The 144,179-nt window shown below is 37.1% G+C and overlaps 3 protein-coding genes and 1 pseudogene across 15 annotated transcripts; 1 reads left to right on the forward strand and 3 right to left on the reverse strand.

Moving 5' to 3' along the window:
• Positions 1-14,898: 14,898 nt before the first annotated feature.
• NRAS (NRAS proto-oncogene, GTPase) lies at positions 14,899-23,579 on the reverse strand. Of its 3 annotated transcripts, XM_007485231.2 has the most exons (7): positions 23,424-23,578; positions 23,044-23,171; positions 21,208-21,386; positions 19,925-20,084; positions 18,642-18,765; positions 18,157-18,200; positions 14,899-18,055 (listed from the first exon to the last, which is right to left on the reverse strand). In XM_007485231.2, exons 2-5 carry the CDS (start codon positions 23,152-23,154, stop codon positions 18,646-18,648), a joined length of 570 nt encoding a protein of 189 aa, XP_007485293.1. In that variant the 5' UTR covers positions 23,155-23,171; positions 23,424-23,578; the 3' UTR covers positions 14,899-18,055; positions 18,157-18,200; positions 18,642-18,645. The 3 variants fall into 3 exon arrangements, with proteins under 3 accessions (XP_007485293.1, XP_007485292.1, NP_001028161.1); XM_007485230.3 differs by lacking the exon at positions 18,157-18,200 and having other exon boundaries at positions 23,424-23,579; NM_001032989.1 differs by lacking the exon at positions 14,899-18,055 and having other exon boundaries at positions 18,167-18,200; positions 23,424-23,515.
• A 120-nt stretch (positions 23,580-23,699) lies between these two features.
• On the reverse strand, positions 23,700-81,840 carry CSDE1 (cold shock domain containing E1). Of its 8 annotated transcripts, none has more exons than XM_056819241.1 (21): positions 81,422-81,782; positions 62,873-63,280; positions 53,440-53,531; positions 51,358-51,556; positions 50,497-50,606; positions 50,035-50,127; positions 49,361-49,458; positions 48,425-48,506; positions 47,580-47,708; positions 47,358-47,483; positions 46,309-46,521; positions 41,322-41,462; positions 41,061-41,225; positions 35,331-35,438; positions 33,881-34,056; positions 33,504-33,616; positions 32,405-32,524; positions 29,436-29,614; positions 29,077-29,240; positions 25,399-25,531; positions 23,700-25,020 (listed from the first exon to the last, which is right to left on the reverse strand). In XM_056819241.1, the coding sequence occupies exons 4-21, from the start codon at positions 51,554-51,556 to the stop codon at positions 24,973-24,975; spliced, it is 2,397 nt and encodes a 798-aa protein (XP_056675219.1). In that variant the 5' UTR covers positions 53,440-53,531; positions 62,873-63,280; positions 81,422-81,782; the 3' UTR covers positions 23,700-24,972. The 8 variants fall into 8 exon arrangements, with proteins under 8 accessions (XP_056675219.1, XP_007485294.1, XP_016284587.1 ...); XM_007485232.3 differs by having other exon boundaries at positions 53,440-53,589; XM_016429101.2 differs by lacking the exon at positions 81,422-81,782 and adding an exon at positions 80,767-80,952 and having other exon boundaries at positions 53,440-53,589.
• Positions 81,841-92,434: 10,594 nt separating this feature from the next.
• SIKE1 (suppressor of IKBKE 1) lies at positions 92,435-113,709 on the reverse strand. Of its 4 annotated transcripts, none has more exons than XM_016429102.2 (5): positions 113,355-113,692; positions 113,116-113,221; positions 112,348-112,490; positions 111,390-111,503; positions 92,435-94,518 (listed from the first exon to the last, which is right to left on the reverse strand). In XM_016429102.2, exons 1-5 carry the CDS (start codon positions 113,553-113,555, stop codon positions 94,417-94,419), a joined length of 666 nt encoding a protein of 221 aa, XP_016284588.1. In that variant the 5' UTR covers positions 113,556-113,692; the 3' UTR covers positions 92,435-94,416. The 4 variants fall into 4 exon arrangements, with proteins under 4 accessions (XP_016284588.1, XP_001362569.1, XP_056675222.1 ...); XM_001362532.4 differs by having other exon boundaries at positions 113,397-113,679; XM_056819244.1 differs by lacking the exon at positions 92,435-94,518 and having other exon boundaries at positions 105,941-111,503; positions 113,355-113,709.
• Positions 113,710-115,617: 1,908 nt separating this feature from the next.
• On the forward strand, positions 115,618-119,517 carry LOC130456959 (heterogeneous nuclear ribonucleoprotein A1-like; annotated as a pseudogene).
• Positions 119,518-144,179: the final 24,662 nt, after the last annotated feature.

The following is a 144,179-nucleotide window of genomic DNA, read 5'->3' on the forward strand; positions in this document are numbered from 1 at the left end:
TAATCCAGCGACACTGGCCTCCTTTGCCTGCTCCTTGAACAAGACTCACAATCTTGGTTCTAGGTATTTTCTCTGACTCTCCTTTACTCCTGGAATTTCTTCTGGGAATATTAGAATATAACATATCTAGAGCTCCACTAATATGGTTAAATGGGTTCTTAGTTTCCTTTGTATGCTCTTGAAAGAATGTACAGGAAAGCCTTTATTCTACTGCACAAGCAGAAGATAGAAAATCAAAAGGACTCATGGTAGTGGATAAAGTGTTCCTTTCTCTCCAGAAGTCCCATCTTCCTCTAGAAATCTAGATAGTTCTCCAGATTTAGGGCTATCCTGTGGCCAGGCATCTTCTTGAAAGAGAAATACACTTAGGGCTGATAGGGTGAAAACCCCCTAGTATTCTTTGAGTTTCACTTTGATAAGGGTTTGGACACTCAGGATCCTGGGAAGGAAATTACCTTGGGGTCTCTAGAGAGGCAACCTTTTTCCTATCTAACCAATACCATAGTACCATCTCTACCAATGGCTCATGGTAGCATCAAAAGGCAAAATTCACATTTAAACTTCTTTATTGTAGGCCAGTCTCCTATTGCTCTTACATTTCTAGGGTGAGACTCCTCTCCAAGAACTTCTTTACTGCCTAGAAGGCTGGATTCCCCAATTCTCTGGGAAGTCAACATATAGGAAGGCTTCTTTTCCTGTCCATGGTGTTGGCCATATGACTCTATCTGGGGACCATGTTGTTGAGAGGCTTTGTCATTGACTTTCACAGCTATTAGTTGCTCTAGAACGATGGAAAGCCCTGGGAATGTACCAACTTTGTTCCTGCCCATAGGTTTCAAGATCTTTCCAGAAAAGGATTGTCTGTGGCCACCACCTCCCATCCCTTTGAAAAATAAGGCAGTATAAAAGTTGGGAGAGGGTCAGAGCCTTTCCAATTTTTGGGCCCCACCCCACCCCCAACCTCAGCCCAGTTACTGCTACCATACCCCTTCTACATATTTTATATATACTTTGTGAGAAAGGCAGCAAGCATAGTGGAGAGTGACCTGGCTTTGAAGCCAAGGAGATCTGACTTCAAGTCCTATCTCCAAGACATAGTGGCTGTGTGACCCTAAGAAAGTCACTTCTCAATATTCCAGGCAAATCTTTAAGAGTATAAATTTGCAGCGAAGGGGCTAACCTGCATTTGTAAAAGGAGTTTCCCCCACTGGGAACTATTTCAATGGCACTTGAGGTCAGTCTTTATTCTACTTGCTTGTGTATCTGTAGTCTCCCTGTTGGAATAGAAGCTCCATGAGGGCAGAGATTGTTGAGATTTTTTTGTCTTTGTATCCCCAGGTTCAGGGCTCAGTATTGTAGATGTGGAATAAGTTGTTGCTGACTGATTGAATATCTCACTGTCATCTCAAATTCATCATTTTAAAAACTGAATTCATTAGTTACAAATAATAATAATAATAATAATAATAATAGTCCCCAAACCAGTTCTTCCTTCACATTTCTATTCCTATTGGGAAATCACCCATTTTGTCATGTAGTGCTTAAAGCAATAGTCTTTGAGTCAGAAAGATGACTCTTCTTCTTCTTCTTCTCCTTCCTTCTTCCTTTTCCTTCTCCTCCTTCTCCTCCTTCTCCCTCTCCTCCTCCTCCTTCTTCTCCTTCCTTCTTCCTTTTTCTTCTCCTCCTTCTCCTCCTTCTCCTTCTCCTTCTTCTCCTTCTTCTTCTTCTCCTTCTTCTCCTTCTTCTCCTTCTTCCTCTTCTTCCTCTTCTTCTTCTCCTTCTTCCTCTTCTTCCTCTTCTTCTTCTTCTTCTTCTTCTTCTTCTTCTTCTTCTTCTTCTTCTTCTTCTTCTTCTTCCTCTTCCTCTTCCTCTTCCTCTTCCTCCTCTTCCTCTTCCTCTTCCTCTTCCTCTTCTTCTTCTTCTTCTTCTTCTTCTTCTTCTTCTTCTTCTTCTTCTTCTTCTTCTTCTTCTTCTTCTTCTTCTTCTTCTTCTTCTTCTTCTTCTTCTTCTTCCTCTTCTTCTTCTTCTTCTTCTTCTCCTCCTCTTCCTCCTCCTCCTCCTTCTTCTCCTCCTGTTCCTCTTCCTGTTCCTCCTCCTCTTCTTTTTTATTTATAAACTCTTACTTCCATCTTAGAATCAATACTGTATATTGGTTCCAAGGCATAAGAGCTAGGCAATGGGGGTTAAGTGACTTGTCCAGGGTCACATAGGTAATGTGTAATTAGGATTTGCTCCCCAAAACTCTCTCTCCCAGAATCCCATTTATATATCTATGTTATGTAGTAATATAGGGAAGATAAAAGTTTTGTGTAGCTCCACCCTCATGCTCTCCTCCTGGAAATGCAGCTGGTAGAGGTTGGGTGAGTGCCAGGCAGGAGAATTTTACTCATGTGTTATTTACTCAGGCCTTTTCTTTTGTTCTTTTATTTCTTCTACTTCAAGTGATTATTAATAAATCTTATAAAATATAATACTTGGAGTTATTGGATATTAATTTTAATTTTATATTAGGATGCATCTAAGTCCAGACAGACTTGAATCTAAGACCTCCAGCCTCTAGATGGTCATAGGGCTCAAAATAAATAATGTCTGATAAATGATTTGCTAAACATAAGTTATTATTCTATCAAGCACCTGTGTTTATAATGAGGCCCAGCAGAAACATTTGAGATCAGTTGAACTTTCCCAGACCAGAATTTGGCTGAGCTCAGTTCACAAAATGTGCCTACATGGTGTTCCTCTCTCCCTTCTAAAGTTAAATTTCTTTTGTTCCTTGAAGTTTCTGATACTTAAGGCCATTCTGCTGAGTTTGGGGCAGACATGAAAACTTGCTTATGAAAGAAACAAGTCAAATAAAAAAGAAACAAATGGTTGCAAGGCCAAACCAGAGCAAAAAGAGATATGATAGAACAAAGAAAGAATACTTCTAAAACATTTCTCCCTCAGGAAAGTAAGGGGCTTCAGTGAAATATGGTTTGCTATTTGAACACAGTTTTCTCTTCTCAACCCCTATCCTTGGCTTGAAGAAGGGGTCAGAGGTACTTTACTTTCTTCTTTTTTCTTTTTTTTTACTTTCTCTCTGTACCTTCCTCTGAATTTGGTCTTGGAAGACCATTTCTCTCTCCCTCTGAATGATTTTGCTCATTCTGATGGCAGGATCAAGGACATCAATGCACTCCAAAAAGAGCAATTCAACAGAACTGGAAAGTTAGGTTTTGTATATCTGTCCTACTTTTCTGTTATGAGTATTTGCTCATGAAGTAAGCAATAAAAAGATTATTGATAGGTTACACCTGGAAGTACTTGCTCTGCAAATTGTGCCTTTGCTTCTGTTCCCATCTATCTATCTCTCAGTGTGTGCACTTGTCTTTTGTTTGCCATGAACCAGAACCCTGCTCATCATTCTTCTGTGTACCTAATTTCTTAGTGTTAGTATAAGCTAGTGTTAGGTTAGAAATACTGACATGACCTATATTTCATTGGTACAAGGAACTCCCAGATGAGACAGGTTGGCACTTTCTGGGCAATTTATAACCTTAGAGCTTTGCCTAGAACATTGAGAAATGAGACTTGCCCAGGGTCACATAAAGTTGTTAAAACTAAATCATGAGGACAAAATTGTTATCTTATTTCTACAAATAATACCACATATAGGGGATCTATATAGATATCTGAATCCATATCTAATCTATCTAAATATCTATCTATCTATTTAAGTATCTACCTATCTATCTACAAAACCATCCATCCATCCATCCATCCATCCATCCATCCATCCATCTATCTATCTATCTATCTATCTATCTATCTATCTATCTATCTATCTATCTCTCCACCAATCCATCCATCTATCTTTATTCCCAGATCAAGGAACCCTTCAATTTTATGTCCTTAATATATTTCCCAGCACCAATTCTTCATAGATTTGAATTTATATTTGTGAATTCATATATTCTGATAAGACTATATCCATTTGGCTTAAGCCCCAATCCCTGTATGAAACCAGATAAAGATACCTTGGGTCTGAATACTCATGACCATCATACAGAAATTTAAACAAAGCATGACATAGAATCAGTAAAAGCAAATAAAAAAAAAGAAATGAAAAATCAGAAACATTTTCATGGAAGTTGTCTTTCCCTCCTCCATTGCAGAATCTGTAAGCAATGATTTGTTGTTGTTGTTTTCATCTCTCTTTTTTTCTTATAAAAATCTTTATTATATTGGATAGTTTTCTGGGATGGGGAAGGGAACAGGAAAAATTTAAGTGATATAAAAAGCAAAAGATATTAAAATTTTATTTAAAAATATTTTTAGCCACCATATCCTAAATGAATGCAGTACTTCTGGTAGCTTCTGTTTGCTTTTGTAGCATAGTCAAGAGTTGAAACTTCTTATTATCCAGCTTTCTTGTCTTAAACGGGGAAAAATAGCACAATGGTTCTCCTCTCATAATTTGGTGACAAACAAGTCACTAGCATGTTTGTCTAATCAGTTCTCATAGACCCCATGAAACTTTTGTTCTCCTACATGGCTTTGCTTTTCTTCCTGCTTCCCTCATCTCCTCCCTTGAGATGACAATCTCAAGAACTCAAATGTCTGATCTATGTCCTTCAACCTTGTTTCTGAGGGTTGGGGTCTCATGGAAAGTATAGTTCCTGAGAGTATGGAATAATGTATTTATTGCCAAGTACATCGGCAAGTGCATCTTTCTGCTCATCTAATTGCTGTTACAATATATTTATACTCTAGTTTTCAAAGAAGGGTCTGTGAGACTTATTGGGTACATTGTACTAAATTCCTGTTGCCAAAGATAAAGATCATAAGTTCATGAGAACAGATTAAAAAGAGACACTCTTCCATGGAAGCATCTCAGCTAACAGCTGTGGTGGAAGAGGGTACCATTTTCCAGCCGGAGTCTCCTTATAGGTAGAAAGAAGGGTTTGGACTACCTGATATCTAAAGCCACTTCCAAGTTTCATGTTCACATTTTGTGCTCATAGGTGTCTCGTTGGGTCCTTATAGGGTTTCCCAGGATGTAATGTTCACTTTTCAAACTTTTGCAATTTGTTTCCCAGCCCCGTCACTTGATTGAAACAAAGATTTCAAATGTTACCAGTGATCTAGTGCTGAATTTGGAGTTAAAGGTTCCAGGTTTGAATCCCAGCTTGGTTACTGCCTATAAGTAAGTTGGATTCTAGAAGACTCAGTTTCTTTATGTTAAATGGTGGTGATGGGGGTGGGGGGGAACTGAATGACTTCCATAACCTTAAGCCAGTCAATAAACATTTATTGAACATGTACTAAATGCCAGATATTATGTTTGGAGCTGGAGATACAATGAAAGGCAAAAGATAGTCCCTGCCCTCAAGGAGTTGACAATCTAATGGGAGAGACAACAAGCAAATGAATATGTACAAATAAGCTATATATGATAAATAGGAAATAATATTAACAGAGGAAAGGCATTAGTGTTAAAGAGGAGTTGGGAAAGGCTTCCTATGAAGATGGGATTTTAGATGGGACTTTTGGTGAAGGAGATGAGGAGGGAGAACATTCCAGGCTTTGGAGCTAACCAGAGTATTGTCTTCTTTGTGGAACATCCAGGAGGATGGTGTCACTGCCTCAAAGAGTATGTTGGGGAGTAAGGTGTAAGAATACTGGAAAAGCAGTAAGGGGGCTAGGTTATGAAGGACTTTGAATGCCAAAAACAGCATTAGGAATTTGATCCTGGAAGTGATAGGGAGCCACTGGAGTTTATTAAGTGAATGTGTGTGATATGATCAGATCTTCAGTCTAGGAAAATCCCTTTGACCGTTTTGGTGGCTGATTAGAGAATGGATTGGAAGTGGGGAGAGACTTGATGCATGCAAACCCACCAGCAGCTATTGCAACAGGGCAGGCATGAGGAGATGAGGGTCTCTACAAGTAGGGGCAGTATCAGGAGAGAAGAGGGCTTATTGAAGAGATGTTGCTTCTCAGTCTTTTGGCTAAGATGAAGTGTGGTTACTGTACTTATCAGTTGAAGCAGAAACTAGGTTGTAAGGGGTTAAAAATCAAGGGAGAAGAAAGTGGAAGCATCTATTACAGAGGGCCCTTTTGGGGAGTTTGGTCATAAAGGTCAGAAGAGATACAGGATGATAGTTATTGGAGATGGAAGGACCAACTGAGGGGGCTTTTTTTTTCTCCCAGATGAGGGAAACCTGGTTAGTAAGGGAAAAGATAGTAGAAAGGGAAAGATAGAAAATGGACAATACAGAGGGATGGTAGAGGGTGCAATCTGTTGGAGATGGAATGGGATGGGATGGGAGGGATGGGACTTGGTAAAGAGTAAGGCTATCTTTTCCTGTGAGATAGGGTGAAGGAGGAGAAAGTGGCAGAAGGCATTTGAGTAATTTGAGAAGAGGAAGAAAGGAGAAGAGGGACCTCACAGTGAATAATAGCCTGATTTTTTTTTTCCATAAAATAAAAACTTCTTAGCTGAGAAGATGGTGGAGGAAGAGCATATCCATAAATTTGAGGAAGAATAAGAATGGAAGAACTATCGTGGAGTATAGAATGAGCTCAAAAGGTTTGTGCAGAAGGATTGCCAACCAGCAGTGAGAGCCCAGTTGAGGCTGTATAAGCATACATTTTTATTGAATCTAATTAGAACAGTAGTATGATTTTCTCTATATTCATCAGGATGTGTATAAGAGTGAAGGTGGGAATCATCCAAAGTTGAGGCTTGGAAGGGCACTTTTAGCAAAGGCTTTGAATGCCAAATACATACAGCATTAGGAATTTAACCCTGCAGGTGATAGAGAGCCACTGGAGTTTAAGTGTGTGTGATAAGGGACTTGAGAAAAGGGCAGAATAGAATTGAATTGGTTCAGGAAAAAGGCAGGAAAAAGAGTGGCTATTGTAGGGAAGGTGGTCTAGGAGAGAACTGAGAAATCAAAGGATTATAGGTCTTGGTATGAGAATAAGGTCTGGTTTGGTCAGATAAAGAGATTTTGGAGTTCTTAAGTGTGGAAGTGTATTTGTGGGTGACAAGGGATGTGTGGCTGAGTTGGGGTGAAGGAGTAGGTCATGACAAATTAATAGGTTGAGGAATTAAATAATTTTGGTATTTGGGGAAGAGTCAATATGTATGTTGAAGTCCTCTAGTAGAAGGGTAGGAGTTGAGGGGGAGTGAAATAGTTTAAGCCAGTTATTGTTGTTGTTGAGGAAAGAAGGAGTTATCTAGGGGTCTCTAGGCAACAGCTATCAGGATTTTGTTTGGGTGATATAAATACAATGGACCTTAAAGGTGAAGAGATTCCTGAGTGATGGAGTAGAAGGAAAAATAAAAAATGGAAATGGGTAATAAGGAGTATTTCATTTCCCATCTTGACCACTGAGCCAACGAGGAATGAGCTAAGGTGTGGCGAATACTGGAAAAGGTGGCCAGGGAGGCTCTGTCATCAGGAGAGAGCCAGGTTTCAGTGATTACAGAAATTGAAGGAGTGGGAGAGGAAAATATGTTTAGGATGAAGAAAAGTCTGTTGCCCATGAAACGGGCATTCCAGAGGGCACAGTGGAATGGGTGAGTGGTGCTGGGTTGGAATTTTGGAGCAGAAGGGTTGAGGAGCACAGGAATAAAGAATCAGAAGGCAGACGTGGAGAATGGGGTTTGGATAATGACCTACAGGGATTCAGAATCACATCACAGAGATACAGAGGGCATGACCATGTGTGAGAATGTTTATCAGTGAGTGGAAGGTGCCTCTCCTCCTCTGAGAGGAAACTGGAAATTAGGCAGATAAGGGCAGCAGGAGAAGGAAGGCCCACACAGTCAGAGAGCCAGATGGTAGACCCCACTTCACTACTCTTCTTCTCTGGAGATTGGAGATAAGACAGGAAATTGTGCACCAGGAGATGTGTATAGCAGTAGATGGAAGTCCTGCTCCCCATCAACTTTTTCTCTTCCTCTTCCCTTGAGGGACAGGCACAGTGGGAGATGGAAGGGCTGAGGACAAAGGGAAGGTTGTTCTTCTTCAAATCAGAAGCTCTCCATATTGAGGCTGGAGGACTGGCCTGGCCACAGAAGATGGAAGTTGCCTTGGGCTGGTGTAGATGAAAGTCTCAGCACTGCCCTTTGGTAGCCTTCCCCTCAAAGGATGGTCTTATTCCCTTTTGAGCCAACTGTTAAAATTGATGCTTCTTCCTTGCTCTTTATCTTCCCTGATCTCTCTGCAGCAGTTGGTTCCCTTCCTCCTGGATATTTTCTTCCTTAAATTTTTTAAGACTGCTTTCTACAAATTCTACTACTTGTCTGACTGCTCCATCTCAGTTTGAACTGGATTGTTATCTATGGTCATCCCCTAAACAGGAGTGCCCCATCATGTTCTATTCTGGACTCTTGTCTTTCTTTTTATAACCTCTTTCTTTGTAATATCATCAGCTTTCATAGCTTAAGAATCATCTTTATGCACATAGCCCCGTGATTTATATAACTAACCCCTAACAGTTAAGTTCCACCACCATATAACCACCAAATACCCATTGGACATCTCCAACTGGATGTTCCATAGACATCTCAAACTCGATAATCCAAAACAGAACTCGTTATATGAGATGAAAATTATCCAAGGGTTTATTCACTAGATATTGCTATCATTTGCTATGAATCAATGACACAGAGATAGTAAACTATGGTTTTATTACTTATTTATTATTTAAAAAGTGAATAAATTATTATTATCAGAATGCAGGCTCATCTAATGGTATTATGAGTCAGTAACAGAGCATCAATTTCAGCAACCTTATATAGAATGTGAAGACATAAGCAACAGAGAAAAATGGAGGGGAAGACGAGGGTTTGTACATCTGGATATAAGGAATAGAAGGGAGGGGGAAATAAGGACACTTGCCAGTTAGTCAAAAGTGCAGCTGTGGCTTCTTTCCCAACCTTGATTGTGCAGGTGGTATGAATGGTTTCCAGGAACAATGTCTGGAAGCTCAAAATAGAGACTGGGCCAGTGTCTTCTTATCATAGTGGCGTCAAGAAGGCTGAGCCAGAGATTCTCTTGTCACATATATTTTCTCCCCAACTCACCCCCTCTTCCAAAGTTCCCTATTTCTGCAGGGTGTTGTCATCCTCAACTGGGATTCCATATTGTTTGGAGAACCACAGAATCTCCATCCAGCATTCAACCCACTGTTTGTCTTCTTCAGAAATCTTTGGGACTTTTAGTTAGGAATAATAGTACTTGTTCTAGTACCATTAAGACTAACAGAATTTACTACTTCACCTTTCGAGTCAAAATATTCCAAGTGCTTTTACATGTCACTGTTATTTGGACTCTTCCTATGAGATGCTGCTTTTAGAATTTCAACCTAGCTTTCCGATTTGGGGGGTTTGTAACCTGTTGGGGAGGGCCTGAACAGCCCAGAATAGTGGAAGGAGCACTGGTTTTGAGGTTAGAGCACCATTGAATGCAAGCTCTGCTGTGTCATAGCTTGGGCGATTCACTTATTTTGAGCCTTAGTTTCCTCAAGTCCAAGGACTAAATGTCGGACTAAATGAATTCTAGGGTCCTGTCTAACTTAAAAACAATGAAAATCACATGTTCTGGTAAGAAAAATGTCATCCACATTCTTTTGCATTCAGGAAAGATGTGGATGTACACTATTGACAAACTTATGAAATTTTACTATAGTAATTTTATTTTACTCTAGTAAATTTTACTATCATAGTTCTTTCATTTTACTTCCTTGTTAATAATCTTTTTTACTATATCTTTTTTAACTTTCATTTTATTTTTTGTTAATTTTTTTACTATAAGATATTTTATAGTAATTCTTTTTTAACTATCAAGACTTTACTAGAGTAATCCTTTCATTTTACTTTGTTAAATTTTTTTACTATAAGATAGATTTTACTATAGTAATTATATCATTTTACTTTGTTAATCTTTTTACTATGAGATTTTACTATAGTAATTCTTTTTTAACTACAGAGATTTTACTATAGTAATCCTTTCATTTTACTTTCTTGTTAATTTTTTTTACTATTGTAAGATTTTACTTTCTTGTTAATTTTCTTACTATAAGAAAGATTTTACTATAGTAATCTTTTTAACTCTAGTAAGAGATTTTACTATAGTAATTCATTCATTTTACTTTCTTGTTAATAATAATTTCCAAAAGATATAGATACTAATCTCTCCATCCTTTTTCCATTAGATAAACATGACTATTTCATGTGACTTGAGTGGGTTTGAAATGACGCAGTTTGCATTCAGCAGAACAATCTCAGGTTGGGTCATGCCAGGTGTCCAGGTAGTTTCTGTGAGGCTAAGCACAAAATATGGTTTGATGGTGCTTCTCTACAGGGTCGGTTTCTGGAGGGGGTGGAGAATGCTGGCCAGAGATAAGAGGATGTGACCAGAGTGACTGATCCTTTGTTTGACTGGATCCTTGGGGGAGGTGCCGGGTCCAGTATGAGTCATACAAGACTGGCTACCCCTGAGAAGGGGGTTATCAGCACCTCAACCTGGGGAGGGAGGCATCATTGGGCAGCATCCCTCCATGGAACATTGTTGCTAAGCCAGTTTATGCCTTGGAGTAAATTGGGAAGATCAAAAGGGAAGATGACCACAGAATAAGCCTGATAGACCCTCTGCCAGTTTTTCGGGGGGAAGAGTTGTGATGTGGCTCCTGGGGGAGAAGTTGTGGGAGCAGGAGGGGAAAGGCCACAGGGTCTGCATAGCTTTGGTTCACATACCATACGGCAAGTATTACATTTCGTCTTCATCTTTGTATGGTGAATGTCAAGCTCCTCAAATTCCCCTGTACACCAAGAATAACCTTCCCCGAGTCCTGAATCTGCCTTGACAGCTTATTAAACTTCATCTCAGCAATAGAGATGTTGGTATTGCTTATATAAGGGAAGCTTCAGATATCAATTTTTTAAAATGATGGGTGTTTGGTCACTTATATTTTAAACCAATTTTTCTAGCACCTAAGTCGACAATCAACACTTTACTTGATGGGAGTACAGCTTTTAAAAACTCTTCGCTGTCTGGTTCCAACCTACTTTTCCTGCTTGATGGTGCAGGGTCTAAAAGGCTGGGCCTGAGGAGTTCACATGGAACTTCAAACACACAGGAGCAGTATGACTGTGAATAAGTCACTTAACTTCTTTCTGTCTCCATTTCTTACCTCTCCCCCTCGATTCTTGAGATCAAGTGAGAGATTAAAGTGCTTTGCAGTGTCTGGCAAATAGTAGGTGCATCATTAATGCTTATTTCTGTCCTCATCCATTATTTCCCTTCTGCCACTCAAGGGTCCAGTTAGACCAGCCTTCCTCCTCCCAAACAAGGGGCTAGATTCCTTTTTCATGTGTCTTTTCATGGCTATTGCCCATGCGGAGAAGGCACTCTCCTCACTGCTGCCTCAGGGAATTTCTCTCTCCAAGATGCGAAGATTCTCCTTCTACATGAAGCTGTCCCTAATTTCCACAACTACTAATACTCTCCCAATAAATATCAATCTATTAGTTGAGAGGGTATATTTATATAAATATATGAAATATACAAATGATATCTGTAAATTTGGATCTGGGAACGATCACTATGTTTATATAATACATAAATTTCGATAAATACAGAACATTATATAGAATATATAAAATACAAATTATATTAGCTATAAATAGGCTGATCATTCCCAGATACAAATATTCAATCCACTATGAACTAAAAATGTCCAAAAAGCAACTTGTCTTTTCCCTGAATTCTTCCTTCTTCTCTCTTTCCATTAGTATCAAAGCCACCACCATTTCCCCGGTCATCTAGGCTTACTCTTAACTTCACGCAGATAATCAATCTCTTGCCAAATCTTGTTTCTCTTTCTTGTAGAGCTATCTTTTCTATTTAAATAGCTACCACTGCAGTTCAGGACCTTGTCACCTCTCTCCTTGGACTCTTGCAAATAGATTTCTAACTGATCCACCTGCCCTATGTCTCTCCCTACCAATCCATCCTCCATCCTTTGTCACAAAGTGTAAATCTTTATAGATCACGATCCTTCTCTATCAACTCTGTCAGTGGATCCTGTTATCTCCAGGAATGAATATAAACTCAGCTTGACAGAGAGCTCTTCACAATCTTATCTTTCTAGGCTTATTGTATGTCTCTATTCTTGGGGAGCTCTACCATCCGGCCCCATTTAATTCTTATTTATGTGCAGCTGAACAGTGGAGCCTGCAAACGGTGCTGCCTGGGTCTACTACAAATAGGTGGCATTTTAAAAATCGGACCCTCACAGAAGCAAGACAATCCTTTCTACATCTTCCCATTAGCGATTCCGATTCCTCTGAGCCCAGAGGCTAGTGCAGCCCTCTTGTTCCCTCCAGCCTCCCATGGCCTCCTTTCCCTGCACCCTCTCCAATGAGGTGGCTGACGGAGGCTGCACATTAGAAATCAGAAGCGATCCTGAGAGCTCCTCTTGTCTCCACAGCTTCATCTCCCAACTCTCAGACGTCTTCCTCACTGCCTCTTTCCCCTTTTCATAGGGGAGTGGCTCTTCTTACCAAGGCAAACCCCTCTCTCTCCATATGCCCTTAGTCCTATTCATAAGCAAAGGCCACTCTTGAATCAATGCTTTTTGCTCTTTTGTAAGTGGGACTGCTGTGGGCTAGGCCATAGAAATACAAGGCCTATTAGATAAGAGAATTTCATTTTTTCTCCAATGGATTTGAAACAATTTCAGTTTAAGTGTAAAGGAAATTCTGTAACAGCATTATCTTTAAGTAAAAGCTGTGTGTTCTTTTAAAGTTTTTGCCCTGTGCTGTATTTGTTCTTTTTATGGATCTGAACCAATATGGGACCTGGTATGGGAGAGACCTCTTTCTGCAATATCTGTCTGTATACACTTCAGATGCTCTCAAATCACTACAGAGGTAGTGTTAACCTTTTCAAGATGTATTACTAGAAGAATGGAGATGGGCTGCAGGGTTTGTGGAAGGACCCAGAAGTCTTTTTAACAGTTTATCTCTGAAAGGTTTTTGTTGTTGTTGTTGTTGGTTTTTTTTTAGTTCTTCAATTCTAGCTCTTGTAAGAAAACTTTCCTGGGGGGAGACCTTGCTTTTTTCTGGGTTCTACTGTTTCTTCTGCTCTCTAACTTGGGCAATTTAACAAAAGGCTCACTAATAAGGATTCTCTTTCCATGCATACTTATTTATGGCTGCATCAAATAACATATATGTGTGGCCTTCTAATCACTTGAGGGCTACATATTAGAAGAACATATGCTGAGGGGCAGTTGGGTGGCTCAGTGGATTGAGAGCCAGGCCTACAGATGGGAGGTCCTGGATTCAAAGATGGCTCTAGACACTCCCTAGCTGGCAAATCACTTAACACCCATGCCTAGCTTTTACTACCTCCCCTGCCTTGGAGCCAATATACAGCATCGATGTGATGGGAGGTAAGGGTTTAAAAAAAAAAGACTATACACTTAAGGGCACAGAGATGCTATAGGAGTTCTGAAGGAGCCTACACAAGCTTCTCAAGGTACATTCTTTACATTTATCTTCAGTCCAACTCCTAGTTTTCATTCTGGCAATCAAAATGGTAGCTGAAGTTAAAGGTTAAACTCAATTCTGAGATTTTCCTAAGTTTTGAGGAGGGCTATGTAGGAACTTCTGAACAAGATCACAGAACTGATCTAGACCAACCCATTCATTTTATGAATGAGCCAAGGGTGATCCAGAAAAGTTAAGCATCTTCCCAAGGATCATACAGGTATAGGTACTTGGCATCAGAGGCAAAAATTAAACCCAATTGCCTTGAGTCAGTGAATAGACTAAAACAGTAAGTTCCTGAATTTATCAGAGATGCATACAGAAAATCATATCCCAGAAATTACTTCTCCTACTGACATTAACTTTCAAATTAAAAATATTTGTATCTGTCCTTTCTACCAGCTGTTTCTAGAAACAATGTAATTTATCATTTGGACTAAAAGTGAGCTTCTTCAGGTTGGAGACTTTAACCATCTAATTAATGGCTGTCTTTGAGTCAATGTCTTCCTTGCAAAAAGTAGACACATTTGTTGAATTTAACTTACATATAATTCAATTCACTGACAGAGGTTAAGCATTCAAGAAGTTAAACTTTGCTCAAAAGCCTTCAGTCTTTGGAAGTCTACATTCTGGGATACTAATAAAAACCAGTAGATTCTAGGCTCCCTGAGGGCAGGAACATCTTACCTCCTCCCACTTCATTGTATCTCTCAGCATATAATACAGAGTCATGCACACAGTATGCATATAACATGCAAAATTGAGTCTGGTCACCAGATGCTAGGTGGAAATTTTATGTTTCATTGGGTCCGGCAAAAACCCAGAATGGACTTTTTGCTGATAATTTAGAATTATTCTATTAGCATAAAGCATTTTTGTATAAAGAAGTGAAAATGAATCACACCATGGTAGTGTGTGTAATAGTAAATAGTAAAAAAGTAGTTCATGACTACTATACAGAGATAAAATAAGACATCAGGTCATCGAATGAGGTCTATATCTTTTTAAAGACTGTCTCCTCATCTCACCAGGCTAGAAGTACAAGAAGCTACCCATTACTGATGGGAACTCTCTCCAGGTAGGGAAACCCTACCTGGGTCAGTTTGCCCATCTTTAGGCAACCAGCTTCCCTGTTCCATAGGAGAGGGGCATTACCATACTGAAGCCAGACTTAATATGGATACTCAATTAGCATAGCCCACTGCAGTAGAGAATTCTCAAACTAAAAGAGATTCACCAGCCTCAGTCTCAGAAGTAGCACCACCCCAACTCCAACCTCATAAAATGATAAATGACATGTGTCAAGATTTGTGATTATCCATAATGGTATTATAAGAGAGAGAAAAGGATTAATAACCAATGAATTTCCAGTTTTATTTTTTAAAAAATCATTTGACAAGAACAATAACCAACTTTAAATTCAAATGAACAAAAAGTCTTTTTAAGATGGATTAATTTACAACAAAATCTCAACTTAAAATACTAGCCCTTTTGTGTAGGACCAAGGAGGTCAATAAGCTCCAGTTTAAACAGCAGATGTGCACAATTAATATACTTTCCTGCATTTGGTAGCACAAAAATATATGTTACATAACTCCTAATGAGCCAATCCCCACCCCCAACCCATTTAGGAGTTATGCTAAGAACAGTCACAGGAATGACCTGAAATTCCCTTTCCAAGGTCACTCTTGAATTCTGTCACCAGTTATTTGGAAATCTGTGTGACAGATACTTTGACATGGAAAATACCACTTTGAACCAAATGGTTCCTTTGGAAAACAAAATGATATGAAAAACATTAGTCACATGCTGGTAGAATCACAGACTGTTGGAATTGGAAAGATTTCTAGAGCCCAATTCTATGCTGAGGCCTAGACATCTAATGACTTACCGAAGGTCACATAACTACATGAAATCTAGTGGTAAAGATGAAAAATAAACTAAAATATTGTCAGTTACAAATACAAACCACCAAAACTTAACATTTACCCCAGTGAATGCCTTTTTCTTCTTTGTGATTCTTCAGGTCATATTATTAGTTAAGCTATCTAATTTTTTTACTTGTTTCATGTGTCCTAGAAGGCAGACATGCTACATTTGGGTTTAAAGGATTATGGAAGGCTCAGAGGAAAAAGAAACTTCCCAAAGTTAAGGTAAAATTAGATTACTCTTACTTAACCAAAATTCAGGAGGAAGAGAAAGAATATGAAAATTTCCTATGAATATGTTGAATTTTTTTTTTAAACCACATATCACTAAGGTTAAAAATTCAATTTTTGGGGAATTTTTGGAAGGAATTCCATTTCAGGAATGTACTTGGGATCCATAGAACAAGGAGTTGCAAATTTTTATTCTTAATTCTACTTTTCACAAGCCCGATACTGTGATGCTTTTCAAGTTTAGTATTTTATTACCAAGAATCTACACTAAGCTGTTTGAATATAAACAGCACTTCATAGAAACATTTGTGGAGTAAACAGTGTAGCATCAGCCAAATAGGATATTCTATCTTCACACTCTTGAACTCACAACCTTTAATAGCAAATACCAGCTGGAAAGGAATACAAAATTTGTAACAGCTGACTAAACATTTAACTTGGGGGAAAGCTGAGCTCTCGGAATTCAAGGTAACTGAAGGTAGGTTTTCAGCATCCACAAACATCCTAAATCCATACTTTTAATCTGACTACCTTAGATGTTAACTTGCTCACAACAGTAAGGTTTATCAACTCATCAAGCCAGTTATTACGCTTAAGTTTAACAAGGATCTAATTGGAAAGCATTTCTAAATCTGGATTTTGGTCCAGTTTAGACTAACAACTGTGCTGAGAACGTACTGAAGAAAAGGCTCGCAGGGTAAAAGATACTCTGTGTAAAACTTGTAACTGTATGGATCCCTATGGCACATGGATTGTTCATTTTGTCTCACATTTTTATTTACACAGCAGATACAGGGCACATAGGCACATAGCAGACATTTAATAAATGATGGACTGATATGCTATGACTCTACCTAATCTTAGGCAATTCATACAGTAACAATGACTTCCATACTCTGTCCTCCAAAGGGAACACAGACTCACAGAATCTAAGAGTTGCATATACCCATGATGATAAAATTATCTGGAATTAGGAGTGTAGTCTGTGACCATGGCAGTTTTTCTTTTCATGGCAATAAATGGCTAGCGCTAGTATCAAACCTGTGACCCTGGTCTCTTTAGCACCATACTCTAGCCAAGTGAACAAACTAGCTAACTTGGGATGGTAAGGCACACCTTGTCCCCCAAATAATGTGTATAACAGTTGATAAAAGCCAGATGAATGTAGTGAAATTGATACAAATACAATTTAATTACTATTAATTTTGTTAAATATATTGCATTTAACAATTGAAGATCATTGGTTGCACCTTTTGAAGTCGCACCTAAATTATTATAAGGCCTACCCGACTGTAAATGCATGGTTCAAATTAGCATATTATGGCTGTTTCTTAAGTGCTAAATTTTTTATCTTCTGTATAAGAATAAAGCTAAAGGGAACACAAATAACAAATTGCATGTACAATTTGTAGGCAATAACATGGGGGGAGGGGCCCAAAAAAGTGGAGACTAAGTAAAAAGTTTCTTAAATATTTCTAGTTTCAGATTTCTCCCTGGAGATTCCATAAACAGGTCACTGGGAAACCAGGCACAACATATCTGAGATTATAAAGATAAAGGATATCAGACATGCTTGCCTATCCATCCTACACAAGGGGACTGGCCATAGACACTCTGATATTCATCTTAATGTATTATCGTTTATGAGAGACCAACTCCTTTGAATGATTTCCTCATAGAATATAATGGGAAAATTCTACAAATCACTTCTAGGAAAAAGGCACTTCATTAGGAAAGGCGTTTCTAATCACATAAAAGTAGAGGCAAACCAGAGTGGACATAAAATTCAATATTAGCAACAGGTACTACAGCTGAGCTTGGAGTATGCTTTCATACTGGGGATAGAAAGAGCAGATGCCAGGTTAGCAAATGTGGCAGGAAACATCACAAACAAAACCAGACAGTGACTTCAACAAAAGTTATTCATAACATTGCTCCAAATATCAACACAGGTCCAAGTTCAACATTAAAAAAGAAAAATCACTGGCAGTTGGTACTCTGGAGCTCAATATGCTGTTTTCAACAGTATTTTGACAGTTTGGTTCTCTGTTTCAGAGCATGAATTTCTTTTCAAATGAAAAACCTAGAGAGGAAAAAAAACAAAAAGCCCAGAGAGAAAAAGCCCAGGGAGAAGACATACTGGTAAGGAGAGGCGCATTTCTCTGGTCAGACAACTGAGTGAGGAGGTAGTTGTTCTGAGAACTTCTCAAGTAGAGAACAGACAAGAGAACTCTGTGCTGATCTACTACTGGGCACTGGGAAAGTGGCAAGGGGCTTCACAGGGAGACTGAAGATGAGTATTTAATACTTCTCCTCCAGGTAAGTCAGGACCAGGGTATCAGTGCAGCTGAAACAAAGGCAGAGTTTATGTAAGTGATAAAAATGAGGTGAAGGAGGAAAACATTTCAATGATGGCTCTCAAATGACACATTTCCAAATCTGTCCTACCTCAAAAGGTGGCTCTTTTCTGAGGATGAAATTCCAAACTCAATCTATTAGGGAAAAAACCCACAATACTTATTGTTTACCTATCATCTATTATGCTGTCAACAATTCTTTAATTCTTAGGAGGCACTGAATATAAGTCATACATGGATTCATGCTGTTAATATTGTGACATTATTATTGTAAAATACTCAGATATATGTCAAGTAACTACACTATATACAAGGTCATGCCTCATTGATCTGGGAAAATACACTACCAAATAAAATGATTTATAGCTTAGGAAAAAGCTTTGGAAAACCAAGAGCTAAAACAGCAGCTTAGCAAAAACCTTAGCTGAGGGGAAAAAAAGAAAAATTTAAAAAGAAAAATCATAGACGGTATCCCCGAATTTCTCATGGTTGATAACATGGCCAATAAGAGTTTCTAAGATGTATTAGTAAGGCAAATACTCCAACTGTAAATCTAAAGAGAATTTTAACACTCACTTGGTTACATGACTGCACACGAGAGACCTAGACAACCTTGAGTCCCATCGTCGCTACTGTTGAGTTTTTTCATGCGGTACTGTCGTATTTCTCTTACCAGTGTGTAAAAAGCATCTTCAACACCCTAAAAAAAAGCTCTCATCAGTGTCTCTTTCTCCCATACTCTATATCCACACTCTAGGTGAGAAGAAGGGCTTCTCCAAATCAACAGAATTTCCATTACTCTGCTGGCTCCTGGTAAAAGCATATGTTTCAGAAGAGGAACCCTAAAGTACTCTGCACATAGGAGGCACTTATTTGTTGAACTGAACTGAAGCTGGCCTATTTCAAAGTGTGCAAACAGGAATCTGGCCACAAAATAAAGACTTCTGTAGTAAAAACAAGCAAATGGAGGGGCAACTAGGTAGCACATAAGTACCAAGCCTGGAGCCAGGAGGACTCTAGGGTTCAAATCTGGCCTTAGACACTTGTTAGCCTTGTGACCTGGGCAAGTCACTTAACCCTGACTGTCTAGCCCTTGCAGTTCTTCTGTCTTAGAACTGATATTAAGAAGAGAGAAGATAAGGGTTTAAAAAGAGAGAGAGGAAAAGGTAATTCTAGAGGTAAAAATTCTCTCTTTAATTCTAAGATTGCATTTTGGTGGGTTTGGGTACTTCCAATATTGTGCCTTCTTTATGCTCTGCAACACATTAAGTTGTAATTGTTATAAATGGAGAGAAAAAGACAATTATTTCACTAGTAGAGAGTACTCTCAATTTCACAAACTCCAAGTGGCAGGACCTGAATTTGAGGCGGTTTTAAGTCTGGCTCTCTATTCACTATGTCCCATGACATGTTGAAGCAAATGCTAATAGCTCTTTCTATAAACATAAACTGCTCTTCCATTTTAGTCACCACTGTCATCCACATCTTGAATTACCTCGATCCCAAAAAGAGTTAAGACATTAAAAACAAAACAAACAAAAAAACCCAGTGATGATGGAGAATGGGAGGAAATGGTAATGGAGGTGGAGGTGAGAGTGCTAGATAGGAGCCTGGAAAGCATAAATGGAATTTAGATTTAGCTTTCAGGTGAAAATACGCTGTTACTAAAAAAAGGAAGGCTGAAATACAATTTGCAGTGAGAGAATGCCATTAGACCCAAAAGAACTATTCCATTAGTCAAACAACATTCAAAACTCATATCAGTCAACAAGGTTGATTCCCACTTCCAGTACCAAAAAACATGCCCCAGACAATCTCCTATTATTTGCCCAAGTTATAGATGAAGAGCCATACTGTACCTGTCTGGTCTTGGCTGAGGTTTCAATGAAGGGAATTCCATAGCTTTTGGCTAGTTCATGAGCTTGTTTTGTGTCAACTGTCCTTGTTGGCAAATCACACTTATTTCCCACCAGCACCATAGGCACATCATCAGAGTCTTTCACTCGTTTAATTTGTTCCCTAGATAAATGGAATAAGTTGTCATAGAATAAGAGTAGCCAAGCCTTTACTTGATAAAAAGCATATCACAGGCTACAGATTATAACCAGATTACCCTGTGCTGAATACTGAGTCTTGCTTTCATCATTTAAAAAAATTCTCATTCCCACTTCTACCTCTGTCAATCCACACCTGAAACTATCTGCAACTTATCAGGATCCCTCCAAAAACCACTACATTCTCTTTGATCACCAAGTAATTCTACTAAGTACCTAACACATATTCCACATATAATCGGTAGTGCTATCATGAATAAAGGTATAAAACATAAATCCTCTTCTCAAGACTATATATGGAAGTCAAGACATGCATTATTTGAGAGTGACCTTTGTATGAATGAATTGAAAAGAAAGGAAGGGGGAAAATCCTAACAGGCTAGGGGAAATTACATAAGCAAAAAAATTTATGATAGGAATTAGCCCTAGTTTATGTGGAACGACGCCATCAGCTGAATATCCAATGAGTGTGTACTGGGGAGTAGTGATTGATGAAGTGAGGTAGGCTTATGGAGGGAATATTGAGAACATTCAGAAGACAGTAGTTCTATTAGTCCTGACTCTCGACATTCCTGAGATATGTGACTTTAGTCAGCTCTCTGTCCTCCTTAGTTTTTGCCATAGAATAGAAAGGTTTAGATGATCTCTGAGGTGTACAAAGACCCAGGCTCTTTCCTTTTGCCATCTGCTTGATCTAACTAAATTCTAATAGATTTTTTTTTTGCCCTTTGAAGGGTTTTAGTTTTGTCTTTGTATCTTCAGTGTTTAGAAAAGTGCCTATATAACAAATACTTAAAAATGCTTGTTAATTTATCTATTTGTCTTATTTTAATTTTGTTCTCTAGCATCCCTTTTTTTCCAATTTTCAAAAGAATGTTCATTAAAAGTAGCAGCTATGGATATAATCCTAAAGATACCCTGGCCTTCCATCTCCAGCTCTTTATCAGCAGGTTCTGAGTTCATGTACTTTACAATGCATCCTAAAGCTACCTTTCTGTCTAATTATAACATAAGATTCCTCTGAATACACCCACTCCAAATGAATCAATTAGACATTATCTCTCTGAAATAGATAATGTTCCTGGTACCTGTAGAGGTTTATATCTGCAAATGATTTGCTATTGTTGATGGCAAACACACAGAGAAAGCCTTCGCCTGTCCTCATATACTGGTCTCTCATAGCACTGTACTCTTCCTGTCCAGCTGTGTCGAGTATGTCCAACAAACAGGTTTCACCATCAATAACTACTTGCTTTCGATAAGAGTCCTAAGGAAAATAAATTAAATTTTTGCTTAAAAAACAATAGCATGGAGGAGTTAATGCAGTTGCTAAATTAATTTTTAAAAATCTTTTCTTGAAAGTCACTTTAATTAAAAACTTCAATATCAAGCAGATATTTAGTGTCACTGTCATAGAGAATTAGAATAAAGTCTAAATTCTGTTAGCTTTGAAGTGAAAAATGTGTCACTTCTATGCCCTGACAAGACAGAAATATTCATAATGGTTAAAGAGATAGCTTTGGATAGTGTGAAAGAGAACAAAGGAGAACAGAGTTCACAGAGCATTTTTGTTAATTATACTTTAAATTCTCCATTTTATGAATTCAGAGATATTTGTCTCTATAATCTAGGGCAGGATTTGAGTCTTCAATTCCTGCTCATAGAGCACATTAGTGTTTTTCATTTAAAAACCTATCAGTGTGACCATAATCAAGGAAGGAAGGAGAAGCTCTGGCCAAGAATGATACTAGGAAGGCTGGATTCCCAGCCCTGGAGAATGTTTCTTCAGCAGTGGCCCCAAAAGACACTATAGGAGAGGTAGAGAAAAATTTCCGGGGGAGGGGGAGAAGGTGAGGAGGGGGGAAATACAGATGATATGAAAATAACTTATAATTGACTTTACATTTTAATATTTATAACATCTGTACATGGGTGTGTCTAATATTTTTGGAATTCAGTTCAAACAAAGTAATAGTCACACTGTGAGGACTTTACTCAGTAGACTCTAAAACTTAAATTTCCTCATCTCCACTTGGCCAAATTCTCTTCTTCACTTACTTCTTTCTGAGTATCTCCAATTCTTTTTTAGGTTGAATGTTTTCCTCTTTCAGTCTCTAGAGCATTACAGATAGTAAAGTACTTAGGTAACAGCAAGATCATCTAGTGCTAAGTAAAAATTAGATTAGATACTCTTAAGAGTCAGAACTGTCAAAACTAAAAGCTAAGTTTTGTCAGATTATCCACAATATTGATTTTTTAATGACGACAGTGAAATCAATTTACAATGCCTCGCTGAGTTTTCGAAAGAGAAGCAGGATTATGGATTATAAATTTCATACTTATTAGACATGGTATATCCAACAATTTATGTTATTTTTGTTGGATACACGAAAGTTTTAAAAAAGCATCCAGTCTCTACAATAGTCTGAGACTAAAAATGGGTAGAAATTTGCATAGCATCCCCTGACTTTCCTTTCCCATTCAGCTAGGAGCTGGAGACTGCAAAAGGAAAATAGGTACTTGCTCAAACCCAAGACAACAATCTCGCTTTCAGTTTTGACATCACTTCGGTTGAACTGTTTTTAATCCGTTTTCGCTAGTCAACAGCAGCTATTGGATTAGAAACCTAACAACACAAGTTTGCAAACGTCCCTAGAATGAACTCCTAAAACAGCGACCAAGTCTGAACTCGGCGCCTCCTTTGTGTCCTTTCTAGGTTCCTTTCCTGGAGCCCGTCGTCTCCATCCCGCGATACGGGTTGTGGAGACTGGTCGAAGGTAGTGAGGCTGAACCTTCGCACCCCGGTCGGCCTGCCAGCTGGCTGTCACCGGGGCAGGGACCACCCTACGAGCCCCCAGTACTTTCCCTTGCGAGGCTGGTTTGGGCCGGGGTCGAGGGAGGCGGCATCGGGGGGCAAGTCTTACCTCTATCGTAGGATCATACTCGTCTACAAAGTGATTCTGGATGAGCTGGATGGTCAAGGCGCTTTTCCCCACACCGCCAGCTCCGACCACCACCAGTTTGTACTCGGTCATTTCACACCAGCAAAGACCTGTGGTGCGACAGCGGCGGCGGCAGCGGCTTAATGGGGGAGGCCCTCTCCGGCCCCCGCAGCCTCGGAGCGCGAAGCCCCGCGTACTGCCCGCGACCCCGCCCGCCCCGCCCGGCTCCCCAGGGCTTCTCCCAGAGCCCGGCCCCAGCTGTCTCCCGCCCGGCCCTGAGGCCTTTGTCCCGCGCCCACTAAGGTTAGCCGGCCCTTTCAGGCAATTAAGCGGCACTAGGGAGTCCCGTCCCCGAACCCCACCTCGAGCTCCGCCGCCTCAACTTCGGCCGGACTCAACCCTACAACCGGTAAATGTGCCGGAGACCCCGGAACCGCCATGAACAGCCCCCACCCGGGGAGCGACACTTCCGGCCCCACCCTCTACGTCATCAGTCCGCACCGACTGAGCAATAGTCCCCGCCTCGGCCACGTGGGGCCACAGCCGGCTCGGTCACGTGCAAGCCCCACCCAACCCCCCCCTTCCCGCCCCCTCCCCCACTAGGCGTCTCGATAATGAAAGCGCTTGGTGGCTATAGGTTTTTTGTCTCAAAATCAGTAAAACTTTATTCTATTCCATTCTTTCGCCATTAACAGAAAATCGGAGAAAGCAAAAAGTGTTTCGTGTTTACAAAGATAAACGCGGCCTCGTCTCTCAGAGCAGATCATAACCTCAAAACGGGGAAGGGGGGAAAGACAAGGGATGCGGGGTACCCCCCCCCCCACACCCGCCAGGCAGGCTCAGTCACCCCTGGGCCCGTCCCTGCCTCCCTGGGCCCGGAGGGGGGCCGCTGGGGAGGAGGGCACAGAACCCGGGGCCCAACTAACTCCCTGGGTGCGAGTCGGACAGACCCAGCAGGCCCGGGGGTGGGTTGGTCTTTTACAAGGCCCTGGGCCCAGGGCGGCTGCTTATAAAGAAAACAGGATTCATTTCAGGCACAACTTTTTTTTTTATTTTTTTTTTGTTTTTGTTTTTAAATCAGTAAAAGAAACTGGGGTCTAGAAGCTGCAGTGTCCTAAGCAGCAAGTTTGTGCATCATCCTTTTGTTTTTTAAATATGTTTAAATTACCACACACTGATGGCACACCTCATCCGAATGAAATTCTGCACCATACATACTAATCATAGTAAAGTTATAAAAAAAAAAACCCTTAGATATACTCTGGAAGATACTTCTCACTGAAATCTAACAACTTCGCTAAGTGGACTGTGACAAGATTATAAATGAGATATGAAAAATAACATTTTAACATTTGGCCATCAACTTAAGGAAATGGTTTGAATGCTTACACAAATTTTTAATTTTTTTTAAAAAGGTAATATAGTCTACCCTCATATGGTCCTCAGAATTAAAGCATAATGAACAGGAAATAACAGGAAAAGAATGCAACTGAGAGCTAAGGCAGAACACCTTGCCAGAAGTAATGAAGGTAGAGTATACACTAAATATCAAGTGCAGAATTTCATAAGGTCGACCAGATAACTGTCTATATTTTTCACTTACACAGGCGAAGTAGTTTTGCAATTACCAGTTGCGTTAAATGCACCAAATAAAGCTTCTAAAATTGATACTATAAGGCGCCACCTTAAGTTCTCCAGGCTGCAACTGTGCATAATTTTAAAATGGTTTTCTTAAATTTATTTATTTTTTTTTTAAACATAACATGAGGAAGGTGTTAAAACTGGTGTAATAGCTCCATAGAATAAGTATTCCAGATTTTGGGAGGGATGAAGAGGGAGATATTCAGAACCCTTCACCAGAACCCCCCCACTTGATCATATCTGATTAAGTGATGTGCTTTGTAGATGGGGTTAGTCAATGACACCAGCTTGACGGATCTTTCTTTCTGCACCAAATCCCTGTAAAGAAATAACCTTCATGATTAATTGTAATTTTTAACTGTTCATGGCATTTAATTTTAAAACTAAATTCAGAAACCAACGACATGTAAGTTCAGTTGAAAACCCAAAAATGTAAGATTTAGGTTTGGCAATTACTGAGTTCTTCCCGAGGAGGCTATACAGGAATTTCTCACGTTAACTATAAATTATACTTATAGTATGCTGAGCAAATCTCAATGAAAAATAACTGCTATCCAGTCAGAAACACCATAGGTCAGCAACCTACATCCCTCCTCTATCTATGCTCAGTGTTCAATGACCTTGATTTATATATCAGCATGCCTATTGACTGCTTTGTGACACCTAAGCTTCCCCAGCCCTGATCCAACATCATACCATTGAGTTATCTGGTCCCCTTGGCTGACGAAGAACCATTAGGCGAGGAGCACTGGCATCGTCTAGAGTGATGCTCTTCAAGCGATTGACCAATCGGTCAGGACGTGGGGCTGCAACAGCTTTGGGGCCTTCACTGTAATACATAGTCAAGAGATCAGAAGAAGCAAGGCCTGGTGGAAAAACAGCAAGTATACTTCCAGATGTACACGTTCTCCATCTAGTTGTGGAATTGTTCATTTGAATTAGAGGGATTCTGCATAATGGGAAAAAATTAGCCAGACAAAAATAGTGAGATAAGTCAAGACAGGTTTGTGGCTGAATTGTCATTGGCTCAAACTATCCTGGACAGGAGCTACAAGAACACTAGGCCATCAGTTCTTAAATTGGGATCCATGAGTTTTTTATTTTTTTGTTTTGCTTCCTGAATTTCACAATAACTGGCTTCCTTTGTAATATTCTATATATTTTATTCATTAAACATTATTCTGAGATGTGATCTATGAACACAAAAAAGGTTAAGAACTGCTGCTTTGGATTACAAGCAGGGAAATCAATTCCATAAAGGAATTAAAGAGATAATACAAGTAAAAATTAACAGAAAAAAAATGTGACATTTTATTGTTAACAGTAGATAGAACCACAACAGAGAGAAGTGATGTTAAACCCAATTGGCTACATTATTTACCTCTTGGGAAATATAGAAAAGCTTTCCCTTGGCAAGGCCCATCACAACCTACCTTTTCAAGCTCATTTCAAATGACTTCCTTTAAAAGAAAAGTTTCAGCCAAACTGGTCAACTACCCGTTCTCCAAATCATTTATCTTTACTTCCCAAATTGTCTCTTCCTACACTTCTCCTGCCCCAAACACCTTTTATTTCACCTCCACTTTTACAGACTAAGCTCATGTATTATCTTTTCCAGGAGGTTTTTGTGCCACCCTCCCAAAGAGGAAAGCTTCCTTCCTCTTTCTTCAAATTTTCTTATATTTATTTGTTTACATTTTGCATGTCTCAGAATTTCTTTCCCAACAAAATGAAAACTTCTGGAGTGGAAATTGTTTATTTGCCTTTGCATTCCTAGCACCTAGCACCAGTTTCCAGCACACAGTAGGCAGTAAGTCCCTTCAGGGATAGGGGGCACCCTGTATAATTGAAAATCTGTTACCCCCTAAAAAAGAACTACATTTCCTGGGAGCCCATTGACTTCCTGTCATTACATATGTCCTGTCTTCCTGTCTCTTTACTTCCTGTCCCAAGCTTGGTGGTGTAACTGGCTGATCAGCCATGCGCACATGGTTTTTATTTTGTATCCTCTATATTCAATGATTTCCAATGATCATTAATAAACTTCCTAAAATATAACTTTTATTATTGAGATTTAATTTTAATTTTTACAACCCTGAGATCTGGAAATTTGAGAAAAAATTTTTGGCTCTCCCTTTGTAGCAGAGATATCTGATTTTTTCTTTTTGTTTTATGAGGTGTTTACAGTACCTTATTTGTAAAGTCTAGGTTCAGTATTTCGTCATAGGCTGTACACAAACAAGTTCAACATTAACATTTATAGTCCTTGTGGGACATCTGATAGCTTTTGAGTACTTTTTGTAAACTTTTAATTTAAAAAAGAAATTATGTATATTTAATAGTATTAAAAGATAAAATGTTGATATTATACAATGCTATACATATATTTTATACATTTCTGAGTTTCTAAACTTTTTCTGTATAGCCTCATGCTTCCATAAAACTCCCTCCAAATGCCCATTGAGTTTCTTATGCTAAGCCATGATATATGGAAACTTCGAAGGGGGAAAGTCTCAGTGTGGAAGGGATACCTGTACTTACTGAAGAGACTCATTAAATCCCCCTAACTGTGGGTATAACCTAAGATACTACCTTGGGCTCTTTTGTCTTTTCTTTCCTATATCATCTCATTGGTAAATTCACTGCAGGAACTATCATCTTCATGTGGATGACTCATAAACCTGAGCTCAAATCTCACTCCAGAACACCAACCCCACATCTATAAAAAATTCTTAACTGGATTTCCCATGCACATTTCAAATAGCATGCTTAAAACAGGCTTCAAAAACTATGACCCTAACCCAACTCTCTTCCAAATTTATCTATTTATTAAGGACTCTCAGATCTATAAGCTCAGTATCATCCTAGACTCTTCACTCTCCCTAAGCTTATACAACTTAGCTAATTTCTCTCTACAATATCACTTGCAACTCTCCCTTTCTCTTTATTTATAGGGCCATTAGTGTAATTCAGAATCTCATTTTTTGCACAGATGATTGGGTGACTTGCCTAATTGACTTTTCATTGCCTCCAACTTTAAAGAAACTTTACTCATTAACATTTACTTTTCTCATCGTCTTACACTTTACTTTCTTCCATGTACTCTGACACAGGACCCCTGGGCCCCATTCACACTCCATGCATTTTCAGTGGTTATCTCCCCATGCCTGGAATGCCCTAACATAGCATGGACATGTTCTTCTTCATAACCTCGTCTTGGCTTCTATCAAGTCTCAACCAAAATTTCATCTTCTGCAAGAAGCCTGTCCCAGCCCTCCTTAACAATAGTTTCTTTTCTCTGTGTGCATCTCCAATTTATCTTGTGTCAGTTTGTGTACATATATATGTATGTTGATTGTACATAGTTATTTGCATGTTATTTCCCCCATTAGATTAAGTGCATCTTGAAGGTAGGAACTGTTTTTGTATCCCCAATATGTGCACAGTGTATTATTATATAGCATTAGATAATGTGCCAGGAAATTTTGCATTTTACAACTATTATTTCACTTGATCCTAGCAACCACCCTGGGAGATAGGTGCCTTTATTTTTTATTCTCATTTTACAGAGGAGGAAACTGAGGCAAAACAGGTTAAGTGACTCTCCCAGAGTCACAAAGCTAGTGTCTGAGGACAGATTTTAACATGGGTCTTTCTGACTCCAGGCCGATACACTGTTTATTTAGCTGGCTATTTTTTTGTAGGTTCAATTATTTTAGTTGTGTCCAACTCATTTGTGACCTCATTTGGGGTTTTCAAAGATAATGAAGTGGTTTGAAATTTCCTTCTTCAGCTCATTTGACAAATGAAACTGAGGCAAACAAGGTTAAATGATTTTAAGTATCTGAGGCCAGATTTGAATTCAGAAAAATGAGTCTTCCTGATTCTCAGCCCAGTGCTCTATCCACTTTACCTCTTGGCTGCCTATAGCAGGTATTTAATAAATGCTGGTTGTCTTATTTGACTTTTAAGGTCCTTCATGCTTTAGTCCCAAATCTATCTTTTCAGCTAATTATAATATTACTCTCCTACCCATACCATATTTTTCCTTTGTTCTTTCACACCTGACACTGACTCCTTTTACAGGGCCATTCTCTTCTAATCTTTGCCTTATAGAATTCCTTACATCAGCATGAAACTCAAGCAACATCTTATATACTCTACTCTACTAAGCCTTTCCTGATCCCTCAACTACTAAAGGCCCAACTATATTTTGTATTCATTCTGAATGCTTCTATAGGTACAGTTTCTCTCCCAATATTAATTCAGCTCTTTATGAAAAAGGCTTCTTTTCTATGTCTTTGTATCTAGTACAAGGCAGAAACTCAAACAATGATAATCAAATTTAAAGACCAAAACAAGGGAGACACTCACCAGACACGCCAGACATTGCAGGCACTGCATTTGCCAGTACGCTGATTGAGAATCACTGAGAATTCTACCTCATCTCCAGCCTGTAGCTCAATGCCATCCTGAACTTCCTTCACATGGAAAAAGAGTTTCTTGCTGTCTCCCACTTCATAGTTAATGAAGCCAAACTGAAATAAAAAGTACATTGACATAAGAACAAAACCTCACATTTTGAATGAAATACTATACTTGTCCTATTGAAAACACAGAGTCCCAAAGCAAGGGACCATAGCTGACCTAACAACACAATGAAAATGTCAACTATCTGGCAAATTAAATACCCCAGAATTTAGGGCAGGTCTGGATTGGGATGTAGATTTTACCTGATCCTTCACACACTCCACGGTGGCCCGGCGCAGGGGTGTGATATTGTAGGCCATTGTTTGTGCATTCTGACCCAGGACACACAACTGGAATTTGACACTTTCCCCCTTTTGAAGGCAATCCCCTTTGTTAGCCATCCCGACAATGCCAAACGGATAGACCTCACCTTTCATGTCCCCTAGGAGAGAAACATTGAGAGTTCTATGTCACTTGTAATTAATGTTATAACTTTTAGCATATGCATAAAATCAAAGTTCTCTAATAAAACATCTGAGAATCTTTAAAATTTATACAAATCTAAGACTGAAAGTTAAATCCCGCCAAAAATGTAAATAAACTTGATAACTTAGCATTTTATCAGAAAAGTTAAGGAACACTTTTAAAAAGATCTCAATGTATTCCTATTATGCCCTAGATGGTTTTGCAGGGCAAGTATGTAAGTGAAAAAAATCTCTGTATATCACTTTCATTTCTTTTTCTTTAATCTGTAAGGAGATGAAAGAAAATAGAAATGAATGTTAGGCTAAATAAATTGAAGGAAACGTTTGTGTCTTCTGTTCTGCCCTGTTTGGCCCAAGACTGGGAAACCGAGTATCCTTTTTCAACACTATAATCCTGTCTTGATGGAAGAACAAAATTGGAAAGAATTTTTAAAATACAGGCGTATCATATCAAATGAGAAAAAAATGAAAAACTTATTTGGTGATATTAGTCCACAAGTTATGTTCAAACCATCCTCCTCTGCCAACTTAAAGACATCTGATAGCCCTTGCTCTTTCCCTCACCAGTTTGTAGTCATTTTTTAATTTAAAACTGAGAGCAGTAAAAGGACACATGCAGAAGGTCACTCATTGTGAAAACTCTGCTACAATATACGAAGTCAGCTTAGTCTCTTTGGCAGCCTTCTTCCCAATCTTCCTGACTCCCTCCTCCTTCAATATTCATAGATCCCCAGTTTTTTTCTGGCTCACTCCTATACCTCACACTCCCAATCTTCCAGGAAGAAAATATAGTTTGTAAACCAAAGCTTCATTTCAAAGATCCTTAGGTTCTTCAACACAGAGAAGAACTGAGCTAGATTATGAATAGGCTTCTGGTAGCAATTATGTGTCTAAATGACATATCAGATGGCATGAATGGATCAAGAGGGAAGAAAATAGGTGAAATGGAGGGTATGCCAGACATCCTCAGTCTTGAGTCAGGAGAGAAGGTAGGCTATACAGGGAACCATGACTGTTGAGATGAAGAATAAAGGACAGTTAATTCTGTTACATGTCAGGTTTGTGTGATTTAAGGATTAAACTACATGCCATCAATAAATCCACACTCCCAGATCCTACATCATCACCACTTTCAGCAGCTATATTTTATATATATATCACCAGCACCTTCACCACGGCCAGATATATTTGCAGATGATTCCATTGTCAGTGACAGCAGGAGGAACAAATGAGTAAGTAGCCAGACCAGTTCCATACTGCAAAAGCCCCAAGCAACAAGATTATCTACAAGAGCTACAACTGGGAGCCAACTGAGGCATTGGTTCTCCTTACCTCCTTGACCCCCGCCCCCCCACTTGCTCAGAGGGCTTCTCAGCTACAACATAAAAGCACATGGAGTGCAAGGTCCTGCTGCTCCCCGCAGTCTGCCCCAGGCCTCAGCTTCACTTCTGAAGGTCTATTTCTTCCCTCTTCTACCTATCCTCTTATATGTAATTTAGGGTTTATATTTTTTCCCCATGTCTTTCAAATAGATATCATTAGCCCAACAGCTCTAAGGCTCCCTTTTTATTACTAGGAAAATAAAAAATGTCACGAATATGAAAATAATTGCCAGATGAATTTGTTTAAGTGGGGCTTTTTTTTGGTACCATGTCCTCAAATTGAATGGCTTAATGTCATGTACATATAAAGAGAAAACCACAAAAAAAATAAAAGAAAACAACACCCATTAATGCTACCTAAACAGAAAATATGGTTTAACTACCAAAAACTTAAAACTATGTGAACAGAAAAAAAATCATGAATTTGCATCAAAGTTATCACTATTTTAATGTAGCACTACTTTGTTCACATGTGTACAGTCTCTTGTTGCTCTTATAGCCTAGTAAAGGTAAAATTCTTAATCAAAGAATAAAAGATACCATGCTCCAGATCACTAATAGTAAGGTCTCACTATCTCACTCTATGCAAAAAGACAGGAACAATCCACAGAAGAGGAACTGTGGGGAAATAGGCATACTAATGCCTTGTTGGTGAAGTTGTAAAGGGATCCCACTGTTTTACAGTATTTCAATTTGTAAAGGAACCATATAATAAAAGCAACTTAATTGTCCATAATCTTTGATTTAGGAATTCTAATATAAGACAGAAACAAAGGGGTAATATTTAACAAAACAATCAAAAGCCAGGAACTTAAAAGAGGATGTTCACCCACCAAATTGGGAAGACAAAAAATACCTCTATGAAAGTGATGAAATATTATTGTGCATTAAGAGAAATATGGGAAGATGTACATGAAGTAAAGCAAGCAAAAAGTAAGCAGAGCCAAGAGTGTAATAAAACTTTAACAGAAAGATCACTAGAAGAAAGCTGAATTCCGAGAAATGGAAGGAGGTGGCGGGTGGGGGGTGGAAGGAGCAGACGGGTCCTAGAGAAGTAAAAAATGCTCTAGTAACCCCATCTTCCTCCAGGCAGATAGTAGGGGCCTAATCAGGTAGAACTATTTTTGTTTGTGCTTCTTGGTCACCAGAGAAATGAATGTATTAAAGATAACCTTGGTTCTAACTTGTTTTGATCTTTCTCTACAGAAAGGTGACAGGAATACTACGAGAAGTACCAAATATCTTGCTCTATTTAGTTGGATATGTGAAGAAACCTGCAATGGTGGTAATGAACATACACTTGCCAATATCTTAAAGCCTCCAAACCACTCATGGAAATATACTAGCAAGGAAGCCCTTACTTACCCTCCTCCACGATTTCAATCATGCCTTGGTATTCAGTCTGGGTTGGATCTACACTCCTCAGGGGGCGGATGACTTTACCCGAGTAGATGGTTGGATCAGCTTCCTCAGCTGTGCCATTAACTACAAAATAAAAGGCCTATGAGACCAGAAAATTCAATAGACTCACTCCCTAATAACTGGAGTTAACAAACATGGGCATAAACAATGACCTACGGTTGTAGAGCTCTATTTGGGAAAGGAAGTTCTGCAGCAGAAAGTTCTAATCCTAATCTGAGGGCCTCAAAATTCAGACAATCTCAAAAGTCATCTTAATCCTTTTGAAAAGACCCATTTTAATGGATAAATAAATCTGATGGTACCCAAAAAGTGTTCAAGTACAGATTTAATTCATTTTAGAAAATTAGCATTAAAAACAATGGTGTTTGGCATTTGCTTTTAAGATATTACAAAATTTTATCAAGTGGCAAAAGAATTTGGGGTGGTAGGTAAGGAAGACAATGTTACTTCTTATAAATGCACACAAATGCATCACACTGTAGGAGTGGGGTGCTAGAGTCAGATGGGGGGTGGGAACCACCATTATGAGGCATTTTACCAGTCAATGCCTTAGGCACTTGTTCTCAATGCTGAAATGTATAAATTACAGATCTGCCCTGATAGAGGGAGTTTCCCATCTTGATGAAATGACAGGTCTGCTTGTCAAGGACATATTTTTTAATACCAGAATTCTTTGCTCTCCGTAGTACAAAGGTAAATTAATTTGTACATATTTATCAAGTAGCATAAATTACAGCAAAAGCTCAAAATTTTTAGTGAGGGGAACAATGGTTCCCTGCACATGAATTGTTAAAAAAGCTTGCATGGAAAAGGAAACTAAGACTGAGATGAAAGGTCCTCATTGCAGAGAACAGTCACTGCCTGGGTCACTAAGAAATGTCAGAGGATTAATCATGGAACTAAAATAGTCATTATCTAGTAGAAAGCTTTCTTTCTATAAAATGGTTCAGGGTTGTTTCTACAAGTGAGAAGAAAAGGAGTGTTAATTTGTCTCTTGAATCTACCAGAGCAGTATTTGAGCAATAGTCACACAATACATTACCTGAGTGTGTTTTGTTCACCTTTTCCGCACTGACTTTATTGCCTTTGCCTTTTGACAAGCTGTATTCGACCATGTCCCCCAGTTCCAGGCTATCGACATCACCAGAGAACTCACTGTAGGGGAGAAAATGACATTTTGAACTAGTCTCAAACATAAACATCCCTTATAGGAGGATGTGTCCATTTGCAGCACCTCTTCAGGTACACACAGGTCAGCACCTAACTCAACTGGACAGCTACGTTGCTAATGTTTATACAGTCCTTATATTAATGAAGCATTTCATAATACAAAATGTGATTTTTATTATAAGGCAAAGAATCAGACACAAAAAACTAGATAATCTCTTAAATTCTAACATGATGAAAGCTATTATTTACCTGTAATGGAAAAAGATTTCCTTATCATGATTGGCTGTTTCAATAAATCCAAAATTATCCTTCAGGGTTGCCACATAACCCAAGAGCCTCTTGGCATTGGAGTTACGACCTAAAAGTCGGACACAAGTTGCTGTCTGCTGACCAGTCCTCTTTGCTTCACTTACACTAAATTCAACCTATGAAAAGCAAGAATGTTCATGAATTGTGAACCATTTTTGACACACCCCAGTCCTCTCAACACAAAGTGAGATCCTTCTGCATGTCCAAAGACTGTGTTCTCTCTGTTCTGGTATTATGCTTTTGTAGGCAACTTCTCTCAAAACTAACATTGCTGTTTCTCTTATGATTGTTCTTTTAATGTGATTTGTTAAAGCCTCTATCCAACTTCATCATCTATTTTCCATAGAGAAATTGATTATCACTGGGCTTATCCCAGATGAATGCTTGCAGAGTCATCCAAAGTCTTTGTACCTCTGAGGACTCAAGGACCTCTTAGATTCTTTATTTCCAAAAGTGCCTTTAACGGCAGTTAAGATTTCAAAGTATTCCGCTATTTATTCTTTAGTTCAAGTTTCAAGGATTCTCTAAGCACAACCTTCATCTTAAGAGCTTATTCCACTATGGTAAGAATTCAGACTTTCAGCATTGTTTGTAAAAGAAAGGACAAACAAACAAACCAAACAATACTCTGAATGACAGGCAGATGAATGGTCACTTCCAGAGACAGGGAAGCTTATGGTTAATAAGCTGTTAGTATGGCTCTCTCACAGCATTTGGCTCAATTCCTTACTTTGAAGCTAAATTGGTCTTTTACATTAAGTGTACCTGGCTGGAGTAAAACTTTATCTTGACTTGAATGAAATTTTGTGACTAAGTGACTGCCACTTTGAAATCAATCCTCTCCCTCTCCTTTTCTTTGAAAACAAAATCTTTACCTTCTTGTGTTGGAATTGATACCAAATACTGGTTCTAAGACAAAAGTGTGATAAAGGCTAAGCAATTGGGGTTAAATGATTTGCCCAGGGTCACAAAGTTAGGAACTGAGGTCACATTTGAATCCAAATATTCCCGACTCCAGGCCTGGTGGTCTATTCACTGAGCTGCTTAGCTACCCTATTTCTTCCTTTCTAATACTTGATACTCCAACATCTAAGTGTCCTTTTCACTCACAGAGAGATACCTCTGCTCCTGTAGCCTCCTCCTTCAATTGTTGGGTTCATGTTGGGACCTCTATTTGAGGAAGTACCCAGACTACCCATGCTTGCGATTTCATAAGTGTTTTATAAGATGGTATCATTCACCAGCATTTTGTTAAGATGTCTGGGAAATACATAATTTTTACAACAAAGTCAAATGAAACTCTGGGACTGAAACCATTTCACACTTCATTAATGATTTTTAACATTCTTGGTCTTGACTTCACCCCTCAAAAAAGTAAAGATGTCTTTGCCTTATCTCCTATCTGAGGAGGAGTGGAGCCTTCCAGGTCCTTGGCTTGATATGCAATGGTCAGTTTCACCCCACAGTCATCATACACAATAATTCCATCTTCAGCCTCCTAAAACAAAAAGTGCCATGGTGAGGTTTGCAAGGTATCAATGGAGAAAAAGAATTAGTGACACATTATAGGAAAATGAGAAGTTGGGCTCTAGCTTTCTCCATAAATAAGAGGGTCCTTTACAAGAGGATTAAAAAAAAAAGCCAGCTTAGTAGACAAAATCAATTCTAATGGGGTCTTTTCAATAGCAGGATATTCTCACATTTTGCTACTTAGGAAGAAAATATTTCAAATATTTAGTTATTTAATTTTAGTTATTATATATCATAATATATTATTATTTTAAATTAATTATTATTAAATGTTTAAATAAAACTAAAAAAAATTTAAACATAAATATTTAGATATAAATAAATAAAATATTAAACAGGAAAGACCTTCCCATTCCTCTTCATCTAATGACTGGCATTCTTTGAGGCATCTTCCACATTATATTTTCCCCATGAAGTGTTTGAAACTACTCATTTACAAAATTTACTAGGCATTGTGGAACATACTTTTAAAAAATAGTTTAAAACATAGATATACAAGTTAAGAATTCCACTGATTTAATGCAGCCACATATATAGTGTCCACAATAAAAATGGCAACTTATCCATAACTTCATATCCTGTGCAATTTTGTTTATGTCCTTCACTAGAGCTCCATAAAGGATCTAGCAAAGAACTAGAAGCTTTATTCAAGGTCTTTAAACAATTTTGTTGATATCAACATAACATTCAGTCTGTTATCCCGCACACTCTTGCTACATGACTGACTCATCTCCTTTTCTGAACAAACATGTCCTTGCTAATGTACGTTATGCTAGTTTTCATATCCAAATATATTGTTTATGGCTCTGAAAGGCATAACTTTTCTTGGTAAAATTCTAGAACATATCATTAATAAAATGATTAATGAATATCCAGAAAAAAAGAAGTAATGATTTTTTTAAAAGCTATAAATAACAAATCATATAAGATAAACCTTATTCCTTTTATAAAGTTACTACACTGAGGGGAAACAAGGAGAACCTACATATTTTATGTAGGTTTTAATAAAGCATTTAATAGTCTCTCCTTTAATTCTCATGGAAAAGATAGAGATGTATGTATTAAAACTGGTTGAATAGCTAGATCCAAAAGTAATTATAGTTCAAATACCAATCTGGAAGCCAGTCTTTAGGGGAGCACCCCAGAAATAGGTATATGCTCCTGTGCCATTTAACATTTCATCAGTGACTTGGATAAAGACACAGGTGATATGTATAGTAGATCTCCTGATGATTGACAAATACTAGTTGATAATGAGAATTTTAAAAGATCTCAATAATCTAAAAATATGGAAATGAATCATTTAAGAAGGAATTTAACAGTTAAATGCAAAGTCTTATTAGTAGAGTTCCCAAAAATCAACATTAAAAAATACAATACGGGGGAAACATGACTAGATAGTAATTTATCTCAAAGAGATTTTTTTAAAAACCCTTAACATTTATCTTAGAATTGACAAATATTGGTTCTAAGGCAGAAGAGAAGGGCTAGGCAATTGGGGTTAAGTGACTTGCCTTGGCTCACAGCTAGGAAGTGTCTGAGGTCATATTTGAACTCAGGACCTCATGTCTTCAGGCCTGAATCTCTATCCACTGAGCCACCTAGATGCCCCAAGATTTGAGTTTTAATGTTAATGGATTGCAAAATAAATTAGTCAATAGTTTCACATAGTAGAAAAGATTCTGGTTAAGGTATAGATTAGACTAGAGACCACTGGTGATCCTTCCAACATACATTTTCTGAAATTACAAGTCTTTGTTGATAGTATTCTAAAATGGAACACTTAGTTTTCATTTTTTTTTGAGATCATGTCATTCAATGCTTTAAGCATATAGTATTACCAAGAGAATGGTGTTAAAAGTTAGGTTCAGATAGCATCTTCAGACCATTGCCACAGTCAGCTTCCTAAAGGTAATCTAGTTATTCTTAAATTCTGCTCTTCATCAATTTGCATTTCCAGTGCAAGATAAACAGATAACTAATACTCTGTAGCTCTTCTTTTTCTCCTATGTAGCAGGTTGGACAACAACTCTGTCACCTTTCTTTCTCAACAGAGAACCCATGTCCATTTAAAGAATATGTAGGATGTCCTTCACAACAATGGCAAAAAACCTTTTGGGAGCACACATCCCTGTTTATTAATAATACCTGGCTTTTGACAGGTCTAAGCACAACAGTGCAGTAATTATCAAAACCCATGGTATTGGCCGAGAAATAGAAAGATAGAACAGTGAAACAAAAGACACACAACAAGGAGCAATAAAAGACTATAGTAATTTGGTATTTGACAAAACCACAGTTCAGGATTGGTGGTAACAAGTCACTGGAAAAAACTGCTGGGATAACTGGAAAGTAGTTTGGCAGAAACTAAGTACAGGCTAAATTTATAAGATCAAAATGTATACCGTGATCTAAACATAAAAGGAGATAACATAAGTAAATTAGAAGAACAGAGAACATACTACCTATCAGATTTATGGATAAGAATCTATGAGTCAATAAGAGATGGAGAGCATTGTGAAATGTAAAATGGGTAATTTTGACTGTATTCACTTGAAAAGTCTTTGTATAAATAAAATGAGGCTTCCAAGATTAGAAGGAAAGCAGAAAATTGGGGGAAAATTTTTATGGACAGCCTCTCAGATAAGAGGTCTTGTCTAAAATATATATAGTGAGATTTGTCAAATTTTTAAGAATAAGAGCCATCTTCAACACAGACAATTTTCAGATGAGGAAATCAAAGCCATATATAGGTATATGAAGAAATGCTCCTGATCACTACGATAAGAGAAATGCAAATCAAAACAATTCTGAGATTGTTTTGATCTACCCACCAGACTGGTTAAAATGGCAAAAGGACAAAGTGACAAGTGTTGGAAGAGAGAACTGTTGGTGCAACTGTGAAGTGATCCAATCATTCTGGAGAGCGAATTGGAATTACATTCAGAGAGCTATAAAACTGTGTTAGCAATACCACTTATAGCAGCTCTCTTTGTAGTGGCAAAGACTTGGAAACTGAGGGGATATCCATCAATTGGAGAATGGCTAAACAAACTGTAGTATATGATTGTGATGAAATACTACTGTAACACAAGAAACTAATTTTTTTTAAAAACCTGGAAAGAACTACATGAGATAATAACAGTAAAATGAGTAGAACCAGAACATTACATACAACCACAAAACTAATACTAGAATAAACTGAGAATGTTACCTCCAGAAAATGAACAGAAAGAAAAAACCTGAAAGACTTAATGAATGTTGGCCTCCATGAAAATATTCTATTTGATTCAAGGATGGTAGGGAGGAGTTGGGACACTAGTAGATGGGCTCTATTATATAGATATGAAGAAAAGTTAGTTAAATACAGATCATCTGTGATTTCATTTATGTAATATCTTCTTTTTCTTTATATATGGAAATGCCTTTTCTTTTGTAAATATCTGGAATAATAAAATGTAAATTAAAATAAAAAACAGCATAGGCATAACTCTCTTACTGATAATCTGGCTGAAAGGGGACTTGGATCAATGTAGAAATGCTGGTAAAGCTTGTCTATCTAATGTCCTTTCACTTTCATCTATAAATATTTTGGGAATAATAAAGGATAATTGGATCTCACACACACTTTGTAATCTTGATCATCTCTTCCTTTCTGGGCTTGTTTTCATATTCCTTGGAAAGGTTCAGCAAATGGATTTATATTCTAAACTGATGCTGCCTGTTAGTAATATAGTTCCATAAAGGAGTTAGATATTTAATGGCTTATGATATTTCTGGATTCTTTTGGCTAGTGACAAACAATAATACAACCTCTCTAAGAAATGGTGACCAAAATTTCTTCACTTTTATCCATTTTCTAGGATAAAACCCTTGTTTAATTAGGTCACACTGGGCAGCTGCTATTGCACAGAATACTTTCTCATATTTTCCTTCTAATTTGATCTAAACATTTGGCTCTAATTAGTTAATGGTATTAGTGCACACTGGAATTCAGAAACAACTCATATTGGTAAGCAATTTCTTATCTATTGATGGTCAATTTATTTTTTTAAGGGGGTGGGGTGCATGGAAATGTTTAGTGCTTGCTAAATCTAGGAGCTTCCTGAAGGAAGTATTCATGACACACGGGTTTAATTTCTGAGTGACTCACAAAGTCTTTGGTTGTTCATTTATTCCACTGTTAAGTCTCTAGCCTTTTCTTACCAATATATTTTTCACAGTCCTTTCCCGTGTCAACTCTTGAATTGAAGACAGGGTGGTTGTGTCAATACATATGCTAACTGACATAAAGCTAGTAAGACTTTGTTAGGTTATTAGTAAAATTTCTTTAATTTCTTCACCCCAAATATATTATTAGTACATATGCTTTGTGTATTTCTATGATGATGTTTACTTCTGTTCAACATAAACATTACAAAGTAAGATGTGTATGGATACATAAAGAAACCAACTTCACCATTTCCTTTATTTGTCTGAGTAGGACCCATGGGGTACACTTGGTTTTTGTCATTTATATTAAGAATGTCAACATTCTTGAGTGGTATACCAATTTATTCATATTTTAGCAAAGGTCTCATTTTCTGGTTACCAGCAGATGTTACTTTGAAAATTGCATGATCTTTAGCATTACCCGTCCTGTTTCTGCAACTCCAACTTTGATAAGGAAGAAGGAATCTACAAGGAACAGTGAACCATTTTATACTTCCCCATCTGTCAAAGATCACCACAAAATTCATTGCTTAGGACTCATGAGTGAGTTAGTCATAAGCAGCACCCTACTTAGCTGGGGTGGACAGTCACCTATAGTCAATACCTTTACAGGTAGGCAGAATATATCAGAGCTGGTGGTGTTCTGCTGCCACATTGCAAAGACCCAGAGTTAACATCCAAGGTAGCGCTAAAATATAACTTTTGCCCACAAGTAAAATTTCAGAAAGTTGAGGCGATTTTTGGTGATCTCTCTTCTGCATAACAATTACTGGTTGCACCACTCATTCATTCAGTAGTTTTTGATGGCTGTGGCAATCTAAGCAAGGAAGCCATCATATGCAGCCTTGAAATTTGAAAAAAATGTAATTAATCTTGTCTCTCCCAAACAATAGATTGATCAGACACTTTAAAAGCAACTCTTTTTGATTTTCAATGCATCTAGAGTAGCTTAAAACTTCTAGTAAGTGATTAAATGTTTCTTAATTAACATACTAAAATTAAATATTAATGTTTGAGAATTTAAACAGTGTCTGGAACTGCTGAAGAGAAAATACAAATGCCTGATTAGGATGTGTTTCTGAATTTTAAAAGATTTTATTTTAACTACTTAAAAAATTTCCCTCAAAAGTTGCTTCATTTTGTCAGCTAAGAACTAATCAGATCTATATCAATCTAAAAATGTGAAATTTCAAAACCTACTTAAAAAACAAAACAAAATTCCAAACTATCAATCAATAATGGACACACTTAAAATAAGAATAATAAATGATTCAACATTATAGAGTATGACACATTTTTGTTATTTTACTTAACACTTGAAAAAATATTTGTGCTTTATACAAATCAAAGAATATTCTCTTAAAGTGTGGACATTTACCTTTTCTTTGCCTTTATTTGGGCTAGTGGTTTTGGGATTGGCAAAAGTGGCTTCTTTCTCTACAGTGCCAATAAAACGGTGATCTGAATGAGTGTGGAATGAAACCGTGCCCTTGGGAAGCTTTTTAATCCGAATAGCATGATTTCTTTGGGCCGACAGCATATCCTACAAAATAAGAAAAAATTTTGGTTCATTTTAAATAATTTTTAAAAAGTAAAATTTTAAACTCTCATACTTTACTCAAAAAATTATTTTACTCACAGGAACCACAGTAAACTCTACTTCATCTGAAATATGGAGCTGGTTCCCATCCAGAATTTCACTGAAGTGAAAGAACATACGGGCATCACGATCCACACACTTGATAAACCCAAAACCATCTCTCATGGCAGCAATCACACCCTGGAACACAAACACACAAGTCAATGCCAGTAGGTGATTCAATCAACAAGTCCTACCATTTACCAGGTAGTAGGAATATACACATATAAGGACACAATACACAAACAAAATACAAGGTAGTTTTGGAAGAGAGAGCACTAACATATAATGTGAAGGGGAAGGTTCAGGAAAGGCTTCATAAAAAAAGAGGTGGCACTAGGGCTGAGCTTTGAAGGTAAACAGATCAATAAGAGGCTAAAATGAGGAGGAAATGCATGTCAAGCATAGGAATGATGGACAAAGGTATGGAGATGAGAGATGGGATACTACAAATAGCAAACAAGATTACCAGTTTGGTTTGACTAAAGTGTAATAAGCAATAAGATTGGAATGGTAGTCTCAAGGGGAGTTTATGAAGGGCCTTTAAAGATAGAGGGGCTTTCTATCTGATCATAGATGTACTAAGATGTACTACATAGATGTACTGGAATAAGGTAGTCAGACTTATAGGTACAAACCACTTTCGTAGCTATATTAAATCTGGATTGCATTTGGGAGAGAATTAAGACAAAAAGTTCTTTGTAATACTTCAGATGAGAGGCAATTCAGACCTAAACTAGGATTGTAGCTGTGTACGAGTAGAAAAGGGGGGAATATGCATAAGATATGAAAGCAAACTCAACAAGACTTCAAAATCAGTTTGAAAAGTAGGATAAAGGAAAGTGAAGAGTCACAGATGAATCAAACACCCTAAGTGGTGGTGTCCTTGAGAGAAAGAGACATTTAGGAGGATACATTTTAAGTAGGGGTGATGAGAATGAGTGAAGAGAAAGAGTTCTCTTAAATATGCCAAGTTTGAGATATCTATTTGGCATCTAATTTAAAATACCCACTGGGTAATTGGTGATGATTCTCAAGCTCTGGAGAGCGAGCAGGACTAAATATTACAGAGCTGGGAGACATTTGTTCAGAGATCAATAAATGAACCCATGGGAGCTTGGGAAGTATTAAGAGAATGTAGGGATAATTGGGGGGAGAGTAGGAATGGGGGGGGGGATACAGTCACATTTAGGGTTCACATGGATGATCCAGAAAAGACTAAGTAGTCAAGACGTCCTAGGAAGAACAAAAGGAAAGCAACATCACAAAAACCTAGAGTAGAGACAAAATTCAGGAGGATTCTACCAAAAGTTACTTAAGTTAAGAAAAATGAAGCTATCATATGGGCAATTAGAGATCATTGATAATTTTGTTAGGAGTGATTTTAGATAAAAGATGAGGTAGGAAACCAAATTATAAAGGTCTAGGAAGTGAAATATAGAGAAACAGTGTTTTCAGAGTTTAAGGAGATGGTACGGTCAAATCAAGGTTTAAGAATGAGGTAGACCAGGGTTAGCAGAAATGAATAATCCAGTAGATAGGAAGAGACAAAATTGGGAGTGGAGGAAGTGATATGGGAGCAATCTGCCAGAGGATATAGGAAATAACAGGATACGAGGTATAATTAGAGAGGTAGTCCTTGGTGAGAAGGGCCAAATCTGTATCAGAGAGTAGAGAATGGGTGATGATGTCAGAAGGTTTAATAATGGATACAACATGGTATAATGGAAAGAGTTTGGACTTGGAAGTCAGGAGAGGCTCAGGTTCAAATTAGCTGTTATGTTCATGGAGAAATCACTTAACTATTGTGAACCTATTTTCATAGTGATACAAGAAGGATATCTCCAGTAATTCATAAAATTGTCAAAGGGATCAAATAAGATATGGATGTAAAGCACTCTGTAAAACTTAAATGCTAGTTATTTACTAAAATACCAACAAAGAGAAGGTATCCCATTCAGTAGGAATTTTGTAGAATTAGACGGAAATTTAGATTGATTGACTAAATAAGTGAAAAATTTAAAGTACTAGATTCATTCCCAACTGCATTTCTTTCAATAGTGAAAGCCTGGGGGAATCTGGGTGGCTCAGTGGATTGAGAACCAGACCTAGAGACAGGAGGTCCTAGGTTCAAATCTGGCCTCAGATACTACCTATATGTGTGACCCTGGGCAAGTCACTTGGCCCCCAATGCCTAGCCTTACTGCTCTTCTGCTTTAGAACCAATACATAGTGTTGATTCTAAGGTGAAAGGTATGGGTTAAAAAAAAAAAGCGAAAGCCCAACACATCCTCTAATAAATAGGCCTTTTCCCCATTGAAATGTCATCTCTTTGGCAATTATATGACTAGCTACATGTAAATAACATTTATTCCTATCTTAATAGTTTAAAAGCTTCATGTCTGCACTGAGGATACCCCAAAAAGACTAAATACCAGTCCTTGCTTTCAAGGAGCTCCCAGTCTATTGAGGGAGGCAAACACGTATACAGAAGTAAACTATAGATGGGCTAAACTGGTGGTAATCTTAGAGGAAGGAGGAATAAGAAGGGTTTTTGGCAGAAGTTAAGACTTTAGCTGAGGCTTGAAGGTTGCAGGTGAATATGATCAAAGTAGGAAGATGAATGTCATGGGCGTGGAACAGCAAGGTCAGTGTTGATGGATTCCAGAGGCAAACCAAGTCAAAGATTTTAGATTTGATATTGGAGATAACAAGGAATCACTGGAGTTTATTGAATAGGTAGGTGGTTATGTCCAATCTCTAATTTTAGGAAGATCAATTTAATAGCCAAGAGGAGGATGATTAGAGTGAGGAAAATCAGATCCACCAGCAGCTGTTTTCAATAGTCCAGGCATAAGGGGCTATACCAGGGTGGTGGCCGAGTCAGAGGAAGAAAAGCATACATAATTAGAGATTTTGTAAAGGTGCAAACAACAGGACTTAATCACTGACTAGATGGGGGGGGGGGGGGGGGGGGAGTGAGGTAAGAGTAAGGTGATGAAGATGTCAAGGATGTAAGAATGAGTAACTGGGAGGGTGGTGACACCCTTAACAGTAATGGGGGAAAGTTTGGAAGGGAGGAGAGTTTTGAAGGTAGAGATAATATATTTAGTTTTGGACATGTCTAAAAGGCAGAGATAGAAGAATGGAGGTAAGCAGAGAGGTTAGGGCTGGGCAAGTAAATCTTAAATTCATCTGCATAAAGATGATAACTGAAATCATAAGCTGAAGAAAAAAACAAGTGATACAGCAGTGGGAGAAGGCAGCCCAGGACAGAGCCTTGGAGGACCCTCACTGTAAGCAGAGGGAACATCAATGAGGTGAGAGAAGGGGAACTGAGGAGTGGTCAGAAAGGCAGGAGAACCAGGTAAGGGCAATATCACAAAAACCCAGAAAGATAAAAATATCAAGGAGGATGTAAAGCTGTAGCCTGGAAGAACAGCAGCACCCTCTACTTGTGGAATTTGTGATGTTCAAAGAACATCTAGCTTGAGATAACCAAAAAAACAGAGACATGAAATCAGAAGTCAGGAGAAAGGTTAGGGTTGGATCTAAGAATATTTGAGATGATAATTAAATCCATAGGAGCTAATAAGAACAGTATAAAAGAGTATACAGAGAAGACAGAAGAGGATCCAGGAAAGAACCTTAAGGTACCTCCATAGTTGATAAGCATAAACTAGATAAAGAACCTGCAAAGGAAACTGAGATCAGGCAGACAGGAGAAGAATTAGGATGGAGCAGTAGAAAGAATATCGAGTAGAAAGGAGAATATCAAGAAAAGGGTAGTAAAGGTTGCAGAGAGGTCAAAGAGAATAAGGATTGAGAAGTCCATTGTGTTTGGTAATTAAAAGATAATTTTGTTGATGGCAATTTCAATTTAATAAAGGGTTGTTAAGTCAGAAGTTGAAGTGACAGAGGAAAAGTAGAAGAACCTATTGTAGATAGCTTTCTCAAGGAGTTTAGCCATCAAGGGGGTAGAAGGAAAAGATATAGGATGATAATTAGCAGAGATGGATAGAACAAGTGAAGGTTTCTGAGGATAAGAGACCTGGGCATGTTTATTGACAATAGGGAAATAGCCAAGAGACTGGGGGTGACTGAAGATCACCGTTAACATATGGATGATAGAGGAGGCAATTGACTGTAGGAGACAGGATGGGATAACTTGGGCATGGAGAATGCAACCCCTTCCTGGAAAACGAGTGAAGGAGAAAGTGGCAGGAACATTGGAATAATGTGAGATGAGGAACTGCGGAGAAGAGGGAGCTCTCTGTGAATATTATTGGCTTAATTATTTCAGAGAAATATCTAGTGGCTAAAGAATTGGCCATGGACTCGGGAAGACCTGGTCTCAAGTCCCATCTCTAACCCTGATCAGTCACTTAACATCTCAGGATCCCAGGCAATTAAGACATAAGGTATAAAGAAGATCAACATTTGTTTGATAGACAAATTTTCTCACAAATTCCTTTTACCAAAAAATTAACTCTGGTCCCTGCAAGGCCCTTAAAAATTTCTGCAATATGACCAAATCCCCAAAGAACTAAAAATAACAATAACAAATTTTGGGATGTTTCTTATAAAAGATATTCAGAGAAATGCTACCTGGATCCATTAATAATTAACTTTTATTATAGGAATTTGGATATACTATTAAGTCACACCCAAACAAAGATCTACAATTAACTTTAATAAACTTCATTATAACAGGTTGGAAAGCAAGTAATTATCCTTGTCCCCAAGAACCAGATCTGAAATAAAAAGAATCTAAAATACTAGAAGGAACTTGCATTAACCCCAACAGCCTTACTCTGATTCTAGTGTATTTTGTAAGACCTTTCAAAGTAGAAACTAATTTTCCACACAAAATCTTCTTAATGTCACTATGAACAATTTCCATGTATTCTTGACTAGTCTTGTTGATATAATTTCTATATAAACTAAGTAGACAGTAACTGAAAATTTAAGAATGAATAAAACTTGCCATTTCTCTGGTTTCGTTAGTGCATTGAAACGTATTGGTGAGAACTTCTATGTTGGTTGCTCGTTCTAATTTGTCACGTCGGTCTGTTGAAATATTAAACCTAACATGGTCACCTTCCAGTAGAGTCACCTTGGATTTTGTATCTTTGTCTCCAAAGGGAAGTTCTTTAGGAATCACAAAATCTACTTTGATGCGTCCAGGCAATGGATCATTCTGATGAGAAGAAAAATATTTTAAACTGCAAATTCTCTTCAACATTTCTATTTCAAAGTCAAACCAAAAGAGTAATGCAAATCAAAATAATCTGTAACAAATGCTCATGATGTTTTGATCTGGAACCATGACACAATCCCAAAACATAACAGATAACTGCATTTTCCTTAAACATTTTCAATTGGCCTTCTCCTATTTCCTAAATAAATAATGACTTGGGTCATTTTTCTAAAGATTGCTGTGACTATTTTAGAAGCATAATATGGTAGATAAGAAAACGAGATTAAGATCCTTCTTCAGATATTTAATTACATAAGTACTGGCAAATTATAACCTCTCAGGGGCTTATTTCTTAATCTGCAAAATGGGGGGGGGGGGGGGGAATCCCTCCTGTAAGGGTATCTCATGGGACTGTAGTGAGGCATACATGTATAGATATACACGTCTACAATTCAAACATTCAAATACTGTATAATAGTAATATAGCTTCTAATGCTTTTTTCTAGTTTTCTCATTACCCAACTTTTAGGTGGGTAAAACCCCAAATAATTTTTAAGTTGGTGTCTATTTCCCCCTTTTATACCAAATTAATCGATCTAAAAGTCTAAATAGTTTTTCTGAAACTAAAAGAAAATTTAAAGATAATAGTGCTAAAAAAATTTCCTGACTAATCAAATAAAATTAGACAATATTTTTCCTTTAAGTTTTCAGAGGGTGGTCCACTATAAATTGTACAGGAAAAGCAGTGGACTTTCAATCACTACCACTGAATTTAAAATGTCTGATGTCAGTGGGTAAAGAAAAAAAGCAATACCTCATTAGCAAAAACTGTTTACCTGGTTTTTATTAGGTACTTTTGGAATAACTTTGGTTACAGTTCCATCAAAATGTTCAATGCTGATATCTTCAAAAATGACTGTTCCTTGAGGCAGTAGTCTGACATCTGTTGCAACTTCTTTACCCTAAAATTAGAAAAGAAAAGCCCATGATATAAATATTTCCTAAGGAAAAATGAGGACCAGTGTCAAAAAGCTGGAATTTAAATAAGACTGTCTTACATTTCTGTCTTTGATTGTGAATTCCACGTCATCTCCAGGCTGTAAGGCTTCTAGGTCACCTTTAAATTCACTATAGTGAAAGAATATCTCCTTTACAACATCACCCCTTTCAATAAAGCCAAATGCTTCCTAAAACAAAACACATAAAAGGGAATATTATTTACTAACTCAGTTGTTTAGAACTTTATGTTGTTGATATAAAGGGAATAACCCTCTCCATAAAAACCCTAGAGTAGAAGTATTTTACATTTTGTCATGAAGACTGATATCAAATGTTGAGTCAACTTTATCTCCTTTTTCAGTTTTGCTTTTGCTAGAAGGATCTTAAACATGAAAAAATGGGAGTTCTTAAACCATTTTTAGTAAAATTTAGGTACCTCAGACCCTGCCCCAAAATTTATAATGGAATTATATATGCTCTATTTTGGTTTAGTAGGTTTAGAGGGTAGTGAAAATTAAATATATAATTTCCCTCCTCAACCAAGTTCTCTGTGAAATTTATTCATGTACTCAAAAAAAGGAAATCAATTGGACTGAAGCACTGAAGAAAGAAATTAGGTTCTGCCAGTAACTAGCCATATGACTTTGGGTCAATTACAACCTCCTTAAGTTTTAGTTATTTATCTGGGTTTGACAGGGGGTTGGATTGGATGGACATTTATGGTCTCTTTAAACTCTCAACATGCACGATGATTACTTTTTGTATTAAGCTTTTAAATTAATAGTGAAAACAACATTTACAATGTATGGTAGGTAATAAATTGGTAGGTAATAAAAGAGGCAGATTAAAAAAAAAGTAAATTACAATATCAAAATAGTTTTCTCAATTGCTCAGTTATACTTACCTTCATGGCACAAACTACTCCCTGACAACGAGCCTGCTTCTTTTTCAACAGCATAATATTACGAGCACTTACAGCACCAGTACTAGAGAGGAAGTAAAGGAGGAAAAAGAATAAAGAAAGAACTAAAATACACAGCATTACCTATGATCTGACAATAACATGAATAAGAGGAACAATACAAAATGAAATCTCCAGGGCCTCAAAGAGGTTGACATATAAAAATAACCACAAAGCTTTTAACAACTAACCCAGGAAGTATCACTACATTTTAGAAGAATCTACTCCAAATTCCTAAGCCTTTAAGTACTAGGCAGATACAGGCCACATGAGAAATAGAAGCATTCCTAAACAGATTTCATATTTTGCCAACATCCCTTTAAAACCAGCCTGGTTTTTTTTCCAAGATAAGATCTGAATCGAAGAGACAAATTTAAAAAAAAGCAATTGGGAAGATTAAAGTTTTGAAAATATCTATTCAATTATGATTTGAATATTAGACTAACCAAGGAGCAAAAGTTGGGAGGGAGTGGATGCCATCAATGGTGTCTAATTTGCTTTCTTTTTATTTTGTACAGCTGGGAGTAGAAACTAGTCATATCAATGTTACATAGAATGTTACTATTCTCCCTCCACCTGACAGCCCTTGTGTTGAGTCACATTTATGGAAAGAGCAGGAAGGGGTTAATCCTCTTTCCAACATTGTCCTCAGCATGGACCAGACTTGAAAAAGTATGTCACATAAGAAACATTATTTTCCAATAAGGGAGCATCACTTGAGGCACTATGGCAATAACTTTTTTTGCTTCATAAAATTAAAGGTCTATAAAGGACAACTTAAGAGGCTATATTTTAGAGTTAGAAGTTAAAATTTCAAAAACATTTAAAATTTTAGAAATAATAAAACATTTCTTAGGAAAATATTAAAGAGATACTTACTGTTTATTTGTGTCAATTATAAAATTTATCTTATCTCCGGTTTCCAGCTGAGCATTCCCTTCCACGTCTTCAGGGGTATAGGTCAGATAAAACACTTCCTGTGAATTAACACACTTGTATGACCATATTTGTGTGCTACAGATGCGCTGTATATTGACTTTCTTAAACACTTAAGACATTGGCATTTAAGCCCAGTTTCTTTAGGTATGATGACAAACAAAAGCAAAGCGCTTTCTTCACATAAAAACACATTTGTCTCCAGGGTGTCAAAGGCTTTCTTGAGTCTAAAGCTGAGCAGCAGTCAAACTCCAAAAAGTTTAAACACACTTGGAAGCATTTGCCCAGAAAATAAATGCAGTTAAAAAAGAAAAAGTTTATGTAAGACAGACATACTATTACTGGAGTTAGTGGCTAATATGAATTATGATTCAATGACAAAAAAAATTTTGATTAGGAAGTATTTCACAAGATTTTTGGAAGGGAACATTTGGGCAAAGTAAGAGACTTGGAAGTTTTGTTTATTTCTGATTATCGCACTTGAAACCTTTCAGAAACAAAATTTAAAACTGATTTGAACAACTGCAGCTTAAATTTTCTACTTTGAATTTAAAAAATATGCTTATAGATCATATTGGTGGATCAAGCAAAAGTTTAAGAAAAATACACAAGATTACCCCATTACGTTCGTAGCATACACTCCCTGTTGGACTCTGACCCGGGGCAGCTGGAGATTTACTCTCTAAGTTGTGAGGAACAGCGCACACAACCTACCAGTCAAAAAAAAAAAAATTCCATTGCTAATCATTTCAGGAGCAGCACTGTGCAACACAAACGGAATCTTAATTGCCTCTACACTATATGCAGGGATGCATCTTAATATGATCCACAAGAGGATGTTATGCTGCAAAGTTTCAAGCTTACAGTTTGAGGGTTAAAGAAAAACCCAAACTGAGCCTTAACTAAATTGGTTGGTTTTGTTTTGGTTTTTTTTTTTTGGCCAAACAAAGGGCAAGAAACACCAATGTTTTCAATAGTTATACAGCTCTCTTGCATTCAAAAGTGAGGGTCTTCCCTTTTCCATTAAGAAGGAAACACACACACACACGCACACACACACACAGAATCAAGCCACTAACTTGTCCATTAATTCGTTCTTCAGGTAGGATTTCTGGTTTTATCTTCACCAGTTTAACAGCAATAGGTTTTCCAGTCCGCCGGTCAGATGATACTTCAAATTCAACATCATCTATAACAAAAGAAGAGCGTTTTCTCCAAGTCTGCTTACTTTTAACACAAAAGTCTCAGCTACACAAAATTTTCTGATTATCTTATAAGTGTATATGCCTCATGAAATATAACCTTTTTTTACTTTTCTTATTGTTAATGCAGTTTCCTTCTTAATCCTAAAATGAGCCATAGGGCTTAATTTTATTATTTTTCTTTTTTAAACCCATACCTTCCATCTTAGAATCAATATTGTGTTTCAAGGCAAAAGAGTGGTAAGAGGTAGACAATGAGGGTTAAGTGACTTGCCCAGGGTCACACAGATAGGAAGTACCTGAGGTCACATTTGAACCTAGGACCTCCCATCTATAGGCCTGGCTCTCAATCTACTGAGCTACCCAACTGTCCCTCACAGGACTTAATTTGAGAGGCATTTTAAGGAATTATCCAGGCAGGATGGAAGAACAAGAGATAATAATTAAAAAACAGGGCAAAATACCTATTTTATTTAAAATATTCCCTTTTAAAAAGCAATTTTTACTTTATAACCATTAGGGAATTAACTGTTAGAAGGGAAATGTTACTATATCTCCAAAGCAAATCCAATCTCAACCATCTAACTCTGAAAATTGCATTTCCGTATAGTTATGGATAGATCCAACCATACAAAAAAATCTGCTACTACACCTCTTAACTCCTATACTAACAAGTACTTAAGAAAATAGGTACTATTAAGTATTGAGAACAGAATGTTATAAGAATTGATAAATTACCTCCTACTTTTAGCTCCTGCAGGTTGCCATTGTACTGTGAACAGTGGAAGAAAAGTCTAGCTTGACGTTCTGAACACTGAATAAATCCATAAGAGGTCAGCAGTTTTTCAATAACCCCAGTTTCACGCAGTGCTGCCGAAGTACCATTGGGGTACCCGTTGTGTCCATTGTTGTGGAGAAGGTTTGGATCAAAGCTCATCTGTTTAAAAAGGAAAAAGAATTCAGTGCAACTTGTCCTGCACATTCTAAATCTAAATAAATAGTTTTCTCAATTTAGATGAATCTATCGTTAAATACCATAGACAAGCAAGGAGACTATTATCCAATTTAAATAAATTTTATAGGCCTTCATTTAACTGAAATGCCAGTTACATCTTAGAGTAAGCAAAGATCACAGTAATTTGTTAAGAGCTAATCTTTTTCTGATTAAATTTCAATCTTATTTCAGAAACTGTTCCTATTTTTATCAAATGTAGACTTTCATGGCCTCCATATGATTTCTACAGTTCAAAAAAATCTGTAAGAAATTCTTTTGGAAAAAGCATATTAATATTATTAAAGAAGGAAACAGGTAGCAGAGCTGCCAAGATCAATGTGAGATGATAGCTCAAACTACTTTTTTTCTGTAGGACATTTGTTCATGCCCATCAACAATATCCCAATATTCACAAATCCTCTTTTGGAAATGGTTAAGATTTAAAAGTTTATTAATATTGTTAAGTTTACTAATGGCTAGTAAGACATGCAACTTAGGGGTAAATATTAAAATTATTAAATGGACTGAATCTTTTACAGAGGACTATTTCAAAACAGAAAATTGAAGGGAAGCATGCGCTTTTGTAAGAAAAAATGAAAACTAAAACATCTAAACAGACTTACTTTTTTAATGTTATCTCTCAGTATTATCAGACTTTATTAAGAAAATCTCAAATGAAAAATATATTTTTCTAAAGACAGACTACAAGGTTTAAGTGAAACTTTTTTACTTTTAAGAAAATTTCATAATATAGATACATAATGCATTTAAAAAAAACACATTTTTCTCTACTAGTATAAGTGTTTCAGAAATAGCCTGGAAGGTTATTTTCCTATTGTCACCTTTAATTCTAATACCAACTACGATTTTTAAAAAAGACTACTAATGAAAAATAAGCAATTGAAAGTCTTAATTCAATGGAATCTGCTTAAGGTCTCAAATGTAGTATTCTACACCTGAAGTCCTGTAAGACAACTTCAGAGTATTTAGCCAGTTAATCAGTTTTGTCTCATTTGTTTAAAAAGCAGATACGGTTTTTAGAATTCTAAATCAGTTGAATAGTTCCAATTTTGTGCCAAGTCTTGAACCCTTTTATAAGTCAAACTTGATAGACATGACAACCTAATAAGCAGGATGCATAATCTGAGTGAGAAGTTAAGCACTATTAATGGGGGGGGAAAAAAGGATTCAAACTCAGATTAAATGTATTGATAAATATTGACTCCAAGAAAAAAGGGGAATTAGATCTCCCTTTGTATTGGTCACTTTTTTAGGCAAGAGTCTACCAAGGTTAGAGAATATTATTGTCTACTATTACATATGGTTACTTTGTCAGTTGTGCTTTACTTACTTTTTTTCTGCTACAAGAGATAATTCAGAAGAATGAATATAATACTGGGAAATGATTTTGGTGTAAGAAAAAAGTAAATGTTATTGATGGGAGGGAGTAAAGATCTGGCTAGAAATAGTGTTTCAATTTGGGTCTAATAAACTCAGATAAACAAGAAAAGCCAAGTAATATGTGGAATGAGGAAATGATAGAAATCTTAACCATTAGATGCTAAATTATTGTGTTCCTTTCTTCTCTGAAAAATTCAGAGGGAACCAGGACACAAGACTAATTCCTTTTAAGGAGGGTGAGGGGGGTACTAAAAAGCAACAAAAGTAAAACCAAAGGTTAACTTTAGTCCTAGTTCAATATGTTGGAAATTCAGTCTTCGTGCACGTTAGAAAGTGAGTTTGATGAGCTATTCATACAAAATTATCCTAAAAACCCATGCTACTGACACACAGACTAAGCTGAGACAGCTGCTTCCCTGACTTACAGATCTCTGATACAGGGGGGTCCTCTTCTGCTTTTTAAACCCAGATGAGGTAGAAGATGAAGATAAAGGTAAGGGAAGAGAAGGACGGGGAGCTGCAGGAGGGGGAAGAGGATCTGATGACACAGTAAAAAGGTTCTCCATCTCAGAAAGCTGTGATAACATAGTAGAGTGTTATAACTATAGCCAACATTAAAATGATTTGACACATTTAGTTGACAATGATATCTTTCCAGATCTTCAATGAAGTCTGGCTAAAAACTCTCCCCAGATTGTTTCTAATGCATTATAAAAAGAAATGAATGTGAGGCTCTACTAATTCTCTAATTAAAAGCTCTTTCTCAGAATACTTTTCAGAATATCTTCTTAACTATTTCTAACAGTTTCCTATCTCAGTATATCAGAGTTGGGGGATACAGAACCTCAATGTCTCAAAACTTTAAGATTCCCTTACACCTATCACTAGTGATATTTAAATCATGATTCCCAAATTCTACAGGGCTCTTACATATGAAAATTATGGTTACTCAAGACCTCAAATATTATTTATTAGATAACTTAAAGTGTCATTTAGTAGATGATCGAGGTAATATTACAAACCTTTTAGAGCTTCAGGGGACAAGTTCCCTAGGGTCTACCATTTCTTTTCCTGACCATAGGAGAGCAGAGCCAGGAAAGATAGTTTGTGGACTAAAGTCTAAGCTATTTATCAAGCTGAGGTAGCTGGAATAGGAGTATATGCTCCATTTCTTCTTTCCTGGTTCTCCTCCACAGGTGAGGAGGGGAGAGGGAAAGGTAAAGACAGAAATATGCCCTTCTCCCACTAACTGTGCTTACCTTAGCCCCAGGCCATGATACTTGGTTAATAGTTCTATACCAATCTTTATATCTTTATTCACGAACAAATTCCTCTCTGACTCAAAAAAAGAAAAAAAAGAGGCAGGGTAGGAAGAGATTCTAAGTTAAAGTAATTAAGTTAACTAAAATTAGATTTCATGGTACTGAAAACTCAGTTGTATATTTAATATAAGGTATGATACAAGCCTCTAATGGTAAATGTTATTAGCAAACAAAGTTTGAATCTCAACTGTTGAGTACCATAGGTCAGAATTAATGAAATGCTTAATTGAACTGAGCCTGTCAGCATTCAGAAAAAGTAAGAGAGCCGTACAGGGAGGGTGTGAGTGACATGGAATGCCTTCCAAGAGAGAAAAGGAAAAAAACTTACCATAAAATCACCTTTTCCATAGCAAAAAGCAACACAAGAGACAAACTGGTTTCTAACCCTCTTAAAATATGTATTTTTCAAACTGCAGAATACATAGATGTTACACCTTATTTTCACATAGAGTGCTGTACTGCCTCAAACACTTACTTGTATTACTGGACAAGTCATGTAATCTTTGTTTGCCTCAGTTCTCACATTTATGATATGGAGATAACATCTACCTCACAGGATTACTGTGAGAAAAGAAGGAAAGAAGCATAGCAGGCAGCTGAAGTATTAAAGGATGGCTAGTCCAGAGAAGAGAAGACTCAAGGGGTATGTGATAATTATCTCCAATATTTTGAATGGCTGTCTACAGGAAGAGGGGCTCAACTTTTTCTGCTTAGATTAGAATGTAGATAGAAGTTACAAAGAGGAAAACATAAGAAACACTATGAAGTTTGGAGATTATAACATGTCCCACCGTGACAGATATCAAATGAAGGAAAATTGGTGCTCAAAAATCTGACCCAGATTACTACATGTCTAATAGTTAAAATGAATATCTGCTCTCATTATGTGGCAACAAGCACTACTAATGACATGTTCAGCAAAACTATAAAGAAGACCAAGTCATTAAAAAATCAGTAGGTAGATATTATTAAATATAAATAGAATTATAAAGTTTTAGGGCTGAAAGGGACATAAGACACCATTTGGCTCTAACCTAGAAGGAATTCTTTCTTACAATATCCCTAATAGATAAGTTATCTAACCTCTGCTAGAATAGTCTCACTTTATAAAGCAGACTTTTGCAATGGATACTCCTGATTATTAAAAAGTTAATCCTTAAATCGAGCCAATACATGTATCTTTGTAACTTCCATGCATTGGTCTGCCCTTCAGAACAAGTCAGATTAAGTATAACCCCTCTTTTCCATGATAAACCTTCAAAAACTGAGAGTGTGTCATGTTCTGTACCATCTCACTTTTAACCCTTTTAAAGTCTTTTCTGGCATCCCTTAAAAACCATGGTTTTCAGACTCTCCTCAATGTTAGCCCTTCAGTTTGTTCAACAATCCTCTTAAAACATGGTGTTGAAGGGGTAGCTAGATAGCACAGTGAAGAGTGTCAGGCCTGGTGCCAGGAGGCCTTGGCTTCAAATCTGGCCTCAGACACTTCCTAGTCATGTTGCCTAGCCTTGACTTAGAACTTCTGTCTTAGAACTAAGGGTCCTTTAAATAAAAAGTGATATTGAAAGACAGATCCAATTCTCCAGATATGGTCTGAGCAGCTCTATGCCATATTCCTAAGTAATGAAGTTGAAGCATGCATTACTATTATTTTTTTAGAGCAGCTGTGCCACATTGTTGGCTCATCCTGACGCTGTCAATTAGCATGCCGTGATGCAATTTGGAGTCATACGACCTAGGATTAGATCCTAACTCTAATAGCTGTGTGATATTTGATAAATTACAGCCTCTCTGCACCTATTTCCTAATCTGTAAAATTATGGAATGGATTGGATGTTCTCAAGTTTTTCTTACTCTATTTTATAATCTTAAAATTCTATATTTGGACCCTTACTATGGTTCTGCCATGATTGCCATTTCTCACAGAAATTGTTTAAATAGTATTCCTTCTCTTTTCTCAAAATGCCTATCACCCTACCCTCCATACTTTAAGTAAATTATCTTTCCAACCTCAGTTAGAACTCTCATTCTCTAATCTCTTCTAAGTCAACTCTCACCCCTCCCCTTTTCCTATTGTATCCTCTGACAAGACCTCTAGAGATCATGCTCTAGATCAGTGCTGGCTAAGTAATGACACCTGTGCCTGGCTGGCATGGGGGTGGGGAAGCTGCTTCATTCCCCCTCTTCCCGAGGACATTTCTCCAGGATATGCCCCAACTCAGCAGCCAAAAGCGGGCACTTCCTCCACTCTCTGAGGTAATGCCAGGGGGATCACAGGCAGCTTGAAGTTGGCGCCACCACTCCCAGATGAGTGGTCCCCCCCCCCTTAGAATGTAAAGGTGTAGCACTTAAAATGTTTTCCTTCCTTCCTTCCTTCCTTCCTTCCTTCCTTATTCAGTTCCCCAATGGTAAAATTAATTTGGCAGAGCTAGATGGCCCCTTCCAGCTCTAAATTTATCTGCTTTTCCTTTTAGTTACCCAAGGCATTATTACCACTAAAGCTAATACATGGCAGTTAGGTGGTACAATGAATGGAACTTGAGTCTGGAGTCAAGAAGACTCATCTCTCTGAATTCAAATCTGCCCTCTGATACTGACTAGCTGTGTGATACTGGGCAAACACTCCTATTTATTTGCCATAGTTTCCTCATCTTTCAGAAGAGCTAGAGAAGGAAAAGGCAAACTACTTCAGTATCTCTGCCAAGACTTCAAATGGGACCAAAGAGTTGGATCTGATTGAACAACATACACAAAGCTTATATATCTAATCTAAAACCTTCCCATAGCCTCCTCTAGTTGCTGAACATAATCTCTTTCAATTATCTCTCCCTTAACTCTAGCTCCTTTCCATCTGGCTATGAACAAGCTCAGGGAAGGAAGCCCCTATCTGTAAAATGACTTCTGTTGCCTATCTAATTGTTGTTCCATTTCTCCCTCAGACTGCTGAAAAAGTTATCAACACCAAATGTTTCCACTTCTTCGGTTCCTACTTAGCAGATCATAGGCCTTATCTGAAGGATTGTAGAGTTCATCTAATTAGTTCATCTAATTCAATCTACTAATTTTACCAAAACAAAAACAACCCTGAGGCCTCTCCCAAAGTGGAAAGGCTTCTCCAAAATCCTGGGGAAAAGGCTCTTCCTAGCAACACTACTGCCTAATTGCCAAATACAATGACTTTTTCCCCCTAATTATATCCCTCTTACTAGATATTCCTCAGGAGGCATCATTACTAAGGACTCAGAAAAGTTCTCCCCTTTAAAAATTTTTGTCAAGTGGTATAATACCAGAAACCTATATGGTTTTATTAATATTTAATATAGATGCATTACAAATGACAAGTGCCTACCAGATATCCCCACCTGGTTCAACTAGGACCCTAAACTTAACATGTCTCAAACCAAGCTCTTATTTTTCTCCATACATAATTTCCTTCCTTCTGGCTCAAACTTAAAAAAAAAAGAAAGAAAAAAAAGCACCATCATTCACCTAGTTTTTAATATTAACAATCTTTAAAAATCTTCCTTCTACCTTATTTCTTACATCCAGGTCCATCAATTCCACCCCTGTGGTAAAGCAGATAAGAGTACTAGACCCAGAGGCAGGAAAACCAGTGTTTATATACACCTTTAGGCACTTACATGTGTTTTTCTGGGAAAGTGCCTTGTAGACTAATCTTCCTTATGCATTGGCTCATGTTACTCTTTCGCTATATATACACACTCTCCTAACTGGAATATTCTCTGACCCCAAACATAAACTAGGTTCTCAGTACTTAAGTTTTAACTCATAGTTCCCAATATCTAGGATGTCTTCTATTTCATTTTCACTGTTCTTGATGGTCCTTTTCAAATGCTACCTTCTCTAAGGTACCTATGAATGGTAATGATTTTTCTCAAGTCCCATACAGCATTTTGTCTGGTAACTTTAATACACTTGGATAAACATTGTGTTTACTTGTGTCCCTCCTCCCTTTAATAGACTTTAAAAATCTCTGAGAAAGAAAATGCTGAAACTGTATCTCACCTACTGCTTAGCATTGATCTTCTCAAAATGGACTTACATTATGTTGTGTTTTAAGTTCAATTGTTTTTAAAAATCTAAACAAGGAACTTTTGCTGGTTTTGCCTTTGTTCCCAGCCTGTGGTCATTTTGAATACTTACAGTAATCCCTTCTAACCTTTTTTTTTAAAATCTATAAACCTGATAAACATCTGTATCACTTGGATAAAAAAGGGCAAAGCTAAAGGACTGCCCCATGGTATGACACCTTCCATCCAGGCTGACACAAATCCTTGGGAGTAACAGTCTTTAGACAGGGCTGTTCAATAGTATATCTGCAAAGTCAACTTAATTATGTTATCATCCAATCCACATTTTTGAGCCATCGCTGAGTGCTTGGCTGAGATTAAGATATATCACCTTCTACTACATTCCTCTACTATATATGTGTATCCCTTGCTCTTAGTATAGTGCCTGGCATATACCAAAATTTGATAGCCTAGTAGCAATATTAAAAAAGGAAATGAGGTTAGTTTAGCAATGACAACTTCTCAGTTAATTCACAGACACCTCTTAAGTGTTTAGAATATATCTCTTCTTTGTAATTTCCAAACTTCTCCTTTCACAAAATAATTATCTACCTCTAATCTTTTGGCACCTTTTTGTGATTTCCATTGATTTCTTAAATTTCCAAATCTGATTGGCTGTTTCTTATTCCCAATCCCTTTTGATCTCTTGGCACTGACCCTTATAGGCCCTTTTCTCCTCACCAGGTTTTTGTGACACTGATCTCTTCTGGTTCTCCTCTCCATTTGCCTGTTCTTTCTGAGTTTCCTTTGCTGGTTGTTAAACTAGGTCATATTCAGTAACTATGGGTGTCCCATAGGGCTCCATTCTGATTCCTCTTCTCTTCTATATTTCAAACTACACAGATGACTCTTAGATCAACATCTCCAGTCTTACATCTCCAACTGCCTTTTAGACACCTCAATCTAGACATCCCCTCAATATCTTAAATTGAACATTTTAAAACAGAACTCATTATCATTCCCCCTATATTCTTCTTTTGCAACTTTCCAATTACCGTAGAGGGCATAATTATCCTATCAGTTAACTAGGCTTGTAATCTCAGTGTTATCCTCAATTTTTTTTCACCCTCACTCACTGTATTTCATCAGTTGCCATATTTTGTCATTTTTACTTTCATAATGTCTCATCTTATCTCCACTCACACACCTGTCACCATGGCATAATCTATCATTTTGAGTCTGGACAACTATAAGGACCTGCAGAATGTTCTTCCTGCTTCAAGTCTCTCCTCACTCCAATTTATCCTCCATATAATCATCAAAGTTTGACCATGTCACTCCCCTATTCAAACTCCAGGGGGGTTCCAATTCCCTTCAGGATCATAAAATCCTATTTGGGGCTTTAAAGGCCTTCTCACCCTGGTCCTGTCCCACCTTTTCCTGTCTTCTTACACTTTATTTCCTCTTTCATGTCTCTGCACCAATACACAATGGCCTTGCTGTTCCTCCAACATGTGCCTTTTTCTCCAAGCCAGGTCTTTTTACTGGCTGTTCACCTTCCATGCTTGGGGGATGCTCTCCCTCTTTACCTCTGCCCTCCCATTTATACTATATATATCACAAGTATGTATATGTTTGCATATTGTAGCCTCCATTGTGAGCTCCTTCAAAGTAGGTATTGCGTTTTTGCTTTTGTATCCCTCACTCGTGGTATACTGTCTAGCACATACCAAGCAAGCATTTAATAAATGTTTGTTGACTAATATATCGTGTCACAAAGATAACCAATAATGACTCCATAAACCATAATCCTGAAAGTTCTTTCAGGATTCTAGTATATGATTTCTCTGGGACTCATGACTTGAATTCATCTTAAATAGCTAAAGGATTTCTAACTTTTCAGTCCTATCAATTCTGTCTTTAAAAACAAAATTTATTTTCCCAATTACATTTTCCAAAACTATAAGATCCAGTTGTCTCCCCTCCTTTCCTCCCAGAGACAGTAAAGCAATTTGATATGGATTATATACATGTAGTATCAGGCAAAACTTACTTCTATATTGGTCATTCAATTCTGTCTTAATAAAATTTAGCCTTGGGGACAGTCCAATGGTACACAAGAGCCAGGGAGTGAAGAGGACCTGGCTTCAAATCTGGCCTCAAATCTGGCCTATGACACTTCCTAGCTGTGTCTCTGGAAAGTCACTTAACCCAGATTGCCTAGCCCTTACCCTTTTTGTCCTTGAGTTGTTTCTGGGACAGAAAGTAAGGGTTAAAAAAATAAGTAAAACGTTGTTTTCCTGTTTCATTAAAATTTTCTCATTGGTGATACACAAGAGGAACTGATTTATTCCTTGTATCGCTTAGCAATAAACACTTTCATTTTATCCAGTGAGGTCTGTGCCTTTCTTGTTTTCTTGCCATAGCTTTAAAACACACACCCACACACCCACACCCACACCCACACCCACACCACTACAAACTCTTTTTCATTTACACTCCCCCGAAGCTTTAGCAAACTTTGAATTTTAGTCTTCCTTTGTAGTCTTTGTTCATCATGCTGCTGATTTGAATTTTACATAGTATATGGCACTAGTTGTTTTTTTTAAAGCAATGTCTCTATTTATTAACAGAATTTGAGATTTAATAGTCAGTATCCCTTTTTCAGACCCCTCTCTGAAGTCCCTTTTGAATAACCCAAATGCATACATTCAGTGTTCTTTATTTTAAGTGTCTGTACAGTTCCTTGGGTATTTAAATTAGGAACAAGGACTTAGGACCAAAGAAATTGGAAGAGTCCTATGAAAACATGTAGTCCACGTTCCTGTTTTTATAGACAAGGAACTCTAAACTCACAAGGGCTAAATGACCAAACCAAGGTCACACAAGAGATCTGAAATTTACAGTAGACAAGTGAAAAAAATGAATGATACCTGACAATTTGAAATTGGATAATCAAAAGATAGCCATCACCCTTCTCCTGGCAAAATATTCTGAGTTTCCTAAAGGAGCCATTTCTTTTAACACATGGTTTTCAGACACCCTGTTACCCTGGTCACTCTTCAACCTTCTCTTCAATTTTGTTAACATGCCTTTTAAAATGTGGTGTTTAAAAATGGCACAACCCTCCAGCTATTGTCACACTTTTATAACACTATTTCTCTAAATTCAAACTACACCCCAAAATCATTAACATAAGAATGTTATAGCTACAGACAATTCTGGTCCTCAGTAAAACTGTCAACAACATAACACATCCTTTAAATTAGGCTGAGGGGGAGGCCATCACAAGTGGTTTTCAATGTAGCAGTATGGTGAAGGTAAATAGAAGAGGCAAGAAAAGACTGACCAGAGAACAGTTCATGCTAGCTACAAAGGATCCTGGTTGTGGGGTGGGGTTGAGCTATGGCATAGCATTATAGCAGGAGAAACAGCAAAATGGGCCAAAACTATTATGAATTTACTTTGTATCCCAGCAACTGACATCATCATCAAAATTTAAAAGGTAAAAACTAGTATTACTATGTGGCAAGGTAAAAAGTATAGAACAGCAAAAATTGCTACCTGTTTACTCTCTTTGAAATCTGGAAAGACATTCCCCCCCCCCCCCCCCCCCCCCCCCGTGGGGAGCACATTTTAGCAACAGATTTGATGCCATCCTCAAAGTTCCCTTGCATGAAATTCAAGATATCAAATGAATTGTTTCCTTAAAATCAATATCCCCATCATTTTTCCTGTGCTTCTAAGCAAATCCAGTCCTTTCAAACCAGTTCAAATATCCAAGTACCCACACCCAGATAAACCTATATCCATTACAAAGACTAGAAAGTAGTTCTACTATAGATTCCTTATATTATTTTAAGGAAGTGAATTAGCAGCAAAAATATTGCAGATGGCAATTCTGCTCTAGAAAGGCTGATGCACCATTAAAGTTTAGTTTGCATTAATAATGAAAATGCTAATGTGCCATGCATCTAACATATCTGTGGCCAGAAATGCTCTAATTTCAACTAAAACTCCTGAGGTCCAATCCATAGAAAATTCAATATATCGCAAACTATGAACAAAGTGGCTGTGAGACTATCAAAACCACCAAGTTTAAGGAGAATTCTTTTTTCTGTTCTTTTAAAAAACCCTTACCTTCCATCTTGGAGTCAATACTGTGTATTGGCCCCAAGGCAGAAGAGTGGTACGGGCTAGGCAATGGGGGTTAAGTGACTTGCCCAGGGTCACACAGCTGGGAAGTGTCTTGTCTGAGGCCAGATTTGAACCTAGGACCTCCTGTCTCTAGGCTTGGCTCTCAATCCACTGAGCCACCCAGCTGCTCCCAAGAATTCTTAAAGAAAGTATATTAATAATGATTGTTTTCTAAAAGACCAGAAAAATGTGAGTGTCATTACTGGAAGATGATATTAAGTAGCTTATTTAAGCACTGGACAGTTTTTTAAAATTAGCACTGAAACTGATTACTGGAAGGTTATTTTAAGTGTTCTTTATAAACTTACCTCGCAGTGATAATCAAATATTGCACTTTCAGTAGTATTTGCTGATTCTTCTTTTTCAGCACACGTTTCAAAGGATGAAAATTTCTAGTATATTTTTTTTTAAAAAAAGAGAGAGAGCGAGAGGAAATGATCTACCAAGCTAATAGAGATCTGACTGCTGCTGCAGCGGGCAATCAATCTCACAGTACAGCACTGAAGAAAACAAAGACTACTAGCAGCGTTGGGAAGTGCTCTTGTGAAGCTGTTGAGTAGGCACAAACTTCTTGTTTCAGATCAAGTGTTGTGTCTTCAGCTTAAGTTTACTCTTCTTTGGTCTTGGTGGTGGTTACAAACGAGGCGTGTTCCTGGCCTGATCTGAACTTGAAGCAGCAGTTTCAGGTGGTAAAGTCTGTTCTGTTACACTTCATACTGAGGAAAAAAGAAATAAAGACACTCAGTAAAATGCAGTCAGTAACAGCAAAACGGGACAGAGATAACCTACCAACCTAGTTTGAGGCAACTTGGAAATATGGTCCTCCCTCGATACAGTGGGGTTCACTTATTGTAGCTTCACTGTATCATGTTTTTTTTTTTTTTAAATCTAATTCTGAATTGTGGAGTTACAAATTGCAACACACCATTGGCTGATGGAATGAAAGGCAACTACAGCACTGTGTTCTGTATCCTGGGACCTGATTGGCTCAGTGACTGTATAAGAGTGTGGAAAAAGTTTATAGGAGAGTGGGAAGAGTTTATAAAGCCTTAAAACATATATAAATAATAAAATAAATATAACATTTCTACTTCATGGATTTTCACCTATCTTAGAGGTCTTTGGAACAGAACTCCTGCGACAGGTAAGGGATCATGTACATTCCTTGATGTTACCTGGATGTTTCTCAAACATATTAATAAACAACTCCCTTTAGTACTACAAATATCTAAGATGTCACTTCTGGGATCCTGAAATCAGGGGTTGAGCTTAATCTGGTACAAGTTAGCGCCTGCCAGGTTTCTAATATCATTCTGTATGCAACTGAGAATACAATAAGGTGACAGTCTTGGTTATGATCAGTCATCGGACTTTTAACCTAAAAGAAAAAACCTTTGCACAAACAGGTGACCAATAATGTAAAGCACGGAGGATACAAAAAGGCAAAAGATAATCCCTGACTTCAAGGAGTTTCCAATCGAATGGGGGAGACAACATACAAACAAATCTATATAATACAAGCTATATAATTAACAGAGGAAAGTTATCAGAATTAAGAAAGGTTGGGTAAAGTTTCCAACTAAAAGCCCATCTTTGACTGGGACTTAATGGAAGCTAGGGGGAGGTTAGTAGGTAGTACACAGGAGGGAGAGCTCCAGGCATGGGGGAGAGTAAGAGAGAATGCCCAGGATTCAGAGATAAGAATATTTGGTTCATTGAACAGCCAGGAGATTGGTGTCATTGGAATGAAAAGTATCAGGCAATAAGGTGTAAAAAGACAACCAGCTTATATAGGGCTTGTATATGCACACTATTTTGCATCTGACCTTGGAGACAACAGGCAATCACTGGAGTTTACTGAACGGAGTGGGTAATATAGGAAAATGTGGGCAAAATGAGAAATCATAAAGGTATTTTTTAATGCCAGAATAAAAAGTTTTGAACTTGGTCCAATAACTACTGGGCTCTCAATAAGGTGAATAAAGATAAATTAGGATTAGTCAGGCAGTGATGTGTGATATGGGTTGGAGGAAGAAAACTTGTAGCAAGGAGACTTATTTGGGAGGTCAATAAGCATTCATTAAGTGTTTACTATGTGAAAGGTACGGAGCTGACAATTTTGTATATAAAGGCAAAAAAAACCATAAAGTCCACCCTTGAAGAAATCATATTCTAATTGAGGAGATAATATGTAAAAAAATTGTATGTTCAAGATATAAACAGCGTAAATGAAATGCATTTTCAGAAGGAAGGGAAGAAAAGGAAAGGACATCTGGTTGGACTTGGGCTGAATTATGAAAGATGCCAAGGAAGCCAGGAGGTTTAGGAAAGGAAAGAAAGCATCCAGTGCCAAATATAGTGAAAAGGCAAAGAATTTAGAGATGGAGTATTGTGAGCGAAGAGCACTAAGACCAGTGTTGCAATATACAGAAGTAGATAAGTATAACAGCTTAGTACTATTAAGTTAATAATGCATTATTTGAAAAAAATTACAAAGCAGTTCAGCAGACACTTAAGTCCCAAATCATATATAAAAATAAGCATCATCTGGATACATGACTGTAAGAGTAACATAATAAATAAATTAGAGAAACAAAGAAGAAACTGACTTGAAAATCTTTGTGTAGGTGGAAGATTTCATGAAAGAAATATTAAGCACTTACTGTATGCCAAATGTTTTGCCCAAACAAAACCAATGCAGCTAAATGGATTGGTCCCTTGTGGGCAGTCTGCCAATGTTTCTGTCTTGGTGTTCTTAAATAAACTCCTTTTGATTGTTTCTTCCTGAGTTTTGCCTCTTTATCAGTGTGAAGGCTCAAACACAGAAGTTTCCTTTTAACAATCTGGTAAACCCAAACCAGAAGATTTTGGAGGGCCCTTGACACAGGACTATCATTAAAGAGTAGGCCTGCTCCACCACCCCACATGCCCAAGCCTGCACTCGGGGTATTGCCCAATCTTGGATGAGGATGAACCTGCACTGTGTCTGCTGCTCCCCCCTTCCCCTCCAAGTGTTAGCAGTGAAGTTGCTGGAGAAATTTGACACCCCAAAACTTGGAGGACATATAAAAGTAAATGGATTCTTACCCATGGTCAGATTGACTGAGAACAGAAAGGATATAAAGTACAAGAAATGGGGTTAGCCTAGAATCCTGCTCTCTGCCCTTTAGGTGAGCTAGAGATTAGTAATCAAGGTCTATAACGTGTGTGGTGGTGGTAACAGTGGTGTTTTGATTCTTATTAACTGCATGTACTTAAATATATATATGTATATGAAAAAATAAAAACAAATGAAAGGTTATGGCACTTAAGGAACCATTGTTGTAGGGAATAATACAGAAAAAAAAGAAGTAAAGATTCTGGCAGGGCCCCATGCACAAGAATTTTTAAACATTTACCATAGAACTCTGAAGGGGAACACTTCATTACCCACAAAACAAAACTGCACTAAGACAACAGAAGGGGAACTTAGAAAGGTGGAAAAGGCTGAAGAAGCCTCAAAACAACTCTTCCAGCTGTTGGTAATATTAAAAAATAGGGATTTTCATTGATTGGAATTAGACTTTCAGTGGGAGATAAGAAAAAAAAAATGCTTCTTTTTCTCTCTTCTTTTAAGAAGAAAATCTTTTCCCTGGTTTGTAGAAATCTATAGCATGAAAAACCTAGAGATTAAAATTTGAAAGCATGTAGATTAAGGAAAAGTGCCAACCATTTCTCTCCTCTCTTCCTAGAGAGGGATATATGTACACACACACACACACACACACACACACACACCCCTATATATGTATCACTGCATAAGGAAATCTGTACAGGAAGGTATTCAGTAGAATGTTAAGACTAGAAAATTGAGAAATAAGATGAACTTTTAAGATGATGAAGATTCAGGAGTATAAAATGAAATGTTTCAAAGTCAGTAGGAAAAATTTTCAAGTGAGAAAGTTTAAGTAGATAGGAAAATGGGTAAAAAAAAAAAAAGCTTAAAATGGCAGAGTTCCTTTACACTGATCATGTGAGTGAAGGGTTACATGACATAAAGGGCTTAGGGTTTGGGTTTAAGAAGAGTTTTATTCCATTAAGTATTTACTAATTTTTTCAAATATAAATGTTTATTTAAAGCTCAACTCATAATCTAACAGCCAACTAAAAAAGATAAGTTACTTTTCTAACAGCATTTTTGATACAATGGTCTCCCAAATTTCACTATAAGAAAAAAATTAGAAACAATAACAACATACAGGATATTATGTATTTAAAACATTACATAAACTTATTACCAGTCACATGCTATCAATTCAGTTGAATGAATTTCCAAAATATCTTACACAGCAAATCATTCACTTCATCACTTTTGGCATTCTATACTGATTATATTCAAGACCAATATAGGATATTCACATTTACTAACATTTATATAGTGCCTGCCATGGGCCAGATACTGGGCTAAGCATGTTACAATCATGTGGTCCTTACAACTCTGGAAGGTATACCAGTGCTATCACAATCCCATTTTATAAATGAAGAACACTCAACTGAAGCCATTACTTTTCTGAGTCTTGATTTTAACTCAGGTTTTCCTGATCCATGAATTTTCTAGCATACTGTCTTGGTGCCAAATAGCAAATGTATTTTGCATTAAGTTTTTATTTACCACAATTATCCTAATGGGAGAATGTATTTCACACTTTAACAGGGACTCGATAGGATTTAGTTTTACTATCGATAAATGCTGAAAATATGAATATAATCACTAGTGGTAATATTCAAAATATTCATTTTCCCAACAGTCATCAGTTGCCATGATTTTAAATTTTTGAGCCCATTTTTATCAACTGGCTCATTATCTTTAAAAAAATTCCCCAATTACATGTAAAAATAATTTTTAATATTTGTTTTTAAAATTTTGAGTTCCAAATTCTCACCCCACTTTTGATGTCAAACAATTCAATGTAGATTATATATATATATATATATATATATATATATATATATATATGCAGTCATGCAAAACATTTCCATATTAGTCATGCTGTGAAACACCTTCTAGCCCCCCAAAAAAGAAGAAAAAGAAAAAAAACTAGGCTTCAATCTACATTCAGATGATCAGTTCTTTCTTGGGAGTTGGATAGTGCCTTTCATCATACATACTTTGGAATTAGCTTGGATTGTGCCACTGAAAATAGCTAAGTCAGATTTGCAGTGGCCCTTTTTCCTTTCAAATTACCCAATGAACCAAATTAATTTCTTTGTGTTCTTAACCTAGCCCCACTCGGATATTTTAAGAGGGTGGCAGAGGGCACACCACACATGTAACTCCAAGGCCATAGGGCTATTAAAAAAAAAAATGCTTAAAGTTTTACAAAGGCCTTTATCATAACTATTTATACCAGATCAAAGAACACAATTATCTTATTTACAGTCAATTAATTAGCATTTGTTAAGCTCCTACACCCTTACTAGATAGGGATAAAAAGTTCCTGGAACTAGTAAAAATCTTTTAAATTTTCTTTTATCATTTTAAATCAATTGGTAAATATTTTTGTTGTTGTTCAGTACAGTAGTTTTTTCCAGTCCAGCCTACTCTTCAAGACCCCACTTGAGATTTTCTTGCCAAAGATATTGGAATGATTTGCCTCCTTCTTCAGCTCATTTTTTCAGCTAAGGAAACTGAGGCAGTGTTAAGTGACTTGCCCAGGGTCAAACAGCTAGATATGTGTCAGGCTAGTTTTGAATTAAGAAAGAAGAGTATTCTCAAATCCAGGCCCAGCACTATCTATGCTACCTAGCTGCCCTCAGTAAATATTTACTGGAATATATTTTCTTTAAAGTGGATAATAACAACTTTTAAAGGTAGCACGGATCCTTTAAATTATCCTTACTGGTGAGGTTCTACTGGGATTTTCTATTTCACTAAGGTTGTAAGATCTTAGCAGCCTTGCTGATTACCTGTCCCAAAATACTGAAGTTTGAGTAAACAAGCACCACATGCCCAAAGTGGGGAAATTTGTAAGTATGCTTCAGAGCAAATTTAATCTGAGATTATTTGGTTATTGCTTGTGAAAATTATGAAATTTTATCTCTTAATAAATGGTGTACAGAAGTTATATCTTTGAATCATTTTAGTAACAACAGACTTGGATTCTAAGATTTATTTTTGCCCTAGGAATAAATAGGCAATATAGATGTTAGTATAGGGACTTGTTTTGGTAGCCAGTAATTTCTGGGCGTTTTGAGCCACTATGATAAGTTTGCTGTATATGTGAGACTCCAGAATGTGATTGTTCAAAGATATTTACTCATTGTTAATTGTAAGGGAAACATAAGAAAACAAATAATATCCTAGCCCTGAACTATGATTGGTGATATTTTGCTATTTAAGGTAAAATCTCTTGGGTCAGCAATTTGATTATTTTGAATTTTGATTTCAGGTATGACTGTGTATTTTCATTAAGCCAATAGTCCACCATTCAAAGGGAATGCCATGTGCTACCCAAAAGATATGTAGTCTAAGAACTGCTATAGTCTGGGAAAATAGATGGGATGACCTTGTGTGGTAGGATCATCATGACTCATTTTCCCCATGGTGCTATTTCCTTTCTAAACAATACATTTTCTCACTGGTTAATTCTAAGCCTGGCTTTTGATACCCTAATGAATAAATGTGGAATGTTCCTACATTATTGTGATTTGTGCCTGGAATTAAACAGAACTAAAAAAATTTTCCCCATGTTATGGCTGTCAGATCAGTCTGTGCCCTGAAAGGGGGATAGCTGACAGCATCAAAGTCCCCCTTCTTTTCCTTTCATTGCAAATTTCTATAAACAAAGCAGGTGAACAGTGGAAGCTTGTCATTTCAATACTAAATCTAATAAATATCAAAACTAAACCACTTGAGTTATCATAAGATGATGAAATATCTCAGTTCTGCTAATCTGTATTTTTGGTCAATTCTATATCCTATGTAACCAGGTAAATGAGTTTTGAGGTGTGCCACCCCCTTAGTAACAGTCATATATTCATGTATAAGAGAAGATCCTTAAAGTATCTCATTCCTTTAAAATGAGGATATTAAAAAAATAAAATAAAATGACAAGGATAAAATGTATAGGAAGACAAACTTCAAAAAAGCCAAGAACTAGCATATATATATATATTTTTTTTTTTGATTGACTTCCAAATGTGTCTGAAAGGAGATGCACTTTGACAACAGGTTCTCAAAATTAAATTACTTTTTTTATACATGAAATTGCATTAATTAAAAAAAAATCTTAAATTATGCTCCCCTCTCCCTTTCCTATTTCAAAGTTATCTGTGTAATAATATTAAGGGATGGGAAGTCTCATTTCCCCAGCCAGGTTCTTTTCCTTCTACCTGTGGATGATATCCATGAGATAGCTTTTGGGTAAAGATAGAAAGAACTAGTATGGAAAAATTGAAACTGAATGTTTCATGTGAATTATGAATTCCAAATTTGGTGGTATTCTTATAGCTCTGTTAGTAGGGTTAGATTCATAAAGTTTGAGTTAAGTCTTATGATATGAATTACTGGAAAGTCAATCTGATTAGGTTTTGTCAGTTTACTAAAAATTACATAAGGTCTTATAACTAGCAGGACTTAGCAGCATTATCTAGAGAATCCCCGTAAAGAACCTGAAAATAGTCAAAAAAATGTCTCCACAGATCTGTCCAGATCCATATGCAACTGTTGAGAGACATGCCAGACCCCTAAAGATAATAATGAACACTGCATATAGTCTCAATCCTCCTAAAGCTACTGCTATTAGGTTGCTTTATTCATCTGTGTAACTGCTTATGTTAGGTGTATGTGTGTTATACACCCATTACCTATTCTGTAAGTGGTTTATCATTTTGCTTGGACATTTATGCTACCAAAGGCACCAAGGTCCACATATAGCATGGCACACTGACAGGTCATGGTTAGCCACAGTTTATGCCTTCATATGATCTCTACTCCCTTTCTTGTCAGGAGTTGTCTTCATGGAAGGAAACTCTGATTGTAGAAAGGGAGAAGTGAAAGCAGGCACTCTTCCATTTGAACAGTGACTGTTACTGATATTGTACTATACTGAACTGGTAAAATCTATGGCTACAGATGTTTTGGGGTGTACAACTTTTCATTGGCTAAAGTATCAGTAGGTTTTTCTCTTGTGAAATATGAGGACTGTGTGCTATTTATGTTTACAGTGCCTCCTTTGGTGCAAAGAACCAATCCCCAAGCCAACTCCTACATTTACATGCAACAGAGTTTGGGATGTGACATTGTGACAAATGAGGATAGAGGACTGATATAGGACTAACTGTGGTTAGTAGTGTATCATTACCACCACTGGGGAAATTATTGACATTTGTGCTGAGTCAGTGACCCTGTTGCTTCCAGTCTTACTTGTCTTCCAGGTATAGGTTGATCAGCTGGGAGAAGAGTCAGTCACAGTCTGCGGTATGTTTTTGATTCCATCCCCTTTGTCTTTCTTGTTACCCAGTAAGTAGCTGGCATTTTGGTGCCTAACACCTTTTTCAAGTGTGTACCTACCAGAACTGTCTTGCTTTTATTATGAAAAGTTGTCTTTAAAAGACCAGATTTGAATCCTAGGGGCTGGTCCCTTGTAGCTAGCTCATCAATGTTATTTGGCCTTTATAAAATTTAAATAAACTTTTAGTTTAAAAAAGAAAAAGAAAAAAGGCATGTAACTAAGGAATAAATATTTGCATTAAGATTCTGATAAAGGCAAAGAAAATGGGAATTTTCCCAAGGGATCAATTTCAAGCTATCAATGGGCTTATGAAAAAAGCAACTGACCAAAAAAAAAATTCTATAGGGAAGTGGAAAAACAGGTACATTAATACACTGTCAGTAGAGTTATGAACTAGTCCAGTTTTTCTGGAAAGCACACCTCTTTGCTCCAGTGATACCATTCATTATGGAAGTTCATGCCACAAAAAGAATTAAAGAAAGAAGAAAAGGATCCATCCATAATATTTATAGCAACTTTTGTAGTGGTAAAGAAATGGAAACTTAGGGGATGCTCTCATTATATGGAAACTAGCTGAATAACTAATGGTATTGGACTGTGATGGTATACTCTTAAGCTGAAAGAAATCACAAAGGAGTCAGATTCAGAGAAACCTGGAAATACTTGTATGAACTGATGCTGGGTGAAGGAAGAGAATCAGAAGAATAAGTGACACAATAACAACAATACAGTTAAAACAAATAACTTAGAAAGAAATGACCAACCAGGAATCCAGAGGATTTGCTATCACCCCACCTCCTTCCTAGCAGGGAGGTGAAGCACTCAAGGTTTGGACCAAGATATAAATATTTTTGGACACGAGGGAATCTGTTTTGCTTTACTACACACATTTGTTACAAGAATTTTTTCTTTCTTTTTCATTGGGGGGAGAAGGAGATCTGGCTGGGACAAAGAGGTGAATTTTAAATAGAAAACAATTTAAAAAGTAATGGTTAGTATTGATGGATTATATAGTCAATTTGGATAATGTAATAATGTCCATCCTTCAATGGAAGCTAGTACATGCTAATGATGTTAGAAGTCTTGATCATCAAAGAACTACTTCCTAACAAATAACAGTAATGTAAAAAGAAACAACTTCAAAAGACTTCAGAATTCTATTCCATACACTGCATGGCATACAGTGACCTGGAACCGGGATTTCAGAATGATAAAAGTATGCCATCTACCCACCTCTGGTAAGGAGGTAAGAGATTAGAGCAGTTCTTCTCAAACTTTCTGGTCTTTGGAAACTCTTTACATTCTTTATAAGTACTGACAACCTCCAAAGAGCTTTTGTTCATATGAATTCTCTCTACTGATTTTTGCCATATTAGTCATTAGAACAACTTAGTATTACTATGCAAGTAGTTTTGGTGTAGTATACCCCTACCACTAAAGGTCTGTCGGCAGGAGAACCCTGGGGGCCATTTTGCAAACCCCTGAATGAGAGGTACAGAATGAGATACATTTTCAGACATAGCTAATGTTAATTTATTTCTGCTCAACTCTTGTTAGGGGGGAGATAGGAAACTGAAAAATCAAAAGTGATAAAAAGAGAAAATAGTATCAATGAAACAGTCTTATAAAAAGAATAGAAGGGAGTTCAGAAGGGTGAACAGAGAAGCTTGGTAATTTGCTATTGCCATGTTATATGTAATAAATACTTTAGACTGGCCATCAAAGGTAGATTATAATAAAGTTTTGAGTATAACTCAGAAAATGGTGCTACCAATTAAATGAATGGGGATTTGAGGAAAGAGAGAAGAGAATAAGTTTAGAAGTTAAGACTAGATGACTCTGAAGGGAGGTAGTATAGTGTCAAAGAATGTTAGAATGAGCCAGCTGAGTGACTGGTTTGAAATCTTGATTTGTCATTTGTTGGCTGTGAAATTTTGGGCAAATTATTTCACCTCTAAGCCTTATTACCACACCTGTAAAATAAGGATAAAAGAACCAACCACTTTACTTGTTGTAAAAAAGGACTTTGTAAATAGTTAAGAGTTATATAAAGATAATTTTTTTTCCTCTGGAGTGCCATTCTTACTCTACTTCTACTCCAAACCATCTTTTATACTACCACCAAAAAGTTTTCATATATATACATAGTCATCTTTTCCCTGCTAAGGTGTTTAGTGGCTACTTATCAAGTAAAATAAATTCTTGAGAAAAAGAATTCCTTTTTCTAGCATTCACTCCCCTTCATAATATGGCACTATCCTTCCTATTTAATCAAATGAGATAATATACATAAAGAGCTATGTAAACCTTAAAGCACTATTATACACATATGTATGCATGCAAGCATGTATGTTTCTAATATTATTATTCTCTTTCCAATCCATGAACTCTATACTGTGGCCAGATTAGGTTCCGCTCTTTTTAAACTCTACTTTCTCCCAGTTTCAAGTCTTTGTTCACAACATTTCCTTTTATTTACTCTTAGTACACTAGATTCTTACCTACTATTTAAAGCCCAATTGAAATGTCATCACCTCTTTGAAGCTATCTCCTACCCTATATGGTAAGCACCACCCTCTTCACAAAGTACTCTTATTTTGCAACTGGCTTGTGTACTTAGGTAATGTTGTTTATGAGATGTCTGTGCTTGTGGCTTTATCCTTTTACACTTGTAAACTTCAGAGTAGGGAGCTTTCTAAACTTTGTATCTTCTTCAGCATCTAGGCACAATATCCTCCTCCCCAAAAAACTTAATTTAATCTGTCTCTCTTCTATGTATCCTCACTTTGTCCAGAATTCTTTGCAATCCCTCCCTGCCAGTTCAACTAGCTCTATCCAGGGAGTGGTGTTTTACCCTACACCCTAAAACATACCATGTCACATTCCAACAGCTGATGCTGTTTCTTTTTGTCTTCTTATCCCTATTCCAAAACTGAAAGGAAAAGCAAAACTTTATGCATATAGCTGAACAAAATAAAGTCCTATATTGGCTCTATCTAAAAATGTGTGACATCTTCTGTAGCAGAATCCATCGTTGGCCCTTTGGAACTGCAGTTAGTCCTTTAATCTTTCAAAGCAGATTTCCTTTAATGTAATTGTAAAAATGGTTTTCCTAGTTTGGCTTACTTTACTCTGCACCAGTTCAAAAAGATCTTCTCAAGTTCTATGAAATTGTTCCTCTTGCTATTTTCTTATATGCTTTTTTCCTACTGGGATTTCCTCAAAGAGGACAGATTTAGAGTTAGAAAACATGTTAAAGGCCATCTAATCCAATGGTTCATCATACAAACAAGGAAACAGGTATAAAGTAACTTGTCTAAGGTCATATAGCAAATAAATGGCAAAACTAACCCAAATTCTTTGACTCCAAATAACAGTAACAACAATAAAATTAATATAGCCCCCACTATGGACCAGGAACTACGATAAGTATTCTACAAATTACCTCATCTGATCTTCACAACCCCTTAAGGTAACTGCTGTTATTCCATTTCACAGATGAGGCAGAGATAAGTGACTTGTCCAAGATCACACAGCTAATAAGTGTCTCAGCACTCAATTTGACCTCAGGTCTTCTTGACCCCAGGCCCAGTGGTGTATCTACCATCTTACCAGACCACCTTAAATCTAGTGCTTTTCCTATGATCCCCATCTATTCAAAATCATCAAGATCCAATGTACATAGGTCTCCTCCCCTCCTGTGAACCATCAACATTCATTTTATGTGTTACCCATTTTGGTACTAAATTATATGATACTCTTCACTGTTAATTAACCATTTCATGTTTATATCCCATCTCCCCAGCCAGACTGCCAAGGTTCTGAAAGGCAAGGCCCCTACTTCCCCCTCATCTTTTTTAACACACTACAATCCAGTTCTATATATCTGGCAAGTATTTATATTTGTTTAAAGAAAACAAAACCAGGAAAGAAAGAAATTTGATATTTGTGAGTGTGATTACTTTTCTAAATGTAAAGTTCCTCTTAGGTTCTTGAATTCAAAAGGATTCACAGACAGTAGTTTACACTTAGAAAGTTGAATCAAGTTGTAAAATAATCTATTTTATCTCACAGTTTGCTAAACTGAAATGGTATATTGGCATAAAGAACAATATGGTGCAATACTTAATGTACTATTATTATTGGGACAATCCTAATTCAGAACCTATGAAGTTTTCCAATTTGTTAGTCTGTATCACATGTTCATTATTTAATACAAGATAAATTCAGTATCTTTTTAAATAATATGTGATGATACCTTAACTTTATTTAGGAATCAAAGGCACTCAGAATTGTTCTGTAATGAGACACAAAAGTCCATCTGACAAAATCTCTCATGAAATCCTTGTAGACAAGATGGAAATATGTTAAGATACACAAGGAGTTCCTGGGAATCTATTCTGGGTAAGCAGTTTTATTATTTTCTTGAACAAGGGATAAATAGAGTGTTTTTCATATTTGGAGATGACAATGCTAGAACTGGAATTGGAATGAACCATGGAGGTCATTTAGTCTAACCCTTTCCTTGAGGAAATAGGCTCAAAGACAGGAAAATGTAAAACACAGGGACAAAAAACTAAAAATCCAAACTGGTCTTCTAAGTCCAATGTTATTTCCAATTTTAAACAGAGCTAGGATCCAAAAAGATCAAAAGGCTAGAATAATGGGGGGGGGGCATTGAATAAGAAGGCATTTAATATGAATAAATACAAAGCCCTAAATTGGGATCAAAACAGCAGTTGCAGAAGTCCTGGCAAAGCAACAGTTTAAAAAAAAATGACCTGAAGGTTTTAAAGGATAGCAAATTCAACACGCCAGCAATATGATATGGTAGCCAAAGAAGTGAATATGATCTTAGTCTAGTAGATGAATCTAGTAGATGAACTAGCTGAAGGAGCTGGGGGTGTTCAGAAAAAAGACTTAGGGGAGACAGGACAGCTGTCTTCAAGAATAAAGAAAAACTTAATAAACAGCACTACTAGAGGTAGAATGTGCTCTCTTATGATTACAGTAGCACAGAATTCAAGTTTGAAAGGGTCTTAGAGGTCTATCTAGGTCAACATCCTAATTTTAGAGAACAAGAGTTGAGCCCAAAAGGTAAATGACTTGCCTAAAATTACTCAAGTAGTAGGGAGCAGAGATGGGATTTGAAACCAAATCCACTCATTCCAAATCTGCCTCCACGGTTCCTTTGGGAGGTGCTCAATTTCCTACTACTGGAGGTCTTCAGGAAAAGGATGCTTGTTAGCAATGTTGTAAAGGGGTGGGGGAGCAGTAATCTCCGTTTAGTATGGTTGGTCTGGTGATTTGTTCAACTGCAACCCTCAATCATGCAACAGCTAAAGCTATGACTATAAAATGCAAAATAACAATTGAAAGCCTGTTAAAATCCTGAATAACCTGAAATGAGTAAACCCAATTTGGGGTGGTGTTATTTGAAATTTTTATACTTGTTATTTAATATCCAAACAGAAACAAGGGACTTGAAACCCAAAAGCAGGTCTACTATAGAACCAATCTTAAGCACTGTTTCATCTTACTAATTAGAACTTCCTAAGCAACACTTCTACACTTTACTAAATAACCAAGGGAATGATTTCATGTTTTATTGCATCTTCACATAAGATTTTTTGGACATATTAGATTTTTACCCTCCTTGGATATGTTTATGTTAATACAATAATATTAACCTTCAACTGCCACACAGATCCTTCAACAGATAAGTTTTAAAAAATTGGTTTGGGGCTTCAACATAAGATTCTGAACATGAGCACAAAGAACACTCTGAAACATACAAAAATATCATGCACCTGAGAACTATTTTAGTAATGTTATGAAAGATTCTTTTCATATACTAGCTATCAACCCATTTTCCTCTTCAATTAAAAAAAAATGCTAGAGTAGAAAATATAACCTCTAAAACTTTCCCCAAGATTATCTATCACTTGTTAAAAAAGTTACAGGTAAATTATTTGAATCAAAGTGAAATATATTAGAATCTTATTTTCCTTTAAAAAGATGACTAATTTTAATTTCATATTAAGCATAACCCCAGTTAATTTGACCTGGTAGAAACTGTTCAGAGCATTTGTATGGCAATTGCTTAAGGAAAATTAATGTCTGGTCCATGATCGTCTGGTCTTTCATGGAAAGCAAGCCCAGTCCCACTTATTCCCACCCAATGAGGGACAGGGAATCAAGGAGAGACTCAAATGGGCAATAAGAAATTTTATCTAGTTTAGGAATTTGAATTTAGCCAAATGTGAAGCCCACAGTTCATTGGAACGAAAAGCTATTACCATAAAACATATTGCCCAAGCTATCAGTATAATTGCCTCAGCTTGCATTCATAAAAGAAAAAGGACACCTTGCAGAGAGGGTAAGGTGATAATATCATTGATGGTATAGTTAACAGAAAAGGTTTTCCATTTTCCCTTCCCAATTTTAGAAACCATCAATCTGATACCTTGCATAAACACTAAATTAGTTGATTTTATAAAGGCACCTTTTACCCCCAATGAAAAATGTTTTCCTTTAAATAGGAATGAGGAGAGAATTACAAAGTTAGGTATGGAGAATCAATGAACACTGGTTTTGGAAATCAGAGAGCTTGAATTCAAATCCCAAATCTGCTACAAATTCTCAATGACTTGAGTAAATCACATAATAATAGGATTCATATAGTACTTTAAGGTTTACAATACACTTTTACACCCATTTGATCCTCACAAGGGCTGTTCTAACTCTTAATCCTATGTAATTTAGCATTCCAAAACTGACAAACTTGAAAATTCCTTGCCACATGAATCTAAGGACCTAAAAGATTTTCTCTTATAAAAACTTTATCATCATTTTGCTTTCAGGTGAAACAACTTTTAATCAGTATAAACTTAAAACATTTAAGTTTTAACGTTATGCTTTCAGTTGAATTAACAGTTACTCAAAATATTAAAATTTTTTTTACAAATGGTTAACTGAAGACATTGTAACATATACAGTGGATAGATGACAGTGTATATGAAATAATGGTGTATATGAAAAGTCAAGCTTATGTTCAACACAAGCAGAGATTAACCACAAAGCTGCTAAATGACAATAGTTAACATTTCTATCCCTTTGCAAACTTCAAAGACCATAGCATACATCTTGTTTGAACTTGGTGCCATCATCCCCATTTCACAGGTGAGAAAAACAACCTGAGAGAGGCTAAGTGACTTACCAGTGGACATACTAAGATGTTACATGTCAGAAGTAGGAAGTGAATCCAAGCTTTCTAAACTCCAAGTCAGCACTATCCATTACACCCCATACACTCTAAAGCAGTGGTAGTGGCTGCGGCAGCAGCAGCTTCCTCAAGAACTAAATTCACTAGTAGTTTTAGAAAGGTTCTCACTTCCCCAATGGAAAATATTGCTCTTGAAACAATAAAAAATTACAAGAACTATTAGACTGTAAGAGGTAGTATGATGTAGTGGAAAAATCATTAGCTAGGAGACTTGGGATTGTATCCTGAACCAGACTCTTACTAGATGTGTGGCTTTTGGCAAGCCTATTTTTCAAACTTGTTTCCTTGCCTATTAAAAGTGTGAACTGATCACATCTATAGAACCTCTCTCGCAAAAGATTCTTCTAAGAATCAAATGAAATCCCACTGGAAAAAGCAGCTTGTAAATCTTAGAGATTCACAAACATCATAAAAAAAGTAAACTCTCAAGCATTGGCAGACCAACCTCTTATAAAGAAATGAAAAAAAAAAAAACTGTTCAGCTCTTGTGCCAGTGGATTCAAAGCATCAAGGATACAAAAGACCAATAGACAATAGATACTGGCTGTGAACACAAAAGTGTGTTTCTAGTCACAGGTGAGATGTTTAACCACAGACCAACAATCGTTTACCATTGGATATAAAGATCACTATTTCCTATGTCAAGGGTTTAATATTATGTATCTCTCCAATTAAGATTAATCTAGAATACTCCATTAAATTTAAGGCTAATTAAGAAATATGTAGTTCACTGGAAACATTGGAGAATACTTCAACTAAGCAGATAGGAAGAAACTGACCTGGGAGAAAGGAGACATTGGATAGACATATTGAGCAGTATAACACAAAGAGGAATAAAAAAGCTATGCATCACTAGAGAAATTGTACCACTTTAAAAACATTTATACTGGAAAGCAAAGACCATTTAAGAGGTAGGCCATTTCACTCCAATAAGCACTTGTATATAATATTTTGAGGAGGTAGAAAACATCAGAGGATGGCACATGAGTTAAGCTGAAGGAATCTTTCAATAAGGGTTCTGCTATGAATTTAGCTTCCTCAGATTTAGTGAACTTTGATATCTGATTATAGGTATTTCATATGCCATTTTCCTTATTCAACTTTTATGGGAAGTTGAGAAAATACCAGTGGATAATTGACTCTGAAAAAATGCTCTTAAATACACAAATTCAAAATTTCATTTTATATATGATCCAAATTATTACTACAAGAGAATATATCCAAAAATCATTTTTCTGTCTCATTTTAGCCATCCAAAATTATGGCTAGTTACAGTTTAAAACTTTTTGGGAGGTAGTATGGGGAAAGTGAAATAAAATCAAGGCAATCTTTTCTTCAGTCTCTGTGTATTTAGTTAAAATATTATTGCATTCTTAAACCATGCCTTTTATAGATCAAACTTAAAGACAGTTAAAGAAAAAAAAAAGAAAACCTATCTTCTGGGTTGCAGTCATACTTTACTTTTCAACTCAGTTGCTATAAATATCCATCCCAATGCTAAGCATCCAGAGCAGCTGCATAACAAATACTTAAGGCACAAGCATCCATTTATTTCTGTAATATGGCTCAAAGACAGCAAAAGAACGAAAATATAGGTTTTTCTGATGTGGTGACATTTAGATCTTTGATTAGCTCCCTCAAGAACACAGTTGCTTTCCTTTCTTCAGTATTTTTATTGACAGTTAGTTTGTATATACCTTCTAGAACTCCAATGAATGAATATATGTTAACTACAGGCAACCTTAAGATGGGGTAATTTACAAGGAATGGGGACAACATTTAAATGGGCCTCTCGCTAGCTGTTTATTCCCAACAATTTACATTCAAAACAACTTAGTAAGATACAAGCCTCTCTGAATAAATACTTATCATGGTCACATGACACAATTTCGGCATTTGCAACCCTCCCACTCCCCAAAAGTGCAAAGTCTTTCAGATACACTTTGTTACAAGGTAATGAACCTCCAGAGATTTGTCGGGCTAAGTTAGCAGTTAAGGTGTGAGGAATGGAAAGGACTGAATGAAGGCAACGCTTTGGTGTTACTTCCCAAGCCCAGTTTATTAACAGCTAGGCAGGGCCACCTCTACAGTAAAGTAAGCTACAAAGAGAAACCAAGGCATTATGCCGATTTCCTGGTAAGGCCACCAACCACTGCAAACGCCGCCCGCCCCCGCGGAGCTCAAAGCTCTGGGAGACCTAGCTGCGGGAAGAATGACGAAGCTAGGCCGCTCATTGCACAATCTGGGCCGCGCTCTTGCACCACCACAGCCGCTGCCGGCCCCAAGCGGGGAGAATGCAGAAGCGCCCCCCACACAGGTGACAGTGGCAGGGACCACGTGCCCAAGGAGTTCCGGTGAGCCGGCCTAGGACCCGGGAAGGGCTCCAGGAAAGAGGAGGCATGCCACCATGGTGGCCCCGGCTCACCGAAAATGAGTGAGAAGTGGTGGCGGCCCTCTAGCTGGTTTCCTAGTTCGGGCAGGGGCTCTGCCGCCACACAAAGGGAAGGCACCACGGCCGCACTGCGCTCTAGGACTTGTAGTTCGGTCCCCGGGTGGGTACAATGCCGGGAACAGCAGAGCCCGATCAGTCCAGTCCCAGGCCCCATCCCAGCTGCCGCTGCCGCTCCCAGCCACACACAAAGGACCGCACCGCCCTCCCTTCCCGCCCGCCGGGACTTGTAGTTTCTGTTCTTAGGCCAAGCCCCGGAGAGGGGTGGCAACTGGACTACAGTTCCCAGCAGCCTCTGCGTCCGAGCCCCGCACCCTCTGCCTCCATCTTGGCTGCGGTCGGAGCCTCCATCTTCGCCCCCCACCCCCACTTATGCCGCCCCCTCCCCCCCGCCTGACCCTGGCTCCCCAGCCGCAGCTCCCCAGCCCGGTGCGTGGCCCAGGCGGTTGGGCTCCGAGCGGGTGGCAAAGCCCTAGACACTGGGTTAGTAAAGAAGGGAAGGATCTCCCCCTTTAGAGCTCAGAGTGTCCCCATTCTCGGGCCAATAGTCTGTCCCTTGAGTTGTAGTCTGGTCCTCTGTCCTTAACCCGGTACCCACCCGCTCCCAACGGGGTCCCGAGGTCATACTCACCCCAACAGCTCAGCGCCCCCTCTCCAGCGCCGCCATAAGCAGCACGGCCCGGTACGTAGGAATAAATCTCGCTCCTCTCGCGAGAGTAGCGAGCTACGAGCGCGTGCACGGGGAGGTGGAGAGCCTTCATGCTACGCTTGCGCAAAGAAGCCTAGGGACGCCGACCTGTCTGTAGTGCTTGCCCATAGTCAAGATGGCAGCGACGTACCTTCCCTTCCCTCCCACGTGCTGCAGGCGGTCACCTCTTGTTTACTGAAAACGCCTGGGTGCTCCAGTGGGCTGTTCTGTTTTCCTTGTCAACGCCAGCTTCGTGACGTGTAGGGCAGGGAGAATAGGGTAAGGCCTTAGGGACGCCAGTTCTAAGGCGGATCCAGGAAGCTTATATTGACAGCCTCCCGCTTCAGCGCCTGGCCCAGGCAGCAGTAGCCAGCAGCTTGTGGGGTGGGCTAGGGGCACCTCTCCCCGCTGTCCATTTGTTCTCACTTAGGGTTCCGTCCTGGACTTACTGTCCACCTGGTTCGATTGAGTTTTACAGTCAGGGACTGGTCGGGCAGGGAACGACTGGCTTTTAAGAAAGGGTTGGTTGGTGGCCTTGGTGAGTGAGACTAGTACCCCACCAGGTGCTAAAACTGAACGGCTCGACAAGGAAAGGTTAATTACAAAAAGGTTCCTGCCTGAATAAATAAAAGGAAAATTAATCGACTGCCTGGTGTGCCATTAACAGATCTGACAGCATATCACAAAATTGGAGGTAATCGCATGCAGCAAGAGCTAGGGGCATTCTTATCACTAAAACAGCTGTAATATCTAGGATCTTAGAAACGAAATAGAAGGCCAAGTATGTTCCACAGTTGTTTTCTGAGAGTTTAGCAAGAGGTCCAACAGGTGTGACAATGAGAAGGGATTTAAGGTAAGGCCAAAAAAAAAGGAGCTTTTAATATAGCAGGATGTTACTGAATCAGGAAATTGGGCTAACGTCTGTAATAATTTCCTGCCTTAGATTTGAAGAATTTGATTTGAAGAAATTCAGATTTGAAGGAAAAAAATGTCAGAGCCCATGTTAACAAACTTTAATCAAGTTAGTGCTAATGCCTACAATTAATGTTTTACAGGCAATTTTAAACTTTAAGTTTAAAAATAAATTATAATTGGCTTTCAACAAGCCTGATAATTTATCATGTCTATAATATAGTTTCACCATTTAAAAATCAGAATTCAATCTGAGATCCAATAGTGCCCTTTACCTTTACTTCATTGGCAACTTAATTTTAAAGAATTCCCTTTGTCCTGCAATGTTATAAGCATTTAAAGCTCTACTCTTTTAGCATTATTAATAAAGGAGCTACTTTATGCTGGGCATTGTACAGGTGAAGCAATGGGGATACAAATACAAAGAATTGTATTCAAGGAGCTTACATTCTAAAGGAAGAAACAAAAGTCAATGAAGGGACATTTATAAATGCCTACTATGTGCCAGCATTGTGCTATGCATTGAGTATACAAAGAAATGAAGAAACAATTTCTCCCCTCAAGGACCTCACAATCTAATGAGGGAGACAACATGAAAACAAGTAACTGTACAAACAAGATGTGTACAGGATTATTTGAAAGTAATCAACAAAGGGAAGGCACTTGAATTAAGGGGGATTTGGGAAAGCTTCCTACAGAAAGTAGGATTTTGACTGGGTCTTGAAGGAGACAAGGAAAATTAGGAGGGCATAGAAGAGGAGAGATAGAATTGCAAGCATGACAGATAATCAGGGAAAATATAGAATGTCAAAAGAGTGGCTTGTACAAGGAACAGTAAGGAGACCTGTGCGTGGTGTGTGTCTGTCTGTGTTGTGGCAGAGTTTGAGATTAAGTCCCACCCCTCCACCCACCCCAGGCTTGGATGGATACCTTTAAAAATAGAGAAATTTATTTAGATTGAATGGCTGGAAGGCAGGAGTAGGATCACACTGCTTCCCAGAAGAGAAAAAAGTTCAGGATTTTTATATCCTAAAGGAATAGGGGCTGTGTGACTTGAAAAAGAAAGGTGGGGAAGGGATAAACAAGGGGGAATATGTGACATAGTAAGGTGCCTTTGAGTTGGGGGGGGGGGCGCATAAGCACAGATATACATCATTTACAACATCCTGATCAAAAGGTGGATGAGTTGCCTATCTAGAAGAACCTAGTGATGTTTGAGGTACAAACAGAAGGTATTCCTTTGTGCTGAAACCCCTATCATAAAACTAGTGTAAATACATCTAAAGAGGTTGAGAATCCTTTGTTTATTCAGCCACCTCTTTGGTTGCACTAGGGCTGGCTTTCTTCCACCAGCACTGCAGGGGTGAAATTCCTTATGTAATCTTTGACCTGTGATTCCTCTAGGGATTTGGGGTGTCCAGGGGATCTGTGCCCATCTCACATGTCTGTGTGTATGTATAAACACATCTATATGCAGATATATACATACATACAGAATGTAAAGAGAATAAATATAAATTAAATACAAAGTAGTTTGGGAGGCAGCAGGCTAACAGTTTGGACGAAGGGCAAGAAAAGTTTTGTGGAGAAGGTGGTCCTTGGGTTGCATTTTGAAAACAAGGATTTAGTGATGCCAAAATAGAGTACAATACAGGCATGAAGAACAGTTAGTGCAAAGGCATGAATACTGGAAATGGAGTCATGTATGTGATGAGAAAAGAGAAAGCTAGTTTGCCTATAGCACAGAATTAGGAATGAAGAGAAATGTGTGCTGAGATAGGTGGGGGTCAAGCTATGAAGGTCTTTAAAAGCCAAAAAGTAGTTTATATTTTATCCCAGAGACAATAGTGAGTCTCAGAGGTTTACTGAGTAGGGAAGGGTGACAAATCAGTTCTCCACTTAAGGAAAAATGACTTTGGTAGCAATGTGGAGGATGGACTAGAGAAGGGACAGAGCAGAACAGAGGAAACCAGTGAGAAGGCTGCATAATCTAGGGGACAGCCGGTAGGATGTAGCTATGTAACTGGAGAGGTCAGATTCAAAAGATGATATGGAGATAAAAAGGGCAAGTTTAGCCCACAACATGTGAATTGGCTGTGTGGGGTAAGGGAAAGTAAGGAGTCAAGGATTATGCTGAGGTTATGGAAAACTAGAATGGTGGTGCCTTTGAAACAAATAAGAATTTGGAAAAGAGGTGAGTTTTTTTGGGAAAGATAATGAGTTCTGTTTTGAATTACTAAGTTTGGGATGTCTCTGGAAAATCAGCTTCAAACTTACATGTGCAGAATGTAAACATTATTTCAGGGTAGCTATTTTGGTCCTTTTGTGAAGTCCTTAAATGGAGAACTTCACTTCTGATAGGTCTAATTCTGGACATTCTCATCTAACATTACAGAAACAACTGCCTTGGGCTCTTCCACTAGAAACAAGGTCATGTGAAGCTGGGCTAAAAGTAGAATCAGATCTGAGAGCATACATTCTCAAATATCATAATGTAACACATAGCGGTTCCAAACTAAATCCTTCCTATCATTTTTAAAAATTGTTTATAAGGAAGAAAAAGCTTAACTTTTTTTGTCATCATTCTGAGGATATCTAAATATCTTTTAAGGAGTTTAAAACATTTAGGCTAAGCTACTTCAGCAAAAGCAGGGAGGTTCTATAGTCATAGATCAAGTGATGTAAAGGTTGCAGGGCTCAGAGATCATTTAATCTCATTCATAGATGAAGAAACAAGGGCCTCATGAGGTTCAGTGACTGACCAGCTGTCCAAGGTCCCACAATTCTTCTAAAGCATATACAATATTTGAACTATCTGCCATTCTAATGCTTTTCTTCTGGGCTATGGCTACCATTTTATTGTATTTTTCCTTAAACTTTGTTCTTAATATAATTTTATTGAATGCTATCTTGACAACTCAGATATAAATTTCTACTTTTTAAAGAGATAAACCCCACATATTTTGAACCAATTATTTTTGGGGGTGTGTGTGATTTGTTCAGAATCAGTTACATTGAAAAATAGTTATTAAACTTGTGCAGATAATCACAAAATAACTGAAGGTGGATCATTTTTATTGTAACAAACTTTTAAAACTGCTGTATTAGGACAACCTCCATCATAAAATTTCTTGTTTAAATCATTTTTCTCAACTAAAACAATAAGCTTAAGATATTTTTAGTTATGGACATTTTTCTTCAGATTTTAGAGACAACTGTATATTAATCTCAACTACAAATATTGTACCCAAATTGATAATTCTAAGATACATGTTTGGCTCTATCACTCCTCTGCTCAAGAAGTTTCAGTGGCGGGGGCAGCTGGGTAGCTCAGTGGATTGAGAGCCAGTCCTAGAGATGGGAGGTCCTAGGTTCAAATTTGGCCTCAGACACTTCCCAGCTGTGTGACCCTGGGCAAGTCACTTGACCCCAATTGCCTAGCCCTTACCACTCTTCTGCCTTGAAGCCAATAAACAGTATTGACTCCAAGAGGGAAGGTAAGGGTTTAAAAAAAAAAAAGAAGTTTCGGTGGCACTCCACTAAATATAAATATTAATACAAATTATCTTGGCATTTAAAATTATAAAATCTGGCTCCAGCCTTTTAAAAAATTCATTCCCCTTTATATACTTTACGCTCTAACCAAGTTAACCTATTGCCATTCTCAGTACACAGCTCAATTCACTACAAAAGTTTATTGCCCAAGTTATTTCTTTAAACAAAAATCTTTTTTTAAAAGATCAGGTTTTAAAAATTTGCTATTCACGCTGAAGTGAGGACAAGATGAATAGGGGAAAATGTCATTACAAATGTAACACAGGAAAAGACATTACAAAACAATAATTATACTCTATGACATCTTTTCCACCTTTGTAGTCCTAGAAGCTGACATAGTTTGGTACATAGTATCTAGTAAATGTTTGTTGAGTTGAACTTTGAGCAGGAAGAAGAGATAGGAACATGAATACCTCAAGGAAGTAGCAAGATTCAAATGAAGCCAGGGACAGGAGTGCTTTCAAAAAAAATTGTATTCAGATACTGAATGGCCAGTTCTCAAATTTATAAATAAGTCTGTCCCTCTAAATACCATCCCCAGGAAAAACCAATTGGCATCAGAAATACATGACTTCTGGGATAGTTTGATCTTGGAGCTGAAGGTAAAATGCTGTGAAAACAGCAATAAGATTCTTTGTGACTGTGCAAAAGAAACATCCTCAATCTCCTGATATTTCTGGTAACAGCTTAAAGCAAATAATACCTATATTAAGATAGTAATCCAACAATCTTCTATTTAAGATGAAGGTCTCACATCTAGAAGGGACCTTACAGACCATTTAGCCTAGAAAATTTTAACCAATTTTGTTATATACCTTCTTAGGGGGTGTCTGGTGAAACCTTTGGTCACCTCAGAAAAATGTTTGTTGCCTTCATAATTGAAGGTAATCCTAAATTTGTTAAGAGGTTAGTGAAAATAAAGGTATAATTTTTCCCCCATTCTAGCTCATGGATCTTTAAAATCTATCCATAAATCCCTTCCTAGGGTGCTCTGTGGATCTTAGATTAAGAATCCTTGTTCTAAGCCAATACCTTCATTTTACAGATGAGGAAACTGGCTAGTGAGGTGGAGTAAAATACTGTTTTTCTTACTATTCTGATTGGTTACAGAGATGGTCTCAGACCAGGGAGGCAAGCAGTATCATGGAAAGGGTGGCATCTATTTTTCCTGTGGATGCACTGTAGAGAAAGCCAGAAATGCTTTATCCTTATGGAAAAAGAGGTATTTATCAAATCAAAAATGTTATTGTTATCATCATTTTCAATGTCAAGCTTCTGTTGGAAAATAGCTTTTTTTAACACCAGTATTTTTCTAGTGATGCTATATATATAAGAGCTACCATTTATATAGTGCATTGTTTCACAGATACCTTATTTGATCTTCACAACAATCTGTGGGTAGGTGCTGTTGTTATCCCCATTTTACAGTTAAGGAAACAAGATTAAATACCTTGCTCAAGGTCATACAGCTGTCAAATATCTGGGAGATTTGAATTCATATCTTCCCGACTCTTAAATCCAAAACTTTATCCACTTTGTAGATAGTCCTATAGTGATGTATTGTGGACACGGAGCATTGTGGTTGGGCCTATGATTTGATTAATATAGAGAATTCTGTCGATACAGAGTGGCACCTTCTCTGCAAATTAGTAGTTTGAAGCATTGAGTGATAGTGTGTAACTGGTCCAGAATCACAGTGTGTGTCAGAGGTGGGCTTTCCTGGCTCCGAGATCAGTTCCCTTTCCACTTACACAAACTGCACTTAAAAAGCTATATTTGGGGGATCATCAATGAGATATATGACTGGAAAAGGAGATGGACTGGTAAGATAGCCAGAGAAAGGTATGATAGTATGGACAGCTTTTGTATGGCATTGGCCTGGACAGAAGGATGAGGACATTGATTAGACCTGGCCTTCACTGATACAGGCACAAAGCTCTGAGAATAAAAACAAAAACTGAACCCAGCCTAAGGGAACTTACATTCTTCTGTGGTGATATGTGTACATATAAGCAAGTGCAAAGTACTTGGAGAATAAGAAGATTTTAAGAGGCAAAGGTAATAGTAATGAAAATGTTAAAATTTATATTGTGTTACAATATTTGCAAAATGCTTTAAATATAATCCAGTGAGGTCTAGTTATGTTATCTCTAACTTATAAATGATATTTATTGTGACTCATATATTGTGACTGACTTCTTAGTCCCACAGCAAAGAGATGGCAGAGATTAAAGTTGATCTATATGAAGTACCTTCTATGCAAAGTATGATATAGAGAGCTGGTCTCAGTAAGATCTGGATTCATATCTTACCCCTGATGCAGATGGGCTTTTGGGATCCAGTTTCCTTGTATTTAACTACTTTATGTCATCATACACATACGTCCCTGCTGTCCATCTTCCAACTCCCCTACTTCTCAAATGTAAGCTTCTTGCAATTAGGAATTATTTATATCGCAGTACCTGGCATGCAGGAGGTACTTAGAGGAACAGGGGAAAATGCTATTATAAATGTAACCCAGAAAAAGACTTAACAGAAAAATAATAATTATGCTCCAGGAAAGTTCCTTTTCCATCTTTGTAGTCCAAGAAGCTGACATAGTGTTTGGCACATAGTAGGGGCCTAAAAAATGTTTATTGAATTGTACTTTGAACAGGAGGATGAGGTAAGAACATGAATAAAACAAATTAAATATCAGTTATGGGGCAAGATCCAAATCAGGTCAGGAAGATTCACTCTTGATGTTTCTGGTAAGAGTTTAAAGCATGCAAGATGCTATATCAAAGTATTCATCCAATAGTCTCTCATATAAATTCAAAGCCTCACACTTAAAAGGGGCCTTAAGAGATCTTAGTCCAGGGATATTTAGCTATTTTTGTGTTAAGTGACCTCTCAAGAGTCTGTTGAAGGGGTGGGTAATTCCACACCTCATTAAGTAAATACAAAGAAATATAAAGTGGGTGCTCATTTAACTGGAGGATCAGAGATCAGGAAAGGCTTCTATTGGAATTGGCATCTGAGCTAAAACTTTGAGGAAATGGGATTCTTTAAGAGTTTAAGTGAAGTATTGGCCAGGGGCCATCAAAGCCATACTGTTTGACACAGTCACTCGTGGAAACCAAAGGGTTGCAAATCGACCCACCCAGCCCCGTTCTGTGTGACTTTTCTCAATAACATCCCTTATTATTGGAATTGCTATGATTATTGTTCTCTCCCTAGCTTCAGTAAAAATAATATGAGAGCAAAATACTTGCAGGATTAATACAGATGTCCCAATTTATTGCCCCAGAATATCACCAAAAGATCATACTTACAAAATCAAACTTAAAGACTCCTATGGGTTAACTTCTAACAAAACTCCACTCAGAATTCCCCACCCCATGTTCAGGCCAGGAACAAGCTCTCCTGAGCTAGTATATTAATTACCCTTTGGGGAGAGGCTGGCATGCTATGCCTCACTGACTTTTTTTAACAACTAAAAATATAAGTAATCTGTCTTGAAAACCCCCAGTGAAACACTAGAAAAATGATTAGCCCAATATTAAATAAATACCTAAAACTTCATTTCTCTTACCCTTTGATCCCTCAACTTGGTAACAGTGTTTTGATGATTGTCTCCTAAGACATCCTGATTATCTATTTTATTAAAAGTAATGAATGATTGTTCTTAGTTTATCCGCAAGTCCAAGCACCTCACAGGTTTATGAAAGAACTGACTTCTAGCTATGCTGCCTGACAAGAAATCATTTATATTTTGCAAAAGATTTGTGTTTATTGTCAGAATCAATAGTAACATAGCATGTAGAATGATCACTGAATGTTAATCAAATGATTTGTTAAAAGTTAATGTATCACTTATTCAATTATCTGTAAAGAACATGTATGTTGAATAATGAAGCTGTGTGCCAAGTAAATATGTAATCATTGGAGGGATATAAAATTAAAGACAACCCTGGGCCAAGAGAAGCAGTTCCTTGTGACACCTGGCTGCAAGGTGACATTCCCAACTGTCTCCCCATCATTCATTCATGCCTGAGCCACCACTCAGTTGAGGACCCCCAAAGCCATGGACAGGGCAGGCCCCAAAACCATGGCAAAGTAGGGCCACATTCCAGACACGAGGGCCATTTGTACAAAGATATGAGACAGAAAATGAATTGTCATATATGGGGAACAACTAGCAGGCCAATTTGATTGGAATGAAAAAATGTGTGAAGAGATATAATTAAGGAACGTAAGTGGGTGGAAGCCAATATAGAGGACTTTATTTAAATGACAAACTGAGGATTTTGTATTTTATCCTAGAGGCAATAAATAACCTTTGAAGTTTTGGAGGTGAGATGGGAAAATGAAAGGGTCAGATCTATACTTGAGGATGTTTAATTTGACAGAGCTGTGGAGGGAGTGACAGACTGTAGAAGGGAGGCCAATGACACAGCTATTGCAGTAGTCTTCAAGGTAGGAGGTGATGAAGAGCTTAACTAGGGTAGAGGCTGTGTGTGGGCATGTAGAAATGATAAGACTTGTCAACTAGTTGGACATGGAGCTTAAGAAAAAGGGAAAAAAGCCAAAGATGACTTCAAGATTAAGAGGCTGAGTGATATAAGTATGGGTTTGAGGAGAAGAAATTGAGTTTGGTTATAGGCATGCATTGAGATACTGATGGGACATCAGGATGGAGATGTCCAGCAGGCAGTTAGCAATATGTGACCATACATCAGGAGAGAGATGAGTACTGGATATACACTTTTGTCAATGATCTGTACAGAAATAGTAGTTAAACCTATGGGACCAGTTGAGATTGCAGGCAGAGAAGACCAAATACAGAGACTTGGGGAACACATAGTTAGGGGGGTTAGAAGATAGATAACAATCAATAGTAAACAAGACTAAAGATTAAATGACTAGAGGAAAAAAATTAGAGTACTCTGAAGCCATGGTAGTAGAGGTATGCAGGAGTCAGAGGTGGGACAATGTTAGACACTACACAAGAATCAAGCAGACTAAGTACTGAGAAAAGGCTGTAAGATTTAGCAGTTAAGAGATTTTGTTGGTAATCTTGAGAGAACAATTTCCATTGAGTGGTGGGGCGGGAAACCAGAAAGGAGTAGATGATAAAGAAATGGCAGCAAAAATATAGATGATTAATTGGATGATTAATGTACCCTATTTATATAAAGTACACTTCCTCCACTGGAATAAAAGTTCCTTGAGGCCAGGGATTGCTTTTACTTTTTCTTTGTAGCTCCAGTGCTTAGTAGGTAGTAGTAGTGGGAAAGTATTTTGTTAAACATACCTTTTTTGGACCCATTTCAACGGCATCCATTTCCATATTGTTTCCAAGGAGTGGATAGAGGGTCAGATTTGGAGTCAGGAAGACCCGAGTTGAAGTTCTGACTCTTAACACATGAACATGGGGAAAATCATTTAACCTCTTGGTGCCTCCAGACAATTCTAATATTGTACATTTCAACCAGGTTGCCAATTTGCCTCAGTGAAGAGGACTATAGACAAGGATATCCCCACTTTTGTGAAATTACAAGTCTAGCCCTTCATCTCAGAGTTTTTAAGGTGTTTTCATTTCCCTTAAGTCTTGATTTGTTAAGGGGAGAATGTCAATTCATTATCTGTGGTCAAAATACTGTAAATTGCTAAGATAGTTAGATTTTCCACTTAGAAAAATACTCTGTTAGAAAAAGTCAGAATTCTTCAAGAGATTATATATTTAGGGGGAAGCTGGGTGGCTCCATGGAGTGAGAGCCAGACCTAGAGAGACAGGAAGTTGTAGGTTTGAATTTGGCCTCATACACTCTTCTACCTTGGAACCAATACACAGTATTGATTCTAAGATGGAAGGTAAGGGTTTAAAAAAAAGAAAAGAGACTCTATAGTCAGATATGTGAGATAAGCAGTAAAGATTGTGTATTAACACTGAAAACATATTTCTCTTTTAAAAATTAATTTAATTTTCAAAAAGCAACATTCATTTTTAATATCATTCATTTAGCTAGATATTTGTGGAGAATGGCTTTCCAAACACTCACTAATATGTAAACTTAATTGGCATACCATTTCACTTCCAGGAAATAAAACAGCAACTTAAGCATGGGATTATCAGAAAGTAGATTTCCTAAGCGAAAATTTTAGACAAACTTTCCAGTTTAATATAAAACAAAATCTGAGCCAGAATCATAAGAAGTAGCAAGCATTCAATGGCAGAAAAATCTTCATAGATATCCAATGTGGACTCTCATCACCCCACATTTCTTAGTTTTATTTGCAAAGATATACTGCTCCTCCTTTTTTCCATGTGAAGATTAATTTGCCATGAGGAGGTTGCCAAATGGTACCATCACTTCTACTTTCAACTGGCTTAATAATTGCTATTATTGCCCCTCTTCACATGACATTAAAACCAACTTACATATTAATATTTTTCATGTTTAAGAAACAGTACTGAAAGCACTGTAAATTACTTTCAATCAGAAACACATTTCAAACCTTTATTTCATTTTATTTTGTAAATGGGAGGATAAATCACTCACTGTACATATTTATTTAACCTGAGATGTAAAGAGATGTTTCAAATGACTCCAGCAGTAGAAGGCAGATGATAGAGAATCCCAGTGTAATAAACACCATGTTATATACCTTAACCAGTCACTTGATTTTGTGCAAATGAACAACTCCATTAAAAAATGACTATAGTCATTTAAAGAAAGACAAGGGGTACCTATTGGTATGACTCCAAGTGGCACTGATGGCATAACTTTAAGGCATAAAAGTTGGGGTAATAGTTCATTTGCTTTTGGGTGAGAAGATATATATTTAGCACAAAGGGACAGGAGTACTTTCAAAAAAATTATATTCAAATACTGTTCTCAAATCGTAAATAATTGGCATCAGAAATACATGACTTCTGGGAGATAATTTGATCTTGGAGCTGAAGGCAAAATGCTGTGAAAACAGCAATAAAATTCTTTGTGACTATACAAAAGAAACATTCCCCAACCTCTTCACAATAAGCTCTTTAAGATGATGTACATGCCTCCTTGCTGCAAAACTATGTTGAACATTTAGGAAGTTTGGACTTCTTGTCCTGAACCTCAATACTGTTTGAATACTGCTTCCTAAAGGTGAGCTGAAATCCCAAGAGTAATCTTGGCTGGGCCAGGGGGAAGATGGGGGCTGGGACAGGGGAAGAGGGGGGCCAGGGGCTAGGAGGGAATGTGATAAGGAAGGTGGCAGCTACAGAATATTTACAAGAAATATATTGCCATGAAACCAAGATATGTGGTAGAAGAATTTGTTTTTAAAACCAAAGAGTTTAAGCAACAATATCAAATGATATTCAAACTTAGAAATCAACAGGAGACCTTCAAGAAATGCTGTCAAGCAAAACATTGTGCTAATAAGGTATGTTCTTCATGGGCTGAATAAGTGTTTGGAACTGAAGTAGAAATCATCAATCTCCCCAGTTGGGAATTTTATTTTGTAATTTTTTCTTCACTGGACTTTTTAGGGAAAATATCAAGGTGAAACAGACAATGCTGAAATATGAAGAAACAAACCCCTGCCAATTCAAGGAAGAGGTGGGAACTTAAGCACCACACCTGTATTCAATTTATGAGACAAAGAAATAATTAAAAATTGAAAGGAAGGAGGTACCTTAAAACTGGCTGGCTGCCTTCCAAAAGGACAAAAATTGGGAGCAAAGTTGAAAAATTACACAGTTGCTAGGGAAAAATACTTTAAGCCTTTGAATGAAATACAATGTGAAAAACAAGATTAAAAAAAAAAAGACATGGTTTTAGTCATATTACAATTTTACTATCTCTGACATCATAGACTATAATTTTCAAGTATATTTTCTTGAGATTGGCTAAAATGAATGCTCTCAAAATAAAAGTGAGGACACTAGGTCACAAAGCCCCAATTCCTAGCACCAAAGAGTTTGAAAACATCAGAGAAATTGAATGATACTACAAATAGATAAACTGCTAGTTTTGCTCTATATAAATGTATTATTCTGGTAAAATCACCAAAATCTAGTTCCAAAACAAATAGCCTTGGATTCCTTGTTTGGAATTCCATTTCACTATCTTAAACAAAGTAAGTAGATGGCTCACAGTGAAATGTTCTACATTTTGGAGCTATGAAAAAAAAAAGGATGGAAACATAGTTTGGATAAACTGAGGTCCCCAAAATGAAAAATTAAGCAAAAGTCATCTCCTGGAAAAAGAGTAGAGACAGTTCAATGAAAGTCGGGTATATACCCTCACTGACTCATCAGGAGAATGGTACTTGCAAGAAGCTGATCTTGACTAGCAATCAAACTGCCACCTGGTACTTCTGGCCCCAAACAAACCTGAGGCAGGAGGATGACACTGAACAGACAACACAAAAGAGCAAATAACTACCAATTCCCTTCCCTGCAGGGTGCTCTCCAGCAGTTGTTCAAAAGGTGAGCATTATTTGGTGACTTGGGAAGCACTCTCCATTGAGTCTTCCTTCCTCACCTGGAGAGACTCACTACTGATGGACAACAGTTCCCGAAGCTCCTTGTTTTCAAGCTGCAAAACAAAAAGGTGTTTGGACATTTCATCTTTTGTTCCCTTGGAAAATATCACCAAACATAATATTTGGGACCAAGGAATGAGACAGATTTTTCATTTTGAAGAAAAAAATGGGCCCTGACCATGGACCAAACTTAAGACTTGAGGGATTTATGCATCCCAGGGAAAATTAGAAAATGACACTCCCTATGAGTTTTTCCACTAGAATCTTGATCTTTTTTCTGTAATAAGTGACTTGATTTATTGCAAAAATAATACTTATGTGCAATAGAAAATGGAAAATTCAGTGTCAAAAAATGTGAATTTATAAAATAAGTGATTTTGAAGAGTGTCCCTTGTTCTGTCCTCCTAGTATGGGCAACAGCATACTCAGCTTACCTCACAGTTTAAATATTGATATTTCATTATAATTAGTGAAAGTTTGAAGAATAATGCTTTTTTCTCCCTTTCTACATGTGGTTTCCCTTCACCTTGGTTATATATTTCTGAGGTAGAAGGGGCCTTAGATATCAGACAAATCCACTTGGCTAAATTCTTTAAACTGGCATTCAAGACATGCTATCACTAACTTTCCAGTCTTACCTCACAAAACTGTCTACCATAAATGCTATGTTCCAGCAAAGAAGTTTACTATGTTCCTATTCACAATCCCACAATACAAGGCCTGAGATTTTTATCTCCATGTCTTTTATAGTGCCTATAGCTGAAATTACTCTCTTTAGCTTGGTGAAATTCTGTACATTTTTCAAGGTCCAACTCAAAGGCCATATTCTTCATGAAGGAGCTCCTGTATTTCCCAGTAAGAAATGATTCACCTTTCTTAGGATTACATGGAATCATAGGAGTCCAGAGTTAGAAGGACTAGACTAATCCAGCTCAATTCCAAATTCAGTAATTCAATTAGCAATTTTATTAAGTCCTTACTACGACGTGCAAAGTACTTATGCTAAGCACAAGGGATAAAAGCCAAACCACTGCTGTCCTTAAGTAGGCGTACTTTATTCTGGTGGAGAGGAGAGAACACATATATCAAGATAAATACTAAATAAATACAAACACGGAGGAAGGGAACTAATCCTTGAGAGAATCAGGAAAGTATCCTTTATCCAAGTTCTGCTTAAAGTTTTCCAAAGACAGAAACCACCTACTTGAGAAGTTAATTACACTTTGATTATAGGAATTTTCTTCCTATTTTCAATTCTAAGTTTGCTCTGTGCACCTTTCCCCAGAGCCAAAGAACAGTTAGCCTAATGTCTCTTACCTAAAAACTCTATGATTACTAGAAGGCAGTTGCCATGTTTCAGTCACATCTTTCCTTCTCCAGGTTAAATGTTCCCAGTTCCTTGAGCCAGTCATCACAGGACATCGTCCTGGGTTGTTGTCCTCTGGATGTACTCTAGCTTGTCTGTCCTAAAATGGGCTATAAAGAACTAACACTCCAGATATGGCTTGACAAGTAGAGTAGAGCAGAATCATAGCCTCCTTATATGGCATTCTTTAAATACCTTTCTTCCTCTCCTTCCCTGTGTTCTCTGGTTCCCAATTTGTGCTGGACATTTATTCTCTACCTAAAGAATGTACTCCAAGTTCTCCTGCCTTTTTATCTTCTGACACTGCTCTCTCCTAGAAGAGTGATCCTCTTCTGTGCTCCTTACTGGATTATCATTTCCTATCATTCCCTATGCATAGATGTCCTAAATACCTGATACATGTATTATAAATGCTTGCTAATTGTCTTAGGCCAGCATCTGCTCTTCTTCTGCCTCCTCTCTTGGCAATCTCAACAGCTTCCATGGGTTCCATTTATCACTTCTACATACGCCTCCTAAATCTATATATCCAAATTCCAATCTCTCTTCAGAATACCCTCCAGAATTTAAGTCCCACATTGCCAGTTACTTGCTAGGCACCTTTACCTAGATGTCCCTATAACATGTTGAACTTGATTTGTCCAAAATGAAACTCATTATGATCTTAAACTCCCCCATACCCTAAAAATTTATTTTTCTGTTCAGGCTGGTTTTTAACCTCAGGCTATCCTAGACTCTTCTTTCTTTTGTACTTCATAGAACCAATCAGTTGCCCAGTCATATCAGTTCTGTCTTTCTCTTGCCATTTCTTTTCTCATATAGCCTCTAACCCAGGGGTCCCCAAACTTTTTACACAAGGTACCAGTTCACTGTCCCTCAGACTGTTGGAGGGCTGGACTATAAAAACCTAACCCTAACTGGGCAACAGTATACACAGTGCAGAATCCTCTCCCCCAGATCGCTGCTCACTATGCTGACATCTTCCACTGTGCAGCCACATAATCCTTTGCATGGTGCCTCGTTTTAAGGCACCATGCAAAGAAAGGATTATGTCACGGGAAATAGTACTGAATGTGAGTAATGACATACTTTGTGGCACCGCCACATACAGTGCTCTTCTCACTGACCACCAATGAAAGAGGTGCTCCTTCCAGGAGTGTGGTGGGGATCGGATAAACGACCTCAGGGGGCCACATGTGGCCTGCTGGCCGTATTTGGAGGACCCTTGCTCTAACCTAATTCATGCCTTCACTATATCTCACCTGGACTACTGCCTTTTAAACCGGTGTTCTAGTGTCTCATTTCTTCTTTTCATTCCATTCAACACATAGTTGCCAAAATCATCTTTCCTTTCTTGAAAAACAGGTCTAGGTCTTAGATAACTCAGCAATCATTCCTACTAGTTCTTTCAGAACTGGGGGAATGAATGGAATTCATCTGGGATAGGTGACCTGAATTCATTCCAAAGAACAAGGTGCTCTCTGTCTAGCTCCTTATTTATATTAGTTATAAACTATTAGCCATCTTGCTCTTCACTCGCCTTAGCACAGAACATAAGGTAATAAGGATTGAACAGTTCTGACCTTTTTCATTATCAGTCTTTAACTGTACTGAGCAGCCATATGCTCTAGACCTTTTTCTCATCCCTTGATTTCTTTGCCAGCCTGAACTCTTTTGAGCTTATCATGTACTTGTACCATGCTTTTGTTTTTATACTTTGCTACCTGCCCTTGCTTCCATCTTCTATATGAATCTTAAAAAAAATGTTCTGTACATCCAAATCAGGCTCTGCATACCTGCTTTGTTTTTTTTTAACCTTCATAATTTCATTCTTGAGTTTTTTATATTCTATTGTTTGACTTAGCTAAGAGAATTTTATTTCACTAAGTCTTTCTTTCCTTTGGAACTCCTTGAAATTTGCTCTGCAAAAATCTAGAGTGAGGGGAGATATTAGACTGTGCCCAGCTATTCTCTTCTGTATCACAGACATTTATTTAGTGGTCACCTCACCTGTCCTCTAAGACCTCTCACTTCTGCTCCAAAAACCAGTTCCTCTGTTGATAAGAATCAGATGCTAAATAGAAATTCTACTTATTGGTGTCTTCACCCTCTAAAGCATGAAATTACCATTAAAGCCAGTCAAAAAATATCAGTTGTTCTATACTTTTGGCAAAAAGAGAGCTCTAACAGGCATCTGGATAACTGATGTTCCCCATCACTACTATATTATGCCTTTGTGCTAGATTTGTGATATATTTTCCAAATTCATTTATTTTTCTATTCTGTCTGGGGATACTTTTATTTTTTTAAAATCATGTAAAATATATTTCCATACTGAAAAAAATAAGAATAAAATAAAAAGCAAGAAATTATGAAAGTTAAAAATGGTATGCTTCAACCTATACTCAGAATTCAGTGGTTCTTTCCCTACAGGTGGATAGCATTTTTTATCATAAGTCCTTTGGAGGTGTCTTTGATCATTGTATTGATCAGAGTAGCTAAGACTTTCACAGTTGGTTGATGAGTGTTACAAATGGTGATTGTTCTTTGTATTCTTGGAGAGGACCAAAATGATATCACTAATGATGTCTTTTGACTCCTTCCCCCATAAGGTTGGTTTAAGTGAGGTAGAATGGCACAAAGCTATCAGCCCCTTATAGATGTTATTGTTGTTCTAGTTTTGTTCAATTCACTTTGCATCAGTTCATTTAAGTCTTCTCAGATTTTTCTGAAAAGATCTTGCTTGTAATTTCTTATAACTCAATCATACATGTGAAAAACTTTAAAAAAAATTATTTTTAACCTTCATTAAAAAAATGGATTTCCATATTCTCTCCCGCCAATCCCCTTCACCCATTGAGAAGGCAAAAAACATAACAATTATACATGTGAAATGATGCAAAACATTTCAATGCAAAACAAAAAGCAAGAAAAATAAAGTGAAAAAATTAAATACTTCAATCTGCACCCAAGAATTCATCACTTCTCTCTAGAGATAGATAGCATTTTTCATCTTGGGTCCTTTGGAATTGTGTTGGATCACTCTTTTGATCAGAATAGCTAAGTCTTTCACAATCTGTTTCATCCTTACAATATTACTGTTAGTATATATAGTATTCTTCTGGTTCTATTCACTTCACTTTGCATCAGTTTATATGTCTGAAATGATTCTGTTTATCTTTTCTTACAGCACAGTAGTATTCCATCATATGTGGTATACTCTTCTTACCTTCCATCTTAGAATCAATCAAGGCAGAAGAGTGGTAAGGGCTAGGCAATGGGGGTGAAGTGACTTGCCCAGGGTCACACAGCTGGCCAGATTTGAACCTAGGACCTCCCATCTCTAGGCCTAGCTCTCAATCTACTGAGCTACCCAGCTGCCCCATAAGTGGTACTCTTGATGACAATCATGCTTTTGTTTCTGTTTCCATAATCTTTACCTACTCCACCTTATCTGCCTGGTTCCCTGAATTTCTTCACAGTAAGCTTATTTTCTTTTATAATGCTACCCTCTTTCTCCTCAGGTATTCCTCTCCCTTTCAATCCCAAGTCTTTTTTCTATCTGGTTGACTTTGAATAAGGTATATACTTCCACTACAGTTTTCTGATTTTGGGTCTTGGTGATGATTATGGGGAAAACCCTGCCTTCTTACGTTAGGACTACAGTTTTTCTTTTTAGCCTAAACTTTGTGCACTGTGTGTAGACATTTAGGGTATGGGCCTGGCCCTTTTCTAGGATTATTAGCTCTTGAAATTTTTATCTCCTGAGGTGATTCAATTTTTATTCTTCCTCAACAACAGCCATACCCTACTGAAGTGTCAAACTTCTTACCTCAAAGCTCCCAAGTGCAGTAGGAACTAGATTAAAATGTAACTGGAAAATGTGTAACAAAATAAAAATAAACATAGGTAATGTTAAGTGGTTTTCTAAGTATATATGCTTCTTGCATGGGGTTTCTAGTGGAGGCTGACACCACTGTCTTATGGTATCTAGCTTGGTGGCTATGTGTTACAGTTTTTTCCCTCTTCTATCATTTTTAGTTCAGTATTTAGGTTCATTCCTCTTCACAGCTACCCAAGTCCAATTTTTTTTATACTGCATTCAAGGAATGTACAACCTGTACTCAAATTGCTTTTTTGTATTATATATCCCATAGTTGTTCAACAGGAAATTAATGTTCTAATCATTTTAATCTATGAAAATCTAAAATACTGAAAAGACACTGACTTTTATGACCTCTTTACCTTTTCTCTTGCTGTTTTATCCACCTGGAATTTTATCCTCTCATCAATTCTTAGAAAAATGATCTATCCTATAAATTTAGATTCTCACTCTTCTTTGATCACCCCAGTCAGTTCCTCCTTCCTCTGCTCTCATTCTAGCATTCAACATGCACCATTTATATGGAGATTATAATATGATCTTGTGTTATAACTGCATTATTTTACATTGCTTCCCTTTTCATAATTTTTACTCCAGCTGAACAGGACTACTCAGCCTCCTTCTGACTCCTCATTCAGGTCCCACTTTCCTAGCCTCTATAATTTTACCTACAAGTTCCCTACAAGCAGCTGAACTGCCCTCTCTTCTATCTCTGCTGAACTCATCTTTCCAGATCCATATCAACTTCTTCCTCTTTCATGACATTTTTTCTAAGACACTTTGCTTTTATATCTATGTATATTTAACACACATATATAAAGCACACAAACATATATATTTAAATATATGCATATGAAACTTCTCTTCCTAGAAATTGATTGCTTTATCAAAGTTTTCATTATCTTTGATCAGAACTTCTATATTGCCTAGCAATTATATAAACATAAATAACACTATGTACCATTCCTTTGAATACATATATAAAAGGTACAAATTATATCATTCATATATATGTATACATACATAAACTTGTATATATATGTATGTATCCTACTTCAGACACACCTTGGCTATATGAATCTAAACAAGGCACTTAATCTCAGTATGCCAGAGAACTCTCAGAATCTAAATTTTAGGAGTTGCCAACTTGCATTGGTAGTTTCTTCACTAGGGAGTTAAGTATACCTCAATAGGGAGTGAAATCATGGGTCCAGTCCCCATCCCTATACCTAAGTGTACATACACACACAAAATTTTGTATGAAAGTTTCATCATAAAATTATATGTGTGTATATATATTTTTGCATATGTTTATGTATTATATCTTTCTTATACAAGATCTTTAAGGGCAAAGACTGTATCTTACTTAACCTGTATTCTTACCTGAGAATACAGGCACCATGAAATAGTAGAGAAAAGGCTGGCTTTAGGGTTAGGATGAATTAAGTACTGACTCTGAAGTATTTATGTGACCTTGGATAATTCATTTAAAGTATCAGTGCCAAGGCAGCTGGGTGGCTCAGTGGATTGAGAGCCAGGCCTAGAGATGGGAGGTCCTAGGTTCAAACCTGGCCTCAGACACTTCCTAGCTGTGTGACCCTGGGCAAGTCACTTAACCCCCATTGCCTAGCCCTTACCACTCTTCTGCCTTGGAATCAATACTGATTCCAAGGCAGAAGGTAAGGGTTTAAAAAAAAATGTATCAGTGCCCAGACAACTCTTTGAATTTAAAAACTGTAAAGTAGTTTCCGATATCAATTGATAAGAAGTAGATTCCTCACACTAGTGAATTTATAGATTTGAAGGAAAAAAGTCTTCCTTAATGTAGAACTCTACTTATAAGAAATCCATAATAAATGTCCCATACTAAATTTGGTGAATGTCTTACCTCTTCTAGTAGACCCAACAATTCAATCTGAAAAACATTTGTTAGAATTAATCACTCATTGTATGGGCTCCTTGAAAGTGGAGATCATTTTTTCTTTGTTTCTTTGATATATAATATATTTGACAATATGTATATATTCAATAGGTCTGTAATCTCATCAACATGAGTACTCCCTCCAGTAGGAAAGACTGAACCCATCCATACCTGTATCTCCCTAACTCTTGTCCTTGTTCTCCAGATTTCCTGACATTCCATGGAGACCAGTGGAGCAAGCAAACTGACTGCTCTTGCTCCATGACCTTACTTCCTTGTGTAGTCATACATTTCCAATATTTTCTATATAGATATCTGAAGTGATATTTCATGATTTGGGGTCATATGGTATCACTGGAAGAATACTGGTGTTAAAAAAGATAAGAATGGAGTTTGGCCCCATGGAATATATGAGAAGGTACTACCTCTTTCTAAGTATAGAATGATGCAGATGTCAGATATTTTTGACAAGCTTATTAGTTTTTACTCTTTTTCATTTGTTAAAAAGTATAATTTTCTGGGAGAAGGTAAGGACAGAGCTCTGGGGAGATGTAGATAATGTAAAAACAAAAGATATCAATAAATTTTATTTATTAAAAAGAAATGCATGGTATAAAATATATAAGTGCAGTCAAGGTCTTGATCAGGGGTAGATCAATAAAAATTAGGGTAGTTAAGGAAAGCTTCATGAAGGAGACTGGTCCTTGAGGCATGGGTAAAACTTGAATAGGCATTCCAAGCAAAGGAAACAATATGAATAAAAGCACAAATGGGAATATGCATGGCATGTTAAGTGAAATCAATATGACTATCATGTAGGGTATGTACTGTGAGAGCTAGAAAATAAGTAAAATGAAGGTGAGATCAGATTATAAATGACTTTGAAAGACTAGAGCTTAGACTTGATGAAAATGCTAAAGGTGATATAATAAAATAAAAAATGACTTTAGAAAGATTAGTCTGAAAGCAATATGAATGAATAAATTGGAAAGAAGAGAAGTTGAAAACGGGAAGATGAGCAGGAGGCACGAGGTGATGTTAATCTAGACCAGAATGGAGGGGTGAACATAATTGCTGTGAAAGACATTTTGAAGGTTGCACATGGTGGCTGACTAGATATGGTTGACTAACAAATGAAACGCAAATTTAAAATTTGACAAGGCAGAATAGACTATAAGATCCTTGAAGACAGCAGAGACTGCATCTTATACCTTTTTGTATATTAATTAGCCCCTAGCCTTATCCTTCACTTAGCAGTTCTTCAGTAAATGCTAATGATAAGAGCACCATTGACAGAAACAGGAACAATGGAAGGGGGAAAGAGGGGAATAATTTCAGAGAAAAGACAATGACTGGTTTTGGAAAAGAGTCTGAGGTGGGGACAGAACACCCAAGTGAAGACATCCAGGATAAGTTAATAGATCTAGGACTGGCAAGAATATGAAGGTAGAACTTGCAGTAAAATGATAAAGTACTTTTCTTCAAAAAATACAGAATTAAAAGATTAACTAGAATAACGCTTTTTATTAAATTCTAGATACTAATGAGGGCTTTCCTGTTCTAGAAAGTTATATTGCATAAAGGAGTTGCTAGTTAAATGAGAGACAGTCTGACTACTAATAAATCTCAATTACTGAATATTTTCACAGAAAATAGATTTGTTACTTTGAAAACAAATGAACTGCTAAAATATTTCTAGACATATAAAGTTCCTATTGGGTCTGTCGTTAAAGAATAAGTGGCTCATTTAAAATAAGTATTTATCGACCAGAATAGAAATTTATAATAGAAATTAAAAAAACTAAATTTCAGCCCAGTTCTGGTTGTATTATTCCAAATTTTAAAAGTATATTCTAATTAACAAGATTTTGCTATGAAATTGAATGCAAATAATGTTCTTCGAACTGAGGATAACTCAACCCTTTGTCCTTCTAAGGAAAAAAAATGCAATTATCATAAATTTAAGGGCTATATGATAGGTAAGAAGGAATATACTATAGAACTCAGAGCCAAGAAATTGAGAATATGGCTGAAATCTGCTTATGATATATATTGGCTATATAACCCTGGCCAAGTCACTTAATGTCTCATTGTCCCCACCTGTCTACTACTCTGGGTTACAGAACAATTACTGATTTGTATTGGTAGAAGATATTTCCTTCATAAGTATTCTCTATACAGGTTCAGAGCAAAAACCAAAACCCAAAACCTTTGCAAACAGGGGATTATGTAGATATACCCTGTTTTAAAAGAAGATGAGGTTCTAGGGGAAAAAAATTAGGTAGGTGATCTTAGTTAGCAGTATAACTAGCATTTATGCAGCACTTTAATATTTGAAAAACTTTACAAATATCTAAATTTTTCCTCATGACATTGGAAAGTAAGAGTTATTATTAATGCCAATTTATAGAAAACAGAGGCAGACAGAGGTTAAGTGACTTGCTCAGGGTCAGAAAACTAGGAATTGTCTGAGATTAGATTTGAGCTCAATTCTTTCTAATTGTAAACTTGTGATTTCAGTCCCTTGTACCATCTAGCTGCCCTTTTTATGACTAAGACATTTATAGCACTCTTTTCAGTAGTTAAACATATACTGTCTTAATATTTTTATTTAAATCCTTATGGTACATAAATCCCATCTTTTACCACCAGAGTAAAAGTTATGTGAAGACATAGATTTAAACCTTATTATTGCTTATCATCAAATAAATAATTAACTGAATGAAAGTAAAAGAAATCAGCCCTTCTTCAAAACAGATGAACATCCTATCAAATAGAAACAGAGCTACTTAGAAATTCTTAAATGCTTGTCTGGGATCCCTAACTTCTATCCTACAAATCTCAAACAAGCCTATTTAGTGAGGACAGAAAGAGATAGTTTTAGCCTATGTCTACTTCTAGAAAATGTATTTAAAGGGCTGCTTAGCCTCTGATAAATAAATTTTCCCAAACTGGCACAGTATTTGTATTTTGAGGATCAAAGCACTGAAGTGTTGCTACCAGACACTTGAGTGATGAATTTTCTTGAGTGAAACACCATTGTGTACTTCTTCCCTAAGGAACAGCATCAGCACCATGTCTTTTCTAATTTTTCCTTCCCTGAAATATTTAGTGCAGCTCTTCTTACTGTTTGTTAGAGTTCTTGGGTACTTACAGTGATCACAAAAGTTAAAAGTTTTCTTGCACATAGCAACTTCCCTTTTGTGATCAAAACTCACTTTGTGCTGAGCAGTCCTAATAGCTATGCCAAAAGGAGCTTTCTAGTAAGAGCTTTCTTTTAATCTAATTGGCTGGCAGGAACAGAGACAAAAAAAATAGGAAATTTGAAAGCAGAGTTAACTGTGTTCCTTTGTAGGAATTATTAATTTCAGCCATGAAATCTCCTAAAGGGAGCTTCTTCCTAGGAATCACTTAAGCCATAAGGGCCCTGAGAACTGCTTAAGTCAGCTTTTATTTAAAAATATTATTTAAAAAAAAAAACACATGATAAAGAGGTTTCTTGCATTCCACAAAGTGTTATTTATTTAGACTCAGGGTCTATGTTTCAGCCAAACTTAAACTACTTCATCTTCCTTGAATAAGATATTTAGACATATGGAAATGAAAGATGGAATAAGTCATCATCTAACTTAAAATGCATCTCTTTGAGAATTCATAGTTTTCTTCAAAGCTCAAACTCCTCTGTGGAAACCTTAGTACTCTTCCCCTTCTTCTCCAAATATTCCTATAACTCTTTCTCTGAACTCTCTTTTGCTTCCTTTCCTCCCTATCCTCAATTATATTTGTATATTAATGTTATCATCCCAGTATAACTTACTATATAGGGATTGTTTCCTTCTTAGAACTGTACAAAAAGCCAACCAGATACCTGGAGCTACAAGCACAAGCAAACAAAGAACTTGTTGGTGTAGTCAGATAAAGGCTAGAGATGCATGTAACCTACACATCTCTGTGTCCAGAGGAAGCAAGAGTCATAAAATGATGTAACCAAATCCCACAGTTTTCAGAAACCCATAGCTGGCCCACCACTCCATCCAAAAACATAGCAGAGGCAGAATTTACAAACTCTAATTCAGGAACTAAGCACAGAGAGATGAATAAAGAAAAAAAGATAACTATAAAAAAATTATTTGTACATATAGTTTGTCCTGGTTGGATTTTCAGGTAAACAATTGAAAGTAGAGACTAAAAACTAAAAACTTTATGACACTGCTTTCTCCTGGTTCTCTTACCTGCCTGAACACTTGACTACATGAATACCCAGAATAGATAAAAAATTAAAAGTTTTTGAGGAAAAAACTGGAATAACTTAGGAAATAAAAATGATAAACTTTATTCAAGTAATAGACAGTACAAACAGAAATTAATATCTATAGCAAGAAATATTTGGGCAAAATAGGCTGAAAAAAAATAAGAAAATCAAAACCATTATTAAAAAAAGAAACCTAAATATTTCATTTCAAGAAATCATAAATGAACACTGACCAGATCTATTATAATCAGAGAACAGAGTGAAATATGGAAAGAACATATCAGTCTCCTCCTTAAGGAAACAGAAAAAAGAAAAGTCCCAGGAATATCAAAGATAAAATCCCAAAGTTCCACATGAAAGGAAAAATACTACTTGCATACAGAAAAAAATCCAGTATTAGTCAGGATCACATAAGACTCAGGAACTTCTACTAAAAATAAGAAAAGACATATTCCAAAAGGCAAAAGATATAAATTTACAAGCAAAAGTAACTTATTCTGCATAATTGTATAATCCAATAGAGGGAAAAGTAAAGCTTTAATAGAAAAGAATTCTTCCAAACATTTCTGATGAACAGATCAGAGTCGAAGTGACAACTTAAAAATGTAAACACAAGAGTCAAGAGAAACCCAAAAAGGTAAATTTCTTTAAGCAATTACAAGGAATTATATGAAGATTTTTTCCCCCTTCCCCTTATTAAAATGTTAGAACTACCAAGTGTCTTTGAATACCTTAATGCCTTCACAGTATTGAGGAAGTTAGATAAGAAAAAAGAACCTGGGATTAGACTGGTCTTATTCTGAGGGAATAAGAGAAGGGAGAATAAAAAAAGAATACTTTAGTGTAGAAAGAAGGGGTGGAACTTATTTCTCATAATTGGGGTATGTGAAAAGAGTATTAAAAAAGGGAGTGGGAGGAAAGGACAGTGACCCTTACTCTTATTTGAATGGGACAAAGAAACAGGGAAAAATAAAGTGAAGTAGGGGAGAGGCATACTTCAGAGGAAGAGTAAAAAATAAAATACATTTTTTTGATCAATAAAGATCTCCCCCATCCTCTATCCTGGCCAATGAAAGTATAAACGGAGAATAAAAGAGGTCCAGAACACATCCTTGTGGAGCTTCCAGGTTTTGTGACTGATACTTGGATGAAGATCCAGAAAAGGCAACTGAGAAGTGTTCAGGCAGGTAAGAGGAACCAGAAGAAAGCAGTGTCATAAAAACCAAAAAGGGAGAGAGTATCCAGGAGAAGGGGGATGACTGAAAGTGCCAAAGGATTCACAAAGGTCAAAAAAGATGAAGATTTTTAAAAGATCATTAGATTTGGCAACAAAGAGATCATTGGTAACTTTGTAGGGAACAATTTCAGTTGAATGATGAATTGGGAATCAAGATTATAGAGGGAGTAAGGGGAAAGGAAGTGGAGGCAATGAGTGTAGATAGCTTTAGTTTGTTCTTTAATGTCTCGTGGAGTCATTAGCTTCCACTTTACCATTCTAATTTTTAAGTTACTATTTTCTTCAGTGAGCTTTTCTGCCTTTTTCCAGTTAGCTAGTTCTGCTTTTTAAGGTATTTTCTTCAGTATTATTTTTTGTGGCATTTTTACCAAGCTGTTAATTCTTTTTTCATCATTTTATTTATTTGTATTAGCACTCCTCTCTTCTCTGGAATTGCAACAAGGACCCCTGCTCTCTTCCAACTGAAAGTTCTCCTGTCCACCCTCAGAACTTTGAACTAAAATCAGATAATAGGCAATGGGGTTGCTAAACAGCCCCTAATTCTGTACCCAATGCCTTCACAGGAGTTCCCTGTAATCTATTTGTCTTAGGCTGCACTGACCTTTTGGCTGGCTGTGCCATTTAGAATTTGATTTGATACATTATTTTAGAGTAATTTGGAGGGGAATGTTGGGAGAGTTCATTTTGAATGCTGCCTCTACTCTGCTATTGTCTCTGCCTCTGTAGATAGCTTTCTCAAGGAACTTAGCCCATAAGGAAAGAGAAATAGATAGGAAGATAGCTAGCAGGAATAGTAGGATAAAAAAGGATAAAAGAGACCTGGACATGTTTGTGGGCAGCAAGGCCAATTAAACTGGGAGAGATTCAAGATTAGAAAGTGGAGATACTACAAAAAGCAATCTACTGAGGAAGATGAGAAGGGAATCAAGGGGATCAAGGACACACATAAAGGGATTTGTCTTGGTTCTAAGCCTTTATTCTAGATGCATGAAGGAGGAGAGGGTAGGGGAATATAACTGAGTGATGTCAGGTGAGTCAGAAAGGAGGAGCTCTGAGTGAATAGCCTCAATTTTTTTTTTGGAGAAATATGAGACAAGATTCTCAGTCTAGAAAAGGGAGAATTGGATCCTATTGGAGGTCTGAGGAAGGAAGAAAAGATTTGGAAACACCATGGTGGTGAGTGGGACAGTGCATCAAGTAGGGAAGTGTAAAAGGATTATCTTGCTATAGAGAGCACAGTTAAGAACCAATAACATGTATTTGTAGTGGACCCAGTCAGCACAGTGTTGATTCTTGTCTAGCTCCATTAAGAAATATGTGAACAGGAATAAAAGAGGTGATGATGAGAGCACTACAAGTTAGAGATCAATGATGGGAATGGGGCAAGGATTTGAAAGGAGTTTTTTTCCCCTATCTTTTTTATTTTAGATTTCAAAGGATGTTGCTTATATCAACAAGTTTGTATTTGAATAAAAGTGTAGCAGGGCTCAAAAGTGACAGTAAATAAAGTAAAAATCTGAGTAGTGTCTTTTTTTCTTAAGAGAAAAAAAACTATCCAATGGTTTACCAACATTTAAATAGAGTAACTTTTCAAATACCTCATGCATTAACAAGAGATTACAAAGAAATTCCAAAGAAAAGGAGAACTAGGATATATTTTAAAGTATGGGACAGAACTTGTTAGAAGCTATTTTAGCAAATGGTATGAAATTAGGTTACCCTTTCATAAAGCAGTCTCCTTCTGTTTTGTCATGTGTATAAAAATGCCTTTTTTTTTTGGTAAGAGGAAAGTTTAAGTTACAAGAACATTAAAAAAATGAAACTGAATGCTGCCTCTGTTGCCAAATTATATTATCTAATTATAACCCAAAAGCAGTTTTTAATGAGGAGGAAGACAGTGGGTCTAGAATTCTATATATATAATGTCAGACTTTTTTTGATAGGATGGTCAGTTTTGGAAGGCTTTTTTTTTTCCTTTAAAAAAAAATTCGTTGTTATGAACATTGATTTTGGGAGGGGGGGAAGGAACATGTTGAAAAATATCAATAATATAAAAAAGAATATCAATAGTATGTTTTTAAAAGAAAAATAGAAAGACAAGATTAAATTCTTTTTACTTTCTATTTCTAGCATCATTAATTGTAGCATGTTTCCTGTACTTGTTCATGAGTTCCACAGCATGCTTTTCTACATCTAGAATGAAATATTTCCATGCTCAGTCAAGATCACAAATTTTAAATTTTACTTTTACCTGCAAAAAAAGGGAACTAGCTTATACTATATTCTACTCCATGACAAATATTATCCTGAAGTGTGTAAGGATAATTTTAGTGTTGTTAATTATGTTAATTATTTGGTTGCCATGGATATCCCAAATATTAAAAAAATATAACCAAGTCAGCTGGAAAATTTATGGTGATTTAATTGATATAGTGGAAAGAAATTAAGAAGAAGGAAGAAGGAAAAAGGTGTAGGATTTTCTCCCGCCTGGCTAGTGCCAGGAGGAAGACCAGAGGCTCTAGGAAGATAAGGTGTTTTGAAGAGTAAGGAGGAAAGAATCAACCAGAACTCCAAAGGGCTCAGCCAAAATGCCTGAACCTGAATCAGCTCAAGGGCAAACTCACCACCAAACCCAGACAATAGCTGCCACCACACCAAGATGTCGGAATGCTTAGCACGATGCAAGCCAGAGTCACTTCTCCAGGGAAAGAAAGAGAGAGAGCAAGTGACTTATATAGACAGTTTTACATCACTTTCCTGCATCTCATCTGTACCAATGATAGCTTAGCTTGACTTAGGACAGCCCAGGAGTCTGTCCACTTTTTCTGCACGTGTCTGTTGAAGACCATTTCCTCAGATAATTAAATCTTTGAGTATGGTGCAGGCATCCTGACTTTGTTAAACTGAGTAGGGTGGAGAAATGTATAGTTCCCAAGACTTGATTCTGTTAAACCAAGTATCTCCATTGTTACTAATCAGGAAATAGCTAAATCAGATCTTCTAACAGCCTGAGTAGGGTGGAGTAGTTTTAAAATTCACAAGTGCCAATGTATTAGCTTTCCCAACTAAAATGATTGATTCCTCAAAAACAAGAATATATTTTTTAACACTCTTCTAGCTTTGTAATCAGTCAAAGATTTACTGAATACTTTCCATGGTCCAACACTGAATAGTCTATAGAATATATAAAAAAAATACTTCTTGAATGAATATAATGAGATCTCAGAGAAAAACTTAAAGTAACTCTCTAAGTCTTACCTCTATAGGTAAGGAGTAAGGGGAATGTTTTAATCTGAAAATAATTCAATTTCATTCATTTTAAATGCCTACTATATGGAAAGTACTGCTGATACAAAGATAAAAATGAAACAATCCTTGCCCTCAAGGAATTTACATTCCATTAGAGATTCAAAATTTGTAATTGAAAATACAAAGCATTTTCAAGAGAGAGTGCCAATTACAAATGTGATTAGGAAATTACTCATGAAGGTAACAATTTGAGCTTTGATAGAAGATAGGGATTGAGATCAAGATGAAGAAGGAATATATTCCAGATGAGAGGGGATCATTTGCAGGAGTTGGAATACAAGGAACAGCTAGAAGGCTAGCCTGATGGTAACAGAGTGTGAAATAAAATTGGAAAAGTAGTGAATGCTAGCTATAAAATTCTTTAAATGCCAAAAAGAAGAGCATGTGTAGGAGGAAATAGGGAGCCATTACAGATTTTTGAGTAAGGCCTATGTGGAGACTGATTAGTAAGAACATAGCCTGGAGTTAGAGTTATTAATTAGGAAGTTATTATAATAGTATATGAGAGGGAAAAATGGGGATAGATGCAAGAGATATTACAATGTTTGGCTATCACGAATCCTCAATTAATAATAGGGAAGAGATGGTAAAAAGAGGCAAGGAGAATCAACAAGACTTGACAAACAACTGGATTTCTTCAGAGAAGTCAAGTCATTTTCTCCAAAATTAAGAACATGATAAATAACAGAAAGGATAGTAGTAACCTCATCAGAAACCAGGTAGTTTGGTGGAGGAATGGATTTTTTGGGAAAAGAGTTAGACATGTTAAATTTGAGATGCCCAAAGGACAACCAGGTGGAGACATCCAACAGGAAGTTAGTAATATAGGGTTAGAGTTCAGATAAGAGTTCAGGGTTGGATATATAGATTTGAAAGTCATCTCCAGAGAGATTATCACTAAGGTGATATGTCTGAAAGATGACATACTTTTCCAATAACAAAAATAATATTCTTACCTCTAGTTGTGCTAATTTTTCCCGAATCTTACAAAACTGGTCATCATCCACCTGAACAGCTTTCCTCATCACTTCTCCCATTTCACAGATTCTATCAATCTGACTTTCAATTTCCTATTAAAACATTAAGTATATTAATTCTGTGCTTCCCTGAAGGAAGAAAACAAACAAGCCAAAAAGTAAAGTGCTTATGAGAAGATTCAAGAAGTATGAGCACCAATCAATCAAAAATTACACTCCCACATCCAAAATAGTTAATCAATTGCAGAACTTCTCATTTTTAGATGCTCATCTCTCATATCTCTCTCTTATTGTTTCCTGGCCCTGGGTACTTAAAGGGATCTGTCTCTATCTCATACTATATTGAATGCTATGTCAAATGCTTTTAGAGTGAAGTTCCATTGTATTGGCTTTCTCCAGTTAAATGAAAAATTCCTCAAGGGCTTGAACAGCATTCCTATTTCTTTTGCGCTCTTCTTCCTCTGTCATTAATTAAAGATTCACTGAATATCTACCATGGCCAAACACTGTATATTCTGCAGGAACTAAAAAACCAGAAAAGCTTTTTAAATGAATATAGCGAGAGGTCTTAGAAATATTTGCTATTACTTAGTGTAAACTAAATGCATAGCTCTGACCTGCATAAACAGTCCAGAAGTGCTCAATATTTCTGCTATTGATTCTTCTCTTTCATTCACTACTCTTTTTTGTTAAAGAATCATAACAAAAACAGAATTCTAATCAAGACTATTATTAAAACATTAACAATAATCTGAAAAACATGAAAAGAAAAAAAACAACTTGGGGGTGGGGATCCTAGTATTTCTGCTTAATTCTCATCCTTTACACTTCTCTCTCTTTCTGAACTAAACTCTGAGTAAGCTCTCTACAAAGCAAGAAATTTATAAAAACAATTTCTAGATTCAATTCAACAACTATTTATTGTGAAACTTCTTACTAAAGAGTGTGATTGGTGAGCTTTCAAGACTGGTTCAGCATCCTCTGCTTTTTTAGCAATCATTAATTGTAGCATTTGTTTCCTGTACTTGCTCATGATGAGTTCCAAAGCATCCTGGTGTTCCTCCAAGGAAATCCATAACTCTATCAAAGAATAAGTGAAAATAAACTGGCAGTGATATCTGAGACAGCATTAACCCTCCACTCCACCCCATCTGATACTGAAACACTTGCCAAAATATTTACACTTACTAATGGTGCCTATAATTTTAGAAACTCTGCTGCTGGTTAATGTTCCATTCATTATAAATCAATCTTGATTCCTGTTCAGCAAAATTTAATACTAATATATCACCCTTTCCACCTATATTTAAATTCAAATTTGAATAACATATTAAGGGTGTCACCATGTCCCAGGCTGTAAGGCACTGCTTTGGAATATCAAACTGAACCCATCTGAAAGTGGTCCTTAGCAGAAAGAACCCATATCTGTTAAATGATTATGACAATCTTTATAATAATCATAGGATAAAGAAAGACTTCAATTGAATTTGCTGAATTTAACTAAAACGCCTCAATAAATCCATGACAAAACTGAAAAGGACATCCATTAATTTCTCCTACATTCCATATACTTATTAAAAGTCACCAATTCGGAGGTACTGCACTATATTCTCGTTTATTCCTTGTAGGAGGAAAAGCCCAACTAGCCCAAACTATCGGTTCGAAAAGCAAGGTTTTTGGGGGGACAAAAGGTCGCTAAACTGACCTCGGTTCTCCTGCTGCAAGTCTCTAATCTGCGTGTTCTCTTGAGACAGTAGGATGTGCGGTTTGTATTTGGACACGTCCTTCAGGTCCACGGCATCCTCTTGATACTGGTTAAACAGACAGACAGACCAACCGCCACCAAAGTCAAACTACAACGGAGAATCAGGCGAGACCGGCACGGCGACCCGGCCATAGGGAGAAAAAAGAAGCCCTTCTCCCCCCCGGCCCCCAGATTTTCACCTCGCCCCCGGGCCTAGGGCGCCCCGCACGGCCCCGCCTGACCTGGTCGGGCAGAACAGCGCCCGCCTCCCTCATCGCAGCCACCCGCCGGTGCAGGGCAGTTGACTGATCCACCAAAGACTCCGCGGCGGCGTCGTGCTCTCGCAGCCGCTCCAGCAGCGTCTTCGCATCGGTCAGGATCTTCTCGATGGTGCAGCTCATAGCTGACGGAGGCCCGGGGCGAAGCGGAATCCGCAGCGGCACTCGTCACCGACTCCTACGCCGCCGGTTCCGGGTCTTAGCCCACAGCGACTAACGTCACTTCCGTAAACGAAAATCCTACCTCGCCATTTCCAATCACCGCAGGCGAGTATTTCCCTGGCCATACAGAGTGCCTCAGCCTTGCGCCTGCGCATGGCATTCCTGCCCGTGCACTGACCCTTGTTTCCTAGAAACCGACTCTCCCTTTTGGGGGGGCGGAGCCTTAAATAGCATAGGGTGAGAGAAGAGCTTTCTTGGCGTGACCTTGGGCAAGTCTTAACTCCCTCAACCTCAGTTTCTTTATCTATAAAATGAACTTCATCATATCGCCTACTCTCCTATGATTCTCAGAGGCCCTACTGAAGGCCCTTGGAAACCCTAAAGTTAGATGCAAATCAACATTATTATCATTATCATTATTATTGTTACTACTTATAATTACTATTTTTACTACTACTAGTATTACTACTAGTTTTTAGTCTTTGCTATTTTAGCTATATATGCTTTTTTGTATAGCCATGATTTCACGTTTGCCCGAGTTTCTTTTATTTTACTAAACTACTGACCTCACAGGATTCTTATGAGAATCAAATAAAATTATATATGTAAAGCACTTTGCAAATAATATGGTTCTGTGTAAATGCTGGTTACTATTATTATTGTAGAGCATAGGTTCATAACTGGGGGTCCCCAGAACTGGTCTGTGAATAATAGATTTTAAACTTAGATGGGAAAAATTACATTTTTATTTAATTGGTTTCCTTTGTAATTTATATGTTTGAAAACATTACTCTGAAAAGGGGCCCATAGGTTTCACTAGACTAACAAATAAGTTAATGATACAAAATAGGCTTAGAATGCTCTAAGTTTAGAAACTGTGCTAGCCAATGGTCCCTGCATTACAAATCAAAGCATCTCAAATCTATTCAGCAACAATTTGTGATTATGTATGGCATACATACATATGTGTATATGTGATATGGAAATCACTTTAAAAGACTGATATATATTAATTTAAGGTCACCAAGGAATTCAGCTATGTAATTCCTAAATGAAAACTCAAGTCAGCTGTCAACCTTTTTTATGGTGTTTTAATTATAAACAGGAAGAAGAAAAGTATTAGAGGGAGAGAGAGAGAGAGAGAGAAAGAGAGAGAGAGAGAGAGAGAGAGAGAGAGAGAGAGAGAGAGAGAGAATGAGAGAGAGAGAGAGGAAAAAGGGAGAGAAGGAGAATAGGGCTTAAATACCCACTCTGCTTAAGCTGAGCCAAAGGCCCAAGGCCCTGGATAGCCGAGGCAAAGAAAAGAGATCAGTCCCTATCACTCATGTGACCAAAATGGAGAAACAAGTCTCAGGGCTCCTCCACACCAAGCACCAGGCTCCAACAACCTTCTTTCCTCCACACAGGAAGTCCCCAGAACTCCTGAGCTGTCCTCTACCTCACTTCCCGTGTCTCACCTGTGCCAATGGTGGCTCTAGCTTAACCCAGGACCACCCAGAGGTCTGTCCCCTTTGCACATGTCTGTTGAAGGCCATATTCTCAAATAATTAAATATTGAGCTTTGCTGCAGCCCTTCCTAAATCCTGTTACCCTGAGTAGGGTGGAGATTGTAGTTTCCAAGATCTGATTCTATCATTCCAAGTATCTCTATTGTTATTGATCAGGAAATAGCCAAATCTCATCCTCTAAAGAATGGTTTGAACAGGGTTGAGTAGTTTTGAAATTCACACACACACACACACACACACACACACACACATATACATATATAATATACATATACCTATTTTTATCATTCCTCTAATTTTAGTTCACTAGTTCTGATTTTGACTATTTGTAGTTTATTTGTCAATGGCTTCTTTGAAGACACAGTCTAGCCTCTTAATGATAAAACTGGCCCTTTGGGCTGCTGAGAGCTATGGAAGCTCATCAAGGGAGGTCTGAGCTTTGAGCTTTGAAACACCATGGGTGAGAGTCTAAGGGGCCATTCTGAGCATCGGGGCATATTATAGGCTGCCTGATAATGAGGGATCCAAGTACTAAATGTTTCAGGGGCTTTGGTTTTGTTACCTATGCCACAATGGAAGAGGGAGATACAGCCATGAATTCAAGACCTCCCAATAGCAGAGGTATTGAACCAAAGAATTATTTCTCTTTCTCTCTTAAAATCTAGGTGCCCACTAACTATAGGAAAAAAAAATCTTTGTTGGCAGCATTTAGGGAGACTGAGGATCATTACTTATGTGAGGTTGTCCCTAATGGACTTCCCTGACCAGCAGGGTCCCACAAGGGAAGGGGCTCATCTTTGTAATGGGACCCGAGGAGAGATAGGAATCGAGAACCAGGGTGGAAATGAAAGACACGGACAAGTCAGTGTTTGAATAGGCAGGCAGACCTATGATACTCCCTTTGATAGGAAAGTATGAGTACAAAGGAACACGAGGTGGAGGAGGAGATTAAGATAGGGAATGCAGGCCGAAATGGTTACAGCCTCGGGGAAGGAGAAGGTTAAGAGGAGAGAGAGACATAGTCATTGCTAGAGAAGATTGAAGATCCAAGAGAGAGAGAGAGAGAGAGAGAGATTCAAGGTCGTCGCCTCTATATTTATTGCCTTCCTCTGATTAGGGAAGTATTCTTAAACACGTAGTAACCACGTTACAAAACATGGACAATAAGGATTGGATAGTGGGGTGAGAGTAACACCTTTTTGGGCGTGTAGATTATAACCTGCACTTTCCCGGGCGAGTGCTCCGAACATGTTAATGAGTTTGTCTTAGGCAACAGGCCTTGTGGTCAGGTCAAGGTTACCTTCATAAACCATATCGGTAAAACCTTATGCTTGGAGACACAGTCGCCATACAGTCATTTATGATTCATAGATGTGAATATGCTTGGGATGCTACAACTTAAGACTACTTAGAACAATATGGAAAAATTGAAGTGATTGAAATCATAATGGAATGAACTGTGACAAAAAGATGGGCTGTGACTTTTGATGACCATGACTTTGTCAATAAGATTGTGATTCAAAAATCTCATACTGTAAATGGCCACAACCATGAAATAAGGAAAGTTGTGTTTAAGCAAGGAATGGTGGAAATGATAACTTGAGCCATGGTGGGAACTTCAGTGGTTGTGGTAATTTGGACAGCAGTCATGGTGAAGGAGGATATGGTAGAAGTGGAAATGGCTACAATGGATTTGGCAGTGATATAAGCAACTTTGGAGGTGGTAGAAGCCTAAATGATTTCAACAACTATAATAACCAGTCTTCAAACTCTGGTCCAATGAAGGAAGGAAACTTTGGAGACAGGAGCTCAGGTCCTTATGGTGGGAGTCAATATTTTGCCAAACCATGTAACCAAGGTAGCTATGGTGGTTCCAATAATAAGTGTTAAGGCAGTGGCGGAAGATTTTATTTACTGTTAGGAAATCAAGCTTAGCAGGTGAGGAGAACCAGAGAGTTGACAGGAAAGCTATAGTTTACAACAGGTTTGTAAACTCAACCAAGCATGGTGTTTATGGCAGGCCTAGCTGCTATAAGAGGACATATTTTAGACAATACTTTTTGTATATGAGTGGGTGTCTATGGCAAATTGTATAATGGGTTGTTTTATTTTCTGTTCTGTGGAAAGTATAAAGCATTCAAACAGAGTTTTAGTTAGGGGCAATTGCACCCATGCTGTTGATTGCTAAATGTAATAGTTTGATCATGATGCTGAATTAATGAGTCTTTTTAAAAAATTAAGAATAAACATTATTTTATCAATGGAAATGACACTAAAGAAGATTCCTTACCATTTGTTGTTTTTTGTACCCTGTAAAGATTAAAATTTAGGGGAGATGGGGAGACTGAGGCAGATAGAAATTAGTTTCTCTCTGCAAGGAGTATTATATTTTTTAGAGGTTTATTAAAGGTTAAAGATTAAAGAATATACAAGTAAGAAACATGTGCCTAGGCCAGAGGCCTAGACAAAATAACCTCACATCACGCAAGAGACCGCCTGCTCCAAAACGGAAGTCCAAAAAGAGCCAAGAGAGAGAGAGAGAGCCCTCAAAAGCCTTTGAATCAGCTTAAATACCTTCTCGATCTCAGCCCTGGTGAGATTACAAGGCATTCTGGGGAAGTGGAGCAAAGACTCCTGGGGATTGTAGTCCTGTATTCGAGTCTATTTTTTACATTCCCCCGTGTGATCATTTGCAAAAAATTAATTTTTCCCCAAAAGGATCATAAAAACATAATAAACTTAAAAGAGTACAATAGTGTGAGGATAAGAGAAAAAAGAATAAAACCAATAATTGCTGAACACATTGACAAAAAGCCGTTAGGGGGCAGTCCCCTTTGGCATAAAAGTATACATACAAATGAATGTTCAATCAACCACACCCAAAGTTCAATTTTGTGCAACTTGTGGTCTGGAGGCTTCTTCATGGTGGCTTCTCCAACAGTTCAGTTCTGGATTCAGAGAGGTAGCTTCTTCTTTACCTAAAATTCTTCTCAAAAGAAATTTAAACTTTGCAATTTAAATAATGATATTTTTTACATTCCCCCGTGTTGTGGGCGATTGAAAGATTCAGAATCAGTTAGGGATGCATGGCTGAGGTATGAGGTATATGAATCAATTGGCAAGAGATATTAAAAAGACATCAGAAAATCCAAAATAAAAGAAAAATTTCTGGATGAAAATATAGACTATCAAAGTCTTATGTGTAAAAATTCCAAGTAGAAGAAAAATAAATCTATAACAGGTCCTTCAATCAGGGCCCAATCAAAATGATCTAAGTAATGATGCATTTACCCAATCAGTGCCAGGACTACAGAAAGGTACCACACTATGAGAGGCAGAAAAGGGGACCAGATTATAGGAGACAAGGTTTCGGGGATACTCGTCTGTGAGTATCTTCAGGGTGAGTGTGGATACAAGGAAAGCCTATGTCTTAACACAGGTTAAACATAGTAACCTCGAGTCTTCACACTAGGTTCAAGACCTTTGTATTGGCCTAGAAGTGCATCAATCCATCCTAGATTGGCCTTTCTTTGGCCCTATGAAATGGCTCTTGTGTGTATCTCTTGTCCTGGAATCAGACAGAATCATTAAGCAAAGTCCCATAATTTATTTAAATAATTAGTGGCATCATTTTTATAGTCACAAGCCTTTTAGGGCATGTATTAGCAAATGTATCTTAAACTTAAAAATCAAAAGGGTAAAGAAAATCTTAATACTGGTGACATGTGCTTCAAATATAAAAAGGAGAGAAAAAATAATAAAAAAAAAACTGAAAAAGTATATTGCACATGCAAGAAAAATATAATAATAAAAGAGCTTTTAAGAAAATTCAAAAATATAGCTTATAACCATTGACACTCTGTGTCAGTTAAGAAAATATAAAATACAAGGCTTTCTCACCAAAAAATGAGATCCATTTCCTCTTTGTATCTGGCCATGATCACTGTGAGTAGAAGGCAAATGAATTGAACAAGGTTAACAATTTTTTCATCTTTAAAAATACAGTAGTACAAATATGTAGATATCAAAATCCCCCAAATTCTCAATAGCCCAATTAATTACAATAGCAAACAAACACACTTTCATATTTCACATAAGTTGCTGTATGACATTTTTAAAACCTATGAATTGATGGACATTTGTCACAATTTTTACAAACATAGCAATCCTTCAACCTTGGTATTTAAACATATTTTTTAAAACAAAGTAAAACTCATCTTGGGTTTAGAACATAATCAAGAAATCTATATATCATTCTGGTAGAAGTAAAATAGTGAGCTGAAGAGCATAAATAAAGGGGTGCTCCTTTTCCTTAGAGGCTTATAGGGATACAAATGCCCTGAGATTAACTGCCCAACTTCCATTCACATGTGGGAAGGTTGGGGGTTTATAAAATGTATTTCACTTCAGCTAATGGGCCTTACCTCGTGGTAGAGGCAGGCAAAAATAACCAGATTGTTAAAAAATTCCAAAAATCATATTTAAAAAAAAATCAAATCATTTGAGGTATTTAGCACATTAAAATTCCAAAGGCTGTTAATACAATTATAACCAGTTCTGAAGTCCATCTATCCTCAGCAAAATAGAAAAAAGCTGTTTTTTCATATATGGGCTTATTCACAATAATATTTGTTCAACACAGTTAGAGGGGAAAAACAACAGAATTTTAAAACTCAGTACATTCAAAATAAATTCAGTCAACCTTCAGTTCACAGAATAATATTGAATCCAGTAATATATGAACTTAAAATCACAAAGTTATATCTTAAACAAAACAATGCAATAGAATACAGAGATTTTTTTATAAACCATTGGAGTCTGAAATGCCTTAGAATATAGCCTTTAGTCTCTTCAAAGTTCCTTGGGTTTTTTTGTTTGTTTGTTTGTTTTTAATTATCCATTTAAATGTCTATTGTCCGAAGGTAGAGTAGTAAAGGCTAGGCTATGGGGTTCAAGGGATCCGTCCAGGGCCCCATAGCTGGGAAGCATCAGAGGCCAGATTTTAACTAGAGACCTCCCGTCTCTGGGCCTGGCTTCCAGTTCGCTGGGTCACCCATTTTCCTCCCCAAAGTTAAAGTTGAATCTTTGGGCTGAGTCTGCTCCCAGACAGGCCAGTAAAATCAATGAAATTGCCAGAAGAGTCAAAAATCCTTTTAAACCCATTGCTTTTTAGGTTTCCGTTTGAAAAGATCTGTTTCTTCTCTCTAGTCTTTTCTCTCTTTCCCCTCTCTGATACCCCTGTGGCCAATACCCCCATCCACGTGGAGGCTTAGCCTAAGGGAAAATTACCCATCTCCTTTCCCTCTCCTCTCTCCCCTCCACCCACGTGGCCAATACTGTTACCAGCTGGTCGCAATGAGTCCTGAGCGATCTGGTCCAAGGATCTGGGTGATGAGCCAACTGGGGTTGTGCTCGTGGGTCTGGGGCACAGAAATAGGCAGGCAGCGGGCCGGTGAGAGGCCAGGAGCAGGAGCGGCTGCTGGGGTGGGCAAGGCCAGGACCAGGTACCAGGTGAGGACGATCAGGGCTGCAGGCTGCAGGCAGGTGGGGTGGGCAGCAGGTCCAGAGCCTGTAGCAGCTTTGCGAGGGTAGAAAATGTTGGCCAGAGAGATATGGCTCAAAAAAATTTTTTTTCTAGGTACTAGCTATTAAAAGTTGAACTAAAGATCAGAAAAGAATTCAGAAGATTGAGTTTTTTTTCCCATTAGGTCGCCAAACTTTAAAGATTAAAATTTAGGGGAGATGGGGAGACTGAGGCAGGTAGAAATTAGTTTCTCTCTGCAAGGAGTATTATCTTTTTTAGAGGTTTATTAAAGGTTAAAGATTAAAGAATATACAAGTAAGAAACATGTGCCTAGGCCAGAGGCCTAGACAAAATAACCTCACATCACACAAGAGACGGCCTGCTCCAAAACGGAAGTCCAAAAAGAGCCAAGAGAGGGAGAGAGAGCCCTCAAAAGCCTTTGAATCAGCTTAAATACCTTCTCGATCTCAGCCCTGGTGAGATTACAAGGCATTCTGGGGAAGTGGAGCAAAGACTCCTGGGGATTGTAGTCCTGTATTCGAGTCTATTTTTTACAACCCTCAGGACCTTTCTGTCTGACTTGTAACTGAAACCTCTCATATGTATATGTTCTTTTCCTTTTTTTTTCACTTTTCAACAAATTTATTGGGAAATCCTTCTCTCCCCAATTCCTAAAATAATTTTTACATATGTTCCCAGAATTGTTTGACAGAATCTTTCTTTTTTTTCCCTAAGATTTCCTCTCACTCTATATTCTTTTTTTTTTTTAATTTTTAAACATTATTTTATTTGGTCATTTCCATACATTATTCACTGGAAACAAAGATCATTTTCTTTTCTTCCCCCTCCCCCCCAACCTTTCCCTCTCCCATAGCCAACGCAGGATTCCACTGGTTATCATATGTGTTCTTGACTCGAACCCATTATCCTGTTGTTGGAATTTGCATTATAGTGTTCATTTAGAGTCTCTCTCAGTCTTATCCCCTCCAATCCTGTAGTCAAGCAGTTGCTTTTCATCGGTGTTTTTACTCCCACAGTTTATCCTCTGCTTGTGGGTAGTATTTTTTAGATCCCTGCAGATTGTTCAGGGACATTGCATTGATACTAATGGAGAAGTCCATCACCTTCGATTGTACCACAATGTATCAGTTTCTGTGTATAATGTTTTTTTGGTTCTGCTCCTTTCGCTCTGCATCACTTCCTGGAGGTTGTTCCAGTCTCCATGGAATTCCTCTACTTTGTTATTCCTTTTATCACAATAGTATTCCATCACCAACATATACCACAATTTGTTCAGCCATTCCCCAATTGATGGCCATCCCCTCATTTTCCAATTTTTGGCCACCACAAAGAGTGTAGCTATGAATATTCTTGTACAAGTCTTTTCCCTTATTATCTCTTTGGGGTACAAACCCAGCAGTGCTATAGCTGGATCAAAGGGCAGACAGTCTTTTATCACCCTTTGGGCATAGTTCCAAATTGCCCTCCAGAATGGTTGAATCAATTCACAACTCCACCAGCAATGAATTAATGTCCCCACTTTGCCACATCCCCTCCAGCATTCATTACTTTCCATAGCTGTCATGTTAGCCAATCTGCTAGGTGTGAGGTGATACCTCAGAGTTGTTTTGATTTGCATCTCTCTGATTATAAGAGATGTAGAGCACTTTTTCATGTGCTTATTAATAGTTTTGATTTCTTTGGCTGCGAACTGCCTATTCATGTCCCTTGTCCATTTATCAATTGGAGAATGGCTTGATTTTTTTGTACAATTGATTTAGTTCTTTATAAATTTGAGTAATTAAACCTTTGTCAGAGGTTTTTATAAAGATTGTTTCCCAATTTGTTGCTACCCTTCTGATTTTGGTTACATTGGTTTTGTTTGTACAAAAACTTTTTAATTTGATTTAATCCAGATTATTTATTTTGCATTTTGTAACTCTTTCTAATTCTTGCTTGGTTTTGAAGTCTTTCCCTTCCCAAAGGTCTGACATGTATACTATTCTGTGTTTGCCTAATTTTCTTATAGTTTCCTTCTTTATGTTCAAGTCATTCACCCATTCTGAGGTTATCTTGTGTACGATGTGAGGTGTTGATCTAAACCTAATCTTTCCCACACTGTCCTCCAATTTTCCCAGCAGTTTTTATGAAATAGTGGATTTTTGTCCCAAAAGCTGGGATCTTTGGGTTTGTCATATACTGTCTTGCTGAGGTTGCTTGCCCCCAGTCTATTCCACTGATCCTCCTTTCTGTCTCTTAGCCAGTACCAAATTGTTTTGATGACCGCCACTTTATAATATAGTCTGAGATCTGGGACTGCAAGACCCCCTTCCTTTGTATTTTTTTCCATTATTTCCCTGGATATCCTTGATCTTTTGTTCTTCCAAATGAACTTTGTTATGGTTTTTTCTAAATCAGTAAAAAAAAATTTTGGAAGTTCCATGGGTATGGCACTAAATAGATAGATGAGTTTGGGTAGGATGGTCATTTTTATTATATTGGCTCGTCCTACCCATGAGCAGTTAATGGTCTTCCAATTGTTCAAGTCTAGTTTTAGTTGTGTGGAAAGTGTTTTGTAGTTGTGTTCATATAGATCCTGTGTTTGTCTTGGGAGATAGATTCCTAAGTATTTTATTTTTGTCTAAGGTAATTTTGAATGGGATTTCTCTTTCCAGTTCTTGCTGCTGAGCTGTGTTGGAATTATATAGAAATGCTGATGACTTATGTGGGTTTATTTTGTATTCTGCAACTTTGCTAAAGTTGTTGATTATTTCGATTAGCTTTTTGGTTGAATCTCTAGGATTCTTTAAGTAGACCATCATGTCATCTGCAAAGAGAGATAATTTGGTCTCCTCCTTGCCTATTTTAATGCCTTCAATTTCTTTTTCTTCTCTAGTTGCTACTGCTAGTGTTTCTAATACAATGTCAAATAATAGAGGTGATAATGGGCATCCTTGTTTCACTCCTGATCTTAATGGGAATGGATTTAGTTTATCCCCATTGCAGATGATATTAGCTGATGGTTTTAGATATATACTGTTTATTATTTTTAGGAATGACCCTTCTATTCCTATGCTTTCTAGTGTTTTTAGTAGGAATGGGTGTTGTATTTTATCAAAGGCTTTTTCTGCATCTATTGAGATAATCATGTGATTCTTGCTAGTTTGCTTGTTGATGTGGTCAATTATGTGGATAGTTTTCCTAATGTTGAACCAGCCCTGCATCCCTGGTATAAATCCTACTTGATCATGGTGGATGACCCTTCTGATCACTTGCTGGAGTCTTTTTGCTAGTATCCTATTTAAGATTTTTGCATCTATATTCATTAGGGAGATTGGTCTATAATTTTCTTTTTCTGTTTTTGGCCTGCCTGGCTTTGGAATTAGTACCATGTTTGTGTCATAAAAGGAGTTCTTTTCCTTTTATTAGAAGGTAAACTCTTTGAGAGCAGGCACTATCTTGCTTTTCTATTTGTATCTCTAGAGCTTAGGACAGAGGTTAAATGAAATAAAGCATTACATGTTAAATGAAAAAATGTTTATGAATAAGTGCTTAATAAATACTTTTTTCATTTATTCTGAAACCCCTGGCTCAAAGGCAGTTACATAAGACTTTTTCCATTCGTGAAGACTAAGATTACTCAGTGGTCCAGGGAGAAGATGGTGGGAGCTTCAGAAAAGAGTGATCCTGTCTTCTATCTTCCAAGTTTGTTCCAAACTTTCTTCAGGTCCCTGAAGGGAAGGAAAGACTCTGAGAAGAAGTCAACATGTAGAGGAGTTTGTTATCTTTATCATGTTTCTATCCCCAGCTTAATACCATAGAGACTTCAGAGAATTTCCCTTTGGATGAGATCTGAGACGCTCAGTTGAGCTGAGATTTCATGCTCCCATTGGGACAACTCATTTATTCTATGAATTGTCTGGTATGTTTTCTACTATGCATACTTTCTTTGATCCCTCTTTTGCTATAGATTTGGATAAATGGGTTTACTTGGTACACTGACTCATGGTGAACCTGGCATTTGTTGGAAAGGTTGTCAAGTCTTGAAAATATCCTCTGGAACACTCCTTCTCTATTAAGAGATGAATCAGGAGCATAGCTTGAACCTAAACTATATTTTTTCTAGACTAGCTATATTTGGGGAACATATAGCTATAGTTCTAGCCTAGTACTTTCTCTCTGAGGAGACCAAAATAGCCATTCTCTGACTTCAATTTCCAGCTTCCCCTCCTGGTAGGACTCAAAAGTCTCCCTTGGAGAAGAATGGGACTGGGGAGAAGATTAGAGCTACCTGTTCTTCATTATCTATGAACATCTTGACAGATCCATGTAGGCACACATAATCTACACGGGCAAAACAACAAACATGGCACCACACACATCCTTACAATTCATTTTTTTTTCAATCAAGGGGTGGGTCCTTTATAAGCCATCAAATTAATCCGGAATTTCTTTGTACCTCCTAAATGAGAAATGAAGTGTGAATATTTCTTTTGAAAAAAATTCTTACTTTCTATCTCAGTAACAACTCTAAGACAGAAGAACAAGGCTAGTAAATGGGGTTAAGTGACTGGCCCAGAGTCACACTAGTAGGAAGTGTCTGAGGTCACATTTGAGCCCAAGGCCTCCTGATTCCAGGCCTGGTACTCTTTCTGCTGTGCTATCTACCTGCCATTTCTTTTATGAATTGTGAATTAACTACTGTACCAGCAGGTATAGGTGAAATTGCCCTTGATATTTTGTGGGCCAAATTAAATGAAGCTGAAAGACAAATTTATTTAATAACCCAGAGATAGCCTACTCTTGCTTTAGAGTCTTTGGTGACTGATTAAAAGACTGGGTTTTACTATTGGTTAGTTGTAATGAAAGGAGAGACAGAAAGTTCAGAAGGGATCATAGAGAATGGAAGGAGATAAGAAGTGGAGAAAAAGTAATAAAATAGGCTTAAGTGCCACCCTCAAGAATCCTTTCTGGAATGTTCCTCCATTCATGCTGTCCAGCATCTCCTCCTTGCTGTCCTATCACTTTGGATTTTAAAAAATATATATGTACACACACACACACACACACATATTCTGTAATTATCTGTAAATGTGTTGTTTTTTCTCTGTAAAGTGTAAGCTCCTTGTGTCCAGGGACTTTTTCAAATTCCTGTTTATATTACTAGTACCTCCCACAAGGTAGATGGTACAGAAAATGCTTGTTGATTCAAAAACTAAATAGTGAAGGGGCCAGCTAGGTAGCTCAGTGGATTAATAGCCAGGCCTAGAATCAGGAGATGCTGTGTTCAAATCTGGCCTCCTAGCTTTGTGCCCCTGGGCAAGTCATGTTACCCCATCCTCTTCTGCCTTGGAACCAACACATAGTATTGATTCTAAGATGGAAGGTAAGGATTAAAAACAATAACAACAACAATAATGAATAGAGATTATGATCCCCAAAAGATGGCAGAATCATATGTTTTTCCTAAAACTTTTAAACCTCAAAACTTTATAAAAAGAAATAATTCCCCAAATATAGAGTAATAAAGCTGAGCCCATTTGATGAGATTAACAATATCCACAAAACAACACTGGAAAACTTAAACACTTAAGAATTTTCATTCAGCAACTCTATCCATAACCCCAGCCTGTTATCATGTATTAGGTATAGTGATTCCAAGCAACCAGTCCTTCAGGGACCTTACCTTGGGAATTCTTGCCCCTTCTGCTGACATTAGTGACTCAGCCTTGAACCTGTCTTCACCCAACAAAAGGCAAAAGACACTGATTCTACGTAGTATTGTAGACAAAGTTAAAATATATAGTGAGCGTGCAGACTGACAGAAAAGGGCAGAGTTCTGGAATTCTGAGGATAGCAGCTGCCATTGAAGAGAGGCAGTTAAGCCTAAGGACTATGGCTTTTTCCCTCTGGGTGGACCTTAAGAGAATTAACCTGTCCCTGCGGATTTGACTGCTTTTTCATCAAATCTTACCTGCTGCATGGAGTATCCTGTACCCGTTGGCCTTGTGACATCTACTGCGTTTCTGTACTATGACAACTGACAGCTGATCATGAGACCATCGCTGGTCCCTGTCAGACTTGCATACAGACTTTTTTATTTAGATTACTAAAGGAGGTTTAGTATTAGTTAAGTATAATATTTTTGGGGTTATAGAGATAGTGAAAGAATAGAGTAGAGAGCCACTCAGAAACAATTTCTCTATGGAGAGATTTGTAGATTTGGGGAGGTATAGATACTTATTACTAGTGTAAGGAATATCCAGATCCCTTCCAACCTATCCTTATTGTATTAAATACTTGTAATATATAACCTAGGGTCTGTGTGTGTGTGAGTGACATTTCAGGGTCTGGTTCTGCCTGCCCTGGGCTTGGCTAGCCTTCCTAAACCAAGTTACTGGCCTCAATTACCATCCTCTGAACCCAATAGTTATATTAGTTGGTGGAGCCAGTGGGTTTAAACTTTATTAAGTTTGGGGTAAGTCTGATTCCTTGATTTTAAGCTTGGGTGTCAGTGGGTCATACAGATAGCATTTGAGGGGGAGGCACTGACAATCTGATAGAACTTTGGAGACCTGTGAGTCAAGTGAGCATTTAGCTGCTGTAGAGTGGATCTGTCCACTGTGAATTCCACCATTTCAGTCACAGAGATAGCTGTCAATCAAAAACACTTCTGTCCAGTGCTGAACCAAGTGAGATTTTAGTAGAGACTTATTTCTTCAAAGTTGCAGCTAATCTCAGCCAACCAATTTTACATTCTATACTGTTTCCTCATTATTCCTGTATGGTTGGCAATATGATACAGGGAATAATGGAGATGTTATATAATGGCTTAATATGTATTCCATATTTAATATTTACTATAATTCCAGAGTACTGTTATGATATGCTTGATTATTGTGATTATTTAAAACCATTTCTAAAGTGAACTATACAAAGAATTTTCCCTTATTTACCAATTTTGTTTATGGATTTTGCTATTGTGTATAAATATATATGGTTGATTATTGTGACTCTGTATAAAATCAAAAGTGTTTTTAAGTGGATGTTTAGAGACTCAGAGCTAAAGCAAATGATGGTGTTGATGCAGACAAAGATAGATCTTACGGAAACGTGTTTTAGTGAAAATCTTATGAATGGTATAAATAATGTTGTTTATTTAAAGAATGTGAATATGCTTGGTGGTGCAAATGGAGAGGGAAGTGATGTAAACCCTAAAGTTCCAAATAGGCTGTAAAGGGAAACAGAGGAATTAGATAAAAATTCTGCTACCTTATTTCCAGTGATTGATATGCCATTTATTTCACCCCATGGAGTGTTGCATCTAAAATCTCATAAGCAATTTTCTGCTGCAGAATTGGATGCCGTCAAGGGTAGAACTTTTTGATTTTTTGATGAACCAAATAAGGTGATATGAGAATTTAAGAGAGATATTAGAATCTATGATCCAGGTTATGGAGATTTCTTTTTACTTATGGAAGAATTGCTTACAAAACATGAAAGGCAGCAATTCATAGAAGAGACAAGGAACAATCCTCCATTGACACCATGTCCAGAGGACTTTGAGGAGTTAGATTTGAACTCAGTACCTAATTATAGAAATCTAAAGCAGGCGAGGGAATCAATTATTGAGGTTATGGAATGGAATTCTCATCGACCAGATGTGTGGTCTAAATTTGAGAAGGTGATGTAGAAAATAGATGAGTCTCCAGCTAGTTTTTGGAACCAGTTAACAGAAGCAGCAGAATTGCAATTAGGCTTAGATGTGCTTTCAGATTAAACAATTGCACACATTAAAAGATTGTTTGTAAATAATGCATGCTCTCTTGTGAAGCAAAATTTTTAAAATAATTGTCCAGACTGGGGATTAATGAATTTAGAAGACCTTATGTGAAAGGCTACATATGTTTATACTGCAGATAAAGATAAAAGTAAAGAGGATAAGGATATTATCATTGAGGAGTTAAGAAGACAATTAAAAGAGACCAATGGAAGAGCAAAAGATAATGAAATAAAAGAGGTGAAAGCTATTGTAGTATTGAGATTGGTACAACCTAGAAATCAGTATGGTTCTAGGGAAAGGAAATATGAAGCTCGGAAATGTTTTCTCTGTGATCGTGTTGGACGTTTTGTGAGAGATTGCCATTATAGGGGACAATTCTCCAGACAACTAAATAGAAGTAATGGTTACAATAATTCTTATAACAGTGGGTGGAGACAGAATAATAATGGATGGAACAATAATGGGAATAATTATTAAAGACAAAGTAACAGTTGTCCTAATGCATGTTGTCAAGGAGCTCAAGTGCCAGATCTTAATACAATGCAAGATTGAGTGAATCAGGAGCAAGACCAAAATATAGTCAAGTAGTCAGAAGGGAGATCAAAACAAAGGGACATGTTCATTATGAAGGTGTACCTGGACTTCTCAAGTGTTGGAAAATGGATTGAATCTGTAAATAATGTAATTGAAACAAATGAAAATGTAAGTAATGTTAATGAATGTGTAGAAAAAGAAAATGTGATGTAAAAATAATTGAAAATTCTAATTGTGTAATAATAGAAAATAGTGAAGAATATGAAATGGATAAGGAAAATGTGATTGTAAATGAGAACAATGAAACTAAGGTAGAGGTGAAAGGGACCAATGAGAGAAATGAGAGTAGTGGTAAATCTGATGAAGATGATAAAGATGTAAAATCCTGGGAATATCATGCAATTCAAGCAGATGTGTGTTTGGATGAACAGGAAATGACTGAGTGTTGTACTGATGTTACTGTGTTAGCTCCAGTGTTGGAGACATTCCAACCACCAAATAACATGGAACCACATGTATCTGTGACTATTGGAGACGAGATTTATGATCTTCTGGTTGATATTGGAGTGAGTAAATCAGTTTTGCAAACTTTTCTTGAAAACTATAGAGCTGCTGGTGCAATGGAAGTAATAGATGCTACTGGAAAACCTCAAAGTGTAGCAAAATTACAACCAAAAATAATTACTTTAGATCTACTATCTGCCCAATGAATCTCTTGGTTAGAGATTTATTGTGTAAATTGAGGGCGACGATCCACTGTACTGAAACTGGTGATATTTCATTACATCTACCAGAAGAATCTCTGAGAGCCTTTCCATTGCTTTTCTTAGATTCAGTAAGTAAAGAGAATGACTTGGGTTCAGTTTATCCAATACCTGAGGATATCCCTAAGGATCTTTGGTCAAAAGCTTCTATGGATATGTGTTTATTGAAAACAGCTACTCCAGTCAGGGTGAGGACTAAGGGAGGACCAGTTCTTTGTGTACCTCAAATATCCCTTGACTGAAGAAGCAATTGAGGGAATAAGACCAATCATAGAATCCCTAATCCAACAAGGGATCATAATACCTTGCTTCTCAGAATTTAATACACCTATTTTTCCTATTAAAAACCCAAAGCTAGATGAAAATGGAAAACCTGTATTTCATTTTATCCAAGATTTAAGATCTGTCAATGATTATGTAATCAAAACTCATCCTGTTGTACCAAGTCCAGCTGCTATAAATTCTTCCATTCCAAGTCAGGCAAGGTATTTCACTGTGGTAGACTTGTGCTCAGGTTTTTTTCTCAGTTCCAATTCATGAGGATTCTCAAAAGATCTTTGCTTTCACATGGGAAAAGACTTAGTGGATCTGGACTCATTTATCTCAAGGGTTCACAGATTCACCTAGCCAATTTTCACAGATTCTAAATAGGGGTCTTAAAAGTATATAATTCAAGGAGAGTAAATTGGTGTATTTTGTGGATGATATATCCTCCTTGTGTCCCCAAATGCAAAAGTGTGTCTTAGAGATAGCAAGATTCTTTTGATAGAATTATATAAGTTTGGGCATATAATCTCCAAAGCAAAATTACAGTGAGTTTTGCCTAGAGTACAATACCTAGATTTTGTGTTATCAGAGGGTTCAAGGAGTATTACACAGAAAAGAATAGCTGATATACAAAAACTGACTGCTACAAAGACCAAAAAGCAACTCAGAGCTGTTTTGGGGACAACTGGGTTCTGTAGACAGTGGATACCTGATTATAGCAAAATAACAAAGTGTCTTATGAATTTGACCAGGAACACAAAACCTTAACCTCTACAACGTAAGCCTGAACATCTGTAAGCCTTAGCTAAGCTTAAGGAAGCTATTTTATCAGCATCTGCTTTGGGTATCCCAGACTATTCAAAACCATTCCAATTGTTTGTAAATGAGACCAAGAAAATTGATTCTGGGGTACCAACACAGACTTTGGGACAAAGTTATCATCCTATTGAATTTTATAGTTGTCAGCTTGATCCAATAGCTGCAGGTACTGTACCTTGTTTAAGGGGTGGGGGTAGCTGCTGCTTCTGCGTTAGTCCAGAAGTCAGAAGATTTAGTTTTGGGATGTCCATTGACTGTATACTGTTCACATCAAATAGAAGCACTAATGAGGAAATTTTGTACTTAAACTTATTTAGATAAAAGAATTTCTAAGTGTGAAATTTTTCTCCTGGGTAGTGAAAACATCTAGTTGAGGAGGTATAGTATATTAAATCCAGCTACACTTCCTTATTTATCAAAGAATGGTAAACCATTACATGAGTGTGTGGAAGTAGTAGATTTAGTGGATATGTATAGGATGGATTTGAAAAACACTCCTATTGAAATTCCTGACTTAGTATTATTCACTGATGGTTCTTTATATGTGTGTAATGGAATTCATTGTACTGGTGCTGCAGTGGTTACAGAATTTGAGACACTGTGGTATGGATCATTACCTGGAAATCTCAGTGCTCAAGGTGTGAAGTTAGTAGCATTGAAGCAAGCCTGTCTTCTAGCTGATTGTAAAAGTGCAAATATCCATACAGCCTCTTGATATGCTTTTTCAATATGTCATACAACAGGAAAGATCTGGAAACAGTGAGGTTTTATTAATGCATCAGGAAAACCAATTGCACATGCAGAAATAATAACTGAGTTGTTGGAGGCCATCCAGAAACCAAAACAGTAACTACCACCAGTGATTCATTGCAAAGTCATACTTGTGGTAAAGACTCAGTTTCTTTTGTTGTTGTTGTTAAAACCCTCACCTTCCATCTTGGAATTAATACTTTGTATTGGTTCCAAGGCAGAAGAGTGATAAGGGCTAGGCAATGGGGGTCAAGTGACTTGCCCAGGGTCACACAGCTGGGAAGTGTCCGAGGCCATATTTGAACCTAGGACCTCCCATCTCTAGGCCTGGCTTTCAATCCACTGAGCTACCCAGCTGCCCCCTAACGACTCAGCTTCTAAAGGAAATCATAGAGCTGATGTAACTGCAAAGTATGCAGCCCAGAATGCTCCAGTGAATGTTATGAATCTGTCAACTATAAAGTCTGATGATTTACAAAAAGCTTATGTAGACTCACAGATTCAGAAATGGAAGAAGTTTGGAGCAAGGAAAGAACATGGTATATGGATTGTGGAAACAGGAAAACTACTATTACTAAAAGATTTTTATACCTTTTTGTGTCAAGACATTCACATAAAAAGTCATTTTGGTACTCAAGCTGTTGTGGATTCTGTAAAGAATCTGTAACACCAGGAATAAATACTGTTGCAAATAAGATCTGTAGTAGTTGTTCCATTTCCCAAAAATTCAATCAAGGTGCATTCAGAAAGAAAGGTTTAGGTGGTACACCTTTGGCATATTGTCCATTCAAGAGTTTACAAATTGATTATATGAGTATGCCCAAAGCTGGAAGATACAAGTTTTGTATTGTAATTGGTGATAGATTAACAAAATGGCCTGAGCCTTTCCCATCTAATACCAATACAGCTAGCTTTGTGGTGAAAGTTGCTTAGGGAAATTATTACTAGATTTGGTGTTCCAATTAATATAGATTTTGATAAAGGATCTCATTTTACTCAAGATATTCTGAAAAGAGTCTATGAGAATCTAGGAATAACACCTAATCATCTACAAAGTTCAGGTCAAGTAGAGCATTTGAACAGGGAACTCAAGACTATGGTGGAGAAAATTTGTGCTGAAATTCAGTTAAAATGGCCAGATATTCTTTCCATAGCTTTGATTTTCCTGCATATAAGACCAAGAGCAGATGTGCATGTGTCTTCTTATGAAAGGCTTTTTGGGGCATGCTCCATTGCAAGCAAAAACTTGTAAGACTGTTTATACATCTCTCTTAGGGAAAGATTGTCAAGTTGCTTCATACTTAAGTGCTTTACATCTTAAAGGCTTAGAGAACTGCATGATATGGGAATATTGATCCAATCTGATCCATTGGATTATTTTCTCCATAATTTTCAACCAGGTGATATGGCATATGTAAAAAAATTTTCTAAAACATTGGCTACACAAGAGAGTTGGGTTGGTCCTTCTACTGTTGTATTAATTTCACCACCATCAGTGAAAGTATTAGGAAGAGATTCTTGGTATCACTGTTCTCATGCAAAATTAGCTCATAGAATTGATAATGAAAATGTAGAAATTGAAGAAGGAGAAGAAGAAGAGTTGGTGGAAACCTGAGATTTCATCAGTCAAAAAGAGTCTGCAGTCAAACAGATAAGTAAAGAAAGGACATTCCAGTGGAAGAGAACATTTGGATGGAAGAGGATTGCTGTTGAAGAGGAGGATTCAGGGAAATTGATGGACACTGTGCAAAGACTGAAAGACTTCTAACTAATAAGCAGATAAAGATTTTAAAGAAAACTTTAAATAAAGAGGATCAAGTGATTGATGGACTAACGTTTTTATGGATTTGGGTAATGTATAATGTAACTAGTATATTTTCATTAAGCATTCAACAGTACATATTACTGCCATGGACCCTGAAGAAGAAGAGATTTCTTCAAACAAGATAAGAAGATGGAAACTCTGAAGTTTTGGTAGGTATAGTGCATGCAAAAGTAACATAACATAGCATAAATAACAACACAACATAAACATATAAACATAAACATTGTAATAATTAAAATAGTGTTAAGCATAAACTGTGACATTTAAAAGAGTGTTTGTCTTAAATTGTGACCACAGAAATATGGTTTCAAGACAGTGTCTTGTTTTAAATCAAATATAAGGTGGTAGCTAGGGAAAAATTCCCAAATATTAAATATACCCAAGTCAGCTGGGTTTTATAGAGATTTTAATTAATACAAATTAAGGAATTAATGAAAGGGAGAGAGAGAAAAAAAGGAAATAATGAGAAAAGGGCTAGACCAGCCTAGGCCACCATGAGCCAGCCTAGGCTGAAAACCCTAAGAGAGAGATCAGTCAGTCTTTTATCAACTCACCACAAGATTTGTCCCAAGCCAGATTCTAGTATTCAGAGAGACACCAGTTCAACTTCAGCTAGTTCAATCAAGTTCAGCCATCAAGCCCTTCAAGGCAGCTTTGGCCAGCTGCCTCCTCTAATTCAGCTTTTCCCAGCTGAATCTCCAGAGACCTCTTTTTGACTTCCTTTTAAAGGGAATTTTCTCCTATGTCACCTCCCCTAAGTTCTCACATCTCTACCAATCACAGTAGACTTTTTCCAGAGGACTGACCATTCTTAATTCACACCTGAGTAGACTAAACTTTTGATTAAGTTCACACCTGAGTAGACTAAAATCTCTGAGTAAGTTCTCACCTCTTTGCTCCTTGTAAGTTTACAAGTTGCCCGACCTTTATAGGTACTTAGCACCCTTTTGTATTAGATCTAAAAATAGGCACAGCTTAAGGTCTTTTGCCTTACTATAAGTATAGGTTAAGTACTTTTCATTGTTTAGCAAGGAGTTTACAACTTTATCTTCCGCTAAAGTATGCTTAAGTATGGGTGGAGTAGAGTTCCCACATTCCTGATCTAAGTTCCTTCATTGTTTAAATGGGGAATGGTCTTAACTAAGTGTTCTGAAGTAGGGTCTGACAATTTTTATTCACAACATGATTAGGATATATTAGTTCAAGTAGTGAATCAATGAATAATTACTAACAATGTTATAATTAGTTATAAAATAGTTACTAACAATGAATAGTTATTTAGTTTAGATTTTAGATAGTTTAGAATAGTAATAGTATAAGTAGATAGGGTTAGTTTTAGGAGATTTTATTAAGATAGGGCTGTAGTTAGATTAGAATTTAGGGTGGATAAGATGTTAGAGTACCGAATTATATTACAAAATACATTGCAACATACATAACAATATGCATTACATATTACATATCACACATATATATATAAATAGTAGGTATTGTAATTAGGGTTAACGTATTATAGTGTATGTATATATGTAATATGTATGTAAAAATTGGGTACATATGTATATATGTATAGTGTTATATTATATGTATATGTGTATATATCATATGTGTGTGTGTAAAATTATATATGTAGTTCCTATATGATACTAATTACGTTTTTACCTAGGATAGTTAGATGCATAGTTCTATATAAAAGTTTACTTTGCTATAATAAGAATAGGGTTTTAAGTTAGAATAAGATTGAGTTAAATTTTCATCTATTTTTTAATGTATTTTGCATGAATAAGTTTGATGGATTGGTTGATTTTTGTTCCTAAAATCTTATGCAATGTTGTGTTAATTGTACTTTTTCAAAAATATTTTTAAGTTTTCTATTTATGCATTACAACAGTAATAGAATTTTTCTGTATTAGTTTATAAGAATAGTATATTTTATCTTAATGTTTTATATGAAGTTTTGTGTTTACATTTCTATTTTGATGGTCTTTGCTTATTTTACTTTTGCATATCTTTGCTTTGTAATTTTTAACTTTGTAACTGTACAATGTATAATTTTCCCTTTTCCTTTCTTTGATTTAAATCCCTAGAGTAAGGAAGTATTAGATAGTTGTTTTGGGTAAGAAATTTAGTTTAGATGGGATATAAGTTTGTTAGTGCACAAATGCCAAAATATTGTTTTCAACACTATTTTGATTTTGTGCAAAGGAAGGAACTGTTGTAGGTAAATATATATAGTGAGTGTGCAGACTTACAGAAAAGGGCAGAGTTCTGGAATTCTGAGTATAGCAGCTGCCGTTGAAGAGAGGCAGTTAAGCCTAAGGACTATGGCTTTTTCCCTCTGGGTGGACCTTAGGAGAATTAACCTGTCCCTGTGGATTTGACTGCTTTTTTATCAAATCTTACCTGCTGCTTGGAGTATCCTGTACCCGTTGGCCTTGTGACATCTACTGAGTTCCTGTACTATGACAACTGACAGCTGATCATGAGACCATTGCTGGTCCCTGTCAGAGTTGCATACAGACTTTTTTATTTAGATTACTAAAGGGGGTTTAGTATTAGTTAAGTATAATATCTTTGGGATTATATAGATAGTGTAAGAATAGAGTAGGGAGCTACTCAGAAGCAATTTCTCTGTGGAGAGATTTGTAGATTTGGGGAGGTATAGATATTTATTACTAGTGTAAGGAATATCCAGATCCCTTCCAACCTATCCTTATTGTATTAAATACCTGTAATATATAACCTAGGTGTGTGTGAGTGACATTTCAGGGTTTGGTTCTGCCTGCTCTGGGCTTGGCTAGCCTTCCCAAACCAAATTACTGACCTAAATAATCATCCCTTGAAGCCCAACAGTTACAGCAGTTATATTATTAATCAATAGAAGGAAAGGGAGAATAACTGCAAGGGGACAGAAGATATGGATAGCACTTTGGCAGATCAGAGCTAGCTAAAGGAGAAATCTTCTTCTATGCCTGAAACTCTCCATTGAGCTTCAAGTCTCAATGAACTCTTGGATTTCTAACTAAGCCTGTGCCCAGTATGGGGCTGCCTCTTCTTTGTATCTTCTATCTTTCTGTAAAAGGCCTTTCAAGGTTTTGAAAGGCAGCTTCTCCTTGGGCACACAATAGTGACACCAAATATAATAGCACTAGTCAAATTGAAAAGAGTTGGCCAGGATGAGAGGAGGAAGATGAAAATGAGAGAGGGAGAGAGAAGTGAGATAGAGAGAGAGAATATGTATGTATTTAGAAACTAGAAAATCAGCAAATTAACCCAAAGTAAACACAAAAGGAATAAATCTTGAAAGCTTGAGAAACATATATATATATATATATTATATGGAAATTAAAGATGATAAACAAAACTAAAAATAGCACCTTTGAAAATATAGAATTAGAAACCTTTAGCTAACTTTCATTTAGCTAAGGTTATTTTATCAGCCACCAAAAAATGTAAGGAAAATCAAATTACCAAAATAATAAACAAGTAAGGGCAAGTAAGGTAAATTACAAAACTCACAGAGCAGAAATTAAAAAAAAAAAGAATTATCACACTCCACATAATTATATGCTAGCAAAGACTAAAGTCTTTAAAATAAGAGAATTACCTCCAAAAATACATAACACTCACTCAAATTAACTGAACTTCAAATAGCTATCTTAAACAACTCAATCACAAAAAAAATTGAAATTGAAGAAGACATAAAGGAATGAACTATCTATCAAAAAAATAATTACCTTGGTGGGGGGGAAAAACTACCTTGGTCCAGAACAATTTCATCAAACTTTTTAAGAAAATTGAATGCCTCTGCTTTATAAATTATTCTCAAAAACTAAGAAAACTTACCAGACTCTTTTGAATATGGTTCTGAGTCTAAACAATGGAGTATAAAGCAAAGAAAGACTAATATGATTAAGGAATGTTGATTTAAAATTTTAAATTAAATTCTATCCAAACAACTATAACAACATAGCTAAAAATTGTCTGCTATCAACACAATTGGCTTTATGCCAGGGATGCAAAGATGGTTCAACATTAGGAAAAGAATAAGCATTAATTACATTAAAAACAAAAATAGGCAGCATAATGCAGTGTACAGAGTGGTGGCTTCAGAGTCAGGAAGACCTGGGTTCAAGTCTTGTTTCTGTTCTGTAGTATATATTAGAGAATTAAAGGTTGAGTATTTTGCCCAGGCAAATATATGTGCAACCCTGGGCAAAACACTCACCCTTTAACTCTCTAATACTCTAAATTGGAGACCATGTGGTGATCTGCATTGAGAGGGGCACTTTGCTTATGAGGTCTTCCATATACCAGTGAAATAGCATGTGTGGTTCAAAATCTATCCCTATAAAAATTATATCATTATATCAATTGATGTGGAAAAAAACTTTGACAGCGTATAAAGTTCATTAATTAAAAAAAATCTTCAAAACATTGGTAAAGAAGGGTCACTTTTTACTATGATAAAAGTATATATCTATATCTATATATTATAAAGCTAGCATTATTTGCCATGGAGAAACACTAGAAATTGTCCTAATAAATACAGGAACCATATAAAGATGTCTTCTATACCTACTATTATTTATTATCATTCTAGAAAAAACTTGTGGTTCTAGAAAATGTGAGGAGACAAAGTTAGTTCTATTTGCACACATTAATCAATTAATTGACAAAAAAATTTTAAACACCTACTATATGCCAGGTACTGGCTCTGTGGAATAGTTAGTTGGCACAGTGGATAAAGTGCTGGACCTAGTGTTAGGAAGACTCATCTTCCTGTGTTCAAATCTGGCTCCAGATACTTACTAGCTGTATGACATTAGGCAAGTCACTTAACCCTGTTTCTTCATCTATAAAATGAGTTGGCTAAGGAAATGGCAAACTTCTCCAGTATCTTTGCCAAGAAAACCCCAAATGGGGTCCCAAAGATTCAGACAAGACTAAACAACAATTGGGCTAAGAGCTATGGATGTAAAGACAAAAATGATAGTTACTGCTTTCAAAGAATTTATATTCTGTCAGAAGTATCAAAAGTGAATTTGGAGGCCAATTAACAGTGATCTATTGCAAGTTGACATAACTAACTCCAATTAACATTCACCATTTTATTATCTATTATTGCCTACCCTGAGTGTCTCCTTTTTGCCTCTAATTGCTATAAAAGTGTTTTTTGTTTGCTTGTTTTTGTCAAGGAAGACTTTGATAGTTTTGCCTGGCAGGTGATGTGTGGTTCCTTTGATCTGGTATGAATAGCCATGTCAACAGTGATACATTCCTTCTTTTGTAACAAGTGATAAACATCTTTTGTTATAACAAATAAACGTTCTTTTTCTTTGCCTCTAGCCAACCCATTCTCTAATAAACCTGTCTCCTCTTTGCCTTACACGTTACATGCATGATAACTAATAAAAGTATTATTAGTTGAATTGTAGCAGACATACATAGCCATCATCTACTGGTGTAGTGGGTCAAACTGCAGATTTTCCTGTGTCTGTCTCTTGTGCTGGCTTATTAGCAGAGGCCAGTTAGGATCCTGAGAGAATTCATGCAACAGAAGAGACAAGTACTTATCTAATTATATATGGAATGGATATAAAATAACATAAGGCAAACTAGGGAGTAAGGGCACAAATAGTGGCAATGATAAGAAAGGATTTCATTTAAAGATAGTGAATGTTTCCACTGAGTTTTGAAGAAAGTAATGGCTGCTATGAAGTGAAGATGAGAGGGAGAACATTTTAGGCATGGGAATAGGTCCCAAGGAGACAGTGTCCTAGCTCAAGATTGTTTTGTAACATCATTTTTTAAAGGCCTGCCAGTTTCTAAAGGGAAAGGGAAACTAAGTCAAGCTCAAGGAAAAACTGTGATCTCCCTGTAAATGGTGGTGAGCAGACAAAGACAGAAGCCTCATTATACTAATCCACTGACTAAGGTTAGGAGCATTCCTCCTTTCCTCATTTCTTCATTAGATTAAGGAAATGCTTCTCCAAAGTACATTAATATTTTAGATTGCTATTATTGTTTGATAAAGCAGAGATGACTATGCCAGTTCTGAGTCTTTGCTTAAGTGGATTGTAGAATTTTTTATTTGTTTCCAAATATTATAAAATATATGAAGACCTTGTTAGGGCAGAAAGAGTTTCAATTAAAAGGGGTAACTCTTCTGTTTGAATCTCCTTCCAAGCAGTAATGCTTTTAAATATACATAGACACATCATAAATGCACATAATATATGAAATATGTGCCTGTATATAAATATCTGCTCTCTTCTATCCAATTCTGGGCCTATTCATTGTCCATTTGTATTGATTATATCAGATTTTATATACACACACATATATATTTATATATACTGTCAGACATCTTTGGTATGTCCATTAACTAAACGAATAATCTGATCAGTAGACATTCTTCATCTACTTGATCTTTCCTTGGTGGATTGAAGGGTCAAACTTATTTTAGTGATTACAGATATCCTTTTTTTCATCCATATTGCTCATTTTTGCAAGTGAGCAATCCTATAAAAACCAAAATCTCAAACATAAACCTAAATAAAGAATTAATAATCATATACTTTCATCTGCATTCTGACTCCATCTATTCTTTTTCCAGAAGTGGATAGCATTCTTTGTCCTAAATCCCTCAGATTTGACCTGGATCTTTGGATTACAGATCTCTTCCAGGAGACAGTCAATAAATATATACTAATGACTAGGCTTAATAATGTGTTAGGCACTGCTAGGCACTGGAGATATAAAGGAAAGGCAAAAGGCTATCCCTATTTTCAAGATACTCACAGTCTAATTGGGGAGATAGCAAATAATTGCACAAACAAGTGATCTTGGAAATAGGGAATGCATTAGAATTAAGCGGGGTTGGTAAAGCTTCCTGTAGAAGACTGGATTTTAGGTGGAACTTGTAGGAGGTGAGTAGGTGTGGATGAAGAGGGGGAGTTTCCCAGGCATGAGGACAGCCAGTGAACATGCCTAGAGTCTAGAGAGGAAGTTTCTTGTTCCAGTATTAACAAGGAGGCTGGTATTATTAAATTTAGGAATACATGATGTGGGATGTGGGGAGGATTCTTATGAAGGGCAGAAAATTAAGAGATAATTGGAATAACAGGCAAGTTTGGCATTGGAGTACAAAATGGAGCAGAGCAGAGAATAATAGATGCTTGTCAAGACAACTTGTCGATCATAGCAAACACTCTTTTTCAACGACTGAAAAGACAACTCTACATTTGGACATCACTAGATGGTCAATATTGAAATCAGATTAATTATGTACTTTGCAGCTAAAGGTGGAGAAACTCTATTCAGTCAGTTAAAACAAAAGCTAGAGCTGACTGTGGCTTAGATCATAAGCTTCTTATTGGAAAATTCAGACAAACTGCAGAAAGTAGGAAAAACTATCAGATTGTGTAGGTATAAGCTAAGTAACATCCCTTATCAATATGAAGTGGAGGTGATTGTACTCATTTCATATGCCAAGTTATGCTTAAGATTCTGTAAGTTGGGCTTCAACAATAGGTGAACTGAGAATTACCAGAAGTAAAGGCTGATTTTCAGAGGCAAAGGAACTAGTAACCAAATTGTTAACATTCACTGGATATGGAGAGATCAAGGGAATTCCAGAAAAAAATCTATTTTTGTTTCATTGACTACACTAAATCACTATGTGGAACACAACAAAGTGTGACAATTCCTCAAAGAGATGGGAGTATTGGATCATCATACTTGTCTTCTGAAGAACCTGTATGTGGATCAAGAAGCAACAATTAGAACTGACCATGGAACAATTGATTGGTTTAAGAATGAAAAAGGAGCATGACAAGGCCGTATATGGTCACCTTATTTATTTAACTTATAAGCAGAGTAAATTATATGAAATGCCAGGCTGGATTAATGAAAAGCCAGAATTAAGGTTGCTAGGAGAAATATCAGCTATCTCAGATATGTTGATACCACTACTCTAATGACAGAAAAGGAAGAATTAAGAAGGCTTTTGATGAGGATGAAAGAAGAGAACTGTTGCTGGCTTGAAGTTTAACATGAAAAAAAAACACAGCAAAAATCACAAAGATCACAGCAACTACTCCCATTACTTCCTGGCAAATAGAAGAAATGAAAACAGTGTCAGATTTTATATTATTGAACTCAAAGGTCATTGCAGATGGTGACTGAAACATTGAAATTAAAAGATAGTTCTCCTTAGAAGAAAACTATGCAAATATGGACAAGGCAGAGCAAGGCTGACAAAGGTCATATAGGCAAAACTATGGTTTTTCCAGTAGTAATGTATGACTATGAGATTTGGACTGTAAGGAAAGCTGAGTGCTACAGAATTGATGCTTTCAAAGTGTGGTGCTGGAATAGACTTTTATGAGTGCTTTGTTTAGTAAGGAGATCAAATCAATCAATATTTAAATTAATTCATACTACCCTGGAAGGACAAATATCAAAACTAAAGCTTAAATACTTCGGCCATGTAATGAGAAGACAAGACTCTCTGGAAAAGGCTCTGAGTTGGGAAAATTGAAGACAAAAGGAGATGAGGACAGCTCCTTTACTTTCTGGAATATTATCTACCAAGCCCTTTGCTCCTTTATCATGGTAGCTATTGAATATGTGTGATTCTGACTATGTCTCTATCACATTTTAATTCTGTCTGCTTGCAGTATTTTCTTCTTGATCCTTGATCTACAGTCTCTGGAATTTGGCTATCACATTCCTAGGAATTTTCATTTCAGTTGTTTTTCTTTTCTTTTTTACATTGTTTTTCTTGTGTGTTTTTTTTCAATCTTTTGACTTTGTTTCATCATTTCTTGTTGCCTTGTGGAGTCATTTGTCTCATTTGTCCAATTCTAATTTTAAAGAAATCATTTTCTTCAGTTAGGTTTTGTACCTTTTTTCAATTATCCAATTCTGCTTTTTTTTTTTAAACCCTTACCTTCAGTCTTGGGATCAATACTGTGTATTGGTTCCAAGGCTGAAGAGTGGTAAGGGCTAGGCAATGGGGGTTAAGTGACTTTCCCAGGGTCACACATCTGGGAAGTGTCTGAGGCCATATTTGAACCTGCGACCTCCTGTCTCTAGGCATGCTCTCACTCCACTGAACTACCCAGCTGCCCCCTCCAATTCTGCTTTTAAAGGAGTTATTTTGTTCTGTATTTTTTGGTACTTCTTTTACCAAGATGTCAATTTTCTCTTTAGAATTTTCTGGCACAGCTCTCATTTCTTTTCCCATTTTTCCTTTACTATTCTTAATTGATTAAAACTTTTAGCTCTTTCAAAAAATGTCTTTTATTCTTATAGGACTTGTGGGTTTGTATTCAATCTCTATTTTTCTTTGAAGTTTTGCTTGTATGTGTTTTCAGTTATTGTCTTCTGAGTTTGTCTTGATGTTTCCTTCTACCCTATAGATTTTATGGTCAGGTTTTGGGGGTTTTGCTCCTTTTCACAGCCTATTTCTTGACTTTGAATTTTTTGTTAGACTTGGACTCTGTTCATCTCTAGAGTGGTGTGTCACTGTCCCAAAATTAAGGGGTTTTGGCCCTGCTTTTCCCCCCAATTAATTCTGGAGACCTGTAAGTTTTTATTGCTTCCCAGGTAGTGTGATCCAGGGAGAAGTGTCATCATTGCTCTCATGGTCAATATTCTCATCATGGTAGGTCCCTTGTTCCTTTGGACTGCAAGCAAACATCTTTGCACTAGAACTACAATTGGAAATGGGTAATAGGCAGTAGAGTTACCAAATGGTTCTCAGGCTTGAGTCCAGTACTACTACAGGGGTCTCCTTTAATCTCTTTCTAACTGTAAGGGTTAAAATTATGGCTGAGACTGAATGTAATAATATTTTTTGGTCTCCAAGGATTTTATTTATAAAATCCTAAGGAACACCCAAGTCAGCTGGAAATTTTATGTTGATTTAATTGATAGTGGAGGAGATTAAGGAGAAGGAAGAAGGAAAGGAGTAGGGTAGGGTACTTTTCTGGTAGGGTGGATGTTTGCCAGTTGATCCTGTAAGAAACATTTTAAATTTTCTAATTGGGCTTGCATGTTCTCTTGCATTTTATCCTCAATTTTTTTGGTGTTTTTCTGAATTTCAGCTTCAAATGATTTTTTTATGTTAGCATCTCTAAACAGTACTGAGGAGTACAAAAATGATATTAAGTAATAATATAAAAAATTGGAGGTATACTGTATTCCTCAATATCCCTAATTATTCAAACACCATATAAATGTCGAAGAATGTAGTATTCATTTATACACACACACACACACACACACACACACATATATATATATGTATATATATATATATATATAAAATTTATTTTCCTAGTGGACTTCACAAAACACGTGGGGAGCAGAACAAAGCCAAACCTTTCTACAGGTTTCCCCCACTCTTAATCTAGGCAGTTGTTCCCTAAGGGAAAGGAGATTTAGAAACAGCTCTCCCAGCCAGGACCTTAGGGCCCTGTTGCTAAGTTTTAAAACAGCTATGTTCTATCTAATTTAAGGAGAAAGGGAGAAAAGGAAAAAAAATAAATCCAAATCTACTTACCTTTACAGCAGATCAAAATAAGCTATAAAAAGGGATAGTCACAGTAGAAAAAAAAGGTTTAGGAAAGTTAAGAAGATTGAGGGTATTTTGTCACAACTGACATGGTCAGCCAAACTGTAAGGGTTAAAATTATGGCTGAGACTGAATGTAATAATATTTTTTGGTCTCCAAGGATTTTATTTATAAAATCCTAAGGAACACCCAAGTCAGCTGGAAATTTTATGTTGATTTAATTGAT

This window comes from Monodelphis domestica, chromosome 2, assembly GCF_027887165.1.
Source record: "Monodelphis domestica isolate mMonDom1 chromosome 2, mMonDom1.pri, whole genome shotgun sequence".
NCBI classification, from domain to species: Eukaryota; Metazoa; Chordata; class Mammalia; order Didelphimorphia; family Didelphidae; genus Monodelphis; species Monodelphis domestica.

Excerpts from the sequence above, each read along its gene's own strand:
- NRAS (XM_007485230.3), bottom strand. The coding sequence starts at position 23,154 with ATGACCGAGTACAAACTGGTGGTGGTCGGAGCTGGCGGTGTGGGGAAA. Across the intron at positions 20,085-21,207 it reads GCAGATATAAACCTCTACAG|GGAACAAATTAAACGAGTGA; the intron begins GTACCAGGAACA and ends CCATTTATCTAG. Across the intron at positions 18,766-19,924 it reads CCTCAGCCAAGACCAGACAG|GGTGTTGAAGATGCTTTTTA; the intron begins GTACAGTATGGC and ends GCTTTTTTTTAG.
- CSDE1 (XM_007485232.3), bottom strand. The coding sequence starts at position 53,580 with ATGGAGAACCTTTTTACTGTGTCATCAGATCCTCTTCCCCCTCCTGCA. Across the intron at positions 41,463-46,308 it reads CTAACGAAACCAGAGAAATG|GGTGTGATTGCTGCCATGAG; the intron begins GCAAGTTTTATT and ends TTTGTGTTCCAG. Across the intron at positions 34,057-35,330 it reads CTCCTCAGATAGGAGATAAG|GTTGAATTTAGTGTAAGTGA; the intron begins GCAAAGACATCT and ends TGCTTTTCATAG.
- SIKE1 (XM_056819244.1), bottom strand. The coding sequence starts at position 113,555 with ATGAGCTGCACCATCGAGAAGATCCTGACCGATGCGAAGACGCTGCTG. Across the intron at positions 112,491-113,115 it reads CTTGCAGCAGGAGAACCGAG|AGTTATGGATTTCCTTGGAG; the intron begins GTCAGTTTAGCG and ends ATTCTTTGATAG. Across the intron at positions 111,504-112,347 it reads CTCACCAATCACACTCTTTA|GAAATTGAAAGTCAGATTGA; the intron begins GTAAGAAGTTTC and ends ATGTTTTAATAG.